This window comes from Fundulus heteroclitus, chromosome 9, assembly GCF_011125445.2.
Source record: "Fundulus heteroclitus isolate FHET01 chromosome 9, MU-UCD_Fhet_4.1, whole genome shotgun sequence".
Lineage (NCBI taxonomy): Eukaryota > Metazoa > Chordata > Actinopteri > Cyprinodontiformes > Fundulidae > Fundulus > Fundulus heteroclitus.
Window position 1 is genome coordinate 36953834 of NC_046369.1, and position 144179 is coordinate 37098012.

Genomic DNA, 144179 nt, shown 5'->3' on the forward strand with positions numbered 1-144179 from the left:
GCTTTCCCATGCCCAGTAGCAAGAGCCTCCCATGTCTGCTAGCCGAGCTTCCTACGTCTGCCTGACAGAGTTCCCTTCGTCGACAACCTGCTACTACTCCAGCGCTCCAAGTAATTTTTCTGCTGTGCTGCTGGATATCCTGCTACTTCCACACTCCAAGAGCTCTCTCCTCCCCCGTGTGGCTGGCTATTCCTTCCTGGCTCCCAGCGTACTTCTGATTCCACAGCACACACCTGCAGCCTCTCTCTCTCTCTCTCTCTCTCTCTCTCTCTCTCTCTCTCTCTCTCTCTTTCTCTTCCTCTCCAGTCCTCCAGCGTTCGTGTTCATCAGAACCAATCGTGACAAGGTTTTTTTTTTCTTTTTCATACATGTCTGACGTGTAAAATGAGTTTTCCTTCCTCCATTTACTGCAGTTGCTTCTACAACAGGGGTGACCAAACTTTTTGGTACATGGGCCAAAATTGTCAAGTCAAAGGAACTCGAGGGCCAAAAATGAAATATATAAAAAAAAAAAAAAAACAATACAATCACGTTTAATGTTTACCTGCTCTACAAAATATGAAAATTTTAAATAGTCAGAGTTGTGTAGGAATCCTGTATCGGTCGACCTGTAGTATACACCATTAATGTGTAAATGCTGTGATTTTTTTTTTTCCCCAATATACACATTATGTGACATGATCCAAGCTTCCCCTATTTCATTTGTTGCTACTAAGCCCAAAATGCAGCTTCCTCTTTACTGTCATCACCTGCTGCCCATATTTCTTTTATTGTTCCAGATCTGCACACTCTTGCATAGTGACCCTTCTTTTTGCACCGATTAATCAGTGCATCTCTGGCTGGGCACCATATTTTTACTGTAAAAGGGAAATCTTTGGCTTTAATGACGTCCACTTTATATAAATTTTCCTGCTTTAAAGCAATTGGTCGCATCAGAGAAAAGGAGGCTGAAATAACCTTTGCACAGAGCAATTTCATTTATTTGTAATGAATGTTTTACATCATGTAGGATATTCCTTCTACGTCACAATTGTATATGTTATGTTGGACTTTCACATAAGATTTAAATAAAATATTATCTTATGTTTGTGGATGTAATGTGACTAAATTTGGGAAAGTTTAGAAAAGGGCCACTGGAGGTGCTCCTCACGACTTACACGGCAGTGAAGGTCGAACAACGGCTTCCTTGGATCCACGCGTCACACTGCAGGAAGGTGCCGCCACCACCAGGGGCCGACAAATCGCAGGACAAGAAAGATCACACGCCAGGAATCATCGTCATCGACCTGAGCCACCGAGTTGCTGTGAGGACAGCGGCCCACCACAAGTTTTTTTTTTTTCCTTCTTGGTGACTGTTCCTTGTAATGCTTTTAAAAATGTTCTGTGGGTTTGATAATATATATTTGTTTGATTTGCAGTTTTACAGTAGTATTGTCAGATTGTTGTTTTTTTCCCCCGTTACTTTTTTCGTTTTTATTTTGTTTTATTATCAGTTTCGATTTAGGCATGAATGAAAATGTTTAGTTGTGTTACTTCAGTTTTGCTTAAGCAATGTTAAAATTGATATTTGGAATTTCAAATGTTTTTCCTGACATGATTCGTATTTGTTCTCACTGCTTGATGAAAGAAATGGAGAAGTTTTCTCACACCAAAGATCACTGATTTATGCAATTTTTGTTTATTATGGAAGGACAGACCGGGATCTGATTGGCTCTATAGATCCTTTAAAATTAGCTAGTAATGGTAACTCCTAGATTCAACACAGGGTTTTTCTGGCTCAGATTGGCCGAGAGCAGATCTCCCTGGGGGTCTCACCAATTTTTACTACCCCTGTGGGTAGCGTTTTCTGGGTTTCCCCGGCCACACTGAACCTCTCCTGCTTTTGCTCCTGGTTTGGTAAGTTTGAGGGTGGTGGATGGTTATCCATCGAAGTGGTGAGTGGAGGCTCGAGTAGGAGGGTTTTCAGGGTGGGGAGAAGGTAGACGGATTCGACCTAAATTAGTATACAGGCTTAGCTTAAGTAGTCTAATATACTAAAATAATGTGCACATAGGGACCTAAAACAGGCCTTACTTAATTAGTTGAACCCTAAATTGTAGGTGAATGCTAAACCTTTGATCTTGTGTGTTAAAACTCCATGAAGCATTCAAGCTGATCTTTACTAAAGTTCCAGCGCACGTGATTTGTAACTGTTATGAGTCCTTGGTGTTGTATTTGCATATTTATGTGACGAGTTATCTTGTTTTTCAATAAATACTGTTTCTCAATAAAGTGCTGGAACTTCATCACTCCACCGTCTCCTTATTCAATAACTCTGGGAAGTCAGTAGTTGTTTAGAATTCCATCCACAGGAAGCTGAAGAGTTTCTAAGACAAAGTGTGTTAAAGCAATATCTTCCAAAGGGCGTGATATAGGTTGTGAGAAGCACTGACTGAGTTTGCATCGAGTTTGCACCCTCTAGCTATCCTAGGGTGTGCTCCACTCATGACAATATGTGTCCTTATTTTATAACAGAATTGCTCAATTTAGTTAAATCGACACACACACAAACTTCTTCTCTATTTAGTCTGGGTACTGGGACCATACTTGCACACCAGTCAGTAGGCTGCTCTACTCTAGAGATTACCCCTCTCTTCTGTTTGAGCTAGTCCTTTTTTACTCTGAGTAACAGGGAAGAGTGACATGTTTTGGGGTTGACAGAGCAAATGGTTTAGCATCTGCTTAAAGATCTATTCTGTATTTACCCTCCATGCGATCTAAGCCGCTGAACAGTTTTGGGAACTGCTCCTCTACTGCTTCTACCCTGGCCACCAACACAATTGCTACGCTTGCTGTGCGGCTAAGTAACCCTTGTGTCAGATCGGCTACTACATACACAGGCTGTACTGTAGTTTTGCTGGGAGTGCTCAGGTTAGCGGTAAACTTCCCTTTAACTGCTAGTGGAGACATACCTGCACCATACAATGTATATTTTGTGGGTTGCAGCTGTGGTGTCTGTGACAGAGAGACGTACACTTTTCCTGGCAACACGGTTACAACCGTTCCTGTGTCTATTTTGAGTAAATAGTTCAGATTGTTCACTTTGACTTCAGTGATCCAAGCTTCCTCCATTTCATCTGTTGCTACTGAGCCCAGAAATGCAACTTCTTCACCGTCATCACCTGCTGCCCATATTTCTCTTGTTCCAGATCTGCACACTATTGCATAGTGACCCTTCTTTTTACACTGATTACTCAGTGCATCTCTGGCTGGGCACATGTTTTTACTGTAAAAGGGAATCTTTGGCTTTCATGATGTCCACATTATATTTATTTTCCTGCTTAAAGTTAACTCTAAGAAGATCCTGCTGTTTCTTAACAAGCTCACAAGCCACAATGTTCTGCCAAGGCATTTAATTATGTAATAAAAGACCCAGTCCTTACCAAATTATTTAAGGAAGTATTCCCTTTTATCGCTGTCTCAATTTTAGATGTGATTAATCCATCTTTAGCAAACATATGTGCTACAGGCTTTAAGGTCTCTGTAATTAAACCTTTACTTAGAGCATAAAGGTATGTAATTTATTTTATCATCTTGATCTAAAGAAGGATTCTTATCTTTCAATAGTTGCTAATCATGTGAACATTTCCACAGTAATGACCTGTTTGAAGAATTTCAGTCAGGCTTCAGAGCTCATCATAGCACTGAAACAGCTCTGATAAAAGTCACTAATGATATTCTCATGGCCTCAGACAATGGACTTGTGTCTGTACTTGTTCTGTTAGTCAGTGCTGCATTGGATACAGTTGATCGCAGATTAACTGTATCCAATGCAGCACTTGTTGATTTGTCTGACAGATTCCAGTTTCTTCATGCTAATGATAAATCTTTTTATGCTCTTGGTTTACTTGAGAATTGCAGAGTTCGGTGTATGAGAAGTTTTTCTTTAATATATACTTATACACTTCTACTTGGTAAAATTATCAGACATCATGGGATACGTTTTCGTTGTTGTGCCAATGATACTGAGTTGTATATTTCCATAATTCCTGACGAATCCTATCAGTTAAGATAGCACACTATTTACAGTAACTTGCAGAAAGTAAGACAATTTAAAATAAAAAGTAGTTATAAAGTTAATTCAGTGTGAGGAAGCTTGTAGTGGTCATTTTAAATTGTGTTGGATTTACTTTAAATAAAATATCAACATAAGTTGCTGTAATGTTAGATTTGCTTTTTAAAAATCCATGTAAACTATTGCAGCATTTTCTAAGACAGTGTATTTTTCAGTGTCTCAGTGGTCTTAGAGGTCTGTTTCAGAGTATGAACTCAAACCCTGGAGCCAGCCTCCTATAACTGATTACCTTCTTTATCAAGAGGCCTACACTAACACTGCGCACAGACTGAAGTAGATTTTTCTAAAATAACTTTATTAGAAAAAGGACCAGAGGCCATAAATATAAAACTGCAACAATACAGCTAATCATCCCTCTCAATTTTTTTTACACGGGTTGGCATGAATTGAAGTAAAAGAAAAAAGATGGATATCCCCAATTGCCCACAAGAGGGTAGTAAACATCAGCTGTGCTACTTGAAGAACCATGGTAGCGACACTGTGCTTCCGGCTCTTTGTCTGACGTGGTATCCGGACAAAATTAAGCTAATGTTGCCCAGAATAAACTATCCCGTATCAATTTGTGTAACGTCTATTCCTGTTTAGATACTCCGTTATTTCTGACGATGCAAAGCAGCTCGCAGCGCGGTGAGGATTGGGTTCCTGGCACCGGGGAGCTGCCTCTGCTCGGCGCTCATTGTTAGCCTAGCCGTAGCCGTAGCCATGCTCCCAGCCGCTTTCACTTCTGTTCCGCACTGGGACCACCGCTGCTAGCTAGCCTGGTAGCTAGCTAGTGAAGCTTCTCCCCTCCAGATAGGGCCGTCGTTTCGCTGTGTATGAGCGGGCTATCGCTTGGTAGACTCCCGTCGTGTTTGATGGAAGAGCGTCAGCGAGCGGAAGCGGTCCGCCGGTCGTCTTAAAGCGCCCAAACGGGGATGGTGCGTTTGGGGAGCTAACCAGCAGACCTGACTTTGAGGAAACCTCTCATCTCTTCACGTTCAACCTGCTCGGCTTTATTTCACCCGAGAGGGCGGTTACTGGTTAGTTGGTTGCAGCGCTCTTCTCGAGAAGAGGGGTTTGTTTTATTGTTTCACTATTATCCTTTTATTTTATTTTTTGGAGGGGGGAGGAAAAAACACACAAACATTTGTGCCACGATGGCTTCCTCCTCCGGAAACGACGACGACCTCACAATCCCCAGAGCGGCGATCAACAAGATGATCAAAGAGACTCTTCCTAACGTGAGGGTGGCTAACGACGCCCGGGAGCTGGTGGTTAACTGCTGCACGGAGTTCATCCACCTGATCTCCTCTGAAGCCAACGAGATATGCAACAAGTCGGACAAGAAGACCATATCCCCGGAGCACGTCATCAACGGTGAGCCCCGGCAGCTCCGTGCTGGATGCGGAGGACCAGGATGCGGGCTTTAAACCACCGAGAGTAATTGGTTTGCACTTTCTCCCTTTCGTTTTTCGCAGCGCTAGAGAGCCTCGGTTTCGCATCGTACATCACGGAGGTGAAAGACGTGCTGCAGGAGTGCAAAAGTGTCGCCATGAAGAGGAGGAAGGCCAGCTCCCGACTGGAGAACCTGGGCATCCCGGAGGAGGAGCTGCTCCGGCAGCAGCAGGAGCTGTTCGCGCAGGTAGGATCCGTGAAGGGGGGGGGGGGGGGGGGGGTGAAAGTGGCGACCCCACCTAGCAGGGTGAGGCGTTGGGTCATGCAGGAGGACTTTAGCCAGCAGTGGGTTCTGGGTGCGCCCTGCTGAGCAGAGTGTTCAGGTGGGTTTGCTGCAGCCAGAGAGGGCAAAGCTACATCTAAGTCACCAAGTCATGCTGCTGACCCACAGGGAGATCATTCAGAGGCTTCAGAGTTTATAAGATACTCAGCAGTGTCACACACAGTCCAATATTTAACTTCCATGCACAGACACTGAATTTTCAGTTTCGAAAAACTCAAATTTGGTCCCCATCCCAAAAAACTTACTTCTTGTCATTTTTATCATCAAAATTACAGAAAAAAGAAATGGAAATACATTTATACACTTGGTCTAATGACTCTGTATACTATGAGTTTCACTTCCTGAAACGAGTAACAAGAAAATAGCCTTTTCTCACTATATTCCAGTTTTTTTAGCTGTACGTGCATTAAACCTAACCGTTGTTGGTCTTTGATGTTCCCTTAAGTTTTTATTAACCTCCAGAACGTAAATATTTTCGTTTCAGTATCAGAAAAATATCTAATTGTGACACTATTGCTGAAAATTGTGATTACGATGTTAAGCACAGTTAATTAGGGCTGGCCGATATGGACCAAGAATTATATCTTGATGTTTTTCAGGCCGAATGCCCATATGCGATATTTATCTCAGTATGTTTTTCCTTTCATAAAGTAATTATTAAACGGCGTCTCTGAATCAAAGCTTTATCCCAAATGTCTCACAGGCACATTTTATTAAAACGAAACAGCTGTAGATGAATATGAGAGAGGGCTGAAACATAACCTGCTGCAACACATAACAGTATAACCATAACGCAACGTAGACCATCTTCTTATAGTCTCATCTTATATCTCATTAAAAAACAATTTTTAAAATCTCGATAGATTGCATAGTTAACTTACATTTCTCACGCATTTTCCTTTTTTTGTGGCCAGGGGCGGCGTACACAGGGAGAAAGTTAGGACAACTCCAAAAAGAAAATGCTAAATAATTCTGAGTTGTGGAATGATTTGGATTTTCTGTCATACAGTGTCTGCATGATCTGCAGCATCTCAGCCCGTAGAGACGCCCATCCGATGTGGCCAGTCGGGGCCACACTGAATATGAAATACCATAACAATACCAGATCCTATCTCCAGGCAACCCTGTGATAATACACACTAATATTGCGATTTGTCTGTATTGTGCAGCTCTAATTTAAACACATTTAAAACACAGGTATAAGGCTCATGTTTGGGCTGACTTAAAGGTAAAGGTACAAACCTGTTGCTCAGCTGTGCTGCATTTTACAACATGGTGACACAAGCTTTATGGCTCATACACGCCCACTGGTTTCACATGCAAGGCAGTTACACAATGATCTCTTGGCTGCCTGCAACCCCCCCCCCCCCCCCCCCCCTGCATTGACTCAACATGGGATTCTCCAGCAGCTGCCTGTAACGTGGCTGGAGTCCTGATGCTACCGTTTATCTGCTGGTGCCTGGTCCAGACGTGCCAGCTTCTTACAAATGAAATGATTTCCACACCCATCAGATCTGCAGGTTTACCAAATCACATCCGGTTCAACTCACTAACTTTAGCAAAAAGGTTTTTATGCTCGCTTGAGTTTTTGTTTGACTTTTTCAAAAAGGCGTAAATGCTCTAAAGGGGAGATGGAGAGACTTTCATGGAATCGGTTCTGACATAGCAAACGTTTAGCTCACATGATTGATCGGCTGTTTCTGCTGCCGGCGTCTTCCTGGATGTCTCCACAACGCTCGGAAACAGGTCTGGAAGCAAAGACGAAGAGACTGGAACATTTCTTAGTCTCATCCATGGAAAAAAACCAAATGGCGACACATTCATTAAAACCTCCCCCCTGTTCTGATCTGTGGTGTGTGCTAGCTAGCAGCCTCTACTTCCTGTTTATTACAGCATAACGTACGCCGTCTTGAGTCGCCTGGTTAATTCACTACAAACCAGTAGATGGAAACACCTGATTCGCATTTTCCTTTTTTGCAACATTTTAAAAGTTCCCTCAAAATTCACATGACAGCTGGGAGGGAACGTGGCTGCTGGGGCTTTCTGATGTATGCACAGTAGAAGTGTCGTGTAAAGTCTGTTTTTTTTTTTTATAACAGTCCTCTTAATCTCGCAGGCGGTCCTATTTTCACGTGTTTGCGTCCTTTGCTTGCCGTCCCTCTAAATCTGTGTGCCCGTGTCCCCGCAGGCTCGGCAGCAGCAGGCAGAGCTCGCCCAGCAGGAGTGGCTGCAGATGCAGCAGGCCGCCCAGCAGGCACAGATGGCTGCAGCGTCTGCCAGCGCAGCTCAGCAAGCCAGCTCCTCTCAGGACGAAGACGACGAGGATGACATGTGATCCCAGGACGCTGTTCAACCCGTCCCAGTTCTTTACCGGGGCCGCGTGAAAACACACATCTCCTAGAGCTTTCGTCCACAGAGGCGCGGGACTCCTTGGAGCACTGGAAAATTCCTGCCGGGAACGAGCAGTGACACACGGGAGGGGAATTTAAACACGGACCCCTATTCAGACACTAGTACAGGAAAACAAATTGGATCGGATAAACTGTTAAATATTGGCATCCACCCCACCCTAATTTTTAGTTGCTTCTGTTGAAATGACCTTTATTTTTGTTATTTGTAGATTTCTGGGTGTGTTTTGAACCAACTGAGGACAGACGGCGCTGGGGAGAGCTCCTGGATTTGTTGGCCGGTTATGTGGCCGTCGGGTTCTGCACCAGATGACTGGTGCCCAGTGACAGTCAGTGGGTTAGGTGAACTGCTGGAGATGGATGCCACCATGCCGTTCCTCCTTCTTAAATGTTTGACGGTCATTTTTCCAACAAGGATTTTTCTTTACCCCTCCTTGGTATATTTGTTCAACAATGGATTGTGGGAGATGTTGTGAATATTGAATTTGTTTGGTTATGTAAAGAAATAAATGAAAGTTTTGTTTAATTTTAGCTCCTTGTTTTTTTTGTTTTGGAATATTTTGTGTCATTTCTGTTCTTCCTAGAACCACCGCAGTATTGCTAATTCGCTACACCTTTGAGAAAGAATATTTTTGTCTCATAGAACCAAAGATAGAGGACAGACTACCAAGTCCAGAGTTTGTTTTTAAAGGTGTAGGTGCTACTGTGATTCCCTTTGCTGATTCCAGATCAGTGTAAACGATGTTAAGGAATATTAATGTCTAACTTTGTAAGATGCTTTCATATCCAGGCTGAATTTGTTACTTTGGGTGCAGTATCGAGCAACTGGCATTGTGACTTTGGTCAATTCCAACTGTAAAGATGAAGAAACAATGTTGTGATACACATTCACTTGAGTTTATTACAAAGTTGTATTCTTTCAGCAATAAAGGCATCATTTTTATAGACAGCTGCTCTCTGTTTCATTTACTGACCTGTTCAATCCTTATGGATTGTTCAGTGGAGGATCCGATGTGAGCGGTAACTCTGATGCAGCAAACTGCTCCTCATAAAGACATTGTTCTAGACTATTAAGGACAAGTACTTTCTTGCAATGCCACCAGTGCAGAGCCTGCTCAGTATTCACAGGGAAATGGGTTTAAGTGTTTCTGGACAATAGTGTTTTTTTTTTTTTTTTTTTTCTAGCACCTCAGTCCAATGTAAACAAGTAAAAAAAATTGTACAGAGAACTGTGCTACAGGAGTGTGTTGCCACCGGTGCAGAGCTTGCTCAACCTTGGGAGCAGATAGACATGAGTGGCACATCTGACTTTTAAAATATGTCTCTTGATAAAAATGGTTTTATGTTTATCTAGTCTTCACAGTGAAAGTGCTGACTTTGTATAAAGAAATAATTACATCCCTAAGAGGATCACAGACTAAAATTAGATTAGCGAGATGTCTATTTTCAGTAGTCAAGAGGGAAGAGTTGAACACAAACTTTAATGAAAGTAGGAAATGAGGCAGCTAACATTTTCATTTCAATTTAATTTTACTGCTGACACAAACTTTTTTATTGGCAAAATAAAAAAACTGACAGCCTTTTGGCCACTTTTCTTCAGGAATTAACTAGTCACTGTGCTCCTGTAATTTTGATTAATTTGTGCAAAAGTTCAGGGCCACTGCTGGACCCAAGTCAAGAATGCTGGTGCCTGGCAGATTAGGTTAGGTTTACTTTGACCTAAGCTGTTCATGGAGGAAGGCAGTGTGGGTCAAGGGAATACAGTGCCCTGCTTTCATGCCCTTTGAACTCTCACAATTTGTTACACTGCAATCACAAACTTCCATACATTTCATATGATATGCCTATGGAGGACCCTCCATATACTCTAGTAGCTTGTGGAAGAATGGCTAAAGGAAGCCAAAGTTATAAGAAAGCCCCAAAAAGTCCTGTTTGTAGTTATATTCCATAACTTATATTTTCCAATTATTTGTCAGATTCTCTTAAATAAACTTACCATTTTGTTTCTGTAGTAACATCTTATTTATCTCCATTTTCCATCTCCTGACCTGCTTCTGGGACTGCAGATGGAAATGAGCTAAGAAGCTGGAGTCTGGGGCAGTGCATCATTACTCTGTTAGTTTTAGGTGTTTCTGTTAAAAAATAAAAATAAAAGCTATTAAACATATACTTTACGAAGCCCACATTTCTGTAATAAAATTATTTTTATTGGTCAGCTATTTTCATTATATGTAAATGGAAAAGCATCACATTTAAGAGAAATACAGGCTTGAAAACATCAGTCTGTGTAAGTGTTTCACTTTGTGAATTGAGTTACTGAATGATATCGTAAATTATTGGGCGTAGCTCTAACATTGATTACACGCCAAGTAGGAATCACAGCAAACATATCGAAGAAGGAGCTCTCTGGTCAGACGAGACCAAAACTGTACTTACCTGCAAAACGCTTCATGTGAAAGAAAACGAGGCCTACACTGCCCCCTACAGACGCCACAGCGTCCCTACAACGAGTCACGGCCGTGGCGGCATCATGCTGTGGGGATGCTCTTCTTCAGCAGGGACAGCTGTTATATTTATGAAAAAACGGGTGGAGGTTAGCCCATAGAAACCATGGGAAATACTGGGATAAATAATCCATGTAATATTAATGAAGTATATATTAGTGACGTCATCGTGGGTTAAACCCTATCAGTAAAACTGAAAAGAAGAAGCCGAGAGAAAACACAAGTCTTCACGCCTTTCACAAATAGTCTTACTTCCACTGAAAACTTCCTGCTTGGATCATTCTAAACCATGGAGAGCTACCAGGAGGGGGCGCTGTTGTACGCCCCAAACGGTGCGCAGCCCAGCCCAAGGGCTCCTCAGCAGCGGCCAGCGGTTGAGGACCGCCTGCGCCCACCGTCTGGCTGCTCCGCTCCGCAGCCCAATGTGTTTTAGCCGCAGGGAAACTTTTCAAGCGGACGGAAAGGAGACCACGGGGGAATATTTCATGGTCGGAGTTTTTTAAAAATCCCCAAATTTCGCATCAAAACAGCCGCTAGGTGAGTATCAGAAACACTAATTATTTAGTATTTTTTTCTTAGGAGGCGAGGACAGAAATTGTGTCAACAACAGACGGAACCGTGTGTGTGAATGAATAAGGGGCAGTTGAAGAGCTGGGTAGATGCATTTGATGGGAAGCCCGTCGGTTCCTCCATGTGACATTTCTAGCTGTCATTAGGTTGAACAATAATATCAAAGCCTAAATACACGCAATCCATGTAAAAATTATGTAAGAACTGGAAGGTTGAAGCCAATGCGTCCAGTTCTGCGGTGTCATTCCAAGTACTAATTCGATTTTTAGGAATATTTGTGGTGAAGTTAACAACAGTGCACGGACCCTAAAATATACAAAGGAGAAATTGTTTTTGTTGTGGTCTGAACTTTCAGAGTATCTTTGAAATATTGACCTGTTAAAGCACACAGGTCTCTAAAAGTGCTGAAATGACGCTTTAAATTGTGAAACTGCAGGGATATGGAGCATCATAACCTTGGGGAAGACAGCCCAGTGGGGATCTTCCATCCCAGGAATTCTGAATGAATCCTTCATTCCCCTCCATTTTTTTTGTTTTTTATATATTTTTTTGCAGCTGTTCCGCTGCTTACTTTGTTTTCGTGCCGGATTCACAAAGCAGATGCCACTAAATACATGCAGGAGGGAACACGGTCATCAAGTCCAGTAGATGGGAGGACTTTGCAACAGTCTGAGCCTTCAGGTCACAAATGTCCTCCTTTAGCTACACAACAGATGCAGTCGAATGACCAAAGGCTACAACATCAGACTGGAGGAATCACTGTAGAATGGCCTTTCTAAATGATGCTGCAGATTATAAAAGGCAGCGGAGAGATGAATACCTTTACTCGATGCATTTGGAGATAAAACCGAGTAAAGATAAACATTTAAAGGATTGTGTATTCGGTAGTTCAGTTCAATTCAGTTTATTTAAATAACAGTATTTTATGGCAAATGTAATCTTAATGCACTTAATTTGACCCTTATTGATCATACTTTTTTAAAAGGGTAACTCACTCCCAAATCAACTTTTTTGTGTGATAATAAACTGTGGTTGTCTTATAGTACCGTCTGCATATCCTGGTCATTATTTTGACAAATTAGTGCATATTTGTTGAAATCCTGGTTTTGTATCTAAAATCATCAGTGTGGCACCCTGCTAGGGTTAAACAATGGTCTCGCATTGAATTTTGAATCCGTATTGATGTTGGTTCAAAAGTTTTTGTGACCTAATTTGGAGAAACTGACTTCAGTAGCTCTGCTAAAAGCAGCTTCGTCTTAAAAAAACAAACAAAAAACAGAGCTCCGTCTGGTGCTTCTGTAGCATCCACTGTTGCACGTTTCAGACCCTTCTACCGACTTTCTTTCTTCAAAAAAGCGACTAGCACCAAATCTAGAGGCTTTTTATGGGTAATTGGCAAATTTACGTGAAAGCACCAATTGCTCAGCAATTGAGGCAGCAGCAATGCTCTGATTCTACATTGCAAATTAATCATGATGCGTTAAGCTGTTGGTTATCCTGCCCTGGATATGCTTTTACATGGGCTGATTTACACTTGATTTACACAAAGGCTTTACAGCAAGCATGCTTCCATTTAGTTTAACTAATTATTTGTAATATTTCTTAACATTTATACATTTCTGTCAATGACAATAACAAAAAGAATAATTCAGTGTTGGATCCTAAATTTTGATTTAGTTAAAAATCCACTGAAGCTGATAATTTCTGAAGGGTTGTGAGTTCTCTTTATAACAGATGCAAACTGTTTCTTGGCGTGCCTGGTTATGATTTGCAAAAAGCCTTCAAATAAATTGATATTTTTTGCACAGTTTCATTGCTGATACTGGTAATGGCTAACAACTGCTTTGACTGTGGATGATTTTAATATTTCAAGGATCATGCAATAACCCTCATCATACAGATCATTTATTTTTCCAGATTTCAATGCTAAAGTGTCTCAGATTTCAGTCGACAAATTCAGGGGGAATTTGTGAAGGTGTAAAACAGGGAGGAGAGAGAAAAACGTGCAATGATCACGGTTGATATTGTTATCATATCATTGCAGTGATCAACATCTGTATCACAGTCATTTGATGTCCTCAGATTGGGGAGCCCTAATTTTATTAGAAAAGAAGAAAGAGGACAGAGGAGTGCTGCCGTCCTAGCCACATGAACATGGCCCAAGGATGTACAGTCAGGAGCAAACTTTGAAGAGCAGAGGTCTTGTTATGAAAAGACAGACAGGCAGTACGACTACCATGTTGTTCTGTTTGATCCTGCACCATCAGTTTGGTTCATCACAGAATCTGCAGGGTCGGGTCACAGAGTTGAAAGGAGCAGTTGTTGCGGCAGATTGTTAGAATGTAATCCTGACCCCCCCCTCCTCCCCCAACAAGAAGCTCTGATGTTTACTGCAAACAACAAAAGGGAGGGTTGTTTAGGGCCTGACACGTTGTAGCTGCCTCATGTGGGAGTAGCTGTCAGTTAGAAGGATTACGTGTTTGCTCTTTGTAATGCTGGCTTTGTAGATCTAAATGTTTGCCTGAAAACGAGCAAACGTGCGTGAATCCGAAGGATCGGGCTGGCCGAGTCCTCCCAGAGACAGTCTGGGTCAAACATCATTCAGCAGCTATGTTTTCTCAGTCTGCTGTGACTTTGCTCAAACCGATTTTCGCTGTTGAAGTGGACTTGTCCATGTTGCCTGGTTACCCTGCAGCCACTGATGCAGACCTTAGTATGGTTCAATCCCATGAGAGCCCCCCCCAACCCCCCATTCTGTCCCTCGACTCAAATTCCTCCCTCGGCCTCAGGGGAGCTCCTCCGTGCGTCACTGCTCTGGTCACAAAGACCTTCAGAGAATGTTTCTAGTCAGCACCGCCATCACTCTCTATATCTGTATGTCCAGAGTAATATGCAAAAAAAAAAAAAAAAACAGGGCCTCCTGCTTTGATGCAACTATATGAGCCTCCTTCCTAAGACATGTGGCAGGGATGAAGGTGTGCAACCTCACTGCGTGCCATATGTGAGAAGGTTGGCGGGCGCAGAATGCATTAACTGCTTAGCAACAAGTGAGGGAAGCATTTACGATGGCCTCTGTTCCTTCACTGATACCTTAAGATTTCAACTGAAACCTTGCATACCGTGTACCACAGCACCATGGTGCCTGTCACCTTTAGTTTCAGGTTTTTCAGCAACATGTGAATTTCAGTTACTATTCATCTTGACAAAATTCTGAACTCACTTTTCTCCTAGTCTAAGGTCTTCTAATTTCTCTGTTTCATACATTTACTTTTAGGCCCTTTTAGCCTTTCTGCAGCGGCACAGCAGATTGTTGGTGTGTTTCGACTCTGTGTTCCAGAATGTTTTTTTTTTTCCTTGGAAATTCAATTTCCTGGCAAGTTGTGTTTAACGCCAGGAATCGGTCGTGTATTTCTACCGTGGATTCCAAATCCAGACTGTTTATGTAAATAGACGGCTGATGCTGTGGGAGCATTGTGACGTTGGAAACAGGATACAACCAGGAAGAGAAAAACAGGTTCTGTATCCTTTTTATCTGTTTAAAATCAGCAGACATGCTTTTTTTGTCTCCCAGTGCAACGTTCGCTCCTGCAGCTCCAGTGATCCGCTGCGAGCCGTCGGCGCCCACAGCAACAGAGTCCAGAACGCGATTCAAAACACTGAAATCAGACTGATGTAGCCTTTGATGTCAGCTTTTCTTCTCCTAACGCTGACCATTTAAAAGCCAAGGAGCGTAACTCAAACCTCTGTGTCCACTCTTTGTGGATGTTGAAGGACCTTTAATCAATCTCTTTTTCTTACTAAAACATCTGTGATTGGCAGTTAATAAAACCACAATCAATGATTCTGTCACTGTGATTACAGTTCACAACTTATATAACGGCGTATCTGTTACAGACTTTATAAAATGTTGCTGACACAGTCGTGCGTGTTCAGGACATTGCTTTGGGAGCAGAGCAGGGGAGAAGAGGAATAGCTCAAGTCAGAGTCACTGCACAATGTTCTACAGCCACAGTTTAGGATTATTCTACAGCTTTTAAACTCTGAAACAGAGTTAAAAACCACAGATTTAAAAGGATAATTGTCACATTCAGAGTCTTATAAGTTAAACCCGGCCTGGTGAGCCCTGAAAGAGCATTGACTACACATCTTGAAGTAGCCATTGGGTGCCTCATTTCTTTCATACTTTAGACTGGGTAATAATACACTATGATTCTATGTTTTAAAATCTTTATGTATATACGGACGCTTCTTTACTTTTTTTTGGATGATTGAAAATCCAGAGGATCATAGAGTGAATACAGATGAAAGTTTAATGTCTGTACCTTGTTAGCAGCCATAGGCTGATGTTCACATATACTCGGGCCTTACTGGTACAGTTGTTGAGAAGTTGGACAATACCTGGCTATGATGTCATTCCAACCTACAAGTGTCAGCTTACAGTGAACGTGTAAATTCAGCAAACCCTGCACTGCAAGTATTTTGACAGGTCAGCTGTACTGGCCTCTACTGGGTAGGCTCCGCCCATCATTTCACATTAGCTCTGCTTTGAATAAAACAATGTGTCAGAGCAAGGAATTACTAGCCAGCATCTAGTGTGGGACAAATTGGACATTGCCGTTTAGGTAATTATGATCTAAGGTAGATCTTATGATCTATGATCTAACGCTCTCTTCTCGTTGCTCTTTCTGCCAGCGTGACCGGATGTCCTTGCTGCTAGTTTGTGACCCCTCCCTGCAGAGCGTGACAGTAGCCGGCTCACCCGTTTCACTCTTGCTCTGTCTGATCTCACTGACATTGAGGGAGATGTCATCCATCTTCTGCAGGATATTTATAGCCATGTGCACCACCAGGTCTCTGTGGTGCGTCTGTGCAACATCGAGAGACCGACTCTCTGAATGAGGCTGTTACTGTAATTTAATTATCTTTGCTGGTCCTTTCTTTGACCCTCTGCATGGCTCCAGAGATCTTCTGTCCTTCTGCTCTGTTGTATTATTAAGGCAAGACTGTTCAGGCGGCTTCAGAAAATTATGTAATAATAGCAGATTTAACATTGTTGCTGGCAGATTCTTAACAGGTTGTGCATGATCTTCAGTTACAAAGTGACAATTTTCTATTCAGTCTGATGTGTTGTCCACTTACATGAATAAATGAACATGCTAATTAGTCCCAATGTTCTTCTACTAACAGCTAACAGTGTCTTTTTATTTCAGGGGCTAATAATGACTCATTCTTATTACTTTACATATGATTACTTTCCATCCATCCATCCATCCATCCATCCATCCATCCATCCATCCATCCATCCATCCATCCATCCATCCATCCATCCATCCATCCATCCATCCATCCATCCATCCGTCCGTCCATCCATCCATCCATCCATCCATTTTCTGACTTGCTTATCCCTCATGAGGTCACGAGGGGTGCTAGTGCCTATCTCCAGTGTTCTATGATTAGTTTGTTGCTTTTATTGTAACAAATATGAAGTGCTACACACATTAAAACTTCCAAGCACCTGCAGTACCCCATGACCTGCTGTAGTGAGGTCCAGCCCTAGCGGGCAGCCAGAGCTCAACGTGTTACAGCACAGAGAGGAGCAGCATTTATTGGCTTAAAGAAAATCTTTCACACATCGAGTTTCCTACTCGTCTGTCTGAACGTCGGGACGTAATATTCAGATTCAGACTCAATTTTGTAAAATAAAATGACAAACTAGTGTGGGACTGGATACATTTTGACCTTGAGGGAATTTGTGGAACCTCTTGCCGACACATACATGCGACACAATTATATGAATATAATAATCAATATGGTATGCCGGTGTCAATGTTAAGAAGGTTTTCTTCACATTTCAAATGTCAGCATTTATTTAAATGTTTTTATTATAACCGCATATTCTACAGATGAGCTTGTCATTTATTTTTTATTTTTGCCATATCCCTTTCTTTGGACAAGACTATTGACAAAGCTATTATTGCTACAAATGTACTCTCCTTTCCCCCACAGATCGTACTGCTTGCTTATCTGTTTGGCTGTTTCTCTCCCAGACAAAGCCAATAAGGGAGCTACAGCAACCGTTAACTCTGTGTACGCAGCTGTTTGTTCTCCTGTTGTGTTTTTATGTATTTTTATGTGGCTGCTCTATTCTGTTTTTTTTTTCTTTTTCTGGTGAGCTGGTACTTTGCAGAGAAACTGAATAAGGCTGAGCTAAATGACACCATCAGCTGCTTGTGTTATCTTGATTACGCCACAGTGTTAACATGAGATAAATGAGGGCTGTGTGGTGTTATATGTGCAGTACTGGGTTGTAAATGCTCATCCCACACAGCAGCGCCTGTTGTTGCTGGAAGTCTGGTAAATTATAAACCAGAGAAGGGAAAGGAGATGTTGCTGGGCAAGGATAAATGGTAGCAATGATTTTAACAAATTTAAGTGTTATTAAATTTCCTACATGTTATTTGTGATTAATTAGAAGGAACTTTTTGTGCCGAATAAGCATTTTGTTAAAAAAATGTATTTCAGATCTCAGTGTAAATTCATAATCCGATTCAGCATTAATTGCCAAGTTTGTGCACAGACACAATGAATTATGTTACATTTTGCCCTCAAGGAAGACATTTTAAGTACAAATATACATAAAAGGAAAAGAGAAAAATAATTCTTGTAAATATGTGTACATGTGCATACAAAACAGGAAGAGATGGTTGGATTGGTCAAAATAAGCATAGTAATGATATGGGCACTGATGATGCTCCCTGCAGACCTAATTGTATGTTTTACTTTGAAGATGTCTTGTTTAGTGGATGAGCCAAACCATACAGGGATGAATGTGCCCAAAACCAAGAATCAAGAATAATGTCACCATGTGTTACCAAGGTGAAATTTCGCTTGAGGCAGACACAAGCTTAGAATGTACATGGATACGTGACACATCAGACTTAGTATTTACAGAGATTGTTTTACATTAAAGAATGAAAGTTTGTGTCAGAGTCTAAGAGGTGTAATATCAGTCCCTTTGCGAATGATATGTAACATGTTACATAAACCCTCCTTCAATGAATCTCAAGTAATGAAGTCATTTTTGTGCAGAGATCTTAAGGCTTCATTTACAGAAATGTGCAGTTTAATATTCCTGAGAATAAGAGTGTGCAAATAGACAATAATAGTAATGTGATGATGGATCACAATCTACTCACCAGGGGGTGATAGTTCTCACAGCTCTCAGAAAGAAACTATTCCTGAGTTTATTAGTTCTGGATTTGATGCTTCTGAAGCGTGTACCTGATGGAAGAGGTGCCAAAAGTGCATTGCCCAGGTGGATGGGATCAATGGAGGTACATCTGGCCCTTTCCTGGACTCATGCTACATAAACGGAGGCCAAATCCTGCAGATGGCATCCCACAATCCCCTGCGCTATTCTCACCACCCGTGCCAGGTCCTTCCTCTCCTGCACCGTGCAGCTCCCATACCATATAGTTTTTGTGTCGTGTGTGGGGGCACTGGGGTGGGAGTGAATGGTTGAGACTGTGTGTGTTTTTTTTTTTTTGTCTATTTGTCAGGTTAAGTTTGAACTGCTGCCTCTCCCAAGCACATCTCAAGTCTCTGCTTAGTGCGGAGACCATTCCCCCCATCCTGCCCCCCTCCGCTGGCGGGCGTATTGGCCCGCTGGTACATCGGTGGTACTCGGAGACTGGGGATGGGTGCCCGGGCGGGTGCCGGTCCACGGCCTCGGCTCCTCGGGGCCCATGGCCGGTCCCACCTCAGCGTAGCTGGCTAACGGCGGAGCCCACAGGCTCGTCCCCACGGCTCCTGGGGGCTTCAGCGTTGTAGCGGCTGGGGATTTCCTGGGGGGCGTCTCCCCTCTTCCCTCAGTGGGGGCTGCTGATTTCTTGTGCTGGCCCCTCTTGGGCACCTTTACTTTGGGGGTCCCTTTGGGCATCTGGGGTTTTGGGTCCCCTGGGGCCTGCCTTGGTGCTCCGGGGGAAGGGGAAGGGGAAGGGGGGGGGGTCTTTGGCTTTTCACAACCACTATTGAGCATTTCTCCAAGGATAAACCTTACACACACAAGCTCACGCTCAGAAACACCTACATGTGCTTGAATCTGGCTACTTACATACTCACCAATTTTTATCTTTAGTTACCACTTTATACATTTAGTATTGATTAATACTGTATATACTTCAGTTGTCGCTGTATTGTATCTGTAACTCTATTGTTTGTGCTGTTCTTTTTACATCTCTCTTTGCAGGTAATGAAGCAGACTGATGACATTTTGTCAATCTCTCTCTACTGTCTCCTCTTTCTTTCACCTTTTCTCCTTTTCTCTTTTTTTTCTTCTCATTTCTCTCTCCTCTTTTACTTTATCAATGTAGTGTCCAGATAACATGAATTATTCCCTACATAATAAAACTATTTACATATATAAATCAAGCAGAGCACTATGGCGAAAGTGATAATGCTCCACTTGTGAGAATAAGATAACAATTCTTTTTGCCACATTGCCAGACAGGACACAAAAAAAAAAAGAAAAAGAAATTGCCCCCAGTGCTAACAGGCTATACGTGTGCTCTACCACTATATCATTGACTTTCAAACCGCACATCCAGAGGGTATTTTCACTGTTACTGGGGACATTAATCAGGCCAACATGAAGACAGTTCTCCCACTTATGGACTTTGCAGCCAGAAGCTCAAACCCACTGGACAGGACCTACAAAAATATTAAGGCAGCATTAAGGGCAGCCCCCCATCCCCACCTTGATGTCATGCCATTTCCTGCATGTTATGCCCCTGCTTATCAGAGGAAACCCCACCATGAAGCAGGTGAGGGACTGGCCTGCAGGATCTGTGTTAGCATTACAAAACTGTTTTCAGTGCACAAACTGGAACATGTTGAGGGAGGCTGAAAACCAGCACACCAATGTAGAGGAGTAGGCTGAATCTGTGCCTGCATACAACCAGAAGTGCAAGGAGCATGTCTCTGCGACCAAGATCATTACCACACAGCCAAATCAGAAACCCTGAATTACCAGTGAGGTACGCATAATATTGATATGAAATGCAGTGTTCAAGTGTGGGGACGGAGAGAGATCAACCAGAGCCAACGTGAACTGTGCCATAAGAACAGCAAAGCGTGTCTATGGTCAGAAAATGCAAGGATTTCCCCACAACTGGACAAACACCAGACACATGGCAAGGCATGCAGGCCATCACAGACTAAAAGCCTACTCCTTTACCCTGTGATGACAACACAGGCATTCTCAGAGCACTCAGTAATCTCTTGGTTCAGGCACTCCGAAATGAGAACATTAAGAAGTCTCAATGCATGGAAAGTAGCGGGCTCAACATTCCAAGATGGGTGCTAAAAGACTCTAGAGGGCGCTGTTTCTCCATGACTCCCGAAAGAAAAGCAGTAGAGGGATGAAACTTTTTCAGGTGCTAGATTTTAAATATGACATTAATGATTACAACATTATTGCATTTAAACACAATAAACATAGAATCTCAAACAAATTAAAAGAGATTAAAGGAAAAATAAGCAAAATCTCAGTACCAGGTGGGCTGTTGAGCAAAGTAGACAAAAGCAAGATGTGTGACAAGCCATGACTCTACCTTCACCCCCCCCCCCCACCCATCTTCTCATATGCGCATATTTGCAATGATAAATTCACAACAAAACAGCATCACCTTTCGGAGGGACATGTCTAGTGAAGAAGTAAGTTACTCTTAACTTTATTACACAGTTAAAAGCCAGCGTAAAATCAAATCAAACCAATTAAAAATATACACAAGGATAGGTTAAGAGGGATGCACTAATCTAAAGAGATGTGTTTTCAGACCAGTTTTGATTTGTGTTGATGAAGTGATGTTTCATACGTCAGAGGGCAGTGAATTCCAGAGATGAAGAGCAGAGCGACTGAAGGCTCGGCTCCTGGCGGTGGAAGGCTGGGAAGATGGAACAGAGAGGAGAAGGGAGGAGGCTGATTTAGGCACCCTGAGAACAACCAGGTTTTTTTCCGCCACTTAGCAGAAAAACCCACAGAAGGTTGTCCGGCCACAGGACTGGTCATCTCACTAGTTTTGCTGGAATGTAGAAATGGAAGCAAGAGGTGCAGAGAGCAGATTTCTTCTGATCCACAGCACTTTTCAGTGGTTGACAGATGGTGATGGAGTAAATAGTGTCAGTGGACTCTTTGCTATTCACAGAATACACTAAGAGCCCTGTTTTCTCTCTGGTGGACTGTTTTCTCCTACTCACATACTCTAACTGTCTCACAATTTACTAAGCAGCATTTGGTTGTTACTCAAACATTTCCTTTGTTCTTTTTTCTTTCCAGATGCATGGTGACCACATGCTCAGGGACACCTCATACACGTTCCTTACTGTTTGCTTGCATAAAGGTAAGTGTCTTTGTCTGCAGGCTCCGGGGAACACTGGCACCCTGAGCTTTTGGTATATTTGTGAGGCTTCTCCGGTTGCAAACACAGTTCATCTATAATTAAGCATGTTCAGTCCCCACAAGTATTTCATAGCGTATCAGGTCAGCCTTTTGAGGACTGTCTGTAATCTGCTGCCCTCTTGAGATTGCAGTGAAGTTTACAGGGTCGATGCATGCAGGGGTAACACTGGAAAGCTGTTCTGGGTAACAAGTCCTCAAGCCAAGCTCTGATGGTTGTATACTTTCACTAAAGCTTATTTATACTTCTGTAATAACATACATAGAGATGTTCAATTAATCATTTGTATCGCCTTTCCACATCCACAATATTGGGGATCAAAGTGCAAACAAAATATATAAGAATACGCAAAACATAACAGAAAAAAGCAGGTTAAAATGTAGATTAAACCAAATCAATTAAACCAAGAGTGTCCCTACGTTTTTAAGGTAGTAAATTTCTGCCTGAATAAAAATGTCATGAGCTGGGGCTACTTATGCTTACCAAGCATTTTTCAACAAGATTATTATTTACTAGAGAAGTATAGTCTTTTGCCTGATTTACCATCTCTACTTTTTGTACAGTTTTGAAAACTACTGATACTGATTGAGTCTATTTCAAATTACTCCTTTAAAACTATAGTCAATAGTTTTGAGACAGACAGACTTTTATCCTTTTAAAAAAAAGAGAAAATGATTAAGGTCTGAACATTTTAAACTGTCTTGAAGAATCCTGGGCTGGCATTTCTAAAAACACTGCAGTGTCTGTGTGTATCCTCTACTGAATGCGGATCCTAAACCTTAACTCTAAGACTCTGAGCTGAAAAGAGCAATGTTGCTGTTTTCTATTTTAAGTTCCATTCTCTCTTGCTATTTGGCAGCCAGAATGAACCACAAGTGTCATTGAAAACTGTTTCCTTTTAATTATTGTGTTGCATTTCTGTGCTTCCTCCATCTTACTGATGATAATGATAATTGCTGACTTTGAGTCTTCTTCCTTCATTAGAAACATCCAAACTGATCTGTGGGCCAATTTACATATCTCTGCATTCTGGAAACAAGAGGCTGAAATTAGCTTTATCTGTTTGGTAGCTGGGCTCATCCGTACAGAGAGAATGAGGAGCTTATCTTACCAAGAGAGTAGATTCACTCCCCTTCCACATTGAAGGGAGTCTGCACAGGTTGTTGGGGCATCTGATCAGGACACTTCCCTTTCGAGGTTTTGAGTTTTCTGTCAGGAGACCCCAAGGCAAACCCAGAACTTGACAGAGGAAGGATCAACTTGAGATCCCCAAGAATGAGTGTCGCTGAGGAGCGGGATGTCTAGGGTTCTCTTCTGAAGAGAACCCAGTCTTTGATAAGCAAAAGCAAACGCATGATATAACAAAGACGTGAAAGAACAAATGTTGTGGTGAGCAAAATTTAAAGAGATGATATTTAAATTTGCAGTTTGCATTCATTGACTTTAACTGCTGCTCCAAGCCTCCAACTCGACGGCCAAGGTTTTTCATTTTTATTTTGTGTTTCACTGCTGTTTTCTTCTTCTTCACCTCCCTCTTCTTCTTTCATTTGTGAGCTTTCGTTTTTCTTCAATAAAAAAAAAAAAGTATTTCCAGAAATAGAAGCGACTGAATGTTAAATATCTTAGAGAGCAATTTAGACAGATGCTGGTAAAGAAGAGGCCACTGCTGCTAAAATTAGAATTTGGCTACGTATCCTAAAAGGTCACCACATGGTGTCAGTGTTGGTCAGCCTATGAGTTTGTGACAGAGCCCTGCAGACTACAAACATGAAGAGTTTCACTGTCAGCTGGTCGCCAGCATGTACATGTTGAGTTGTTTTAAGCTTTGTTGGTACTTCCAAGTACAATGAGCTTCCACGTGTGGTGTCAGAGTGACCTCAGAGTTATTCCTGTGGGTGATCCTGACATAGCACTGAAAAGTCAGGAGAGCAGATTTATTTAAAAAGAAAAAGCTTAATAAATACCATTAGCAAACCAGATCCTTGTGAAAGCAGCAAGAGCAACAAAGACGTGTTTTAGTGTGAGCACCCAGCGGTCAACTGACAGAGTAAATCAGTGACAGCGGTGCAGGTGTTGAACAAAGGCCCTTTTTGCTTTTGTGCAGGTGTGTTGCTAATTGGTTGCTGGGCTGCTGTTTATTGCGCAAACTTGGCAGAAACAGAAAGCTGTGGGCTGGCTGAAGAACTCGCCTTTAGGGGAAATCATTGATTTGACCATAACTTCCCAGTTTCCCACAGCTGCTTGAGGTGACCGTTACGAGGCAGAAGGGTGTCAGTGATAGGAGGTCTGTGTCACAGTTTGGGTCTCAGAGCAGGTGAAAGATTCTGAGCACCAGGGTGTGTGTTTGCACATTTAGGAGGAGGCTTGAATATTTCCCGCATTGCTGTCACACCCGAAGGAGATCCCAAGCTTCGGCATGGAAGACATACCTCCAGTGCACGTCTCCATCCTGTTTCACAGGCATCTGCACATATATGGACGTCCTTCTTCCTCCTACGCGCTTTCACCACGTCCGCTTCCTGAGTAACCCCCTCCCCCCTGCACACACACCCTTCCACAAAAAAACCCCATTCCTTTTGTGCCTGAAACTTTTCTCACACACACACAAATATACAATGTGCAATCACAAACTCCTACTCACTATTCTTAGTTAAGAGCAGAAGGAGGAGTGGCATTTCCCAGAGCAGGAACTAATGTGGTTAATACGACTTTGATGGCTCGCTTCCATGACCAGCGAGCCAGCTCTGATTCTGTCCATTCTGGAGCCATATGTAAGGGGTGTTTAAAACAATTTATGTCTCCGTGTGCGACTCTTTATTCCGCTCAGACGATGTGTCATGCATTCCACTTGGCCTGAAAGAGTGGAAACGTGACATATTTAAAACAAATCTTTTTTTTTCATCCTTAGAAGACAGAAATGAATGAATTCAGGACCTTTTGTTCTCGTATGTTCTGCCCTTTTCAGCACTGCCCTGTTCCCAAGAACAAGAACATGTTGCTTCCAAAAAGAAATCATACACAGACTGGTATTCGTATCTTAAATCTTGGAGCTCAGTGCAGAACTGCGGTTTCTCTGGGTGGCCTCTTGGTACCCTGGACACTTGCAGATACCTTTTAGTTTAGCGGTCCTGTCTGCACAGTTGTAATGTGCACACAGCTCGGCTTTGAAGGCCAAACATTTGCATCAAAGTTTTGCCTCAGGTTGCAGAAAGCATCCTCTGAGGTTTGCAGCAGCCACTGACCGTTTCCTTCTTGTTCAGCTAGAATATTTCTAATTAACAGGGTATATGAAAAGATTTCTTCTATAATGTTTTGTCAGTGAATGTGTAACATCTAACTATTTATGTGAATGAATAGGAATCACAGTTTCAGATGTGCAATCTCCCACTCCCTGTTGTTGTTCTTCTTATGATACATTATCAGCCCCTTTTCCACAACTAGGTCACTGCAGATCCTGTTTCCATGGAACGGTTTTTGAAACAAGTGACTGGCAACCCACTGACTTCACCTTTGAGTTGGACATGAATTACATGCATTATTTATATGTTCTATTTTTAACCTAAGAGGGCTTGTAGATATGTTTTTTTTTAAATATAGTACAAGTGTTGTTCTCCATAAGAGCTCAGGATTTTAAAATTATGTTTATATTGTCGGCGTAAAAAAGTGAAGATTCTCGTTTGTAAACTAGGGATTACCAATTTAAGTAAAATACCTTGGATTGCATATTACAAATTAATTTAAATACAAATACACGTGGCTTTTAAAAAAACTGCACAACTTTTAAAACTCCATGTATGCAGATACAGATAACCAGATTTGAAGGTTTAAACACTCCACACGTATTCTCTAGATTATAGCAACCGATACACAATTCTTCTTCTTTAATCAGTCCGTCAGAGATAGGTTGCTGAAGGGGGATGTAGAAACAACCCGTCAATGTACAGGTTCTGCTGTACAAACGTTATTTTTTACTGTAAACCATTAAATCATTTCTTATGAAATTAAAAACTCAAATACTTGAAGAATTAGTAATTTCTTGCAAGTGGTTAAATGTATTATTTTATTTACCGGAAGTATGCATTGTTCCAGGCACTGATGATTTAATCACAGTCCATTGGTTAATGATATAAGGGTTCCAAAGAAGTGTCCTGGTGGACACTGGTGGACACATCCATCATGATTTTTCCAAACAACCACACATAAATAATTGCATTACTGATTTTGCAGAGGACTTTTAAATGCTGTCTGTAATTTTTTCAGTGCCAGTGGAGAGAGCCATCCACTACACAGAATGTTTCTTACAAAACGGTCGGTTGCATTTTAAAGAATGGCTTCTGGGGAAGCAATAATGTAGTTTTACCGCCTCTGAGGGTGGTTGGCGGTGCATAAACAGAGGAAGTAAGGGAGACTGTTTTTCCTTTTGTCCGTTCCCTGCTCATCTGACGGAGCACAGTAATCAGTCAGTGTCTGCACGCAAACAGTGCGTCCAAGTTCAAAGGGTACTATACAGCTATGTCAGTTGGAATAGCACAGGACTAAGAAAAGTCAAGAGGTCAAAAGTGGGACTGTAAAAAAAGTAATGCTGCACGCCTTGTTTTTCTTTTTCTTTTTTCTCATGTATAACTGCAGACATTGTGTTTTGGCCTCAGAGTGTCTCAGTCTGTTCCCTTTGGGACAGACTGAGTAGTGAAGACCCTTATTTTAATGCACTGCTCTCACTGTACATGCTTGTGTTCATAACATCTCTCTGCAAGCAACAAGATGTGCCTTCTAACCACGGCTGCAAAGCTGTGACAATAACCAGTCTATCCAGCTTGCTTTATCTCTCCCTAGTTTGCTGTATTCCATTTTGAGACTTTTTTTTTGCCACGTGTCTGCCAAGCAGGAATTCCAGCCACCCTGATCTTTGCAGGAAATCTTGGCCTCAAGTTAACAAACATTACGGTCTGGCAGTTAAGAGAGGACGACTAAGCAGCTAGCGGGATGTCACCCTGCCCAGAGAGTTCGTCCAGCCACCAGTTACGTGCCTGGCATTCCTTTCTACAAGTCGGCTGCTCTTCTGCGCTTTGATTCCCCCCCCTAAAACATTTCCCCCTCACAAGACAGGGGAAAGAGAAATATTTTCCAGTCCAGAAATAAGTTAACTGCTTTGCCTTGGAAGTATACACTAGGTGGTCTGTGCCACTGTGAAAATGTGCTTTTGACTGATGTTCATTAGGAAACAGGGCGGTATGCTACCCGGCATTGCAGACGCGTTCCATTGGAGTTAACGCTCTTCTGAAAACAAACCGCTCCAACCGGCCTGCACATACTTTCCCTGTGAGATCCTGGTCGCTGCTTTCAATGAACACAGCATTATAACGCTCCAAAATGCATGACTGGAAATGTCAGACTCTATCTGAGCTCTGCACCAGACTGTGGCTAAGTATCATATCTTGCAATCTTAATTTAGTCTGTCTGGGGTTTAGCATTTTGGCTAATAGTTTGCATTGCAATTAACCTCATATTCCCTCACATCAGAATGTGAACAGACTTGTCTAGGTCTTAGTGACCTTATACAAGGATAAAGATTCTCACCTCGTATGAATCATTTACTGGTTTGTGTTAAAGTGCTTTCCAGAGCACTCTGTTGGACTTTCATTATCAAATCAGTGACGGTGACACAGCATGTCAGGTCACTCAGACCAGCACACAGAAAAGATGTTCAGAAAGGGATTTTATGGAGTCTTTTAGTTTGCATGCCTGCATGCAGACTTTGAGCAGCAAGCAACTTCTCTGCTTTGTATATCTAGAATTTCTTCTTTGCTATCTAAGTGGCAGGACAAACACGCACTCTGTCTTTGGTGCCATTCATTTGCTGCTGTGCATACTGTAAACAGGCTTTTGTGCAGGAATGAAGGCACCAGCAAAGACAGGTCGTGCTTTTGCTGTACTGTAGTCAGTCCTGTGCACTGCCCTACAGTTAACGTTGAACCACAAGTCCACTAAAGAGTATGATTTCCTTTTGGGTCTTCTTTGGCAGAGCTTCAAATAAAGTATGGCACAAAAAATAAAGATATGATGAAAAAGTTAAATTGCTTTTGTTGCCAATTGCGTATTACTTACTCATGTATGCATTTTGTCTTGTTAAAAATTTATATATTTATTTTTACAAGAAAATAATTCTATTTACCTTTTTGCATATTGTGTTTAGAATGCCATCACTGAGATCAAAGTGGAAACAATGTCAAATTCCTTGTTCCAGGAAGCAACTTGGCAATTAATGACTCATTACACACGGACTAAATATTTCAAGGCTTTGTTTCTTGTGATTTTAATAATTTATTTACAGATAATGAAAACCCAAGATTCAGTTTATCAGAAAATTAGAACATTCCAAAAAAAATTATTGAATGTTCATAGAAAACTGAGTGGAAGGAAAAAGTGTGGTCGTAAAAGGTTCACCAGCAACAGGGATTTTTGCGCTTTGTGAAGTACTTTGTGATTTTTATTTGTGAAACGTGCTACTGTATATACATAAAGTGTACTTACTTATAATTTGACAAATAGCACAGAAATAACTTTTTAGTTTTTGTACATTTAACTGATTTAGAATTTTTGTAGTGAGTTTACGTTTTCATTGACAGTATAATATGTTGGTCTTTATGTATTAGCACAAGAATGTAACCCTACTGGGATCATTGAATACTTTTTATTTATTCATTTATACATACCAGAGAGATAAATTAATCAGACCAGCAGTTCTTGTTTTCCCACATTTATCTAAGTATTGTTAATGCACAAAAATGTCCTAGACAAGTTACCTGTGCTGCAGCTTTGAATAGACATTAATCCTTTCAAACAGGATATTGTATTCCCTGTGAAAACACGGGGAACTTTCCTGTCTGCATATGCTGACTAAAGTTCTCCGAAACTGGGTGAGGTGTGTTGGATGTTTGGAATTCTTATTTCATTTATATTACCTGTTTTATGACTGTATGCAGGTTTTCTGGTTATAACATGGCAGTTCAAAGGGTGGATTGCTAATGTGTCACCACCGTAAACTTGTGATCAAGTGGCTTTAAAGAAAAGGAGTTGGCTTTGCAAAATATGTAATCATTAGTGGAGTTTCTCTGCAAGAAGTGGTGGGGCACAGTGTCTAAGTGACCCGCTCTTACGTCTGCAGGCCTCAGCTCTGCCTCCCCCTCACTTGCTCATTATGTATACTTTGGTGCTCCAAAGTTCACAGGAAGGAGAAGGGGAAGTGGAGGAGGTGTCACTGAGGTCAGAAGGCTCTGTTTTCCCCCAATTGCACCCCTCTTTCTTCTCTCCGTGTTTGTCTCTTCTTCATCGTGATAAGCAATCAGAATTCAGCCGTAAGAAATGTCTCTATCTGCAGCCACCACCATCACAATGTACATGGCATGTGCTGATTAGATCACCTTGTTTCCCAACAACAACAAAAATAACAACAACAACAATTCAAGGGTGATCTCATTCCCCCACTATTCTAAAATTGATCAAGGCAGAATCCTTTTTTTGCATGTTGCAAATACATTGTGCAGTTTCTTCCCACTTTGCGAGTGCAATATAAGTATAAAGTTTATTAATATGTAGCCTTTTGTGTCAATTCTTTGTAGAACCACCTTTCACTGCAATTGCAGCAGCAAAAATGTTTCCAATATTCCCATGTTTTTGCCCATTTTTCTTTGCAAAACGGTCCTGGCTTGATAGACTTTGACTGGGCCATTCTAACACATGAATGACTTTGGTCTAATGCATTCCATTGTAGCTCTAGCTGTATGTTTAGTGTTGTTGTTTTGCAGGAAGATGAGCCCCAGTCAACAGGTTTCCTTCCAGCAGTGCTCTGTATATAGCCAGCCATCTGGCCACCAACGTTGACCAGCTTCCCTGGTTTTGACCATATTAGTGATCATTTTCACACTGCTTCTGCTTGTCAGCTTAGATATGCAGCCATGTCTTAATGGGTTAGGGGGTTGCATAATTCTTCCATGTTGAGATAATGAAAAGAGCTTGGGATATAGTTTTAAAACCTAACCCTACTTTAAAGGTATATAGCCACATTATATGCTTAAAAAAGACCAAAAATTGTTTGATTATGACAAAATAAGGTTATATACACCAAGCGTCTGTCCCGAAAACGTTTTGATGGTCCTTTTGTGGATAAATATAGCCCCAGCACCGGGCGCAACTAGCAGATATAAACAGATGTGGCGCCATCTAGTGACAGTATTGAATAATTATCATAATGCCGGTTTACTTAATTAATAAATTAAGATTAAATCATGCCGGACCAAACCTGACCCTCTGAAATGCCTCGCAGTAAAGCAGCAGCTCAGCGTGATTGAAGACAAAACGTTAATTAAATAAAACAATCTACAGCAACATTAAGAGCTTCATATCAGAACATTTACTCACATCGATCAACTCTGCGGTCACATCTGAGCAATCGGCAGGTATAGCGTCAACTTCAGTGAATACCAAAGTTAATAGTGTATTCCCAGAGACATTCCAGTCTTTTCCCTCTTAGAATCATATATTATTTTGCGTTTTTTCTCTCTCACTATGTCTTGAAACTTTTTTTTTGATTCACCTGGAGATGCTAATAGCTGCTTCCTGCTTTGCATGCATAGTGTGGTACTTCCATTAAAATTGTAAATAAGCATGAAAGGCGTTATTTACTAACAAACTGAGCAAAAGCAAAGCATAAAACACCAAAATAACAACTAATACACCAGCAGAGAGTGATAATCTTTCATAAAAACTTGTACGCAACATGAGTGAGCAACTGACATATAAATGAGAAAAAAGTCAAAAAACATGGCTATGCACCTTTAAACTTCTCCACAATTTAGTTCCTGACTGGTCTGCTATGTTTCTTGGTTCTGTTTGTTTATCATCATCATCATCAAAAAAAAAAATTGTATATAACAGGTTTGCTCGTACAGTGTGTGGTGTCCGGTCAAACGGCAAGTACAACACAAAAACAGACTTCACTCAGGAACATTCAGGTGTCAGACAGTAAATTTAGTTAAACCAGACGTGAGTTCAGAGTAAATAAAGATGGGTGATGAGGAAGAATAATGACGATAGTTTGTGGACTAATTTTAACTGAGAAAATAACAACAAAAAGAAAAGCCATTGGTTAAAGGAGTTTAAACATATTGTTTGCTGCACTATGATACAGAAATTAGTTTTTTCTTCAGGTTTACCTCACCTCAAATTCAACGGGTTGCATGCTTTTTTGTCCTTGGGGGACACCACATGCCATAAATCGAGCCAATACAATCAAGTATGTTTCATATCCCCAATTTGATGTCAGAACACCCCCAACGTTCTTCTGAGCAGACTAGATCACTCTTGGTGCGTTCTGACCAACCGCGGTGTTTGCGGCAGGAAGGGTGGATTTACTTATTATTCCTATGCAAATTGCACGGTTAGGAGAGGTAAAACGATCTGCGGTGCGGACTGCGAGGGATGAGGGGTGTGGTAGCTGCGGTCCGCCCGATCTGCGCAGAATTCACCACTCAATGACTTTCGGTGGAGTTCAAAAATCTGAACTTGTCTTTCAAATTGTGTCACGGCAACCAATCAGGGACTGGGTTGTTTTTCTCACAGACAGAAAAATTATGAAGTAAGGAATGTTCTTTAGAGATTTGTGGGTGGCTTTAAAAAAAATCAATTTTAATTTAGTCATTAAAAGGACTGTTAAATCATTCATGATTTGTCCTTCTCTCGTAGCTCTAGAACTGGACCGAACAGCCGGCGCTTGTGCAGCCGAGTTGGGTGCTCTGTCTCCCGGCCTCTTGCTCTGATAGTTTTGCGATACTGCTGGTTAGGGCTGGACGATATAGAAAAAAAGTTTATCGGTAAAAAAAAAATAGATATTGATCGATATAGATAATTATTGAAAATATTTAAAACCATATTTTATGTGCAGCTCTGCCTGGAAATTTTAGGATATTGCAAAATGATTTAATTTTAATAAAGAACACAAACACAAAATTCCAATTAAATTTTTATTTAACCAACTTTTTTAACCATAACAGAATTTCTTTAAAGAAAAATAACTTAAGAGACCTGAGTTATGTTATTAAATACTGTCAAAGAATAAACTAAAGTGACCAGTAAGATGACCAAAATAAATATACCAATACCATTTTATCACAAAGAAGGGAGCTCAGTTTAGCTGCTATACCTGCTTTGTGTTGGAAGAAGATCTCTCCGAAGATGACGCGGAGTCGCGCGGGGCTAAAATGAAACAAGTTGGTTACGTTACCAGACTTTGTTTTTACCAGTTCCTTGCTAGTTTTACAAATCACTGGTTTATTTCTGTCAGACTGGCGAACTAGTAAAACCCCATTTTGGGACAATTTCCTCCGCCGCTCCTTGCTGCAACATATTCACATGCTCTGTGTTGTGGTTTGAGATGGCGGCGCTTTGTGACGGCGTGCCTGGGTCCACGATTACGATTGGTCGAGAGGAAGTAGTGACTGTAGTATCAATTAATAAGATAGGCTGAAGGGAAGGAAGGAAAACTGTCTATCGAAGTTTTATCGACCCTATTTTTTCCTATCACGCCGCACGTCTATCGATCGATATATATTGTTATTGAATTATCGTCCAGCCCTACTGCTGGTAGATGGCGCCACATCTGTTTATCTGCCCCTCGCATCGGTGCTAGGCCCCAGCAGCTGGTGCTATTTTTTCAATACACTATCAGGATGGACGCTTGGTGTATATAACCTTATTTTATCATGATCAAACCGGTTTTGGTCTTTTTTTAATATGCATATGATGCGCCTATTTACCTGATAATCAGGGCATTTTGGAAGGGAAAGATCAGGGCAAAAATCGGGTTAATTATCCTGCCATGTGAACCCAGCATTAGTTTGGGAGCGACAGTGAAACTGACCCAGAAGGAGCAAGTCACCTTTTTCCTGTTTAGAACCATGGCCTCGGATGTAGAGGAGCTGACTCTCATCTTACTCGCTTCACACATGGATGTACGCAATTCAAATACACGCTTAAAACCAGAATCACTTTTATTCTGCAATTTTGTGGGCGCAAACAAAACATTTGACTTTAGATTCCAGTGCTCACAATGTGTCAAAACGCAGAAAGACAAGTAACAGCGAGCAGAACAACTGAAATATATAACAGAATAAAACAGGTAAGAACAGTATGTAGAGAGTTTGTTTCATGGCTTAAACATGCTGACAGACCACATCGTCAAAAGACCAACAATGATAACCTGAGGTCCCCAAACCAGGCACCATCCTCTCAATGACTACACCTTGAGATCTTGTCCACAAATGCCACAAACAGGATCAGGACCTTGAATTCATGGTGCAGAATACAACCCGCACACGCTCAAGCTGAGGTTTTTACCGAGAATACAGGACAACAGAACACAGCCTTCTCTGGATACACAAAACACCTGTAGCCTGGATTTACTTCCTATACTCGTAATACTACCAAAATAAAAGCCTCACGTTCAACGTAAAATGGCACATACCTTATGAAATAAACAAGCATTACAAAAAACTATTCAAATGCATTTGGCAACCTTGCTACCAACACACTGACTCAGAGGTTTGACAACTGGTCAAAGTCTCTGTTCAAACACACTAGAGTAAAGGTTTACCAGGAAGGCAGTAAAGACTGATCCCCACAACAAACACCCCCCCCCCCCCCCCCCAACTCACCCAATCCCTATTGCGCTTTTGACTTGTCTTTGAGCTTAAAGACAATTATTTTTTGTAGTCAAAATAGGAAATTTAAGACAAGAATAGAGTCTTTTAAGTTGTTTTTAAGCTACTAAGAGTGGCATGCCACTATATATATATATATATATATATATATATATATATATATATATATATATATATATATATATATATATATATATATATATATATACATATGTGTGTATGTATGTGTGTATGTATGTGTGTGTGTTTGCTGTATCATATGTGTAGAAATAGAACTGTTAAGGAAGTGTGCTTCCAGGTTATTCCCTGGTAGCTGAAAGAGATAAGCCAAAAATAGTGTCCAGAAAGCATCCTGTTTAACCAAGCTCGCTGTCATCTGTTGTGTTACTGAATAACAGGGGCGGTACAGTTATTTGGGAGTATAATGCTGGATTATTGAGACAATGTGAGCTGTGACTTGGTTCTTATGTGCCATGTGAGGGCAGCAGGCTGAAGGTGGTGTGAAAATGAGGGGCTGTGGTTTCACTGAATTCCTATGCAGTGAGCAAAGCATTTGTTTCTGTCTAGACAAAGCTCAGTTGTCGGGGAGGCCCGTGAACATATAGGACTGCACCAGGCTCCAGGAAGCAGACATTTGTTGGAGAGAGTGGCTCCTTTTTTTTTTTTTTCAATCCTCTGGGAATTTTGCAGCCTGCAACTTGGAGTGTTTCTTGTGGTTGGAGTTTTTTCTCCCATGTTAGGGTGGAGACATCATGGTGTAACTTTGTAGTGATAGCAACTGTGCAAGAAAATCTCTGCTTTCATGTCTCCCACTCAGGAAGTAGTATGCCTCGTCTTGGCTGCTGAACGTTCATGATCACTGCTGCACACCAGGCCACACACACACACACACACACACACACACACACACACACACACACACACACACACACACACACACACACACACACACACACACACATGCACACAAGCTTCTGTGCAGCATCGTTCACTTTACCTTGTCACGCCAAGACGTAAAAGCGGATTTTCTGCTCTGCTCCACTTTGTATGGCTCTGTTGTCTTCAAGTAATTGTGTGCGTCAAGGCCAAGTGAAGAGAAACCAGCGGGACGGCTCGCAAAGCGTCAGATTGGCGGGCAAACAGGTCTGACTAAGGGTTCATTAAGTGTTACACTCAACCATTCCCTGAAGGTTCTTCTATGGAGCCCTGTGTGCCATTCTAACCAGAGCTGAGATAGTTCATTGTATTCCAAGGATATTTAGTGTTAAGTGAAGATAACAGAGTCTGGGAAGAGACAGAAGAAAACTTGCAGGTGCCTATCCCAAATTTGTTCCTGCAAATTTCTGATGACTTGGATGTTGCACCATATATGGACATGCCTTTAAAATAGCCAAAAATCGATTATAATCTTTAGCATTTCTACTCAATGCATAAATAATTCTCCTTCTACAGGTATACCAATGAAATTTTGGTGCCAAATTCAGGTCAATACTTTTATATAATGCCCTGACCTGCTCATACCAATTGGTTGTTCACAATGATATATTTTATAGAACAACATTTTGTCTCAAGAATAATACAAAGTTATAGAACCTTTAAAACTCCATTAATCTGGAAATTAAATCCTCCAGATTATGGGACTAATGTATCTGAACTAAAGCCCAACTAAAAACAGATCATATGTCATACACACCTTTCACAATACACTTCAAAGTTAGCTTTAGGGCCCTCTTTGCCATATCCATGTCATTTGTGAAAAGACAGATGCAACATTCTGGGTTGAAGTCAGACCAACTATTTTACATCTCTGACTCACCAAATGAAGTAGTCATAGCCCTTCAAAAAGCGGGCAAGCTGGCTTTTTCAAGAGAATGATGCATGATTTGTGTGACCACCCATACAAAAAAGCAACAATTTATAATTCATATTTGAAGCATTCCCTCAGCTCACTACAATGAAAATGTTTACCAATATTGTTTCAAAAATAATATGGTAAACCTATTATAGGACAATTGGATTTACGGTGATGATTTTCATTGTTTTTGTCTTTCCTTTCAATAACATTGGAAGATGTGATGCTGTTAAATAGTACACTTCCATTTTACCTTTCCACCCACTGTAGCATGCACAATTTGACCACCGCATAAGCCCTTCTCTCATAGGTTTGCAGGCATGTCGAAAAAGTACGATCCATGGGCGCTGCTGCGATCATATGCCATGCTGCACATTCACACCACTGCAACAAAATCAACACCACTGTGACTCAAATATTAAAATAGTGGTAATGACAAACAATAGCCCCACATTCATTTTTATATTTTTATTTTTTTTTGCTTTCATTCATTGTGTTCAAACAAAACAATTAAACATAAAAACAAACATTCTAAAGTTCAATACCTTACATACCTTATGCATGCTATTCAGATGGTTCACTCACCTTAGGAGGCTGCAAGGTTAAAACTGGAAGTTGATTTTACTGTCTGATTAACGTGGCTAATAGTTATTTGACCACCTTGGAGCATTCACAGAGCATGGAAATGTTCTTCCCAGATGGCCATTTGATTGTTTAATAAGAAAAAAAATCCGACAAGATGGTGGTATCACAGAAAGGTAATGTACCCAGTCATGACGCAGTAGAATACTGGGAATTCCACGGCATTAATCTCAGTATTGATTCACTAGTGAGACCGGGAACATATCAAAAGCACCAGGCATACATTAAAGAAATTACAGAACTTGATGTTTCAGAAACTCCTTTTCATTTCCTTATGTAAAACTTGTTTTTCATAATGCCAGTACACATTGCAAAATAGGACACCAGCTTAACCATAAAATAACTGTAACCAACTTTTCTCTTGTAAAACAAAACAATATAATTATTAATTATCAGCATTAGGACCAGGAGTGGGGTCACACTTTTGCATGAAAGAGAGGAGTTGTCCCTGCGCAGCTCTGTTATTTAACAAAATTTCCCTATTATTACAAAACAATGCAAAAATCCTTGTTAACATCCAACTGTGCTAATCATTAACATGAATAGCACAATTACTGCTATGATCTACAAAAGACAGCCAACATTTACTAATCCAGAATAGTTCACAATTGAATTAGACTCTTCATAATGATAAATTAAAGTAACTTTACTGCAATACATTCAGCTTCCTGTTATTCGCTGACTTCTGACCCCTGGTTAAAGTAGTAGCATAAAGGAACATCCAACATGCCTCAGTAGAAAATACTGTTTACTTTTTAAAACGTTCAAATGCCTGTTATGCTTCCACACTTAATTTTGGACACCTCACTGATAGCTGAAACTTCTTCCGTCAGTAAGAACTTCAACACTGAAGAGTGTTGTCAGTGCCTAGGTATGGTGCATCCACCTTAAAGGTATACTATGCAACCGGGGTTGATTTTCCAGCAAGGCTGGAAAGAGGGCGAAAGTAAAAGTGCACTGTCGTAAATATGCTCAGCTGTTCTGGTTTCTCCGTCAAGCCAGGCGCGGTTGTTTTGAGCTTAACAGACAGGCGAACGCAACGAAAAGTGGAAAAAACGGCAGTACAAACAATGACTAACACAGTGAAGGTAAGAACACGCACACAGAGAGAGAAAAACCATTCCAATGCAGTGTTTCCCCTAGGAATTTGGGACGACCGGCGGAGCGGGGGGGGGGGAGACAAGCTTTGCGCCGCTGACCGGCTGAGCGGAGACAAGCTTTGCGCGCATATCGAGTTAGTTTTATTTTTTTATTATTATTTTTTTGGAATGTCGGCGAGGCGGTAGCGTGAGGGAAACCCTACAATGTTACTTACAATCGCATCAGCAGAAACGCGAGGTCCGCGTCAGCCTTGCAGCCTTCTTTTTCTTTTAGCTCTCGCCATTCGGAAAAAGCTTGCCCGATGTTCACCCGTGTACGAGTCCTCTCTCTGTCCAGAACCCTTTTTGCTCGTTCTTGCCTGCTCAGACATGGGCTTTTGCTGTTTGGTCGCTGGTTCCGCCATGATAACTGCACAAATATCGCCACTGCGCTACCAACGAGCATGCCTTTCACTGCCGTGTAGCAGTTCTCGCCGTAAAGCAAGACCGACTCTTGCGATGCACACGAGACTACTGAGCCTGTGACTGCGGGCCGAGTGCTCCTGCAATTGCAAGTGCGGTATTTCCCCCACAGACCACCAGGGCGGCTGAGAAAACCTTTGTTCTACCTGAAATGAATAATTTAATCATCCAAAACGGTGTGGAACATATTAATTAACTGAAAAATGTTGCATAGTATGCCTTTAATAAGCGTGGATTCATAGATTAGAGTCGTTAATCTCCAACCAGCCGAACACCAAATCAGGCCCAAGCAAGAGTAACTTTGGTCAAGTCCAGTGAAATATATTTTCTTCGTTTACTTCCTTCTTCTAAAACCATGCCTTAAAATAGGCATAATGTTGCACTTAAGTTAGATGGTATTCTTTTAAAAAGAACTCTACATCCCTGTAAGATCCACTATGAGCTTTGTGTATTTTTTACTGCCTCCACCCACATACATCTGTTTGACATACAGTACCAGGCTGGAGCACTTTCTATAACTGAACTTGTATGTTTCATATGAAAATGATCACTACTACCATGTGTACATATCGAGCAGCACCTGGTTTGGGTTTTTTCTAACTGCTTTGTTTGATTGAATTCCAAGTAAACGGATTAAAAAAGATGCCAAAACTTCAAAGAAATCTATAATCCCTGCACATTATTCAGCATGCATTTCTGAAGGGAGTGTTAATGGTCTTAGATGACGTTCTTCAAAAGCCCATTACTCAGAGCTTTGAGCTATATACTTGTGACCGAGTAAACACGTGCAAAGGAACCAGTTTTTCTGCACATGGGGCCCAGGTGGGAGGACAGGACAGGATGTCAGAAACAGGAGTGAGACTCTGCTGTCCTGTAGGTGACCTCACCTTTAGTCAGGATGCTGCATGCCTCTACAGGGCGCCCAGAGAGAAAGTTTCAGTTTGTGACTCAGTGGTTAGGAATATGTTTCTTGTTGCAGTCTGCTGCTGAAACGCCGACACCTTTGTTTCTTTTCATGTCGGCTTTCTTCACTCAGGTCTTCAAAGCATGTTTAAGAGCACCCATGATGCCCTTAAAAATCTGTCAGGATCAGAGCTCATAATCAACGAAGTTTCTGCACAGATTAGAATATCGCAGCATTAGTCACCGTAGCACAACTCAGAATAGACTGTTTGCTTCTCTCTGGGAGTCCTCTGTCTCTTCCCGCTGCACGCCTCACTTGGCAGTCTGTCTCCCTGATAGCATCAGGCTGGTTGAGATTAGGGCTCATGAGGGCGCAGTCAAACTTGTAAAACCTCTGGGCTCCCATTCGAGTTGCCTCTGTTCCATACAATGCACAAATAACTGTTGTGAGGGTGGCACAATGCTGATAGCCTTTCTGCATTGTCACCATGCCTCTCAAATGTGCCAAAGCCTCAGAGCCCTTTGTAGAGGCAGCTACAGATGCCTGTGCCTGAGTGGACTGTGTGTGCAGCCCGTGTTGTTGCCAAGCAGTTTAGCTGTGGACCTGATAGATAACACAGAAACTCTGTCTTATAGCCTGCTTTTTTAACTAGGCAGCACCGTTTTTTCCTTTTGGCAGCAATACACAGATCATTTTCCCTTTGTAAAATTCTGAGTTACAACTTTATAAAGTAAAGAGAGAATGGTGTGTGTTTGTATTTTCTAGTTTTAGATATAATAATAGGTTTTGTTCAGTTAGCGTAAGACTTTTTTAAAATCCTCGAAAATATATTTGGTTTCTCATTTTGTCTGATTTGAAATATCTAACTGTGCATCCATATTTTCCTAGTACCACTGAAAGAGAAGATAAAACTACATCTTATTATAATTAAGATAATTAATATTGTTCTGTGTTATAATGTTCAATAGTGCCTTTCACAACACAATTCTCTTATAAACCTGAAAACAATAAGATACACTCTGAGCTTCCTTAGATTATTCATAAATCCCACATAAAGCTGTCAATATCCAGCATGCATGTGAGTTTTAAAAAATCAACCTATCTTCATGGAACCAAAGTGGGCATGGAGTAAAATTCTGCTTCATCAATGCTAGATTAAATGTAGAGTTTGTGATTTTTCTGGAAATTTCCCCAAGTCCATTTTTGAATAACTGTGCATGCATAAAACGTCTTTCATGCTCTTCTGCTCCTCTGAGGAATCGTGTGAAAAAAAATCTCCCAAATCCACTCTGGTCGACACTAACAAAGCTAACCGTTAAGCTAACCGGATACATAAACCCTAGAAGTGCGCATGCCCAGCAACCGGAAACTAACAAGGATCGAGCACACACACTGGCATTACGTGAGCGTATCAGAATGATGGCATGTGGGACAACCAACAGATGAGGTGATTCCCCCGGAGCTCGAGGGACAGAGATAGATGTGAAGAGCCTAATTCTGATCTTTTCACCCCCCAAAAAAATCCAAATTGTGTCACTTCCGTATGTTGGGATACACATCGGGTATTTTTCAAAGCATCCGCAGTCTGAACGTTCATGTCGCATTTCATCTGTCTTTTATGTCACTGTCTTGGATCTCCCTACACATCCACACAGTAGTAGCAGTTAGTGCTCCTGTTAACAGCTGTGCTGCTTCCTTCTTATGTTACTTCATCTTGCTATGATGTGGTCTTAATATTGTCAACTCCCATTGCTAACAAGAAGAGTATCCATATTTTTTTTGCATTTTTCTAAGTTTCATTTTTTTTTTTTTGGCACTGAATTTTGTTCAAGTGTGCTGTAGCTACAAGGTGCTTCTCCACCGTCAGGGTGGGAATGTGTGCGTGAATGGGTGAATGACCGACAGTGGCGTAAAGCGCTTTGGGGTTGTCAGACTTGATAAAGCGCTATACAAGTACAAACCATTTACCATTTACTTTCACCATTAACTCCATAAGCAGCACGCTGCTGTGTGACATCTCCTTCTGTTATCTGCGCTTGTGGGTCGCTTTGCGGTTTTGAATCGTTCAGACAGCAGTATGATGGCAGCCACATTTAATAGTAGTATGAACGGCCAACACAAAAAATTACAATCTCAGCGAAAAAATGGAATTGAACATCAAGACATTCAGCGTGTGTGTCTAAGAAAACTCCTAAATGCTAAACACATCAGTGCTGGGTGACACCTTTTAGAGGTGGTTATATTTTCAAGCATAACTACTGAAAAACACTATTTATGGCCAAAGTCCAGTAATTGGTTCTGCCTCAGTACACTTGTTGCACAGGCCCTCTTTAATTGACGCGTTTTACCATTAAACAGCAACGGCAGGTTGCCCAGTGAGGTCGACCACCTCACTTGACGAGTCAGTGGAGTAACAGTAGCATGTACACTTAAACCCTCCTCACCACCTCAGTACTTTTACAAAACACTTGGTAACGGTGGAAATTAGCAGCATCATGGCAAGTGAAAAATACATTTCTTGGTTCATAGTTTTCGCAGTTAAAACAACAGAATTAAGTTATGGCACAGTATTCATGTCATGGATGTACAGTTTCTCCTGCTTCTCCAACAGGTGGTGATAAAATGCTAGTTTTGTTATTGCCTTTAAAAAAAAAAAGTCAGTTTAGCACACACAGTCAACCACAAGACATGTATGAACACACATACAAGTGACCCAGCAGACCCACTCATACTTTTTTCCTGCTCCCTTTTATCGTTTGTCTTCCTACTTGTCTTATGCACCAACATCAGCAAATGGATGCATCTGTTTTTTGTTTGTTTTTTTCACAAGAAAGCCACTCACACATTGTAATCATCAATAGCACAGAAATGACTGCACATTAGGGGTGTAATGGTACACACATTGGTACGGAAACCATGGGAACATCTGGTACAGCCTTGTCGGTTTGGTACGCACATGTACTAAACAAATACAGTTTTGTATATGAACACATGTAGAGTATGTGCACAACTATGTGCTCACTGAAATATTCTGTAGCCCAACTCTGAAAAGTGAACTCTAAAACAAAGCAAGGGTCTCCCAACTATCATAAACTTTGCGTCAAGTAGAATGGAAACATCCCTGGTACTGGAGAAAAATAAGCTGATGTCCAACTGGCTACCTGTAGCATTCAATCAGCCTGGACTCTGCAGTTGGAGGAATCTCCTTTGATGAGAGGAGATTTTCCCACCAACTGCTCAAGTTGCATTCAGGTACAGTTTGGACACAAGGTTATAAAAAATATCAAAACTCCTAAGTGATTTAAACAGGTTTTATTCACACATATGGGCATTGTCCTCAAAAAATTCTAAACCTTAATGCTGACTGTTTTCAAGTGATTATACTGTTGTATAATCTATCCAGGCATTGGCTGTGCCTATTTATACTGCTTCATTCACTGAAATCCACTATCACAAGGCAATAAAAGCACTTGTAAATTGCTGATTAAAAGGAGGATCTCAAAGAAGCTAAAGTCAACAACGAAGAACACTTTTGGAGGTCAAGGTTTGAAAAATTTAGGTTCATGAAGATGGAACCCCTGAAGGTTAGAAGATAAGTTTCACCCCTGCTTGGTTTCCTCAGTGTCACAAAGCCTTTTGAGCGTTCTGAAAGTTAATGTTAACTTTAGAAAATACTTTATCATCCCAGCCTCCTTTGGACTTCTGGCCTAAATGATGAATTTAAGTATATAAATAATTATCTATTTAAACAGAAACTTTTTCATGCTGTCCCAGTTTTTCTGATTATAGGGTTGTATAACTCTGTGTCCTTGACGTGCTGAGATATGAGCAATGTCTCATGAGTTTAGTGCTGCAGCGCGGTATCTGTTTGTCGCACAGATATAAGATTTTGACATTTACTTCAGTTATTTGGGCTAGTATTTTGAAATCCAATGTACTTACAAGTCCTTTTCATTTATCCACAAGATGTTCAGATCAAAATTATATTCTGTACACTCTGTGCTTAGAACCAATACCAACAAAACACATAGTACTTGTTCCTCTGAATGAAACCACTGCTACAAGGACCAGCTACAACATATTTGCTCATGCACCAGTTTCCTATCAGCTATTGCACTCTAGGTGGATTAGTGCAAACACTCTGCAGACACTCCGTATCCCTCTCTTAATGAACTTTTTAACTAGTTCGTACAACTTTCAGCTCAAACCGTACAGCTCATTCAGCAATAACCTCAGTACACAATTAAACCCAAAAAAAGGCCTGGCTGAATGGTGCATTAACAGATTATTGTGTTTTTAGCAGGAAAGCTGAAGCAGCTGACCAGCAAAGATCAGCGCCTCCTCCGTTTGTTATGTAGGTGGTTTGCAGTGTTGGTCAGCATGTTTGTTGCCCTGTGCAATATTCTTAGTGCTAGTTTCAACAACAGAAGCTCCAAATATGGGATTTTCTTCTATATAGCTTTTGCTAAATTTGTCAAGCCAACTGGCCAACACAGGCTGAGGGTATTCTCTCACTGGATGAGGATTTTAATAGAGTGGAGTCACTTAAAAGAGTATTTGTTCAGGCAGCAGAACCTAGCTCTGTGTTGGGTTACAAACCATAGGATTAAAGTTGCTATCCTAAACTCTTCAGGACCTTTCTGCTGGCACAGGGAGATACCACCTGTGCAGAGCCTTGAACCCGCATCAAAGAAACATCTTTGATCAAAGACTATTTTTTTTTTTTATCAATGCTTTGAGTGTCTCACATGTTTACATTTACTACACATAAGCACTGACGCAGACAGGAACACCACAGCTGACGGCATTGCAGACATTCTTTTGGCTTGTAGGATTTTGAAGTCTCAGTGTGCATATGAAGAACACAACCAGCTGGGATAAAAACTTTTGCCGTTGTTTTTGATGTGTTGAATAATCATTTTAACATGCCCGATTTTTATGTATTTATTTTATTTTTACGTTTTTGAGGTCCTAAAAATTAAAGAGGATCTTTTTTAATTTGAAAAAGTCTCCTTTAAATTTCCTCATATGGCACAGAAAGCAAAATGCACAAAGAATCTGATGCTACTTGGTTCTTACACTGAATTGGATTTTGATTTAAAATGTTTGCTTTGTAACACACCTTTCGTTTGTAAGTTGGTTCTATTTAAAGTGTAACTCACCCCGATATAAGAGCATAACCCTGCCCCAATTATTATTATTATTATTTTTTTTAAATACCACCATGCGAACAGAAAGTCTGAAGCATTTACCTGAGGCTCACACTAACCACGTTGCAGGTTGTTTTCCCGATCCAGTTCCGGTTTGCCGCAAACTCCCACTCACGCTACTCCTAGGGAAACAGCGGCCAGCTGCGACTCCAGCTGTGAAAATGGCACTGATGAGAACAGAAGTTCATGTGGTCTTTTCTGTTGCTATTCTTCATAAATTATTAAGAAACAGTTATGGTTTTAATTTCTTTAGGGCAAATCTCGTTATCCATGCGCTTAAATATCCTGTTTCATCCTCCAAAAGCCCCTCTGTTTCTTCTGATATCTGTGTTGATGTTTTGTTTACACTAGTCAAGTTAGCGTAAGTTGGTGCGGTGATTTTATTCTCAAATTCACCGGAACCATATCCTGTCCAGCGCCAGACATTTCCTATTTGGCTCGTGAAATTCAGGAGCTTGATCTGGGGGCTGCTGTGGTGTCCGGTCAAACTACCCTCTTTGCTGCACCGCACAGCCTCAGTAACCGGACCTGCAGCCACATGTGACTGATGGGAGTGGACACATTGATTTTTAATGATTTGGGTTCCTTGCGATGCTGCAGCCGTATCTGAACCGTATTCTGTGTGAACCCGGGTTGTGCTCCGTGCGGCTTTTACTCCAAAGTATCCCTATTCTCCTACACTCTAGAGGGCAGCATTGTGCTCCTAAATCAGGCGCACTACACCCTACCACACCACAGAAAACACAGTTGTTTCCAAATTTTAAAGCATCTTACTTTCTTCCAAGAGTTCTGCCCTGGAATTGTTAACTTGTTGATCATGGTGACCTTTATGGGCTGAATCATAAAAATGTCTATATTAACAAAGATTTCTCATCTGCCATGTTTTTCTGCAGGGACTGTCCGCGTAGTTAGGAATTTACCTAGGTGTGCAGAGCGGAAACCGTTGGCAGCACAGAGATGAATTGTAGCCAAAATGACGTAATATGGTTTGGGGATGAACAGTGGGGGTTAAGTGAGGGTGTGGTCAGAAGCTGGTGCTGCCGAGGCAGAGGAGGACAGGATGGGTCTAGTTTCTGAGTGGTAAAGTGATGTTAGTACCATCATAGCTAAAACGTGCTAATGTTCAATAACAAACATTCTGAAAAAGTTTATGTTTACATTTAGATTTAAATGATCTAAAGTAAAGCAATATGATCAAAGGTATGAAAAATAAAACAATTCTCTTTCAATTCAATTCAATTTTATTTATATAGCGCCAAATCATGAAACATGTCATCTCAAGGCACTTTACAAAGTCAAGTTCAATCATATTATATTCAATGCTATGATCAATGCTGGAAATGTTGCACAATTCCAACTCCCGACTCACCACGGGTCATGTCTAACTAAGATGCTTTTGTACCCGTGCATGGGGCTATGATGATGAAAGCATGTACTGTTGGAACCAATAGGAAAATTCAACTGCAATAGCCACCGTTCCACCCTTAAAATACAGCACTAAGATGGTTTTAAGACAAGTATTGCAGAATTAAACAAGTTCACATGACAATGTAAAAAAATGCACAGTGACATTAAAGTAGCACCACGGACGGCTGGTATATAATATAAGTATATATATAAGTGGGCTAGTAGGGCCAAGCCCTCCCTGGTGTTTACAATAAAAAAATGAATACCTAATAAACACAAATAAAAAATATAGGCTATCACATTTTGTCAAATTTACAACAAAATCAATGGCTTTGGAAAATCCCAGGTTCTTTCCATAGGGCTAATTTTTCACAGCCCCACTCATGTAATGTCTTTCTTGGTTCAGAATGATTGATAGATGTCTCGCCATGAGCATTTTTCAAGCCATCACTGAGAATAGAAGAAAACCAGGACATGGCCATCCACCTAAGCTCTAATTCCAAGGTAAAATACAATTTATCACAGAAGCAGTCAAGAGGCTAAACTAAAGTTGATTGTGTTCATCAAAAATCTGGTTGGCCTTTCAAAGGATGCAAATGACTTGAGAATGTGGTCCTCCACAAAGTGCACCGTTCAAATTGGCAACCCCACAAATACAGCTGGAGCTACAATGGAATATTTTAGATCGTATATGAGAATGGCCTAGTCAAAGTCCAGACCGTAAACCAATTCACAATTGTGTGGGAAATTTGAGGTCTGAGCTGTTTCACAAAGAAAGCAGTACAGGAAAATGTTTTCGATATGCAAAAATGGAAGACATGGGTGCAAATACTTTTACAACGCTCTATAAACGTATGACTAACACTTCTATATCATTCATCTAGATGTATTTTGGAGACATTAGGGTTTAGACTTGTCTTTCAAAATGTTGCAGGTCCATAAATCTTAAGTGCTGCATATGTTCCCTTTTCTATCAAAAGCCTCTTTGAAAAGCAATACTAAAATATGTGCCGAGCTGTCAGAGATAACATTGTAAGTGGACGTGCAGGTAGGACACCCCTGACAGCGGCATAAAGACACAATGTCCAGCCAGACTAAGCTGAGGCTTCATAAAGCTAGGACCCTCTGTTCTTTTTGGTTTCCAACGTCACCTATTTTTTGCCGAATAGTTGGAGGCCTTTTTTTTTATTTCTCAAAGATAAAGTACATATTGTGCATCCTGCATGGGACCACTTTTCAGTCAAGACGAAAGTGAAATAATTCAATGGCTCAAAATGTCGTCTGTCTATAACTATTTGTCAAACGTGCAGGGTTTCTGTAAAACTGACTACTATGGAGCCTGGGGCGAGAGGGGCCTCACCAGACCAGGCTGTACTCAGTTAGCTACGTGTGATTCACCACTCCTGCTGGAACTGTTCACCTCTCCACTAAGTATAGACAATATGCCACATGAGGCACATCTGGCCCGAGGGGAGGAGTGTTCACTGTCAAAGTAATTAGCCTTCAAAGGCCCCTTCCTGCTGCTGCAGTGCAGAAAAGAACAGTTAGTACCTTGCTCTGGAACTAGAAGAAGGAAATTATCAATGAGCTGGTGTCTTTTTATATAATTACACCAAACTCTATTGTTCCATAGATGTTGACATTTTAAACTCGGAGGAAGAGATTACTAAAAAATAAAACTGGTATCGTAATCTTTTTCAACATTATTCAATTTTACAGGTATGTTTGTGATCTTCGTGCACCTCATGTCTGGTGCAAATATGCATACACCTGAACTTAGCAAACAAGCATTAATGAGAGAAGTGACCCAGAGATTCAAGGTGGTTCACCTTCCATCAGAATAACAACCCTAAACATAGAGTTAGAGGTACAATTGGAGGGTTTAGAACAAGCTTATATATAGACACTGCTCAAAGGATAATAACACATCCTAGATCTGAATGAATGAAATATTCTTATTAAATACTTTTTACATAGCTGAATGTGCTGACAACAAAGTCACACAAAGATTATCAATGGAAATCAAATGTATTAACCCATGGAGGTCTGGATTGGGTGCAACCCTCAAAACTAAAGTGGAAAAACACTCTATAGGTGGATCCAACTTTGATGTAATGTCCTTAAATAAGTCAAAATTAGGCTCAGTAGCGTGTGTGGCCTCCATGTGCCTGTATGACCTCCCTACAACGCCTGAGCATGTTCCTGATGAGGTGGCAGATGGTCTCCTGAGGGACCTCTTCCCAGACCTGGACTAAACACATCCACCGACTCCTGGACAGTCTGTGGTTGCAACGTGGCGTTGGTGGATGGAGCGAGACATGATGTCTCAGATGTGCTCAGTTGGATTCAGGTCTGGGGAACGGGTGGGCCGGTCCGTAGCATCAATGCCTTGGTCTTCCAGGAGCTGCTGACACACTCTAAACATGAGGTCTAGCATTGTCTTGACCCAGAGCCAACCACACTAGCATATGGTCTCACAATAAGTCTGAAGATCTCATCTCTGTACCTAATGGCAGTCAAACTACCTCTGGCGAGCACACGGAGGGCCGTGCGGCCCCCCAAAGAAATGCCACCCCACGCCATTACTGACCCACTGCCAAACCGGTCATAGTGGAGGATGTTGCAGGCAGCAGAACTTTCTCCACGGCGTCTCCAGACCCCATCACGTCTGTCACATGTCCTCAGTGTGAACCTGCTTTCATCTTTACTAATCTTGGTGTTCTCTGGCAAATGCCAAACGTTCTGCACGGTGTTGGGCTGGAAGCATAACCCCCACCTGTGGATGTCAGGCCCTCATACCACCTTCATGGAGGTTTGCTAATTGCCTCTAGTTTCCACCTGTTGTCTATTCCATTTGTACAACAGAAGGTGAAACTGATTGTCAATCAGTGTTGCTTCTTAAGAGGACAGTTTGATTTCACGGAAGTCTGATTGACTTGGAGTTACATTATGTTGTTTGAGCATTCCCTTTATTTTTTTGAGCAGTATACATATATTAGAAGAAGTATGCAGTATTGGTGTATCACATAATATCCCTATAGATATATCGATGATTTTGTCACATATATATAGATATGTGACAAAATCATTTTGCTAACTATGGTGCTTTGCTTGTTGTTGTTGATGTGCGGTTCCAAACATTCAGAGAAAGTAGGTTGCTAAGACTATGAGTAGAAAAAAATCAGTTGTATGTGTTTTTATAGAGGCAGGCGCAGTGATTCCTGCACTGCAGTCAGCTCTATCTGCTTCATAATTATCCATATAGCACAGGTCAGTTCAACAATAAGATTATGGAGTTTATTAAATACAACAGTCATTAAAGGAAATAACTTGATATAAGTGACAAGCAGGAAAAAGCATTTGTGAGCAAAAGCTGAAAGTTTTCTCTCCTTCCTATCATTTTACAGCACAAAAGGCAAACCTGCTCCAAGTGTCTCAAAGGTATAAAAGTACCTGAAAAGTACCTTTTGTCCCAAAAGATTTTAAAGCTTTATATACTCACAATAGTATTTTCTATCAACTTTTGGGTAGATCAGAAGCTAGTGTGACGGTTTTTGACCTTCTATACTGCAATTGTATCAAATAATAATAAAATATTGTTGATTGCTATGGATTGTAGCAGTTTGTAATAACAAAAAAACCTTGTGAGGTCATTATCAGGTCTTAAAATTAGGGAAGATAAACTCTCATGCATAATACATCATGTCCCAGCTATGACCAGCTTCCCTGTCCCTGCTGGAAAAAAAAGTTAAAACACAGTTTGACTAAATAGGCGCGCAGGATTTTATTTAGGGACATCAAAGTAACAATATAACAATACAAATGGATGCCGGACTTTTTTAATTTTTAGCAGCCAAACGTTTTTAAAAAACATGTCTCATTTTACTTTAACTTCACAATCATGCACCATTTTTTATATTGATCCATCACCAAAAGTCAATCTGAAATACATAGTGGTTTGTGATTGCAACAGTAAACAGTTCAAGGGCTGGAAATACTTTTGCAAGGCACATCTGGACAGAGCTCACGGTTTATGGTCTCTTTTTGGACCGAAGTGGCTTCTTTACTGTTCTTTATATCACAAGGTCATAATTTGCAAATTATTATTATTGAATATGCAGGTCGGCTGCAGAGTTGCACAGTGGTAGTGCTGTGGCCTTGTAGCAAGAAGATGCTTGGTTTGAACCCTGGCCTTGGGTCATTCTGCATGGAGTTTGCATGTTTACCCTGTGCATGTGTGGGTTCTCTCTGGTTTCACGTTTAGCTTCAGCCGTATTGAGATGTGATCACAGTTTTCATCTGCTAGATCAGGGGTCTGAAACTTGCAGTTCCAGAGCCACAAGTGGCTCACCTAATGTTATTAAAAGATTAAATATTGCCCTGTTCTATTGTTTCATTCTTTTGTTATGTGCCCCTATGAAGAAACAGTGGAACCACCTTGCCCCCTGGTAAATTTGGTCTAGAACCGCCACTGGGTATTCATTGTGTGTCTCAGTGTTGCTCTGTGATGAACTGGTGAACTGTTCAGGGTGTACCCAGCCTCTCGCTCAATGACCACTGGAAATAGGCTCCTTTTTGTTAAGCATTGGTATTCATCTGATCTTTTTACGCAGTAACAATGTTCAAGAATCAAGAGTCTTTATTGTTATCATGTAACTATGACATTTTGGTGAGATACTGGCTCAGGATTGAAAGACAAATCAAAGACATCCATGAAGAAACGAAGAATGAGCATTTATAGAGAAGATACTGCTGAAATGCATAAACACACTATGAAAAGAAAAAAGCTACATTTATAGTTTGGCATTACAGCAGATTGAGAAAGATCTGTCAGAAGGGGAAAGGTCCTGTGCAATTGTTGATAGATGATAAGGCATATTAAATGCACAACGCTCTGCATATTAAATCAGCTTTCCTGCTTCAATTTACCAGATTTAAATGGATACTGGATAAAACATTTTCTGCCAAACTTTGACAAGATGTTGCTAATCTGTTCCTTTGAATGGGGTCTGCTGGGGTAGGGAGAAGTGTGAATGAGGCAGAATGGCGTTCCCATTGGTGTATGCGTCAATGTCCCTTGCCATACTCCCTACTAAACATAGAGGGCAGAGGTGCACAGGTTATGTTATCAGTTCATGGAGGACATTTAGATGCACTAAATGTTTGCGAACAACATCTTATTAAAAAAGGGTGTGTGTCATAATCAGTCGTGAGCCAACTGTGCTGGAGGTAGCAGTGGAACTTTCTGGGCTCTGTGTTAGCAGCCAGCGTCACAGTGTCGGCGCATGGCCCTGCTCTGACGCAGCTCTCCCTATTGCCGGCACTCACGCCTAGCTGCTGCCGTTGTGTGTTTAAACACTACAGCTGTGTTAACACGAGAGGCACGACACGGAACAATGAGTCCAAAGGTCAAGAAAGCAAAACTTACAACAGCACATTGAGTATGTGTGCACTCTGAGCAAGATGCTTGTGATTTTAAAAGGCGATGCGTTTTTGAATCTGCTGAAAGGCTCGATCTAAAGAAGCGCCTTAAAACTCCCACCCTCTATTTTTAGCTGCAGCAGAACTCATTTCTCTGTTTCCTTGGGAACTCTTCAGTGTGAAGGATCTATTTTTAAAGCCTCCACCCCACATTTAATCATTTATGCTTTGGAGAGTAACTGGCGATCCAGTTTCCTGTGGAGGAAACGGAAGTGCAGTGGGTGGGGGTAAAGGAGTGGGGATTAGAGGGAAGCGTGGTCTCATCTGCTCTCTGTAGTTGGGCCGGCAGTTGCCAATGTTTCATCTCACTCACATTTCAACTGGTCCCCCTCCTCCATAATATCCGGCACCAGAGCACAGAGCAAACACTGAGTGCACCGCATGCCACCACACCACGTCGCCCAGCTTTCTTCATTTGGTCCAGGAGCAACAGCTTGATCTGAGCAGAACTGAGCCATGCTGGGGCCAGAGTGGGGATTTAGTTTGTTGCTTAACCATGTCCCAGTGTAACAATATAAGACACTTTGTTCTCTTGCTCTTGCATTAGTCTTCAAAGTTGTTCCTTTAGAGGCTAATGCAAACAAAATAATTTTGCATTAGCCTTACTCAATGAGGGAAGTGGTTCCTTTGTCTTGAGCTTGGTGAGGGGCTCCGGACAGGAGACACTAGCCTTTGCTCAAGGTCCGTTTTCCGCTTCTGCACAGCCATTAGCCGGAATGAAATGTTGAAAATAGCAGCTTTGCAGCCTCTCCTGCAAGCAGTACAGGGCGTGACGTAATGAGCCGGTAAAGACAAACCATTACATCCTGGAAGTGGGAATTGTGAAACGGGAGTTTGTTGAGTTAGGTCAGAGCTTTTACGCACATTAAGTCAGCAGTCATTTCTCAAAAGTTACACACCCATTGAGATAAAAAAAAAAATTCTGCTTCAATATGTGCGCAACACCATTTCTGTTATTTGTCTGTTTCTCCCGTCCTGGAACAGTTATTTTATTGCAGAAGTTTGAACCCAACGTATTTCATCTTTTTTTCATTCATTTTGTATGAATCCATTCATGCATTTGTCTGACAGAGAGACTTTAAACAAAACAACTGGTGACTATATTTAGTGGTTTGGTGTGAAACACTTTCCACAAAGGGATTTTGTAAACTAATTTACCATAAAATAATTTAATATTTAAAAAAAAGATTGGGAGATATTAACATTAGTTCTGCCCCTATTTGATTTATTTGAATAATTTCGGTACACAAGGGTGCACCTCTAAACTTTCACTGCATCAAGGACAGTCATGCATCATTACAAGAGCTGAAATGATTTCTCGAATGATTCAAGGCAAAGCAAGGCGAATTTATTTATATAGCACAATTCAGTACAGAGACAATGCAAAGTGCTTTACACAATTAAAATATAGGAAAATAAAGCAGAATAAAAGCAAGTTGCAATAAAATGTAGTAAAAACAGTTGGACTAAAAAAGTTGAGAACTGTTTAACTAGAGCAGTCAAAGGCAATCCTAAACAAATGTGTTTTCAGTCTTGATTTAAAGGAACTCAGGCTTTCAACACTTTTACAGTTTTCTGGAAGTTTGTTTCAGATAAGTGGAGCATAGGAACTAAATGCTGCTTCTCCATGTCTGGTTCTGGTTCTAGGTATGCAGAGTAGGCTGAAGCCAGAAGACCTTAGTGGTCTGGAGGGTTTATACACTGATAACAAGTCTGTGATGTATTTAGGTGCTAAGCCATTCAGGGATTTATAGACTAACAGAAGCATTTTAAAGTCTATTCTCTGAGATACAGGGAGTCAGTGTAAGGACTTTAGAACTGGGTTCATGTTCTCTACTTTCTTAGTCTTAGTGAGGACGCGGGCAGCAGCGTTCTGGATCAGCTGCAGCTGTCTGATCCACTTTTTAGGCAGACCTGTGAAAACACCGTTGCAGTAATCAATTCTACTAAATATAAACGCATGGATTAATTTTTCCAGATCCTGCTGAGACATCAGTCCTTTAATCCTGGAAATGTTCCTCAGGTGATAGAAAGCCGACCTTGTAACTGTCTTTAGATGCTTTTGGAGGTTCAGGTCTGAGTCCATCACTACTCCCAGATTTCGGGCCTGATCAGTGGTTTCTAGCTGAAGCAGCTGAAGCTGTGTGCTAACTTTTGATCCCTCCTCTATTGGTCCAAAGATTATTACTCAAATTCCTCGAGTTACTTCTCTGGAGGCTTTGTCAAATTCTGTATAACTGTTTAGCATATTGTTTTTCCAGTGAGCTGGTTATTTGAGTTGCACAACGCTCTCACTTCTGTGTTAGCCCTAAGCTGTTGATACACAGAGAGGCAAAAAGAAGTGCAGAGAAAGCGTCAGAACGCGTCAATCTGCTTCTCTTTTTGCACCTCAAGTTTTACATTTCATTGAAATTATTTTTGATGTAAAATACTGTGTAGACATATGTCATCGTCAATATTCACTATAATTCACCAAGCCAACCATCTGCTTTTAGCACGCTGTTTGCTGTTGTTTCTTGCGAGCTGCTCTAGTTCTCAAAGATAAAATGAATGATATTGCAGCTGTATACGCACTAACCTTAGCCTAGCAGATACCCTGCACATGGGAGGAAATGCATACAGCTCTCAGGCAACACAAAGAAGAAGACCTTGGTTTTATAAATCAGCTTGTTTGTTAGTAGATAACATTGATAAAAAATATCAAATCTTATTTTACTGGCCTAGTTGCTGCTTTTATTGACGCTCTAATAAAGCAGCTGGAACCACAACTGCATTTTAGCAGCAGCTTGACCTGATTTGTTGCTTCTTTAATCCCACGAGAACATCATGTTGCCAGTCAATTTTTAAACAGCCTTACTCCACTGTGGCCTCGCTGGTTTACCTTGTGTAAATATAATCTGTATGCTTTGTCTAATTAAACCCGAGTTAACAAGCCTATCGCCTTCTTCCACAGAATCAGGCACAGTCGTCTGAAAGGAGAGATGTCGTCGAAAACGCCGAGCTCCAGCAGCATCGCTCAGGCCAGGCGGACGGTGCAGCAGCTGAAGAGAGAAGCTCGCATCGAGAGGATCAAAGTGTGTCTGCGTTGGGAATTATTCACACATATCTGCTTTGTCCACCTGGCTGGGATGCACGCATGCACTGAAATCATCAATCACCCCATTAACCTTTTCACGTTTTGTCACATTTCACAACAAATCAAATGTCCTTTATTGGAATGCTAGGGGACCAACACAAAGCAGAGAATAATTCTGAACTGAATACAAAATTAAACAGTTTTCAGTCGTTTTTTTTTTTTTTTACGTAACAATCTGAAACGTTTGGCATGCATTTGTATTCCCTCCCTGTTGTGTTTAGGAGGACCCAAATGCAGGCAGGCAAAAAAGAAGTAAAAAGCTGAATAATGATTAAAAACTAAAACTTAAAGCAGCACCATGTAGGTTTTGACTCAAGTATTAGCTTGATCTGACATATATTAAATGATTTTTCAGGTTAGGGTTAGAGTTAATTGGTTCTTTGCTCCGTGTGGGCTGCTCTTCTCATCACTGAATGGGTCACATGACCACAGGTCACTTTAGGTGCCATAACAACAAAACAAAACAGGTACAGCGATGACCTGATCAGACATATTCTTGGTTCTCTGATGTAGGATTTAATCTAGGGGGCTGAATGTGGTTTTGCCTTTATAAGAAACTCCATGAGACTTCTCAATCTGCTGGTCCAAAGTGCTCTGCAGTCAGAAACCAAAACATGGAGAGAGTGTAGTGTTGCCAGTGGCCTTCAGTGGCACTAAACCTGGAATTGTTAACATTTTGTTGATCATGGTGATCTTTTTGGGATGCATAATAAAGATTTCTATATTTATAAACCTCCACCAGAAGGAGCGCTTGCTTGTCCGCCATGTTTTTCTGCATGAGACTGTCCGTGTAGTTTTTCCTAGATGTGCAGAGCGGAAACATTTGGCTGCGCTGAGAGACGTGGTAGCAAAAATGAGGAAATATGGCCGTGCGGACCTCACAGTTGCGTCGAGCATAAACCAGGCTTAAAAGGTGCATAGCCATGTTATTTGACTCTTTTTTTGTTTATAAATGATTAGCTCACTCTGGTTGCATACAAAGTTTTTATGAAAGATTATCACGTCCTTCTGGCGTATTAGTTGTTATTTTGGTGTTTTATGCTTTGTTTTTGCTCAGTTTGTTAGTAAATAAAGCCTTTTTGTTTATTTTCGATTTTAATGGAATTACTGTACGTACTGCGCATGCGCAGCAGCGGTTAAAACCAGGATGCGGCTAAAGGCTGTTAGCATCTCCAGGCGAAACAATGAAGAATGGTCCAAAATCGAGTGAAAAAAAGCAAAAAAAAAAGAATAATTTCAAGAGGGAAAAGACTGGAATGTTGTTGGGATGAATGACATTCCAGTGTTTATGAACATTGGTGTTCACTGAAGCAGATGCTAAACCTGCAGAGGCTCAGATGTGACCGCAGAGTTGATCGATGTGAGTAAAATGTTCTGATATCAGGCTCTTAAAGTTGCTGTAGATTGGTTGATTTAATTATTAACGTTTGGTCTTTGATGACTGCTGCTGCTTTACTGCAAGGCATTTCAGATGGTCAGGCTCAGTCCGACCTGATTTAATTTTGATTTATTAATTAAGCAAAGATTATGATAGTTCTGCGATACTGCCGCTAGATAGGGCCACGACTGTTTGTATCAAGACATCAAGATGGAGGCTTGGTGCATATAACCTTATTTTATCATGATCAAACGTTTTTTGGTATTTTTTAAGCATATAATGTGGCTATATACCTTTAAGGAACCGGTTGCAATGAACGTACAGCAGGTAATCCAGTGAGGAATGACAAAGTGCTTTAATACTGGGGAATGAGAACTGGAACACTTGACGAGTGAGTTATAAGTGACTGCCATTAATGGACTAGTCAGCTGGGCTTAACTAATGAATGATAAAAGAAATTATATATATATATATATATATATATATATATATATATATATATATATATATATATATGCATACACACACACACACACAACACTAGTCTGCAGTCTCTGTTTGCAGCAAACCCAAAGTAAAAAGATATAAACACTAATCATTTATTCATAGAATGACATTATTATTGCAACATTCACCAATATTACTGCATTTTGCACCTTTTACTAATATTGTGCTGCTCCAATGCACCCACTACCATGTGTCACCATTTGGGTGGTGTTCATTGCTTTGCCTGCAGGACAGAAAGTTGAATTTCCGTCTCATTTGAGCAGAGAACAACCTTCTACATGTTACAGATATAATTTTGCTTTAAGCTTCTCAACAGCACTCTCCCTGACATATTTTCTGTGTTCCACGTTGGTAGTTCAATAATGTGCTACAAGACACCTCTGAGGTCTTCACACAGCATCTGGATTCATACTACTATTAAATTAATCAGATGGGCTGTGACTTCTAAACACCTCTGGCTGCAGTGGTCTTTTTAGGGGTATTGATGTGAAGGGGGCTGAATACAATTTTACACATTTGAAACCATGTGTTTTTCTCCTTCCACTTCCTATTTAGGCACCACTTTGTATTGGTCCATCAAATAAAGACCCAAAAACACATTTTCCCAATTTCCAGTTGGAATGTGACAAAATGGAAAAACAATTCAGTGGGTTTGGATGTTTCTTAAGGCACTGTCAAAACGGCATGTGGATTGATTTGTGTGTTTTTGCAGGTGTCTAAGGCTTCATCAGACCTGATGCGCTACTGTGGAGAGCATGCCAAGAATGACCCTCTGCTAATGGGCATCCCAACTTCAGAGAACCCCTTCAAAGACAAGAAGCCTTGCACTGTGTTGTAGCTGAATGTCGTTTTAAACCTCTAATGTAACACAGCTGATAGTTGAACACATCTTGCCTAAAGGCTTCTGTGGTGGTTACGTTTTTTTCACCTATACTTCCTAAATGAAATTAAGACCAAAGAAGTCCAGAAGTTGAGGGCTTTGGTCAAAGTTTCGGGTCTAGACATTGTTTGAACGAGATGGGCCCAGGTGTGACTTCACGTTTCTGCCGTGGCACAACTCGTAATGATTAATTGTCATACGATGCCAAAACAAAACCTCTTACTCAGTGGGCCAGTCAGATAGTGACGTCTTTACCTTTTACTTTCATCGTGCTTGCTTGAGGAAAGAGTGAGTTTGTGCTCTGCTGATGAGGATCACTCAAGATAACGACATCCTGTGAGTGGATTAACAGACTGCTGCCCATTACAAAATGAAAAACAGTGAAGAGTGGAGCTCTGTTGCCAGTGACGTTCACCTTATGCCTTAGGCAGCCATGGATTAACAATCACAAGTAATAATGATGAGGACAGGACCACTACATTGTTGTTCATTTAAAGACATAACAGACAACAGTTCCTGTGTGTTCCTTACAGAATATGGATCCTTTCCTTAGAGTGTAGATGTCTAAAAAGCTGCCAACGTTTCCCAATTCAACATGATCCATGACTAACAGAGGTTGAATGTATTACAGCAGTTTGCTGTAATACGCTCTGCCTTCCTGTTATCTGCTGAAAATACAGTCAGATTTTCTCTGACTTTATTTCAAAAGCCTCCCTGATGCTGGAAATATCTAACTTGAAATCAGTGTGACGGCACCCTCTCTGAAGATTGGTATTTTCGGCGCGACATGGTCCTGCTCAGCGTGGTGATCTGAAAGAAAACGAGTTTCTGGCCGGCTGGTCACCAGCTAGGACCAGTCAAACTGAAAATCGACCGATTCCAATTCGGTGTTCTCGTTGAATCTCTATGTGAGCAGTGTAGTTTGAATGAAACCAACTGCTGGCGTTGCTCTGGTAGTAACAGTGTCGTCTGAGATTGGCTTACAAAAACTGCTGGGTCTGATACGTGTTTCCACCAGCCTGTTCTTTTGCTGGGTGTATTCTTGGCATAATCTTGACTCTTCTTATACACTGAAAACATCTCTTTATGATCCCCTCACTGAAAGGCTACTGGACCATTGAAGCACTGTGAAAGCTAGATTGCAGATGACTATTACACTGTTATACTCTGCTCTTAGCTTCCATATAATGTCTGTAATGATGTGGCTGATGCTTGTACTCAAGATCTGCTGTTACAGTTTTGTCTGCCTGAGTCTTAATCCTGAAACCAGACAGCTTTAACTCTCACACAAGTGCTTTTTGGGTAATGCTGTGTACAATGAATTAAAGAGAGCTCGGGGTGTGTGTTGGCTGTGAAATAGATTTACATATTGCTTTTTTGTCATTAATAAACTGTGCTGGGAAGTAGTATTTGCCTCTTTCTGATTTCTTCTTTTTTTTTGTCATGCTAAAATTATTGATATCATCAAACAACTTTTAACTTTTCACATCAGACAAGCATAATGTCACTTAATACAGACATTTGTTTTTATGGTTTCAGTTATTGGGGGCAAAACCTATCCAAAGCAACCTGACTCCATTAAAAAAGGCGAAGAATACAATGTCTCTTCGAGGTTCACCTAAGGAATTAATTTGGAAAAATCACATTTTCTGGTTACATTTCAGTAGTCCCACCCAAGCCTGGTTACTGCCAGACCTACAGAATAGATAACTCCCTTCAATCTGACAACATGAAGCTGGCTGAAAGGTCTCAGAGCAACACATCATCTCCCAATCCAAAGTCATTGATATCTATTGGACTGGAAAGGGTTACAAAGCCATTTCTAAGGGAAAAGTCACTATCTACGAATGGGTGTTACAACTAACAATGGTGAACCTTCTCAGGAGAGGCCATCCACCAAAATTTCTCCAAGAACGCATCAACAACATGTGAAAGAAGGTGATTTGATCAGATTAAATTAAAATGCAACATTTTGGCCAGTGTGCAAAATGCTATGTGTGATAGAAAACCAACACTACACATGACCTTAAACACACCATTCCTACAGTGAAACATGGTGGTGGCCACAACATGCTCTGGTGACATTTGCTTTCAGCAGAGACAGAAAAGGTGGACAGAGGTGATGTGGAAGATGGAAGGGGGCTAGCCAGAGGGCAATCCTGGAAGAAAAACAAAACAAAACACACAAAAGTAGGGCGGAGTTTTGGCCTCAAGCAGGACAACAATCCTAAACATGCAGCCCAAAGCTGCAATGGAATGGTTTACTTCAACGATCCTAAAATCATATGTTAAAATGGTCTAGTCCAAGCCTGGAACCAAATGCAGTCAAGGATGTATGGTAGAACTTGAAACCTGCTGTTCACAGACGCGCTCCATCCAACCTGACTGAGTTTGAGGTCTTTTGCAAAAAGGAATGGGCAAGCATTTCAGTCATGGGATGTGCAGAGCTGGTGGAGATACACCCTGAAGGCTTAAAGCTTTACTTGCAGCAAAAGGGGGATTCTACAAGGTATTGCTCCTGAGGGGTTAAACACAAGTGCATACCACTTACGTCTTTATATGTAAAACGTTTTTAAAGCCCTTTACCCTTTTCCTTCCACTTCACAATAATATTGGTACTATGTGGTGCTAATTCACATGAAATCCCAATTAAATTAATAGAAATTTCAGACTGTAACATGACAAAAATGTGAAAATGTGACGTGTGAACATTTTTGCAAAACGGTGTAGCTGCTGTCGGGTTTTGCTGATTTGCATTCCGCATATTGCCGTAAGCATAGCTGTGGAAGCGGCCCATGTTTTTAGCGTTCCGTCAGGGCATGGAGGACTGAACTATTTCTATCAGCATGTGCGGGGAAGCCACGATCAAAATCCGTCGGAGGCTATTTTCCTACGCTGAGATCACCGTGCCTCCATCGCAGCCACAGGTCACTGTGTTCAAACAGGTGGATGAGCCAACAAGGTCAGGCACGCAAACATGTTTGCTCTAATTTCCCATCCCAAGTGTTTATGTGCGCCGAGCCATGCACCGGTTGTTATGCAATCCTCCCCCAGCCCTTTGTGCCCCCTCCTCCCCTGCTCCTCAGGTGTGATGTTACACTTACAACCAGGTCAAGCCATATTTCATGGCCCACATTGATGTAATCCGTACTCGATGCAGATGGTGGATGAGCTCAGATTTGTATCAGCTGTATTTCCAGTGTTGTTGTATACGTAAGCTGCGGTAAGCTAATAGTCCGGTATCTCTACCATTTCACCTACTTTTCAGGGGCCATTCCTCTGATTTACAGGAAGCAGGCTGGTGTTTTTACTCCTCTAGGTGTCATCTCACTTAACAAACTCTGGTATTTCTGGAATGATTGCCATATTTCCTTAGAAGCGCCTCACCTTCATACCGAAACTGCCAGAATGGCAGCTTCCACAGAACACTACCAAAAATCTTTTAAAAATCTGGTGCCTGTGCAAAGTTATCTCTGCAGGGACTTCTGACATGTTTCTGCATTTGGAGCTCTGCAGACCTTGTCCAATCTGCAAACCATCCCTGCTCATTTCAAACAGAGATGTGCATGAAATCTCCAGCAGTTGTCTTAACCCACATTCCAGCTTTGCTCTCTGCGTTTTGACCCAGTTCCTCCACCCAATCTGCTTCCCTCCATCTTTGATAGCGCCACCAGAGAGGCTCGCTGTCTTCTCGATGTCTGTCCCCGGCTGCAAACTGACATCTCTGCAGCAGTGAATCACAAGTACCCCCCCCCCCCCCCCCCCCCCCGTTGCCAGAGTGTCAGCGGTCAGATGGGAACGCCTCTATTCACAGGGCTATTTTTAGCCTCAAAGCTAAACTACTGTACAGCTCTAGCAATAAGAGACCTGAATAGGCCTGACTCATGAAGCCATTGTCTCGTGACCCTCTCTGTGGAAAGCTTTGTTCCTCCCCTCCGAGCACCAGCACTAATAAGTTCTGGTTCTCTCTTTTTACAGCCTGAGAGGGGTCTTCAACCACCCTTTTTCCTTCCCTCTTTGCTATTTTTAGCCAGTCAGCAGTAAATTTAGCTGGGATTGCATTAAAGCAGATGGCTGCAAAGAACATGTTGCCACAGTGAGCCTGATCCTGCACAGGTTTAAAACCACAGTAGCTGTTTTCCTCCACTTAAACCAGAGTGCCTTGAAAAAGTATTCCAACCCCTGCGACTTTTTTTTCCTCATTTTATTACAGCTACATACTTTAACCTATTTTTTGTTTGAACTTCATTTGATAGAAAAACACAAAGTAATGTGTAACTGTGATGCGAAGAGTAAAAACTAGGGGTTTCCTACCTTATTTTATTAATTTATTTTTACAAATGAAGATCTGAAGTTTTTGGCATGGATTTATAGTCCTCCTGCTTTGTGTCGTTACCTCTGACAAAAAGTCGGTGTCATTAATTGCCTTCAGAAGTCCCCCGATTATTGAAATAGGCGTTCAGTGTGTAACTGAATCTCTGCATAAATCCAGCTGTTCTGTGAAGGCTGCAGAGGTTTGTTAGAGAATGTTAGGGAAAAGGACTGCATCATAAAGGCCAAGCGACACATCCGACAGGTGAAAGGATCTGATGACAGGATGACTATTGGTTACACATTCAACAGATCTTTGTATGACTGAGCAGCAAGAAGAAAACCAGTGTTGAGAAATAGCCGTTCTGTTTGCCACAAGCTATGTAGGCAATGCAACAAATATAGGGAAGAAGGTGGCTCTCTGCTCAGACAAAGTCAAAATGAAACTTTTATGGAGGACAACACTGTGGTGTCAGCGTCATGCTGAGGGGATTCTTTAAGTCAGCAGGGCCAGGAAAGCTGCTCATGGTTGATGGGAGGATGATGGAGCTAAATAGAGAATAATGCTGGAAGAACCCCTGACAGAGGTTTCAGAAGACTTGAGACTGGGTAGGAGATTCACCTTCCAGCAGGACAATGTTCCCAAGCGGCTGTGAAACTCCTGATGTTTGCAGACGACACCGCTGTCATTGGTCTGATCCAGGATGGTGACCGTTTTGTTCCTCCAGGCGGGCTCTCTGATGAACACTTACCTCAGAGTACCCAGATCGGTACCATGCTGATTTGCACCAACCCAAAAATCTCTTCCTGTACACACTGTCAGCGGTGCCGCCAGAAATTATGGACCCTATCACAAAAAAATCTAAATCATCCCAAAACCAGATAGAAATATATAAAATGTTCTTCTTGGGTCCTAACGACCCCCCCCCCCCACACACACCACCCCTGTACACATATTTACAAAGATATTTTTATTACCTTTTATGTATTGATACTCAAAACGTCTTCACCGAGAGTAAAGTGCAACCGAAGACAAATGCTTTGTGTCACAAACCTGCCGACTTATACTGATTCATACAGCCAGCGCGACAATGGAAGGGTTTAGGACAAAGCACATTGTTTTATAATGGCTTAGTTAAAGTCCAAACTTAGACCCAATTAAGAATCTGTGGCAAGCCTTGAAAGCTGCCGTTCACAGATGCTCTCCATCCCACCGGACGGAGCTGAAGCCATTTTGAAGAAAAGAATGTGCAAAAACTGCAGTCACTATATGCGCAAAGCTGGAAGAGACCTAAACTAAAACCCTGTTGGCTGTAACTACACCAAAGGTTGTCCTACGAAGTATCGACTGAGCGTGTCTGAATACAAACGCACAGCTTACTTCTGATTTTTAGCTGTAGAAAATTCATTTTTACTCCTACTGTAATCATGGACTACTTTGTGTTGGTCTGTCGATTTAAATCTATTAAGTTAATAGTAGCAACCTGACAAAATGTGAAGAGGATGTGTTTGTCAGTTTATCATATAGTGAATTCTAGACAATAAACAAAGTCTCCATCTAAATGAGATTTCCACTTTGTGCAGAGGTCTGCAGGAAACGGTAGATACCTGCTGCAGCAGCGGTGTAACCTGCCTGGTAACGTGCTAAACGCTCTGGGGCAATAAGCGTCAGTCAGGACAAGCTGTCATAAAAAAAACACAACACGCCTTGGTACTTCCTTCACAGAAAGTCTGTAGTTACGGGAAATCATCGAGGCAGAACAAGCCTGGGAAGTGTTGTTTGTTTATTTCACTTTCACATGGCAATCTCCAGCGAACTATGCACAATAAATAAAATTCTTTAAATTAACAACACGTAAAAACACCAGCGTTTAACGGACAACTCCGAACACGTCGTCCTGAAAGATGATAGCAGTAACGACAGAAGAAAAACGTTCCCTTTTTAAGTTAGCAAAGTGACAATTCTTAAATAGCATTAAATAAATGTGATGCTAAAGGAATTCATGTTTGGTCGAGCTTTCACAGGATGGTCCACCAGCTGGGAGCTGACCAGTCCGCCCCCCCCCCCCCTGTGGTCCAGCTCCTGGAGGGCTGTCAGCTCCCCCCTCCATTCAGGCCCGGGCCGGTGCATGTGCTCACCACGCCGTGCGCTCGTTCCCCTCACATGATGCCGTTTCCTCGTAAAAGGACTCCTTCTCGGCAGAGAGAGGTGCAGCAGCACGGAAATCCTGGCAACGAGGACTGCTGAGTCACTCTTTCTTGACCCGCGACTTGGCACCCTGACGTGGCAAATTTGCTGAACCGTTCGTGTTTCTTGTTTTTCTTTAAATCCCACCCTCCTCTCTTGACTGTCCCGTTGCTCTCTTTGGGTGGTTGGTGAGGGGGACAAAAGGAGGAAGGGGTGGAGGGGGGGGGCTTTCCAATTAAGTCCAACATAGACATTAACACAGGCCCCTCTGCAGGTGTGTTTTTTTTTGCCCCCCTGGATGCAATCAATACAGAAGATATTCCGAAGGGCTTCATCGATCTGGCAGGTTGATGACGGGCACCCACTGGTCCAGGCAGCGGCAGTCCCTGCAGAATCTGTTCACTTTGCTCAGTGCAGGGTCCTTCCAGAGGGCCGACTGTGGGTTCTGCAGGAGGAGCAAAGCAGTTAGAGCATGCTGGTTCAGGTGGACCAAAAGGCCCAGAGTTATTCACACTGTGGAACCAACACTAACACATGAGCCCTCTGGCTCTGACTCATCAGGCTGCTCACACGCTAATGAGCAATTTACAGCAGAGGAAGGAGACTTACGGTAACCAAGACGCAGTGCACGTCCGTGGGCTCCCCTCCAGGCTTCACTCCCCCCAGTATCTCGGCCAGCCGCCACATGTTGCCCACCCGCAGGATGTTGATGTCATTCTCACAGCAGAACGCCTGGATCAGAGTGAAGTGGATCTGCAGGGCCACGTCCTCCTCGTCATCCGTTGCCAGCAGGCACAGCACCACATTGTCCGGATCCCTAAGAGGGGAAACGATCGGGAGAAGGAGTGAGTCGCGTCGCACGGATCCCTGTCCAGGGGGGGGCGGCACAGAGAGCAGGAGATGAACTCACGCATTGAGGGACTTTGCTGCCTCGTAGACCCCGACGGTGATGCAACCCTGAGGCAACGCCGAGCTCAGGACCTCCTCCAAAGCTTGAGCCACCGAGTCCATCCTGGAGGAAACAGCAGACAACGGGGATCAATGCCCTGACAGAGCGGCAGAGCGGACGGGCTTTGTCCGAGTTCATCTGACACAGATGACAGTGAATGATGTAACCTTGCATGCAGAGCGCGACCTGCAGCGCGGACCGAGACGCGAGCGGAACCGGCGTCAGACAGCTGCTCTGCCGGTGCTGGCAGGCTGCTTTATAAGGCTAATGCTAGCTTAAAGCTTAAGGCTAGCCGGAATGAAGCGAAGCAAACTGTTGCTGCGACCTCACGGAGTTAAAAGCTAACTGCGCGGAGAAACGCCCGACACTGAAAAAAACTTATTCTGCAGCTAAATTCACATGACATGCAAAATAAAAGAAAAAAGTTCCAGGTATAATAGGAGGGACTGACCTTTCTACAGAGTTTTCTCCTCCGGTTTCTTCAAAAGTCATATTGCACATCCAGGCGGTTCGGTGTCCTACACAGTCCAGGGCGGAGGGAGAGCTGCTCTGGCGCCGGGATGCTCGCTGTTTGCTCGGTGGACCGTCTGCTCCCCGGAGTAAGACAGCCAGCCTGTGAATCCACACGCTCATTAACATGAAGCCCTCCCATTGGCTGTCGGTCGGCAACATGCAAATACACAGCCGGGGTTTCCAGTGGAGAAAAGAAACGTGCTTGTTGTGAATCTGGCGCCCCCTACCGGCTCTCCATGTCTCCCGTGGGCACGAAAAAAAAACATGACATCCTGAATATCATGTAGGCCTTTCTGAAAAATAAATCTGTTTGCCTTTCTGACATTATTCTTCTGCTGTGATTTACACCAGCTTCCCTCCTTCAGTTTGCTGTAAAAGGGGACTGATGCTGCAGGCGAGGGCTGCGTCTGTCGCAGCAACAGATAGATCCAAGCTTTGTCGGTAGACATCCGGATCAATGCTCTGGTCTGGGGAAGATTGAGTCCAACCAAAAAGTTCTCGACTTAGAGGCAAATCTGTGTTTCAACTCTCATTTACCATTATAGGGGGTTTAAAGTAGCGAGAAATGTTGATCCCAGACGCAACCCTTCAAACATAAGGGTGTGATGCAGGTGCATGTCAGACTATTCTCTGCTCCTTCAAACTGAAAGGAGGCTGATCTGAGGGTCTGATGATTAAGATCCCGTTTTGAGCTCTTTGGGATTCCCCAGAGGGAGCTGGAGTGTGCTGTTGCAAAAAGAGACCTCAGAGATTATGGACACTATGTTTTCATAATGTAAAGCACTTTGAACCGCCTTGCCCCTGAAATGCACTTATACAAATAAACTTGACTTGACAGATGAGCCCTATGTTCCCGGGACACTAATGCATATTCGTAACGATTACAGTTAATAACACTAATAACACACCTTGACCTTTGTCAAGATATGTTGTTAGTGTACATATATAGATGATTATTACTTTGTAATGTGTAACTTTAAGTAATCATTTACAGCATCTACGTATATTTACAGCATCTACGTAGATTTACAGCATCTACGTAGATCTACAAAGAGAGATGGTTAGTTAGACTTGATGAGATATGGAGCACGTATGGATATCTGAAATGTCATAATATTTTCCTTGTTTTGAAAGAAGGCAAAAGGGAGAAAATGGTTCATTCCAACAGGTTATATAATTAAGGGTTGCAGCATTACTAGTTTAGTAAACCCTTCACTCCAGCGGTCATTGGACATGAGGCAGGGTATACCGTTGACAGGTCACCAGGCCATCACTGGGCAACAGAAGCACACACACATCTAAAGGCAATTTAGAGAGACCGTTTAACATGATGCACATGTTTCTGGGCAGTCTGATAAAATAATCTGAGATGATCTGATTGTTGGGAACCCGTGACCTTTAGAGCCTTGCTTGTCAGACATTTGCATTCAGTTTTTACTCTGAAAAGACCCCCAGGGGTCAGAGGTTGATCACCAACTCTGACCTCACAACTCAAAATGGCTGCCTTGCATGTAAAATGTAGAGAGAGCCATTGAGATATGTTACTAATATCAATCTATGGTGACAGTTGGAGTTAAAACTGTTTGGTTGCATTATTTTTGTATTGTATTTGTATCTCAGTATCACACACAGACAGTAGTATATTTCTTCAAACGGAACATCTGCTGACTGCAAAGAATTAGTGAAACAGTTTATTTGTGCTAATGGCTCTCACTAAAAACAACCCAAGTCTCACCACCGATTCCGGCCCACAGAACCAGGATCTTGTCGTATGTGGGGATTTGTGGGGCCAGCTGAGACGTTACAGCAGGGCGCAGAGGTCTTTTTAATTTATACGCTTGCGCCCTCTGGTGGAGACATTTTAAAGCTACGTGAAAGCCGCGCGGCTCTGACGTTCTCAGGGCTGTTTTGAAGTCAGTTTCCACTGCTCCCTGTGCCCTGAAGCGTTGACTGCAGCTGACCTGAGATCAGCCCTCTCTGAGCCGCTCGCTGTGACCGTCCCCTGCACATCCTCCCTACCGACAACGTGGCAACACTCAGAGTTTACAAAGTTGCCCGTTTCCACAACATGAAGAAACCACTAATGCGAGGATCCGGTTTGTTCTGCACATCATGAATGTGAGTGATGTTTTTTTTTTTTTTTTTTAATCAGCCAAAGGATGGACCACAGCAGGAACAGCAATCAGGGTGTGCTCCACTGTTTACCTTCAGCTCACTGAGATCCCGACTGGAGACACTACGGGGATGGTGGGATTGTCTCCTCTTCATGCTCTGAACATCCTGAAATGAATCTGTAATCTAAGTGTGTGCGTTTATGAAGACTTTTTCCTTTTGTTTTTAATCTTGCTTTAGTCTCATTCAGACTGTTTTGGCACTGCTGGTTTGCATTCACACGTTCCTTTTTTGGGTTGCAGTGTGTGAACTTTCTCCTCTTGTTATCAGGCTGACTTGTTATCAGCTCGTGTGTGTGTGTTTCCCCATGAATGATGTGGAAGCTGTGGATGTACTTTGCCTTCATCTGACAGGTCTGAACTGTGAGTACCACAGCAACCCCCACACCGCAATCCTGTTTGTGAATGACAATTTAAAAAATAAACCCAACACTCTGGCACTTTATTCTGATTCTTACTTGAGGTGTTAAAGTCTATCCTCGGAGATGGATCAGAGAGGCCGCCAGCTGCCGGACTCCAGTCGCCGCTCTCACAGGAAACAAGACAAGGAGCATTACTCCAGATTTGCTCAGCAACAATGGGACCCGAACTATCCTCCGCCTGAGCCAAGAGAGAAGGACCAGCACTGGGGTCGTCCTGATGCCCGTTACGTGACCCACTTCACCAGCCCACCTGCCAGACCTCCTCTGTTTCAGTACAACTCTCAGGAATATGCCTATGCTTACGGGTGGCAGGAGCATCACAGACCTCAGTCCAGGTCAGTTCTCTTCTCGTTCAGCAAAGGTTACTGCTGATAAATATTCAACATGTGCTAGTTAGTATCTTGATACGGTCATTCAGAAACAGTGGCTGGTGCCGCCTACTAAGCAAATTACAGGTACATCTAAAGAAATATTTCATATTGTATAAAATTGAAATATTTCTGGCCAGTCATTTCAGAAAGTGAAACGATTATTTTATAGAGAATCATTATAAAAAGAGGAAAAATATTTCAGGCTTTTATTTCTTGTATAGTTTTGACGATCATGACAAAGAAAACCAAAAATTCAGTGTCTCAGAAAATTAAAATATCACATTAGACCAAAGAAAAAAAGGATGTTTTAGGCACATGTCAGGCTTCTGAGAAGTATATCCATTTTTATGCACTCAATAGTTGGTTGGGCTCCTCTTGCATGAATTACTGGATCAATGCACCGTAGCATAGAGGCCGTCAGCATGTGGTTCTGTGTAGGTGTCCAGGGAGCCCAGATTGCTTTGATAGCTGGCTTCAGGTCATCTGTGTTGTTGGGTCTGGTGTCTCTCATCTTCCTCCAGACAACAGCCCAGAGATTTTCTATGGGCTTCAGGTCAGGGGAGGCTGCTGACCAACCAAGAACAGGAACATCATGGTCACTGAAACAGCTTTTGGTACCTTTGGCAGTGTAGGGAGGAGCCAGGTCCTGCTGGAAAACAGTATCAGCATCCTTATAGTTTGTCTGCAGAAGGAAGCATGAAGTGCTCTGCTAGATGGCTGTGTTGACCTTGGACCTCAGAAAACCCAGTGGACCAGAACCAGCAGATGACATGGCACTCCAGACCATCACTGACTGTGGAAACTTTACACTGGACTTCAAGTAACGTGAATTCTGGGCCTCTCCTCTCTTCCTCCAGACAGTGGGACCCTGTTTTCCAAATAAAATTCACAATTTACTTTCATCTGAAAACAGGACGTTGGACCATTGAGCAACAGTCCACTTCCTTTTCTTCTTAGCCCAGGTAGGACGCATGCAGCCTCTGTCTAGTATTCATCTATGTGGTGGTTCTAGAGGCACTGACTCCAGCCTCAGTCCACTCCTTGTCAATCTCCCTAAATTCTTGAAGGGATTTCGCTTGACAATTCTCTCGAGGCTGCGGTTCTCCCTGTTGCTGGTGCACCTTTTGCTACCACACTTCTTCCTTCCACTGAATTTTGTGTTAATATGCTAGGATACAGAACTCTAAACAACCATCTTACTCAGCAATGACCTTTAGTGTCTTCTCCTTGTGAACGGTGTCGACTGGACATCTGTCCAGTCAGCAGTCTTCCCCATGATGGTGTCGCCTACTGACCCAGACTGAGAGCCCCTTTAAAGGCTCAGAAAACCTTTGCAGGTGTCTTCAGTTGATTAGCCGATTAGGGTGTTAAACCATAAATTTCCATTAATGAACCTTTTCACAGTATTCTAATTTTCTGAGACACTGAATTTTGGATTTTCATTATCTGTAAGCCAAAATTCTGTAAGACCTCACAGGTGAAGATGTTGCACAAATGCACAGATTAAACCAGGATTCTTGTATTTTTCATTTTTATTTTGCAGGCATGGTAATGACTATGCCCCCCATAACCACTGGGATTACCAGGACGGCTATGGCTATTATGACTACTACAGAGGACAACATGCACAACCAGGTATTATGACACCACACAAGTCTAGTGAGATATTTAGAGAAGGGATGTCCAGATCAGGACTTTCTGCTCCTCATACCAACCCCGGTCCTTTAAGGTTATCTAATCTTGAGTTCGGGTTCAATACTACATAAACATAATGCCATGTACAGTGGGGTGAAAACGTTTTTATCCCTTCACAGGTTTCTTTTGTTTTTACTTTTTTGTAAAAACAACAATTATTAATATTAGCCAACAGGACAAGTTATTGAGGTCATGAAGCTGGAAAGTAGCCACAGACCATTACACTACCACCACCATGTTTGACAAGAGCTGTGATTCATTTTCTGAAGTGCTACGTTAGATGTAGCAGGACATACAGTTTCCAAAAATCCAAATTTTTTCTTATCAGTCCACAGATAACTTTGTCAAAAGTTTGGGTGATCGTTAAGATGCTTTTTGCAAATTTCTTGGTATCCTATGTGGTTGGTAGCGGTTTTTATGACTTTCCTGTGCTATCTTTGCCCAGTCTCTTTATCATGGTTGAATCATGAGCTCTGACCTTATTTGAGCCAAGTGGTGAGTGAGATTGAACCAGGAAATGGTCTGACGTAGTTAATTTATTATCCTCCAAGCATTTTTTCTAACCTCAGATTATAATTTTCGTCCATTGACATCTGTTTGAATGTGACAAAAAGCAATAACAAAAGGAATCTGGGCATTGGACGTGTTTGAACTTCAAGTGACTTGGTAGCACTACAAAAACACCATATTTCCAATATCGTCACTAGTATGGGGATTTGGTCCCAGGCCTGCCTTATGTTCTTAAATAAGGATCTAACGCAAGACAAACAACTACAGGCCTCAATGAGAACATCTTGCTCCTGCTGCTGAAGTTTTAATGCAGAAGACTATGAGGCTAACAGCGTGATTACTTCTGTTTTTATCAGACTTATTGATAATCTGCATTGAAACACCTTCCAGTGTGATGCAAGCGGATCGTGTGCAGACAAGGCTTTGGTAAAAAAAAAAAAGTTGTTCTGCTTCAAATACTTAATGCTTTGGCATGAACGTTGTCAAACTGAGTGATCGGTGTTTCAGTGGCTTTCTTCATTGCTCTCCCCAGCAGGGACAGCTGTCATGGCGTAGCATGCTGAGCAGGTCACATGACACAGACAGAACGTACAGAGCAGACAGTACAGTCTTACTGTAAAGGCTGCAGTGCAGTTTCTTAGCTAAAACTCAGACTTTTTTAGATTACCAAAAAATCTTTATGGCCGATATTACAGGTTTGCAAACAGAACGTGGGTTTTAAACACTAGCCAACCAAGTCACAGCTTCACTGTTCGCTGGATGTGCGGTGACATTAAAGTATACCAACAACAGCTATTGAGAATTGAGTTCAGAGACTCCAGCAGTTTGAAGGTGCCTTGATTGGGCCTCCAATCCGATATTTGGAACCAAATATTCTCACCCCTGTTTATAGGGTGATATGTAAAATGACATGCTATGTTGTTCTGCTTATTGAGATGCTGTACAGTGGGCGCCCCCAGAATTCTGGAAAGTCAATCAGTACCCTGAAAGGACACACGTGCAAGGCCACGGAGCAAGCCTCAATTTAGAGGAACACAGGTAAACCGCAGAGCTCCATTTCTTTCTTTAACTGTATTAACAGGTTTTCTTCCACTTTAGACTATTGCAATAGTCTTTTTAACTGTTTAAATAAATCCTCATTGGCCCGTCTTCAGTCTGTGCAAAATGCTGCAGCAAGGCTGCCGACTAAAAAAAGCCCTCCCTGCACTGGCTACCTGTGCACGTTAGGATGCATTTTTAAATTTTGGCTTTAACTTTCAGAGCAATCCACAATCTGGCTCCTAAATATATACAGGATGTTTTGCAGCCTCTTTCTCTGCCTAGGACTTTAAATGTCGGCAGGTCCTCAGACCAGCGTTCCATAGAGACTTTGGAACGCTCTCCTGCTGTCTCTACGCTGCACATAATCTACAGTCTCTGTTAAGAAACATCTAAAGACATTTTTATTTAGGCAAGCATTTGCGTAAGCATGTTTTGTGCTTTTAAATTATGTTTGTTCCTGTGAAGAACGTTATGATGATTTAATTACAACCATAAGCATCCTTTCTCCCCTAAAGTAAACCCACAGGCCATGATCGCCAGATCTTCATTATGATTAAACTGAACTTGAACTTTACACCTTTACTCCAAAAGTGAGCTTTGGGAGACCTACAACACTGCACCTTACCATGTCAACAGTGAAGGTTGGTGCTGACAGCATCATGCTCCTGGATAACTTTTTTTTTTTTTTTTTTTTTAGATCAAAATGAGGTTTATATTAAGTCATAAATGATTCCAAATAACAGTCGCTGTTGACGAAAACCTTCAAATGTCTGGGAAAAAAAACTCTCTTCTAAATGGCTTAGACAGAGTTGTAAACCACATTTATTAAATCACCTAAAGAAGGTGGTGGACAATGGATATCTAGACAATCTGGTGGAATTTGGGGACTTTAAAAGGTCTAGTGAGTCAATATTGTAAACACTGATAGAATGATGAATAAAAGCTTAAACAAGGTTTAGTCTAAAGGCGTGCTAACTTATATGACCACGTTGTTGCAGCTTTTTAAATTTATTGGATGGAAAATCCAAATCCAAGATTGTCGGTTGAAGTGTACAAGATAAATTTCATATTGAAGGTGTTAAATGTTCAGAAACATATTATGCTCACTTGTGAGAAGCTTTGCATGTACATACTTTCATACAAAAAGGTTCATAATAATGATCTAAAATGATTTTATAAAGCCATACGATGCCACGAGTGAGCCAAATTGGCCTAACATCAGTACAACAGTGTCAGAAAGCCACAAAATATAAAAACAAGCATGACACAACATTCATTTCTCACAAATCCTTCTTATACTGATGTCTGAGTTGACGGTTTAAATCTGCAGTGTGTCAGGACCCACAAGACCCGGTCTGCAATGGGCAGCACGCAGCAGCCGAGTTTCAAAGCTGAGCAAAAGCTCTGCTATTGTAGTTTGATCCAACAGTTTAATTACTGAAGCTCAAACTGCTACAAAGTTTATTGCCAGTTCTAGAGGAACGGGGGAAGAACAGGAAGCCAAAGGAGCCCAAGGACTGTCTAGTTTTACTGATTATTTACTGTCCAATGAATCTGGTTTTCTTTTCCATCATGCTAATGCACAACAAGCGAACCGCCATACAGTCTTCTGGTTGAAGCATCCTTCCTGCTGGAAAACTGTGGATCCTACCACTCAGATGAACATTTAAAAACAATATGTTATAACAGTGGTGGACCAAAAGGAACTCAGATACTTTTATGGTCTGAGATTATACCAGCAGTCTGTGGGTGAACGCAACCATGGATAGTCCACACCTGGGTTTGCATATCCTAGAACTTACAGAATTTGCCACTGATACTTGCTATCTGATATTAAAGCAGCCAGATTGCTGTCTTGATGGCAAAGCGGAGAGCTGAGTATTTGGAGAGTGATCAGTGTTATGAATGGTTGTTGTATGTCTCCTCTGATACCACATTTGGGTTTCTTGTGGTCCAGCTGAGAACCGTTTGCCAGTCTTATTGTAAGTGTTGATCTAAAACCCCCAAAATGATAATGCATTCATGTCAGATTACCATTGTTTCAGGTATGACCAGAACAGTGAAAGCTCCCAGCGTTACCTCAGTGATTATAAAGTCAATCCTTACAGAGATAACGAGGATGTGTCCTCTGATTATCCCGGGACATTAGAGAGCTCCAAAACCTCTGGACTGTCTTCCAGCAGCTATGAGCTGAGTCAGTACATGAACGGACCTGATCTCTGTGATCAGGAGTTGCAGCCTGCTTTCACTTCCGATGGAGGTGAGTATAATATTGACATTCAATCTCACAGTCTGTTCACTCCATCTTTATCCCCTGCTGCTGTTTTCTGTTTCATACCTGTTTAGAGCATGCAGCGGTGCATCAGACCTTGGCTCCTCTAAAGTATTCAGTCCCTCATGCAGTGGTGAGCTTTGGGCCAGCGGGCCAGCTCATACGGGTCACTCCGGCCCTGTCAGCGCAAAAGAAATTGAGTCATCTGGAAGTCCACAGTTTGGAAGTAAGCACAAAATAAAGTTGTTTAAATGCAAGATATTTTAGGTCGGAAATTTAAACGGAGATACTTCAGAAACCTTTTCTTTCCGTCTACACAGGTCATACTAAGCGAGACACCAGAGCAGCAGGAGATGAGAGACTTTCCTGGACCTTTAACTCGGTACTGCTTTGTTACTCACGTACAAAATTCCACCCGCTAAATAACATGCTATCTAAAAACAAAAAGAGCTAGTTGAAATCTGAAATCATAATGAATCTGTGGAATCTTTGCTTTATGAAAAGTCTCTGCATATTTTGCCAGGGAAGGTTTGCATAAAATAGATGCAATAGCCTTTGCTCATAAGAAGGCAGGAACCTGCATGAGAGATGGCGAGCTGCCAGATGGGAGCTCTGCTGCCCTCTTGTGGAATCTACTGGTACTTCTCTGCAGACAGAATGGTGTAGGTGCAGCTTTGTTATTTTACACCCTGATGACATAATTGATTTATATCAACAGTCAAAGCTGTGATTATGTGTTCAACATCAGATATTAACATATTTGAATTTTTCCAGCAAATAGTTGGCTCAGATATCGCTGAGCTCCTGATGCAGGATTCCCATTCAGATGGAAGCTGGAAGCCAGATGTTCCCACACTCATTGATTTTGATGAGCACCCAGCAGCCGAACTACCGCCTGCTAAAGGAGACGATCTACTCACAGGAGATCCAAATAGTTTTGGAGGGAGCCCAGAAAAGGCTCTGCAGAGCTACACTCAGCTACTGCTGGCTGGAAGAAAGAAGGTTCGGTCATTTTCTTACCATCTGTAGTCTAATGTTTCTATGTAGCTTCTGTTTTTACTCACATTTTTATTCACACATTTGAACATTGAGGATGGTAGTAGTCTGTGGTTATCATCTTCTGCATCTTTACTTTGCCATCATTTTTCAAAGGCAAGCAGATCTGGACTGCATGCTTTGTAAAGCAAAGTTATTTTAAATTTTACAATGACTGGCTGAGATAGGTAGGGCTGTCAGGAATTTTTATTTTGATAATCGATTATTCTAAAAATCGACTGAAGGCACCAGTCTTACGCACAAGATGAGTCAAAATGAAAAAGATGCATTTTAAAGTGAAGCTGTACAGCAGAGAAGAAAGACTAATCAGAAAGTGCAATTATTAAAAAAATAATAATGCACATTCAGAAAAAATGAAATGTTCAAGTTAGAAAAGTAGAAAAAAACAGCAGTCAGTTTGTAATATTTGTAATATGTAATATATTAGTCAATGTTTGTTCTTTTGTTACACAAATTAACAAAAAACTGCAAAGAAATCCACAGAACCAGAACCAAGCTATCCTTTAAATTGACAGTTCTCATATGTCTGCAGGTTTGTGGTGGAAAATGATTTTCATTCTGCTTTGTTGTTCCCAATATCTCTTTGCTTCATTTTGCCTGTTGCTGTCTCCCTTCATAGCTGATAACCGCACTTGGCATTCATGTAGGCATTCATGTATCAGTAGGGTAGGCTATCGTTAGCCACCCAGACGCAGTGCACAGAACAGATAAACATCATTTAACGAAGCTTCGAAGCAGATAATTTTGCCTCTATGAATGTTATGAATCGAATAACATTCATAGAAATCATGCAATGAACTGTTACAGCCCTAGAAATAAGCATGGACTTTCAGGTGAAAACAAGGCTTGCATCTGCTTCATTGGTGTGCTTGGAACAAATGTCTTCCATTTTTTCCAAAAGAAGGTTCAAACATAGACTCTTTGATCAACAAAACACTTGTTTAATTTGCGTTCACTCTGCCTCCTAACTTGCCATGGATCTAAATATAAAGGGATGATGATTTTGTGCAGCATCTAACTCTTTTGTATTTTTAGATTTAGAAACATTTTCTAAGATAATTGTAATTTTTCCTTTCCTTGGCTATTTTTGTGTTTTAAAAAAACAGAATAAACATTTAGTTTTTTATATATTTCAGAAAACGTCCGCCTTGATCTAGAAGGGGGTTTGGAATCTCGAAACTGTAATTAAACTTGGTGATGAATGGACAGCATTATGGGCCCACCACCATCTTTCAACACAGAGATGGTGTGTTCAGGGTTCTGAAAACAGTGAACGCCCCATCACTAGCAACACCATTATACTTCTTAATTATCTAAATGACCCAACTGCTAGTTGGTGTGTTGTGCTGGACTCTTTGTGTTCCTCTCACTGTTTTCCACATGGTCAGCAGGAGGCCCTGGAGTCTGCTATGACCAGCGGCCTGTGGGGGCATGCACTTTTTCTGGCTAGCAAGATGGGCAGCAGATCATATGCCACAGTGCTGAACAGGTGAGAAATGCCAAGACGTCTGAAATGGGATAGCCCTTGAAATCGGATTACATGTAAATGCACAAGTGGTAATTTGTTTAAAAAGTCTCCCTCTGCCTCAGCTTTAATGTGTCTCCCCTGCCTTAAAGTTGCCTTAAAACAACAGTAACTGATATGCATTTTTATCAGGACACTGTCCTGGTCCAGACTGCAATGTAGCAAATCACAGCTCTAAAACGTAATGCTGAAAGCTACTGAGACTATTTACTTACTGTGAGCAAAATCCCAGAAACCTCTGAACGCTTTCTGCTCAAAACTAAATTTAATTTAGTAAAGCAGGTAGTTGATTTGAGAGTTTTAGTTTTTTGTCACTGTAGTCTTTTTCCAGGACAGATAAGAATGTTATCTACTGTCCTTCAGAGGGTAAATCTTCAGTTGCCTGTACTAGGTTCAGTCATGTCTCATTTTCTTGGCCAGGCCCAAGAGACAGACGGTGTTGTCCAATTAAAAAACCCAAAAGATAATGTTTATTGACCAAATCTAAAAAAATAGAATAATAAAAATATATCAAGCAACAGCTGAATATTAATTTCTGAGCGCTATTCTTCCATCCATCCATTTTCTAACACGTCTATCCCTCATGGGGTCGTGAGGGGTGCTGGTGCCTATCTCCAGCTGTCAGTGGGCGAGAGGCGGGGTACACCCTGGACAGGTCGCCAGTCTGTCACAGAGCGCTATTCTTAATGTAATTAATTTATGTTTTCTGACTGTTTTTTAAGTCAGCGGGATATTACGCAGCAGCATGTGTCGGGTCGTCAGAGGAGGAATGTATGAGCAGAGGGCCGTCAGATAACCGGCATGATTAAGATCTGGGACTGACAAGAGGGGTGGAACCTGAGCTGTCAGGGGGAACTGTGTAAATTCTCTAAAGTCAGGCAGAAGGGGTGCTGTTTAAATAGGCTGGTTCCTGCTTCAGGCTGTTAAAACTGACACTAGTACTGCTGCTACCCCTGGTTACGATGTGAAACGACACAAACTGCTCTGTTGGCAGGTTTACAAGCCAGCTAGTAGCGACCGATCCCCTCCAGACTCTCTTCCACCTTCTGTCTGGGAGAATGCCAGCTGCATCCATGGTAAAATATTGCAATAAAACTGACACATGTCCCACTCATGAATACTTTATGAAGCCCAGCAAGAGTATTAATGATGATGTTCTGTACCCAGTCGTGTGGAAATGAAAAATGGGGCGACTGGAGGCCCCATCTGGCTGTGATGCTCTCCAACGAGACAGGAAATCCTGCAATACAGCAGAAGGCCATCCTCACCATGGGAGACTCGCTGGGTATAGATTCACTGACTAACTGACTGGTAGTCATGCACAAGCACACACTGATGGGTGGCGTTGCTATTCTCCCTGCAGCCTCCAGGGGCCTAATACATGCTGCCCATGTGTGTTACCTGACAGCCGGCGCTTCCTTTGGGGCGTTCCCGCAGAAGGCAGAGAGACTTGTGCTTCTGGGCAGCAGCCACAGGTGAGCTGTGCTTCCAACTTACTGCCACTCATCAGGCCAAACTGTCTCCACAGCTTGTCTGTTTAAGGGTTCTGCTTGGAACAAGTCTGGAGAAAGTAGTTTTATTTTTATTTCTGCTACATATGACCTGGAATTATAGTAAATTTACAATGTGGGTGTCTAACGGTCTTTGTTTGCAGTGTCTTGATAAACCGACATAACATAGAGCATAATTGTTAAGTGAAAGGAAAATAATACAGGTGTTTAAAACTGTTATGAGTAAAAGTGTGGTGTGTACTTGTTTTATAGCCCCTTCCATCTGATACCACAGAATAAACCCTGTGCCACCAACTTGACCCAGTTAGTAAAAAGGGTCCGAACATGTGTTGGGTTTCAGTATATTTCCAGCTGTTCTGTGAAGACCTCAGAGGTTTGTTGGAGAACTTTAGTGAACAAACAGCCTCATGAGGATAAAGGAACACAGTGGAGAGGTCAGTGAGAAAGTTTTAAATCAGCGTTAGGTTAGAATACAGTATTTCAAACTTTATACAGAACTCTGTTCAACCCACCATTCAAAAATGGAGATGAGATGGCCGTCTAAAACATGGCCGTCTGCCTAAACTATTGACAGACAAGGAGAGCAATAATCAGAGAAACATGAGAACTCTGAAAGAGCTGCAGTGATGCAAAGCTCAAATGGGAGATCTGTTGACTGGAGAATTAGTCACAAATTAAAGGTGCATCGCCACGTTATTTGACTTTTCTTTTTTTTGTACAACAGTAGCTCACTCTGGTTGCATACAAAGTTTTTATGAAAGATTATTACGTCCTGCTGGTGTATTAGTTCTTAATTTTGTGTTTTACGCTTTTTTGCTAAATTTTTAGTAAGTAAATCCCTTTTTGTATATTTATAATAACAACAGTGGTATTATACTGCGCATGTGCAGTTCGGGATAAACATTGAAGCAGCAAATGGCTATAATCATCTCATAGCAAAGTGTAGAAACAATGAACAAAGGTCTAAGATTCAGTTAACGCAAAAAATTAACAAAAAAATATGATTTCCAAATGGAAAAGATTCGAATAGTGCTGGGAATACAGCATGAACGTTGGTGTTCTCTGAAGCGGACGCTAAAGCTGTTGAGGCTTAGATGTGACGCAGATTTGATTGACGTGAGTAAACATCCTTATTAATACTGGGATAATAGTGATAGCAATGCTCTTCTTAGCCTCTGCAGTCTTAAGTAGAAACAACATTATAAATAGATTGATTGATTGATTGATTGATTGGTTCTTACCTTGACGTTGTGTCTGTTTCCGTTTATCAACGGAAATTTTCTTTCTCCTTGATTTTCTGATATGAGGCCTTCAGATTTGCCATAGATCGGTGTATTTAATTAATAACCGTTAATCTTCGATCACACTGAGCTGCCGTTTTACCACGAGGCATTGCAGAGGGGCCCGGCTTGTTCTGACATTATTTAGTAGTGATTTTGTAGTCGCCATCTGGCTTTCTGACAGTTCTGTGATACTGCCAGTAGATGGCGCCACTTCTGTTTACATCTGCTCATCACGCTTGGTGCTGGGTTCTATTTAGCCTCAAAAAGGATCATCAAAACATTATCAGGATGGACGCTTGGTGTATATAACCTTATTTTATCATTATCAAACAGTTTTTGGTCTTTTTTTTTTTTAAAATATAACGTGGCTATGTACCTTTAATGGGAGAGGGAGGAGCAAGAACAAAAACAATGTTAAAACTAAGAAGTCTTGTTTGTAGTTGGTCAAAGGCTCCTGTAGGAGACACAGCAAATATATGGAAGAAGGTGTTCTGGTTGGATGTGAGCTAAACTGAGCTTTTAGGCCTACAAGCAACACACTATGTGTGGTCTAACTTTGCAACACCCTGAACACACTGACCCCACTGTGTGACATGGTGCTGGCAGCATGGTGCCTGGGGATGCTCTCCAACAGCATAAACAGAAGAACTAATCAAAGTTGATAGGAAGATGAAGGAGCTAAATGCAGAAGAAAACCTGTTAGATGCTGTAAAATATTTGAGACAGCAGACCGTATGGTGTAGATCAAAGCACCTTCATGTGAGATTGAGCCAATCAAAGTTCTGACCTCAGTCCATTTGAGAATCTGGAGCAAGACTTGAAAATTGTTTGCAATTTGTTTCCACCGTGTACTTTTCACATATTCACTTTGAAATAATTTTCCTTCCACCACACAATTAAGCATTAATTTGTGTTAGTTCCTCACATAACATCCCAATAAAATACCCAGAAATGTGTGGTTATAAGGAGAAACAAATTTGAAAACCTTGTGAAAACCTTTCCAGACACCATACACTCTTTCAAACGCTCAGAGATCCTCTTAGAGACTTTTTTTTCTGTCTGCTTTTCCATAAAATCAAGGATTTGGGGTGTACTCCAAATTTGCCTGTTAGCTTTGCAGCGTCCTAGCCAGGATAAATGTTGGCCTGTTTGTTATCTCTCTGATAAACACCGATGCTGGGAGATCTCAATGTTCTGTTCCTTGTTTGTAAGTCAGCTGTTTTTTCAATGTTTTTGCTTTGTAAAATACTAAACTTGGTGGTTTCAGGGGTAATGGCTATTTTCCAAGGCTCTGAAATAGGCTCTGTCCTCTCCTTCAGGCAGTCTTTCAGACACTTTGCTTCAACCTCTGCCATCCAGTGTACAGAGTTATACGAGTACTGTCAGACGCTTGGAGGAAAATCATTTTCAATCCCATCCTTTCAGGTAGTTCACACCTACTGTGGCAGACCTGTGTTTAACTAGAACTCTGGCAGAGAGGTTCTCTATGATGTTTGATGCTGATGTGGACTGCTCTGTGATCAGGTGTATAAGTTCCTTTATGCCTGTCGGCTGTTGGACTGTGGGCTTTCGTCCCAGGCCTTCCATTATTGTGAGGTGGTGGGGCAGGCTATCCTGAGGCAGAGGAAGCCAGACTATGTGCTGACAGAGGAGATTATTAAGGTATGTTTGCACAGTTAATATAATAGGATTTGAATGTCTGACCCATCTCATCAATGCTTTTCATCTCATTGGGACTATGCCCCGTGTCAATTTTCCCTGCAGCTTTCAGACAGACTCAGGTTCACAGAGGGTCAGTACAGTGAAGCAGGGCTTGGTGGAGCAGCAGAGGAACCGGAGTGGCTCAAACACCTTCGGATGCGACACCAACACTTCCAGGTGATCAGCTTCCTCAGTCCATTCGTTTCACACCATGCTGACCAAGGCTATGTCTTGGAAGAGATACATATCGCTTCGGTTCTGAGTTGTGGAAATGATATGTCATCATAATTAAAGGAAGGCAAATGTATTATATGAACATTCAGTACAATGTGCAATCAAGTGGTTGGATCACTTTACTTGCATTTTACATGCAATTGTGACTTACAGGCATGATAACAAGGAAGCATACCTCATTTAAATGCTACAGTATTATGTATTTTGTACATATCTAGTGTTTTGGGGGAGTACTTTGTTTTTCCACACAATGCTTTTTTTAATTTTGGCCTTATCTGTGTTTCATCAGTAATAGGAGGGTAGAGTTTGGACTGTGGTTTTCAACATTTGAGCGAAGAGTGGATGATTTATATAGTTAAACTCCATAAAATCTATCTATCTATCTATCTATCTATCTATCTATCTATCTATCTATCTATCTATCTATCTATCTATCTATCTATCTATCTATCTATCTATCTATCTATCTATCTATCTATCTATCTATCTAATTTAATAATTTAGAGTATGGGTTCCAATGAGGCTCATTTGCCAGGTTAAAAGTACCTTTGAAGATAAAAATCATTAGGCAAGTATTAAACATTTTTTTTATCACGGCCACATTTCTGTATTAATAATAATTTTTTTTATCAGTTTGATAAATATAAGAGACATTTAAGGTGTCATGCCATTTCTGATCTTAAATGTCATGTTTTTACCTTTCAGTACAACATTTATTTATAAATCACTTTACAAGAACAAAGGTCAACAAAGTGATGTACACATACCACTGAAAATAACTGTAAAATTAAAATACATAAACAAATAAAAAAAAGACAAGCTAAAATAGACAAATAACATAGTTGAAAACAGCAAAAATAGTTAGATTAAAATTGATTAATGTTAAGATTAAAATAAGTAAAAATAAAAAAAAATAGTGTCAACCTCTCAGGGTGTGCAAAAGGCTTCAGCAAACAGATGTGTTTTAAGAAGAGTCTTGAACTCTGATGAAGAGGAGGCGTGCCTGACATCCATTGGCAGATCGTTCCACAATTTTGGAGCCGCTACAGCGAAGGCAGGATCTCCTCTTAATGTCCACTTTAATTTAAGGACAATAAGGAGCTGCTGGCAGACCTAAGGGAGCGTGAATGGGAGTACAGCAGCTCGTCTTTTTTATTATACGTAAGCAGAAATATCCCTGTTATTACCAGGAATAAGTGCTTTACAACATCAGTCTGTGCGTAATGATCGATATGGTGTGTTAACCTTAGTTAATGGTGTTACAGAAACTTTCTTAACAGCAGTGTATGTATGCAGACTGGAGTTTTTCTTTGTGCTACTCTTTTTAACCACAACATGCAGTGTAGACATTCATGGGTCCTGCATGGTTTATGACGGCAAACTGGAAATACTTCTCAGCTAGTTGTCTCCGCATATTGAATGGCTTACCAAGGAATTTTGTTTTGAGATTCCCTGCACGTCAAGCCGGAACGAATGATACGCTGCCATTTTATTTTAGCATCACATCAAATTTACGATCTGACCACTCACAGTTTTATGATCAGATGCCAGAAACACCAGTCACTTTGCCATTAATGTCTCTTATGTTGACCCGATAAGCTAAACAATGTTTGTGATGACATTCTTCACAGTGCAGGCTGCTACAAGAGATGCTATAATAGCTGGTTTAAAGGTTTGCTCTCTGTTAGACCCTTAACATGCACAACTAGTCCGACGTTTATGTTTGTTGTGCCCAGATGGGGAATTATGACTGTGCTGATACAAATCAGGAAGCTCCTCCAAGCTGTGCTTTGGCCGATGAGGATAGCCAGCTGTACCCAGGTAAGTTTTCCTTCAAATGTTGCCTGTTTGGCTTACTTTAATCATTAGTATCTATGGACCAAACACACATACCGACAGACATGAAGGTCTTTGTCCCAGAGCACATTTACAAATTGTTATCTGGAATTTTAAGTTGCTTTTAGAGTTAAGGGTTCATCCTCTCTGAGTCCCGTTTTTGTCCATAGACTCAATTCACTGTGGATAATGACATTCTCTTACCTGCATCAGCAAGAAACTTTACACGGTCTGGATTCTTATTCTGCGGTTGATTCACACGATTCACAATAAAATACTCTTGGACAACAAGCCTGTTTCCTCTCTATGATGGCTGGACACTCCAATGCTGTTTATATTTTTACATAAATGTTAAAATACGTGAACATTGCACATTCAAGCATCAGATATTGTACCCAATATCCGATGCTTGGTATTTATTTTTCCTTGATCTCATTTAATGAAGCAGTTTGCTGGAGGTGTTGTCTACCTCCTCGGTTGTACCCCAGTATAACTCAGATGTCGTGAATTAACCATCAATTTAAATTATTTAAAGACACAGTAATCCCAGAGGATTTCAACTTCTGAATTTTTGGTAATTTTTGGTATTTTGGTAATCCTACCTGACAACAGGAAACCTTTTGTCTGATTTAATGTCGGCCAGTATTATATTTCTTAAACATTTGGTATGGAACATGTCTATCTCTATAGAACCTGATCTGGATGATTTAAGTTGTCATAACCAGGATCCAGAGCATGAGCACCTGTATTTGAGAAGCTCAGAGCACCAAGACAGCCTCATCCATGAGAGCGGAGAAGAAATGTCAGTGATTGACACAGAAACACCACACAGGTACAAAAATGGCAAAAAACAAACAAACATTGTAGTGTAAATCACAAAGGTTACTTCATACATGGAAGGCCAGTCCTGACCAGCTCCATTACGTTCTGCCTGGGGGTTTATTCAGGTCTCAGGCCAATGCCCCCTCCATGGAGTCCATGCCAACAATGGTGCTTCATACTCCCTCAGTGCCCATGAGTCAAATCACCAGCCCTCATTACATGGATGGTGTTGAAGTCCGAAGTTCCATGCCACATTGTCCTCTGAGTAATCCTCCACTGGCAGCTGATGGTGAGGAGCTACAGCCAAACATAATTCATTCCCGTCTCTGTTCAGTATTTACTACATCCTGTAAGCCATCAGCTCGGCTGAACTACTTTGTTGTCATTCCTCCCACAGAGGCAGACTCATCTTCTGAGGCTGGGAGGGTGAGAGAGCTTTCAAATCGTCAGCTGTTTCAAAACAGAAAAAAACAAAACCATTCTTGTTTAATTTCAGAAACAAATGAACTGTTGTTCTTTATTTTCAACTGGAAATTAATAATCAGATACGTGACGTTAACCTCAGTCCCAATCAACACCAGGGGCTCATGCCTGGGCCTGTGGAGGAGTCTGGGGGGCCTGACGAGGTACCTAAACAGGTAAGGTGGGGCCTCAGATATGTTCAGACTGGCTGATGTACAAACGGACCGGATGTGACGCGGATCAAATCTTTGTTCTGTGTTACACAGGGCGCAAAAACAGGCTGGTTCAGTGGCTGGTTTAAATCTAAGCCAAAAGATGACAGAAAGGAAAGTAAAGAAAATGACATCCCAGCTCAGACGGTGAGATTTCAACAGATGGTAAATCAGTTTTTTAATTGTGCTCATGATAAGGTGTTGATTTGTAACTTCCTAGGACCCGCTCCCACCCGCTGGCCGCTTTCCTCCCCCTCCACCTGCTGCTCGCCCTCCTGGCACATTTCCACCCTCCCTCTCCCCTGCTGGGACAAATCCTTTCTCCAGGAAAGCTGGTGAGTCATGAGACAAATCAAATCATTTTCCTTTCCAGCTGTGTTGACCTGTTCTTTACATCCTGACAGTTTTTTCCAAATGATTTTCACATATTTTGTCCGCTTACAACCAGGAACTTCAATCTATTTTATTGGTTCTCGTGTGATAGGCCAACTCAAAGTACTGCCTAGTTGTTAGGTAGAAGGAAAATATATACAGTACATTGGTTTTTGCATTTATTTGTAATGAACTGAAATCTGAAAAGTGTGGAGCTACACAGAATCCAGTGCAACTATTTGCAGTTAGAGAGCATCAATGAAAAAAAACAGCAGCATGAGGACCAAAGCTGTTCTGCTCAGAGGAGTGAATTTTTGGAATACAAGCAAAACACTGTGGTGAATGCATCATAGTGCAGAGATGCATGTTGGAAGAGGGATGGGAAGTTAATGAGCAAATAGGTGGAGCTAAATATAGGGGAACGGTAGAAAAAAACCTCCGGAGGGCCCGCAATACATTTGAGACTGGGGAAGAGGCTCAGCTTCCAGCAGGACAAACCCCCTTAACATAACACCAGAGCTACAGTGGAAGAGTTCAGATCAAAGCTCTTCTGTGTTAAAATGGCCAGGTCAGACCTAAATCAAATGAAGAATCGGTGGCAAGGAGTGTAAATCAATATTTACAGTTGCTCTCCATTCGGTATGACAGAGCTTGAGCAAATTTGCTGAATGGGCAAACATTTCCCTCTCTAGATGTGTAAAGCTATCAGAGATATGCCAAAGACTAAATAAATGTAGAATATATAAAAGACTAGTAACTAAAGCTACAGTAAAAGGGGTGAGTCAGGGACTGAAAATTAATGCACACTACATTTTTATTAGCCAGAAAATCGTAAACCACGTCTTTTTCCCCCCCTGCTTCATACTGGTCCTACACATGAGATCCCGGTGGAATACGCTGAGCTCTGTGAATGTGGCTTGTCTTGTAAGGCGCTCTCTGTAGGTTTTTTCACCACCAGTCATGTGTTCCCCTTCAGAGCATGTGTCTCCCCTACTGTACAGGTGTTATTTTAACAACAGGAGACACCAGCATATCGTTCCCATGATTGTACGCAGTTTTCCGTTCTCTAACACTGAAATCTGAAACACTGCAGAAGTTTGGCTCTTGCTGACATCATATACCCCTTATTTACCTGTATTGATGTGACAGGTTTTCAGTAAAACTTCATGTTTTTGTCACAGGCCAGCAGCCAAGGTAGTAAATGCTGCATAACTCCACAACAGGTAAAACATGAACACACTTCTCTATACACACACGCCATTAAACAGAATCGGCCTTGATGGAATGTGTTTGTGTTTGCAGAATGGCTGATTACATCCAAACCGCACATATACCTAACGACTGAGCACTGGGTGACATCAGCAACAACTGCATGCTGCTTACTTGCACAGATATTTCTTTTTAAAGGGTGCCCTTTGAAACCCCTACAGCGGATTTGCCATCATGTTGCATGCAAAGCACAGGAATACCAGCAACTCATATTGCACCGGCCAAAACAGCTGAAGTATGCTTGCAGAAAGCTGACGGTGGGGAAATAACCGGGGGGCCGCAGGACACATTAGTGGAGAAGGACAGCATCGCTTACCCCGGCTGGTGATAAATAATTTGGGGGTACAGGAGGTCGGGTATTACAACACAACGATAAGCTCTACTTGAAAACAACTCTGTCCACAGTCGCTCGCCTGCTGCTGGATTTTTAAGTCTGGTCGGTCGGGTCCACACTCTTTCATCTGTTTTTTTTTTTCTTCTAGCACGAGCCTCGTGAGATTACTATTTAGTAAATAATTCTGAAAATTCACTGTCGCCATTCTCTCTAATCTCGTCATTGCTGTTGTCTGACTCCTCCGTTTGCATTCCACTGTTTAAGTGATATTTGCACCTGCAGCGTCTAAGCTGCCAGAGGTGTGACTTTGATTGACAGGTATAATGAACTACTCCGATTGGATGAAGAATGAGCCAAAAAGCACCGATTGGCCACAAGAGCAGGGAGCTGCACCTCTAGGAGGCTCTTTTAGTAACAAATTACAGCATGAAGTCACATGGAAGCCAAATGTTTAAAAGCACACTACAAACATGCTCATCTGGCCAGCATCTGGCCACTAAAAAGGTTTTAATTTAAACTTACACAAAAAATAACTTTAATAAAACCAAAATGGAATGGGAATGCTGAAAAATGAAAAGTCAGACACACTTTATGAGGGAACAGATATGATAATTACATTGTATAATTTATGTTTACTGTATCTACACTTTTTTTCCCCTGCAATTCTGATAGTGGTGGCGAGCGGCAGTATTAAGAAGCCTTCACTGCCCCAGAGGCTCTTCTTACACCGAAGAGCTGACTGGGATCAGTTTTTATCAGTAACAAAGAAGCAAGTTCTTGTTTGACAGAGAAAGACGAAGCCTACCACGTCCACTTATTCACACTAATGATCTAACCTCTGCATACCCATCATGCTGTACCTTAACATTAGTCCTTTGAATGTAGGAAAGTTGTGGTTATTTTTGTTCTGTATATCAGCCACTGCTTCATAACGCAGAAGAAAAAACACCTTCATATTTGGAGGCAGTATGATCTACTTTAAGATTTCAAGTAAATGAAGGCAGTGTCTTCTTTTCTCATAAAAGCAAAGTGCACAAGCTGAGCTTCGTAAAAATAAAAAATAAATCAAATGGAATAGTGTGTCCTCATGTTGTCACACTGCCAGGTTTAAAATAAGACGTGTGGGGTAGAGGGTCTGGGGGGGAGGGGGGGGGGGGGCTCTGCCAGGCAAACGATCAATAATATCTTTTTCCCCCACTGGACAAACATTTACAGAGCCATGTACAGTGTTTATGTAAGAAAGGACTATCTTAGTTATAAGAATCACCAAAATTGCTTTAACAGCACTACACATATTCTGGCGTTAGCATTAGAAATGTATCACTTGTTTTGTAACTTTGTCATCTTATGAAATGTCTGTGTATAATTAAGATGTTTTAAGTCAAGCAACGAGGTTGTGTTTTTTTTTTTTAAGGATATTAATGCTGACTGTCTTTATTATTAAACAACATTAAAAACTGTATTCACATTCTCAGCCGTTGTGAGATTTTTTTTTTTTGTTCTATTACACGTCATACAGCTATGATGGATAAAAAAAAAATGGACCCGCCTGAGCCCAGAAATAACAATAATGCCAAGCGGGCCTCTCGTTTTGCACAGAGCAAGTGACAACATGGCAGGTGGCGTATCCTTTTCCTATCAGTCGGCAGAAGCCAAGTGTGATTGGCCAAGGAATGCAACACACACAAACAGCATGTATGGCACCGGCTGCCAGTAATGTGTCACAGCGAAAGCACATTGAGCACTGAATGGATTTATGAAAGAACGTTTCAAACAGCCTCCTGACAGTCAAAGAATTCTAATTGGCCGACTCAAGACATTATCTTTAGTAACTCTTACATAATCACTGATACAGTCATTTAAATACATAATGAAGTTGTTGTAGTATCTGGAAAGTCAGCATCTCTTTGAACTCCACCTTCATATTACATGCAATGCTGTGCTGTATCTGATTCGCTTAAAACAACAATGAATACACAACATGAAAGAAGCCAAGGTTTACCAGATAATAAAGCATGGACAGTGCATTTTTAATACAGCTAGGCATTTATTCGCCACAGGTGGTCTTAAATGTACATTTGGAACATCAGCATGGCTAAATTGCAACATTGGGATTCATTTAACTTCCCCCTTTTTATTACTAAATATATATTGCTTATGGTGGTGCTGCTTGTAAAAGGAATAAAATGTAATTGAGCTGGTAAACAACATTGGATAACAAAGCACAGCAAATTATGAAGCTAAAGAACTTGCTTCAACGTACGCAGACAGAAACATGAAATCATTTCTGATCCCTCTTGTCTGTGCCATCCAAACCGCTGTGGTCTGTTGGATGCTTAAATTTTATTCTGCCTTAAATAAGCTTTCCACTGTAATCCAAAGGGTATTTGAAAATGATCTATATATTTGTTTGAAACATGCAAATATGTCCTACACTGTAGGACATATTTGCCAACTAAAAAATAAATATATTGAATGTTATAGTAAAATGATCCCATGGAGATGAATTCACCATTTTAACAAAGCTCATAAATCAGGCTCAAATGAATTTTCACCTATAGAGAGAGAGTTGTTGGTGGTGTTGTCAGCTCTGGCGTAGAAGCCGCTCTACAAAATGCACTAATGTCAAAATGACCTATAGCAATGTTATTTACAAGGGTGTAAATAACTAGACCTTTTCTCGTGGACTTGTCCTTCCCACACTGGTACAGGACTCATTGAAGGAGAAACCTTTTAGCGTCACGGCTGATCATCAACACTTTAACCTACTAAGCACATTTGTTACAATGATAATTTGTTCAAATTGCTATGCCAACACAAAAAGCAGGAAACAATAGTAAATCTTACTGCTTTACCTTTGCAGCAATGGCTTAAGCGAATTTTTTAGTGTAACTACTGTGTAACTACTGTCCAGCTACTGGCTATGGCTAGCTGTGCAGTGATTCTAGTGCTAGCTTGCATTTTCTTTGTATTGCTGTCCACTTCCGTAACATGGAAACCATGTCAGTGTCTCAGTTTGTGAAAAAAAGCACATGTAGAGTTTCAGGTATATTGCAGTAGCTTCCCACCACAACAAGAGGAAGCCCTTCACTTTCCAGTTAATGGGAGAACAAAATGTAAGTTTGAAGGAGATTGTACACCTTAACAGCTACTGTACGTCTTGGTTTTGCTTTATATGACCGCTGCTGTTGCTGCTCACAAACTGCAGCGTGGAGAGTTTTATTTTTCATATATTTTTAGACGCAGGAGAAGGAAATGACACCATGCTGAAAGCCAGTACAAATCATTCAAAGTCAAGTCTGTCAGTCAGCTGCCGCTACTTTACTGCTGCGCCAAAATGTAAAGCGGCAAAGTCGTGCATATTATCAGTTACATTTGAATTCTCACTTTAATAAAAGCCTAACACGTCTGTAACCGGTTTCACATCACTGTCGGCTCCAATATCAGAGCCGTGTTGGTGGAAATTTTTAGCCCTCGACATTCTCATGGGAACCCAGCTCCGTGGGGGAAGAATGTGTGAGGGTTTAACTCTCAGCTAACTGTAATTATAAATACAAACAGTGTAGTCACATATACAGTGTGGGAAAAGTATTTTCTCTTACATTTTTTTCTAAATTTGCTTTCCCGTCTGACTTAAATATTCCAGATAATCAGAATATATTAATCAAGCAAGAACAACCTGGTTAAATTGTTAGAAACTGTTTTCAAATGATTTCATAATATAAAGCAAGAGAGGCCATGCAAATCACTCTGGCTCTATGTGAAAAAGCTATTTTCTCTGTTAAATGGTGACATAACAGTGATGAACTACTTTTTTTTTATTTCATTGCCGCAATAGGACTTGGGTCATGACTTGGGTCACAAAGTGCACCTCTGAGTTGCTATAAAAAGAAAAAGTTGTTTTGGAGATATGTGAACCTTAATCCAGTTGAGATGTTGTGAACATTGCTGGTCCCTTTATTGCTGTTTGAAATCCCCTCTGATTTGTTTAATTAAAACAATTCTGGGGCAAAGACTGGCACATTAGTAAAGTGCTAAAAAAAACTAGAAATAAAGATAACTAGAGCCATTAAACAAAAAAAATCCAACAATTCTGAAAAGAAAAGACGGCATCAAGAGACTCATTGCCAGTCTCTTAATGCCCTTTGAGGAACAACTAGTTATTAGATTTAGAGTTTGCTACATTTCCATAAAGGGCCTGGTTGGTTTGGATAATGTTTTCCTTGATAAACTGAATCCTTGAGACGTTTTTTTTTATCTTTATCTAACATTAAAGTGTGTTTGATGATCTGACACTGAAACAAAGAAGTAAAAACAAAATAACCCTGTACGTTTCATGGCTCTGTGGGACATGAGTCTTCTACTCTCATGCAGGTCCGGTGTCTACATAGCAGTAATCATAAAAATAAAATAAATCTTACAATGTTGTACTGAGGTCAACCAATACTGAGTAAAGATTTCTGACACAGAGGTCAAACCTCAATGAGACCATCTGTTAATCAGCATCATAGTTTTTTCTCTTTGTGTTCCACCAAATGCTGTGCGAGTTTTGTGGCACACTGGAAGGATTTGTCGCACTCTACGCAGACAAAGATCCTCCCAGCACAGGTTTGCTCCTGGTGGAGCTTCAGCTGCGTGAGGTGGCTGAAGTTCTTGCTGCAGCCCGTGCAGCTGTGCGGCTGCTGGTTGTTGTGGACGAACTGATGGCGCACCAGGCGGGAGGCCATGGCGAACGCCACGCCGCACTCTCCGCACTTATGAGGCCGCACTCCGCTGTGAATGGCTATGTGCTCCGTCAGGTTGGAGGACTTGGTGAAACACTTGGAGCACACGGAGCAGACAAACGGCCGCACTCCCATGTGGACTTTCTGGTGCTCGGCCATGCGGCTGGCGAGGGCGAATGTTTTCCCACAGTCTGGGCAGGAGAAGGGCTTTTCCCCAAGGTGCTTGCGCTCGTGGCGCTTGAGGGAGAGGGGTTTGTTGAAGGTCTTGCCGCAGTGCACACACGGGAAAGGCTTGTTGTTGGTGTGCATGTTGCGCTCGTGCTTTCGCAGGTCAGAGGAGCGGATGAAGTCCCTGCCGCAGGTTTCACAGATGTAGGGCTTCTCGCCGGTGTGCGTGCGGATGTGCTTGCGGTAATCTGAGGACCAGATGTATGTTTTGTCGCAGAAGGGACAGTGATATGGTCTTTCCCCAGTGTGCAGACGCTTGTGCTGCTGCAACGTGCCCTGGTGTGAGTAAGCCTTGCCACATATATCGCACACGTGCGGTTTGAGGCCAGAGTGTGTTTGTAAGTGGCTCTGCAGGTTGCAGCGTTTCTTGAAAGCCCAGTGGCAGTGTGTGCATTTGAAGGGACGGTCCTCAGTATCCACTGCATCCCGTCTTTTCATTGCAACCAAAAGGCGCGGGACGTTGTCATCTTTACATTTCCTCGGTGACTTCTTGGCCGAAGGGCTTTTCTTGGTCTTGTCATATTTGGAACATGGTGACGTGGTTCCGCTGTGGACTTGCTTCTCAGGGATGTCTACCTCATCGGCTGAAAGCTCAGCAAACCTCTCCAAGAGAGACCAGTTTGGTGTTTGAGGATTCAGATAAAGAACTCCATTGTCACTGCTCTCAGCAAGCAGGTCTTCACCAGCACACACACTGCCAAACGAAGAGTAGGTCTTCCCATTTTCAGGGTTACTTGCAATGTGGCAATCAGAAGGACAATGATTTGCATAAAGTCTCACTTGACATTTTCTTTTACTTTTTTTCCCGGCAGCTGTCCTTTTAGACATCTGTAGGATCAAGGGAGATTTTGTTTCACAACTTTTGAACATGCAAAAATATCTTGAAAGCATCCAACAGTACACATGCCCTTGATCACTGCAGCAGTATGGCACCCAAACACCAAAACCTCGACATAAAATTATGACTATTTCTAATCAAATACACATATGTTCACGTAAGTTTAAAGGCTGAACATGTCTTACATTGCGTTCTCACTCCAAGCAGGCCAGGTCCAAGAGATGCCACGGAGACATACTAGGACAGGGTCTTCAATAACTCTGGGAAAGATGTCGTTACAGGCGGAGTTTGGAAGCAGTCGTCGGTGAGTCAGCATCTATCCTGCAAGTCAGCAGCAATCTGGATATCCTCACAGCCAGGCTCCCCTTACCGCCCACTGACCTGCTTTACCAGCTGTTTGCAGAGTGTGAAGTAAGTTACACACGCGGTCAGAATCAGAGAGGGTGAACTGATATCCGGGCTGGACGAGGTAGAACATATCTGTTCGTGCGGTTGCTCTCTGGAGTTTAGGGCCATTACTGAAAGCGTTAAAGGCTGTGATGACTTTTAGGCTTTTCACTATTGCTGTTAAGTTTTTTTTTCTTCTTCTGGTAAACAGATGATTTTACAACCTGCCCAAGGTATAAATAGATGTTCACATTTTGAGAATGCATAACTTTTTTTTTTGTTCCACTCGTGCCTGCATAATTTAATTTGGGCCATCATAGATGTCAATTAGGTCAGATTACATAAAAAAAAAATTTAGTTAATTTGAAACTATTGCAAAAACCGGTTATCAGAGCCCACTCTGTCAGCTGGTTAGATTTTCCACAAACCACACAGAAGCCACTACAGAACCACGTCAAATCTGCATGCTGAATATCAGAAGAGAACCACATGGAAAAATAAACTGCATATGACAGCGACTTGGGGATGTCAGAATATGAACATTGTTAGGGACCAGCTCTAGGGTATTCTTGGGATATCTGGTGTACGACACTGACTTCCCATCAGCAAACTATAACTATTTTGTCTTTCATGGCATGAAGTCAAATTTAGAGGTCTGGCAATGTGAAATCCCTGGACAAAAACTCACAACTCCAAAGCCTGTACAGAGCCAGGGGAAACATTTGTGTAAAATGTATCAAAACCCCAAAGTTGTTTAGATCCAAAATAACCATTGTGCTCGTACATTTAAGGCATACCTTCTGGAGACCCCTTTGTGTACCGAGTTTCGCAGGTCCAAAGGAGCTGACGGATAGGGGGCGCTGTTGAGTCGTTTTCACAATCTATGCTGAGTCCACTGTGAGGAACTGTGGATATTATATCACTATAGCAACTAATGCCAGCTGGCAGTTTCAGTGTGAAGAGATATGAGATAAAAGGCCATAAATGATCAATAATACTGACATAAAAATATATGTAGCCTAATATAAATTACCCAGAAAATAGCATTCAATAATAAAAAATCATACATGAGATTTGAATATCTATCCCTATAATTAATTAAAATACTTAACTTCCAAGACAAATAAACTGACACATAAGGTTTTATTGACAGATTTGACGAAGTTTGTTAACGACACTTTTAACTTCCTCTGAATGTTCAGTCCAGTTTTTATCGTTTCCTTTCTTATACTGACTTTTTTTTGTTTTGTTTTACATGGACTGCTCTGCTTAACCCTCCTGTTATGTTCATTTGTTAGGAACAGCAATGCTGTTCCCGGGTCAGTTTGACCCGGTGCATGTTTAATTATCCAAAAGATGTCTGAAACCAAAAAAATCTTAACAATCATTGTTAATATTTCATTACTGACTCCATTACTAACTATTCTATCAATATTCAGTGCAATGGTGTTCCTTACCTCTAACAGGTAATGATCCAATTATGATAATTCACTCGTTTTTTTTTTTTAAAAACTGCATGTTTAAACTTTTTTAATGTTTCACCAGTTTATTTCTTTTGAAAGACCAACATATAAAACACAATAGTTTTACACAACATTGAAACTTAACATTTAAAATTTGTTTTACATACATGCACTGTTTGTGAACCAGAAATGAACAAAATCGCAATACAACAATACAAAAAACAAGCAATTGCAATATGAACAAGGTGTATGTGTGTGTGTGTCTGTCTGTCTCTCTGTACATCTACACAGCACAGGAGTGACATGTTATCACACTGTGCTTTGTGCAAATGAATTTTGCACATTTCGCGCAGGTCATGCTTGTCTTGACATCGTCAGATGGCCTGCAGACCTGGCACCTCTTCCTCTTTCTTTTCCCCTCAGCAACAACCTATAAACAAGAGGACCATGATTACTTTAGTATGTTGTCTTTTTGCTGATCCCAAGACACACACAACTCACTCTCATACACTTATACACACACATGCACACACACACACACACACACACAAACACTTACTTACCTCACGCATTGGTGTACTTGATGCAGTCCTCTCCTGGATCTCCCTCACCGTGGCTGCAGCGGCTGGGGTCCTTGGCAGGTGCTGCCTCCGTTGGATGTGCGGTGTCACAAGCGCCTTCCCCAGCTCCTCGAGAAAGATGCGCCTCTTGTATAGCTTTGACACATTCCAGTCAGGAAATATCTCCGTCCAGATGATAAAGGCATTGTAGGCTGATACATCGATCATGTTATAAAAGATGACCAATGGCCAGCGCGCAGTCATCCGTTTGGTGCTGTAGGACCCTGTCACTTTGTCCAAGTTGTCTACCCCCCCTTTGGTGGCATTGTAATAAAGGATCATGCTTGGTTTCTGGTCCTCTCTTGTGCTGATTTCCGCATTTTTGTGCAGAGTGCTCATGAGCACAACATTTTTCGCCTTTTTGGGGCAGTAAGACACTAGGGCTGTGGTGTCTGTGAAGGCAAACATGGAAGATTGAGGAGCCCTGTCCTTGATTGCCAGCAGCTCAGCAGGGAGTTCAGCCCTGTTCTTTCAAACAGTTCCGACCATTGTGAGCTTTCTTTTTAGAAGTTCCTGACCCAAGTTGTAGTTTGTGAAAAAATTGTCACAGGTTATGTTCTGTCCCCTGAGACCCTGTGCCATGTCGAGCACGACCCTTGTGCCCTGATTCTTTTCTGGGGCTCCTCCAACCGGCTTTCCAGTGTAAACCTGCATGTTCAATGCATAGCTGGTGTTTGCATCACATGCTGCCCAGATTTTTATCCCATATTTAGCTGGTTTGGAAGGCATGTATTGCCTAAATGGGCAGCGACCTCTGAATGCCACCAGCCTTTCATCCACTGTGACATTAGGGCCTGGGTTATAGAGTAGCGGAAGTTGCTCTACCCACTTGTCCCACACTGTCCTAATAGCTGCCAGCTTGTCTCTCTCCCGTCTACCAGCCCTTGTCTCTCGATTATCAAATCGGATTACTCTGGAGAAAATGTGAAAGGTCTCCAGAGACATTGTGGCTCGAAATATAGCCCTGCCTGTCTCTGCATCCCACAGACTGGCTGTTGATTCATCCTTCGACTTATAGACCCCAGCCAGGATGAGGAGCCCCAAATACGCATCTAAATGTGTTCTGTCCAGCTCCTTCCACTTCTCCCCAAAAACACGCCTCCCTTCAAGATTAGTCATTTCCAGAATGATTTTCTGTATTGAATCTGGCATGACCAGCTCAAAAGCTGACTTGATGTCAGTCACACGAGTCACTGCCATCCTAGTGGGCCCTGGCACTGTCTTTATTATGTTTTCTGCAGACAGTTTTGCCTGACGCATATTTGGGGATGAAGACCACTGTATTTCACCATTTTTTGACATGAATGTCATGCTTGGAGGAATAGGAATAGCAATTCCCTCATCTGGTTCAAAATCAGAATCATTAGAATCAGAATTTAGCTCAAGATAGTCTTCATCTTCAGACACATCCTCCTCTATTTCACTGTCATGATCAATGATTACTTCCAGAGCCTCTTGGACTGTCATCCTTTTGCTTCTGCTGCTCATTTTGTAAAGGTCTGCCAGACAGAGTGTAATGTTGGTAGGATGCCCATGCAGAGAATCTTTTAAATGTTTTGCCCCGCCCCTGTTGAATGTCCACTGAATGTGGGTGGGGTTTTCCCGCGAGAACATAAATGGTTCCCGTCAAAAGTCATAACACCTGCACCTGTGTGTATGTGTGTGTGTGTGTGTGTGTGTGTGTGTGTGTGTAGGATTGGGGTGAAACATGTCTCATAGTTGCAAAGAAAGAAAAAGTCTGACATTTCTGACACTCTTTTACCTCCAGTTTGACTGCTGGGTCAAATTGACCCGAACAGTATCTATGTGATATAAACATGCAGGGGGTGGTTGCAAATATGTGAGATGAACCATTTTCACATTATATGTTGATTACACTATTTAAGGCAAGCAGAAGAAGTTTCATACTGAAAATATACTTTTAACTATTTTTCCTAGATCTTCAAACTTTAAAACGGGTCAATTTGACCCGTAACATAACAGGAGGGTTAAATGACACTGCTTAAACTAACAGCCGAAGGGACTCACATCACAGCAAGGCATCTCTTGAGATGATGGGTATTTCCGGGGTATGGCCACTAGATGTCACTATGCACACGTTCTTTTCCCCTTCACCCCCCAGCCCATCAGACACAAACAGTGGAAAATCACTGGTACTACAGGAAAAACACAACGGAAATGCATTACTCCTGTCCATAAAAAGATCTGATTGTTGGCATGTTGTGCTGCTTAAGAACAAAATGTTCTCTGTCTTTATAAAGTAAATTAGTAAAGTCCAACCATCCATGTATCATTTGTGGATCTTTTTTCTTCTAAATCTTCAGGCTGTTCTCTGGTACGCTTTCTTGTCAGGGAAACACTATATCTAGCTTTAACACAAAAAGAGAGCTGCAGGTAATTTCTTTTTGTCGATGATCAGCTGTTGCATTATAGATTTTGGTAGCAGGCATGATGTTCCATCACAGTCACTGTGAATGGCAATCACACTAAGTTTGTAGCACTTATTAGGACAGGTAATGACCTCATCAGCTTTGATAATTCACAGTCAATAACTTGACAATAACACACTGAATAATGGAATCACCTTTAATTCGGCTCCTCTGATTTGCAGATAGAAGGTGATGAATCTGACTGGAGGTTTTACATAAGAGATTAATCAAAAGTATAGAATTATCCACAATTAAGCTGTCCGGGATGTTCCCCGCCCCCTGCTTGACGATTACTGGGACCTGCTCTAGATTTGCTTTTCCCAAGAGAGCAGGCTAAAACAAGATCCTTGACAAATCCCTTTAAGATGGTTTGAGACCCACCTGTGCATTGTTCGTTCCTGAGTATCAAATTCTGATCTCAGAGGACATTTGCCTATCAAATGTTTTTCCACACCTTCCCATCACATGCAGCTGAAACCAGATCTTTACAGGCATTGTAGAAAAAGACACATAAGCAATTTTCTCACTCTCTGACATTAAATGAAATAAAAACCTTCATGATTCATGTCAGTTAGGATTACTTGAATTATTTCTATCAGTTCAATTTCATAATTAGGTGTTTATTGCTGTCTTAAAATTTAGTTTAATACAGTTTAAAGTTTGCATATACTAAGATTACTCTCCTTTCAAAGACATTTATGTTGGAATTATTTTGGGGCTTATTGGTTAGTTCATTTGTAATGTGGAAGATTTTCACAAAGGGTCTCCTTTACTTTTACTTTATTTGCTACCCTCAGCTGACTAGGCTAGCGCTAGCAGCCTGCTAAAAGCTCAGTGTAAAACAGCATAACAAGCTTTGATTCAAACGTACCAGTCTGATAATGCCCTGAACACACACACACACACACACACACACACACACACACACACACACACACACACACACACACACACACACACACACACACACACACACACACACACACACACACACACGTGTCTGGATATGGCATTGAAAGTGAGGTCTGGTCATCTCACGGTTGCTTTTCACAGTCCGTTTGGCATCTTTTTGTTAGTTCAGAGATCTGAGCTCCGTGGCTTTGATTCCACATTGGAAAACTGCAAAAAATGTGAAGGCATCGTTCTTTTTCCCAAAGTGATCAAGTGAAGGAGAGTGGCAGTTAATGACACAGCATGTTTGCACTATGTTTTGAACTTTGTACAAACAAAGAAACAGAAAACAAAGACAGTGTTGAGGATGAAGGCAGTGTAAACAAACAAAAGCCAGCTTCCACATGCCCAGGCATCCCACAATGCAGTTGTTAGGTCACAGTTTCAAGCCCCTTTGCACTCAACAGCCAAATGTTTTGACTTATCCACTTGTAGCTTTGGCATCCTTGAGCTTGGATTACAAAATTGTGGCAAAAACAAAAGAAAAATAGCGAATTTGCAAAATTGGTAAGCTGGAAGTCAATGGCCATGTTTAGAAGCTCTGCAACAAATACTGTGACGTAGTTCAGAAAACGTAACAGAGAATATATAAAAAAAAATTAACAGCTTGAAAAATATGACCCAAAAAGAATATAAATAAACATAACTTATGGACAGACTACATATTTTTTTCTGCATTACCAGAACCTCCAAGTACACAACAAAATGTATTTAAGTAATAAAAAGTGGATTTCACATGATATGTCCCCTTTAAACAACACCTTTGGGATAAACTAGAGCGGAGGCTGATATTTTGGTTTTCACATCGATCCATGAACCATTACTCCAAAAGTAATCAAATAAAGTCATTCAAATTTGCTAATGGCTTTAGAAACTAGGGCCTAAATTTTTGGAGACAGTCTCTGCCGAAACTACATTTTTATGTTTGGCCAAAATGATCATTGTTACACTGTGAGAAAAAAAGGAGAAGCCTGTAAATGGATCTGTCAAATAGACAATGACAAGGCATGCTGCCATATTAGTTATAAAGTGGCTTAATGAGAACAAAGCCTGATTTTAGTTCAAGAGAAAATTTGTGGGTAAAGCTGAAGAAGTGCAAGGAGGCTTGCAAACCTGGCTCAGTTACAGCAGCTCTGTCGATTGTGAACTTTTGTGAAAAGCTTGGAAGGATGTCCAAAATGTATGACCTAAGTCGTACAGTTTAATAAGCAACTCCAATAAACACTAAATAAATACAAGTAAACTTCTAAATCTGAACAAAGTTGTAAAGTGCTTTAAAATAAATCTTTCATTGTTCTAGGATTTATCAGATGGAAATAACTTTGGTAATCCTGTCAGATGTAAAGTGGGAGGAGTTTAGTCTGATTAAAAAAGGTATGAGTGTTTTTATATAGTGTATGTACATAATCTGCTTTCAACTGTACTAATAAAATTTCCCATGTCAGCTACAAGAAATATTAAACAATGACAGCTGTGATTGGAAAGTTTAAAAAAACTGTCACAAAAAACATCCTATGGTTTGTAAAAACTTTGAGGATATTGAAAAAAGATTTTCACAATGTGAGTTTTGATTTGAATCTTGTTTGTAATCAAGTTCAGACTTTTCTTGCGTATTTTTAATTATACAAAGAAAACAACCCTCCATGCGAACAGTCAAAATTCAAAAACCTCAATCAAAATGAGCAATTGATGTTTAATGACTGAAAAGAGTAAAATACAGTAGGAGAGGACGTTTGCCTTAAGTCTTCTGGAAGCTGTCACAACAAATCTGGATGTTACACAAGCGCCTCCGAATGACGTTAAATGTTGAACCTAGATGTCGAAGCTGTAAAAACAACCGGCTTCACAAGCATCACCCAGGAAGTCACTGTTGGGATGTAAAAGATTTGTTTGATTTAATTCTGTTTCTCCCAGACCACCACTAAGGAATAGATTTCCAATCATAGATGCTTTGCTCTATAGTTGGATGTGAATGAATATTTCTTGTGTTCACTGGTAACCCTCTCAAACAGAGAAAGCGCTGAGTCACTCCTTGGTTTCTTCGATTTCACGGAGGAGTAGACAGCTTTAATTGAGAACATACCAGATCTGGGAATTTTCCACGGGCCTCTGCTCCCTCTATAGCAGAGATCCTTGGATTTGCTTTGCTTTCATTCTCTATCCTTAAGGGCATCCGCCCACACTATATCGATTGTGACATATGCCAAAAAAAATTCCAACATAACTTTTGTTTTCTTCTGCAGCTATTTTTCTTTTGGTTACTATTTTAAACGGAAGCAGATTCTGTTTGTTCTGTGTATTTTATTTGCATCAAGGCTGCCAGGTTGACCGTGACTTTGGGAAAGTTGTTGCATATTCCTGCATAAGAAAATTAGCATAAGAAAATGCACAAAATCTATAGCTTTTCTTTGGAAATAAATACTTAAAAAATGACGAATGTCAAGCATATACTGACTGAAGTCCAAAACAACTACTCTGCAGGGCAGAATATTATCTGGCATCAGCATAATGAGAGCAAAATGCATTTCATTGCAGCTTTCCCAATCTTATTTGCCTTTCAATAATTATTTTTCTACTTGGCATGCTTATCCCTGCAGGAGTTCTCCTGATGGGTATTGTGCAAAAAGTTTTTTTTTTATGTAGTTTGGTAAAAAAAAGACAGTTCTGTTGGTAAAATGAGCTCCTCACTTAGCCTACTTCATATGTGCCAAACTTGGATAAAACCCATTTTAAAGAATACTGACCTTCAAATGCATCGTCATTATTAAATAAATCTGTTTGATCAGGTAAGCCCTCCTTTTTCAGCGCTTTGTTTCTTTAACAAAATGGTCAGTTGTGTTTGCTCATGGAGCTAGTACTTCACACCTGTCTCCTCTTACGTAGGGCTTTATTCTGCATGACAGCAGCAATCTCGCCTGGAGATTATTACAAAGCAAGACTAAACTTGATCAAGTCTAATTCACATTCATTCTCATTATAGTTTTACCACAGCTGAAAATTTAATTTAATGACTAAAGGAGACAGCATTTCAAATGGGATGCACCAAAATCATTAAAGGCTTAAGAGCAGTTTTTTTTTTTTTTTTTTTTTTTTTTTTTTTCCCCGTGGCACAGGGATTGCTTTGTTGATTTTAATTGCTCTACTCTTTAAGGTAACCTTCGTTCAAAAGTTCGAAAGTTTTCCAAGTGCTTAAGATTCAGTACAGTTGACAGGCAAGTTTCACAACATGAAACTGTACCTTCAAAAAGTGTTCATACCCCTGCAACTTTCAGTTAAAACATTTTCCAGGGATTTTCCATGACACCAACACAAAGTTGTGCATAACTATTATTCAATTCAGTTAAATTTTATTTATGTAGGGCCAATTCACACAACACGTCATTTCAAGGCGCTTCATGTCAAGTTTGATTAAATTATAGAGAACACCATAAGGCATGATTATTTTTATAGGTTGGATATTGGATACTGGCCCTGCTCTGATTCAGCAGAGTGTTCTTTGGGTTATATCCAGAGAAGAGCTACCGCTGAAATTGTCTGGAGCAAAGCGAGCAGCTGCTCTCTGTGTTCTCCATCCTCTAGCACACGGTGGTTCGATCAGAGGCAGTGAACAACTTTATGAACCCTACTATTTATAGAACTTAGTAGTGTTCAAATCCATGGATCTGATTTTGGTTATTAAATACAGCTTGTCCATCTGTGTATAGGAAGTTGAAATGTCCCTTTTCTTTTCTTTTCTTTTCTTTTCTTTTCTTTTCTTTTCTTTTCTTTTCTTTTCTTTTCTCTTCTCTTCTTTTCTTTTCTTTTCTTTTCTTTTCTTTTCTTTTCTTTTCTTTCCTTCAGTCATGGTTCATGGCTTGTAAATGGTAAAGTTACATATCAGTTTGACCCACTCTGTTCATGGTGGTCCTCATATTAATGCCGTTGCTCTTAAGTTTAACTTTCCCCTGCACTTCTTTGGAAAAATCCTTCCTGTTTCTCCTTGCCCTTGGCCAATCAGTGAACAGCAGTGCGTTCATGTTACATTTCGGCCCTACTCTGCTCTGATCGGCCCTACTCCTGAGCAGGGGCAAAAAAAAAACCACTGGTGGTGAAAAAAACTGTAATTAAAATGCTCATAAAACAGGTGGAGCCGAGTAGAACCAGGCAAAATGGAGCTGGTGTAAAAGCGGCTTTTGTCATTCCTACTAGCTTAGGGAATCCCTACCAGTGTAAATAAGACACTGAACCATCAAGTTCTGTAGATCGACCCCATAATGCAGTGTTTACTTACAAAACATATTTTGTGCCAGACCTGTTAAAGTCCACATTTTATTCAGACTTTGTTTCAAATGAGGAAAAAGTCTTGAGTTGTATCCAAACTAATGCAAGATTTAAACAGAGTTTTGCAAAACACGCAAAAGTCTGCAAATGCAAAGGAAGTGAAAGCATGAGGTCAGCTGAAAATGGGAGGATCTCTGGCACACACGTAAGCAACTTTGTCCTTAGCGACAGACAGTATGGTCATGTCTTGACCATGGCCATGGTTTTGGCTGTCACAAAAACATCTAACCTCATCTCAAATGTTAAGACTTTGCCAGATGGCGTAAAAATGTATTTTTCTGTGTGCAACTAAAGCAGGAAATTTCCCCCCATGATGCACAGCTCAGTTGTTTCTGTAAACCCTTTAATGTGTGTGTGACCTCTGTAAATTTCCACTTTCGTTAACACTGAAGTGGGGGGTGGCGCAGACCTTAAGGTTCCTGAGGGTCTTGAAATGGGGCATTGTAAATGGCAGAGGGGCTTTTACACACAGGGGGAGGAGAACATTTGCAGCGAAGAGCTGGGAGCAGATCCAAGTAAACAAACCACCCTTTTTGCTTAATTTACAAGAAAACATATCAACTCTGTGTGTTAGCAGTCTTTCTTCATTGAAAGTTTTGCGATAATCAGAAAGGCCTAAAAAACTAAAAAAAACAAGAAATTTAAAGATTTACGTCTTTCTGGGTAAAGTTTTAACAACATTTCTTAAAATCTGTTTAATTTTCTAGAGAGCCTAACTCTTTTTTCTTTCCCCTCAAAGAACAATACAGGTTTATAATACAAACTCACAAACACTACAATACAAAAAGTAGAACATTTTGTCCAAGGTGTATGTTAGTAACTTGACACCATTGAGTACAGGAAAAGAGAACAAGGGAGAGAAGCCTTTCAGGAATAAGCCGTTCAGTCTGGGCTTGTTACTGAACAGAGAAAAACAGGTCAAACTTGGACCCAAATATGGCACACAGTGTTGTCAGCCAGCTTACTGAACTGTTTTCATGAAACAAAAGATGTTTTTTTTTTCCCAATAAGGTCTTAAGAAGTCATTTGACAATGGCAAGCATTCTCAATTAGCATTAGTTTTGTGCCTCAATCACTCAGACTTTACCCTTGGTGTACATATATTCAGAAAAAGATACTAATCTAAAAAATGTGGTGTCTAGCAATCATAAGAGATGGACCATGTCCTGATTCTGATTACCTTAAAACTGGGGCAACAGTTGCTACTCCATTTTACTTATTGAACACATGTTAATCATTTTGAATTTGAATGGGAAGTCCCCTTCCCAGTCCCAAAACACTCACATGCACCCAGTCCTCACATTGCACTCCCTCACAGCAGCAGTCAGAGCAATCTTGCACACCTGGAGGTAGAAGGTTTTGTGAGTCCAGACAGTATCTGAATTTTGCATGCAGGAAGGTCCTGCTGATCATTTGTTGTTGTAGTCTCCTAAGTGGACCAGAGAGAACCAAGTTAAGAAAAAATAAATTCAAAATCAACTCTGCTGGAATACATTTTTTTTAGGTCACTTTTGCTGGTCCCAAGCCATGATAGAGAAGGAAAGTTGGAATTGAAAAAACATTAAGGATCAACAGCATAGACATCACTACGACTTAAAAACAGGTGGGGGCTTAGCCCCACAGCTTTAGGAAGTCAGTGTTCATTTTTAGACGCAAATAAGCTTGATTACTTTACTTGAATAACATTTCTACAGAATTGAATCTGTTTCATTTCCTGCCCTCGCTCTCCTAAGGTTTGAAAGTGTGTCTATTCAAAACAACATCATTTGTAATGTGAAGTGTTGGCATTTTCACCTTGTAGAGTCAGTCTTTCGGAGTCAAGTAGCTGGGTAGAAGCTGTTTTCGAGGCAGTTTTTCTTACTTTTTAACTCCTAAACCCTCCCACTAAAGTGCAGGAGGTTGAAGAGTCTCTTACCAGGGTGTCATGTCAGACTGGGTTTTCTTAGCCCTGGAGAGTCAGCTAGACATGGCAATGTCCTCCAGTAAGGGCAGGGGGCAGCTGATTGTGCTGCCTTTATTAGTACCTCTGTGCAGCCAGAGTACCACACTGTAATGCAGTACACCAAAAGCTCTTTCAATTGTGGATCAGTAGAAGGTCAGCAGATGTCCTGATGTTTTTTTCCTCTGTATTCCTAGGAAATGGAGCCTCTGTTGTGCCTCTTTAACCACTGCTAACGTGTTGGCTGCTCATGTGAGGTCATCAGCAATGTGGACCCAGATGGATTAGACTCTCTTCACACAGCCCCTGTGCTACACTTGACGAGCTGTGTTCGCTCTTTCACCTGGCTACTTTGTTGAGTCTCCACCGTAATCGATGCATTAGCAAGAGAACGGGCTAATTTCAATATTTATAGCTTGCTTACCTCAGAAGAACAGCAAAAGAAAATAATATGACAACATAAGGGTTAAAATACTGGAGAAGGAGTAGCAAAGAAAATACAGACTTTAGAAGTCCACAAGTTAAGTTGGTGTTAAAGAGTCCAGCTACAATGCTGCCTTGTCTTCCCCTGAGGTACACGTGTTTAAAGTTTAGAAACTGACAGAGATACCTACACACAATTTTACTGTTTATCTTTCACTACGAAGTCATGCTCCTGCTGTATTTTTCTGCTGACTGTTCAAGAAATTAAAGAAGCATTGCCAGATGTACTTTTTGTATATGTCCAACTGAGGGGAACATCATTATCTGCACTTGTGATTTATAAATGGACAGAGGGAGCGCAGAAGAAATCTCATGACACAGACATGGAACTGCGGCACCCAATGGAGAGTGTCTTTTACTGTAAATTGATTAGATTGTTATGGAAAACCAAGATTTGTTAGATCATCAAAATAATGCCTATAATATGTGCTATGTACATGAAAATACATATGTTATGGTTGTGGGGGACATAAAGTCTGAGAGAGTACGTTAACAGCAGGTATCGTGAGTTGAGTTTAGTCAGCAAATCTCATACCAATCGTTCAAGAATGCCTGGCCAAAGATCAGATAGGGAAATCCCTCCTAAACATTCTAGTTGCAGCTGAGCATTTGCTTGCTAATAATGTTTGAAAGCTATTAAATAAACTAATTTGAGAAACTGTCTTTGAAATCTATGTAAGCCTACTGTGATATACATATAGTGTTTTATAATATTTATTGTGCAGCATTCCACAACTAAATGTTGCACTGTGTTTTTACCTTTTGCAGATTCTTTGATCATTTATATGTAATTTTCCTGCAAGGAACACATTCTATTTGGATGTGTGATAGTGTTTGTATCGAGTGTATGTTTGTGTTAACATAATGATTACGTTAACAATTCAGTTTTTGGTACCGGGAGGAATATGGACCCACACAGAGTGAAGATCAGCAGACAGAGATGATGCCTTGTGACAGCATTACCAATATTGGTTCTTGGATCGATATTTGGCTGGGTTTTCATTGATTGTAAGAGGACCAAAGATTGTACTGATGCTTGAGGGAGTGTCTCAACAAGATGTTCGCATTCCTGCATGTATTATACAACAGTGAAAAGCTGAAGCAAATGTTTTTCCAAACTTTATCAGAGGAGAGGTTTACTATCTTAACTTTTGAAAATTCCTGCTTCAGTGAATATCTTAGCTTTTGAGGTCAAAGGTGTGTTTGTTTCGCTTAAACTGCTTTTGTGCTTCTGTGATGCACAAATAAATTGAGAGAATGGAGAAATAGCCTTCCATTTTATGTTTGCAATTAGAAAAACAACCACCCAAAACAGCTAATTTTAGTAAACTGTCCAACTGGTCAGCGCGGCATGAACCTTTAAAATCAATCAAAAGAGAAGTGAATTTTAAAGCTTGAATTACAGGCAGAACATTATCATGACTTAGGATGAAGAAACCTTACATGGAGACGTTGCGGCACTCACCTCTTATCACCTCTTAAAGGTCTAAAAGTCAATAACTGCACATTCTGCTAAACACAGGCGGCCTTTTGGTTATTACTGACATTTTCCAAGAAAAGTAAATCACTTTTAAGTCACCTAATAAACATCTTATTGACATCAGTAATTCCTCCACTTCAAGAACAATGTTCCTTTTTCTGAAAAAATACACCAAATTAGTGGCTGTGTTATTGAAAGTTACCAGAAGAATGGCATGAAGGAATAACGCTATCAACTGTGTCTGGTGTAGAATGTCATACTATAAATTATAACTGACCCAAAGAATCCAGCACTGGACTGTTTTGGCCATTCAAACTCCTTATATTAAAAAAAAAATACTATGCCAGCTAATTAATGTGAAAAACAAACTAGCGATTGCAAATGATAATGATTAGTATTGTTGTGCTTTCAGCTAAGTGGAATAAAATCAGTCTGATGCTACAGGCACCAAGGTACTGCCCATCACAGCAGGGTGCCACTGCAACAAAGCCATGCTCTCTCGTCTTCATCTTCCTCTTTGTCTGTGGACCTTGTTAAGATAAGTTCGACACTGGGGAGATAAAACCACCATGGGCCCACATAGGAGACCCACAAACATGCAGCGTTGGTCAGGCTAAGTAAAATCTGTTTTCTGTGAAACCAACATCAAAATCAAAGCAACAAAAACTTTCCTCAGCTTTTGCAGGAGAAAAGCTGATCTGGAAGTCGCCCTCTGCAAACTTTGCAGAGGCCCTCGCAGGAAGCCCAAGGAAACACTTCTGCCGTGCAGAGTTCCCCACGCTTGAAAAGCCGAGCACAGTCCATCAGAGCCTGGTTCCCAAAGGAGGATTTTTACCCTGAGAGCCACCCCCTTGCCACCCGAGCTTCATTCCCACTGGATGGCCCAAAGTCAACCAAACGGACACGGAGGCAGAGGTTTGGCAGAGAGTTGATAGGGAAAGCCAAGATGGGACTAATCATTTAAATTGGTTTACTGTTAACCGTTAGCGACCTTTGAAACAATGCTATGCTGATTTGTTTTGGGTGTGTTTTACGATTATGACAAACTTTATTTCCACAAGCATTTTGTACACCGATTGGACATGAATGTTTATGTTTTCCTGGCTACTCATTACAACAAAGTATAGCTTAAAAGTCTTTTTACTTAGTGCCATAAATACAGTTTGTTTTAAATGTAATGCCTGTTCACGTTAACTCCGCCATCGTCTGATGGCTACTGAACATGCTAGTAGCATTAGTGCAGCATTAAGAGGAAACATTAATGTTAATTTAAATGTGTTTTGTGTAATTTAAGATTAACTCATCAAGATAAATTAAAAACAGCCAGGAAGTCCCCCGACATGTCATTTCCTGTTGATTGGCCGCTATAGCGCCCTCTAGCTTTCTAAGTTACCAATTTCAGTCGGGATTAAGGTATGGTATCACCTGTTGGTTGGGTAATTTAACAGTGAAATCAATCACTCAATCACTGAATACCTAGTGTTAGATGAACAGACAGCCAGTATATAATTAATTCTTCATTAACCAGTTTGGCTCTGTGATCATTTATAGAACGGTGTGGCAGCATGAGTTGCTTTAGTTCTCTTTTAACCAGGAGGACACTTACTTTGGCATGGTTTTTACTGCTTTTAATTAACATTTTTTAACAGTTTTAACTGTTTTCAGTTAAGTGTTTTAGTAAATAGCGTTTTTTGATAATTTGCTGCTTTTTGTAAATAATTATTTCATTTATCTATTTATATGTGAAGTTATGGATGAGTGCAATATGTGTTAGTCCTGTAAAACCTTCTCTGCAAAGTACATTTCTCCTAAGGGAGACAAGTATAGTTTGACCGCTTCACATGGAGCTCATCAGTGGGTTGATCATCGTTTTACTTCTCTCTCATGTCTCCTATCTTATCAGTCAGCTGTGGTGCACGTGCAGCAGAATAGCTAAATTTAATAGGACATGCACACCAGCACAAAGAATGTCTTTATTTAAACATGACTACCTTTTTAGCTCAGTGAGAACGAAACTTAAACTGAAACTGGTTGTGTCCCATTACCCAAAATATTGTATTAGCAGTGCAAAGTTTCAGTGGCTGTTTTTGCATGAATGGTGCAGCTTTGTGACCTGTCCAGTGGCACGCAGTCTCTCGGCAACTGACTACTGCAGATATAGATATATATTACAAGCTTACAATATTACAACCTTGGAATACCACAAACAAATTGCAATCACAAAGAGGCCACAAGGAAAGCAGAAACAGCCAAATACCTGCAACGAGTAAGGCAAGCTCTAAGAAGTCGGCTCAATGGCAAGAACATGGTCTGGGTAATCAACAGCTATGCCTTGCCAGTAATCACATACCCTGCTGGGGTAATAAGTTGGTCAAAGGAGAAAATCCAAACCACTAATGTTAAGACATCCAGTATCCACAGGCTATATATTAAGTGCAAAGGAGGCAGAGGCCTTGTGAGCATCAGAGCCACCATTGAAGATGAAACATCCGAGCTCCAAGAAAATATCATGGCCCCAAGGAATGAAGCCCTCAGTGAATGTCTCAGACACTGGAAGCTGGAAGAAAAGGAACCGAAGGAACCATCGTGGGAGGAAAAAAAAAACCCTGCATGGGATGTACCACTGACAGATAGCTGAAGTGGCTGATATGACCAAATCCTACCAATGGCTAGAGAGGGCCGGGCTGAAGGACAGCACTGAAGCACTGATCATGGCAGCACAGGAACAGGCCTTGAGCACCAGAGCAATAGAGGCCCAGATCTACCATACCAGGGAAGATCCCAGGTGCAAACTATGCAAAGAGGCCACAGAAACCATCCAGCATCTCATAGCAGGGTGTAGGATTCTAGCAGGGAAAGAATACATGGAACACCATGACCAAGTGGCTGGTATAGTTGTTCAGAAACATCTGTTCAGAATACCAACCACCAAGGTGGTGGAGAATCACAGAGCTAAGATCCTGTGGGACTTCCAGATACTAACAGACAAAACCAACCGGATATTGTGATCATTGAGAAGCAGCAGAGGTCAGCCGTTGTGATTGATGTGGCCATCCCGAGTCATGGAAACATCAGGGAAAAAAAGTGTACGAGAAACTGGAGAAATACCAAGGGCTAAGGGAAGAACTGGAAAGAGTCTGGAAGGTGAAGACAACAGTAGTGGCCTAGGTCATCAGAGCACTCATGGCAGTAACCCCCACTCTGGAGAGGTGGCTGCAACAGATACCTGGAAAAACATCAGACCAGATTCTTCAAGAAACACTGAAGTAACCATTTTAGTAATAAATGGAGAAATTTGTGTCACACGCAAACTCTGGCATCAGCAAAATTTTTCTGCAGAGTGCTCACAGTGTGCACAGCGTAGAAGGGGACCAATGCACAGAACATCAAAACAGCAATAGGAAAAATTATTTGTGGCACAACTGAGAGAAAATGACGTTTTTTTGGAGCTCATGCCATACCTTTACTAAATTATTCCCTGGGTATTAAGCCATACCACCTGTATTAGGAATGACTTTGAGGTCAGGAATGAGTTCAATCCTTCAAGGTCAGAGGTTGTCATTGCAATCATGTCTGCCCCCGTCACACAACTGTTGCTTAAGACTGCTGATACTTTTACAGGATTGTTGGTGGTCTGAGCTCCATCCATGTTTGTTCTTTTAGCTTTTTAATCGTTTCTTTCTCACACCGCAGCTCTGCTTGTACAGCTGTGCGAGTTTCCGACTGTCACGCCAGGAACACTGCAACAGCTTTTTTTCTCCGTCTCCAAAAAACTACAAACAAGCGGAGGGGGGTTTGGGTTGTAGAGAGGAAGGGTGATGGGGGGCATTCACAGTCAGCATGCTGTCATCTGTGAAAGGAGTGATAAAAGAGCCCAAAAGGCCTCTGAAGCACAGGAGATAGCATGCATGTGATGAGATTAAGTCTAACATTGCAAGGATGAAGGTTCATCTGCTTTTTGAATTCAACCTATATGATTAACTGCAGACTTACTGGGATTGTAATATATCTGTATTTACAGGGATTGGGTTTTGCGGTGTTTGAGAAGTGAGATTATTTAGCCTTTAGGCAGGCTGTGCGATAAGACCTGACCTTTTTTTTTCTGTCCTGTTTTTTGTGAGTGTGTCCTAAATTTATTTTAAACCAACCTGTTGTTATATAAAACAGAATGGAGCCCAACCCACTCCTCTTTCACACATTCACTGCTTGAGCTTCGAACCGGGCTGCCATGGAAACGGGACTAAAGCCTTTCAAGGGTATGCCATCCAAAACCCCATCTATGCAAGTTATCCAACAGCATCAAAAATGTTCATACTGTTGGGAAAGACTCACAGTGAAACTCTAACACACCTCTGTAGAGACAGCACAATAAGGTTGGATAACACGGGAGGGACTTAGGAGGAGTTTGGCTGCCAATGCAATAGGATATCTAAAGGTCATGCAATTGCGCATTAGCTGTAACAATTCATTCGTGAGGAGGTGAAAAAAAACTTGATTGGATGTCATCCAGCTTGTAAGAATATCCACTGAAAGTATTAATTAACACACTTGTTTTTTTTTGTTTTGTTTTTCCACTGCATAAAATAAGGCCAATTCTCCTATCGACCTAAAGCATCGGCCTCATCACTGAGTTTGTCCTGAAGGACTCATGGTGGGTATGGGAACATTCCCTGAGCTTGACTGCTGGATTTGATTAAAGGAGACCAGCGCAGTGTAATTTGGGCTTCTTTTCCTTGGCAGTTAGCTCTGAGCCAAATTGAATTTGGTCTGGTCTAAACTCCTGTCAAATGCATTGCTGTACGTAAATTTTGGTGCACGCACTATGACTCCAGCTTATGTAAGGTCTGTCACGCAATGTCCAAAAGAACCCAGCGTGGAACTGCTTGAGATACAGTATGTAACACACAATATAACCTTTATAAAAAAAACAAAGAGAAGACACACTTTCTATACCATAGCCAGTGAAACCTTTTACAGGTTTAACCAAAGTGCTCCAGATTCTAAAAACAAAACAAACAAAAAACATACATTGGTTTTACTTTCGGTCATCCTTAGACTCTTTTAGTCTGGTGTGGTTATTCATAGTTCTGCTATCCGACTTAAACAGGAACACAGCCATTTACTAACCCTGACTTCAAAATGGCTGGTATGTGGCCTAAATAAGCAACACAAACACTTTACAGCCCATGCAAGTTAATGTGCTGATATCCAACTAAATACCTAAAATGAAGAAAAAAATTATTTAGCTTATTGCTTTAGCAGTATTGCAGTATTTATAATAGTTAGCTAAAATCTAAAACAAAACGAGGACAAAGATAATAGGTAACTACTAAATAATAATATATTAAACAGAAACAGGAAAACAAAACAAAAACCTTGTGTGCATTTTTTCTTAATTAATGAATGTTAGCATGCAAACACATACACCTGTCATGCATTTTAGCTGAATAAAGTCAAATGTGCAACAAGAAATGTCTAATTTCCCCTATTTTAAACAGCAAATCTGCCTCTGACTATATGGCAACCAGATCCTCTTTACTCTTTGTCTGACCTGCCAGGATAGACACAAAAACCAGAAGACAGAAAAAACGAACCCAAAAAAAACAATTGACGATTTAAATGTCTGGGTTTAACTATGACCAAGATGATCAGTTCACAAAGCATCAACATTTTATTGATAATTTAATAGCCAAATCCATACTAAATACTTAAACACACACCTACTTAAGGCCATTTTAGAATCTCCAAATAACCTGCAGGCGTTTAAACTGTAGGAGGAACAAGAAAAACCCAGAGAATATTCATACTCCACACACAAAGACCTCAGCTCAGCGTGGTACCAACCTTTCCACCATGCAGTCCTCACATGACAGTGTAATTCTGTATAAAATGGTGCCTTTTTTTATTTCCTTTATAACCACTTCTATGGTCAAAATGTAAACGTTGAACAAAGCTAGCACTCTTTTTTTTTTTTTTTACTACCTAAAAGGTAAAGAACCAATATTATCTTAAGTTTATCTTGTTTTCTGGTATGAATTAAAGTCATTGACTCTTCTTGAGATTTCTATCATCATGCCGCATCGTTTTACCATATTACCTTTTATTATGTCAACCCGTGGAAGAACTTTAATAAAGTCAGGCCGTTTAGTAAAAATGGTCACCCATTAGGTCTGATGAGGCTTCTTTTAGTCTCCCCTCAAACTGAAATTTTTTTTGCAGTATCTGAACCGAGGTTTGCTTAAAGCGACCCAAATTCTGAGCCAGCACCAGAAACCCCACATCTGGGTAGAACTACTTACCCAGAACCTTTTGCGTTGGATGTCACCACATTCCCTCTATACTGAATAAAACACAGCAGGGCTTCTTCCTGCTGTGCCACATTGATCCGCTCACCAGTCTTAAAAAGCAGGCTTATCAAGCCACCTACTGAAACGGCTCCTTCTAGGCAGACTAAGCTTAGTTACAGAATGCGTAATGTGTCACACTTTTCCATGAAAGGCTCAAACAATTATGGTGGCGGCATACTTTCTTTAAAGGTTCCCTCTGGTAAAAAGGTTCTGTGATGACAGGTGTACTGTCTTAGCATGGGAGTTTTCTTTTTTTTAAAAGGCCTTGAACTAAAATAAACTAACACACTGACAAGCCCTGTAAATTTAGGCTAAATTCCCAAATGATCAGAATAAATCAGAGAAAATAGATTGTAGATATGCTATCAGTGCTTGACAGAAATTAACTTAACAGATCAGCTGCTGTTCTAGATGACTGGACTTGCCTGGTCTGAAAGGAATTACTGAAACTAAATCTTCTGATGAATATTTTCTCTGATTGTGGCCAGTAAACCTGACTGGTGTGTTTTACTGCCTTACCTGTCTCAAGTCAGTGTACAAGGTTGGACTTTTTCATGCCAAGCCAAAAAAAAAACTACACAATATGGCATCGTTTCTGAGCTTTACAAACACATTTAGCCATTTTGTCTGTTGGTGCAGAACAAACAGGCCTCGTGTCTCCAGACAGTCGTCCCCATCCGTCTACTTTCCCTGGCCTCATCCTTATCAGCGCTTGTTTCAAGACAACATATCTGAACAAGGCACACACAGACACCATGCTTGGACTGACCAGCAGCAAAGTCATTTAGTTCTTCTGAAGTCAGTCTTTTACTACAGCCTTGAAGCATTTAGATTTACTAATGTCAGTTGTCAAATAAGTGCGGTCCAGTCCGTTTGGCCCCACTTAATCGAGACGATGCGTCTCTGTGCAGCTCACCTAAATGAAGCACTGTTTGCCAAACATTACAGCACATTTCTCTATAACACTGGTCACATTTTGGAGACTCAGCTGACGCTCTGCTCATGACAAACCGGCCTGTGTCGGACTGAAACTCCAGGAGAAAGCGTGCAGGCACAAGTCAAATGTAATAAAAAACATTAGTGATTTATTTTAGAGTCGATAACTGGTGAAAAAGACAGACAAAGCAAAAACATGTATCATTTACAAGCATATAAAAAAGGAAATTACTCCAACATGACCTTACCAAGATGTGACAAACAGTGACGGAGGTTTCAAGGTCACGAAAACATTCAAATGCCTTTTGGATCCTTTGGCTGAGTGTTAAGAGCTGAGGCTCTTCTAAAGTTTACTTTAGTACAAGACAGACAATAATGGTGCACATCTATAGAAACGATTACTTGATACTGTCACAATACCTACTGCTAATAGGAGGCAGTGTTTGCGTTAGCTGATGCACACAACTCAATGCAGGGATACTTCAACTACTTCATCTGTCAAGTATAAAAATCAAGAAGTGTTTCTATCGAGTCTCCACATAGACAAGACTAAATGCAGTATAAATAGGGACCCCTTCCAGTAGATGGCTCATTTGTTGTAGTCTGTGGGCTCGTCGCCTTCTTCTTTAAGCAAACAGGTGCGCACCAGCGCCTGCGTGACCATGTAAGGGTCGCAGTTGGCTGACGGCCGGCGGTCTTCGAAGTAGCCCTTCTTCTCGTGTCCCACCGAGCGCGGGATGCGGATGCTGGCTCCTCGGTTGGCCACCCCGGCCGAGAACTCATCGATGTTTGAGGTTTCATGGTGGCCGGTGAGTCGCCTGGCGTTGTCGAGTCCGCCTTTGGGATCGTACGCGCGGATGTGATACATGTGCCGCTTGGCCAGCCTCTCGATGGACTCCTCAATGACTCTGGAGAAACGGAGGTGTATGATTAGGGAACTAAATACTGGACATGTTGAAGGATATTGGCTAGAAAAGCGCAGGCCTGTCCTTACTTGAGTCCTCCCTCCTCACGCATCTCCTTTGTGCTGAAGTTGGTGTGGCAGCCAGCGCCGTTCCAGTTCCCTGAGATGGGTTTGGGGTCAAAAGACACCACCACGCCAAAGTCCTCGCAGACTCTGTGCAGGATGAAGCGAGCAACCCACAGGTGGTCCCCCATGTTGATGCCCTCACAGGGTCCGACCTGGAACTCCCACTGAAACGGCAGAATGGACGTCAACGTTTCGTATTACAACACTTTTATGTTTTTTTCGATGGAAAAGTACCTGGGCTGGCATGACTTCCGCATTTGTTCCGCAGATCTGAACCCCAGCGTACAGGCAGGCCCTGTAGTGGGCCTCCACTATATCCCGGCCATACGCCTTATCTGCTCCAACTCCACAATAATAAGGCCCTAAATGGTCAAAATAAGTCACGTTAGCTGTTCAAAGATGACATTGCAGCAATGGTAACGCCAAGGCTCCTACGCTCACCTTGTGGACCTGGGAAGCCATTGGAGGGCCAGCCAAAGGGATGTCCATCTGTACCAAGGATGGTGTACTCCTGCTCCATGCCAAACCATGGGTGGTTGTTTTCCACCATCCTCATGATCTGTTTGCAGCTCCGCCGCAAGTTGGTCTCTGAACAGCGTTATGAACAAAGTTAGCAGAAGCAAACAGAATACGACAGCTCTTCCTCCACTTGATATTCCATCAGCTCACCTGCTGGCTTGCGGTTGTACTTCAGAACCTCACAGAGGACCAGCTTGTTGGGGTCCTTTCTGAATGGGTCCCTGAACATGACCGCCGGGATCAGGTACATGTCGCTGTTGGAGCCCTCTGACTGGTACGTGCTGGAGCCGTCAAAATTCCACTCGGGAAGATCTAACGGAGGAAGGTGGAAGGAGATGAAAAACCTGCACCTAATGTCCGAGAGGAAACGTTCATCTGCGCGCTACTGGATGTCGATCTTACCGTCTATGGATTTCGGTTCAAAATCTAGAGTCCTGGTCTTGCATCGCAGTCCCTCTCCTGTTCCATCTATCCATATGTACATGGCCTGGACTTTTTCTCCCTGAGGGAGGCTCATGTAGTGCTGTTTAACAGCTTGGCTCAGCTTTGAACTTGCTGAGGTGGCCATCTTCCTGACCCAGTAACCTAGAGAGAGAGAAGAGGAACCATGACAGACTTCTCTGCTGATCTCTGCACATAAGCTGTTGCCCACAGAGCTGGAATCATTTCATTTTCATGAACAGTCCTCTTTTTTCACTTTAGTCCAGCCATCACTGTGCAATGTTAGGAGGAGATTCAGAAATAAAAAATACACTTCATCTGTCAAGAATAAATGACATTGTCATCATTTCATGAAGCGATTAAAAACATACATGTTTATTGCAACACTGGAGATTTTTTTTTTAACACTGATAGAAAATGTCTGAGAAGATGTTGGTTGTTCCATCACAGAGAACACAGCGGTCATCTGTAGTACACCTCTGATCAGAAATGACAACATCAGTGAGGAACTTTTCTAAGCACTCTTTGTTCTGATCTGAACAGCTGCTGACTGAGGGCTTATGGAGATAAGAAGAAAGTTGGCGACAGACAAAACAAATGACGTCGACAATCCCACAGAGAACGTTTGTTGAAAGCAAAGGCTCACCTACCTTATGTTAAGTGTAGAAAAATATCGAAAGATCAAAAGAGTGTCTTGCTCTGTGCTCGAAGTGTCTTCTTATATTGTTGTTCATTCCTGCTGCCCCCGCTGCTGCGGCCTTGCCTTTATATCCCTGCCGAGCATCTCCGCCGCTTCCTATTGGCCGGAGCAGAACGTGACCAGCCCGTGATGTGACGGAGGGATGGATGGAGGCTCGCGCTGTCTGTAGCAGCAGTGGAAACAAAGCCGAGACCCACCATCCCCCACCTAGACCAACACACAGGCTTTCAGCTTTCTCTGATTCACTAAAGTGTGGATAAAGACTCGGTCACCGAGAAGGCGCGATAAGCTGCATTTTAAATGAGGCACACTCGGTAGAAAAAAAGGTCTCGGTTTGAGAGAGAAAGACAACAAAGCGAGCGGTAAACAAGAAGTGCGCCCTCTAGTGTCTGATATTTGTAGTTGTTCAAAAGTTTTCTGGTGCGTTTTCAATCATATTTAATAATTCATATTTGATCACTTCATGTATTCAGAATACAATGCAAGTCCTGTTAATCTAAAGGCCTAATCTATAAATAAAGACACAATTATTGCAAAGATATAAGATTGCGATTAAGAGAATATGTAAAATATGTATCTTACTTAAAATGTAAACAATAAAACAAAATATTGATATTTGAACAATGAAATCATGTTTTTTTTTATTTCAAATTAAGCCTCAATATATTTATCGCTGAAATTTTCCAAATTATTAAATTAACATCTTACTTAAACTATTATCAATAAAAAGTATAGACATCTTTATAATAGCACAAAATTATAAAGTTCAACCCAAAAAATTGTTACTCAAATGTATAATATTGTAATATTATTTAATAATTATTTATTATGAAACTAAAGTTTCTTACTTCCACATATATAAACTTACTTACCCCTTTTGTAGTAAACAAGTATCCTACATATACATATCCCACTTAAAGTTTTAAAAATATATACGTTAATATCTCTCTTAAAACGTTAACAGTAACAGAGTAGTACATAATATTCCATTGTAAGTTGTTGATTTTACAAGCAGATCCCTCTCAAATCATGCTCATACTGTAACTATTTTGGTGTTTTTTTTTTTTTTTAATTGCCCGGTTGTTTTAGTTCTAATTTGTATGGTAAATGTTAATAATAAATTATAAAGCAAATCAAATAACCAACTTTGTATTTTTTTCTCGTTTATTTGTAAAACATTATCAATGTAGCTATCCATCAATTTTGCAAACCTGCGTATTATTGTTCAGTTTGGAGAGGCTGTGGAGCACCCAGGTTACCAGTCTATTAAGGAGCCACAGGAGAGACACAGTGCAAAAAAAAAAAAAAAAAATGCACACGTCTATGAGCAATTCAGTGAGGCCAATTAACCTTAAATACTTATTTTGCACTGTAGGAGGAAACTGCATGTTTTATCCATGCACACACAAGTTGAGCTTGCAAACTCAGCATAGAAATACCCCAGCTGAGACTTGAGCCTAGGACCTTATCGCTATGACGTTACTGGGAGAACCATGACACCACCATGGCACCCAGGTCATTACAGAGACTTTTACCAACTACGTGTGTTGATTCTAAAATAAATCAGTCAAATGAGAAGATCCTGGAGCAGTATAATTTTGACACCAACATATTTTACCATGTAGCTGGCATCTGAAATAGAAATATATAATAGATACCCCAAAATTTTTGTATGAAAAGCATACAAACTGATGTTCTTTAAAAAGGATTTTTAAAAATGTATTTAAAGTGTTTATTTCAGGATCTAATCGTTTAAGTGATTGTTTGAACCTTGTACCTGAGTTCATAAACCCACATTTATGACGTCCTTAAACCTTCTAAATGTAATCAGATTAATAAAATGAAACCCTTAAATTGAACAGGAATACGATTAATAGAGTTCATTGGGTCCTGGAGTACTGGGTGGCTCAGACTTGTTTGTGAGAAACAGGATGAAATGACAAACAGTAACTGGAGATGAAACATGGCTGAGGTCAGGGTTTGGTACCAGTAAACATGACACAAGTCCTCTCATATAAAGTTGCAACACCAGTGACCCAGTCAACTGGCAATTTTAGGGATGTTCTGAAGTAAACAAGAGTGATTCTTTGCCAATGGAAAAAAAAACATGTCAATGTTCTGGGGTGGTTTTCACTCATTTAAGTATTCATTAAATATGAGACGGCATTGTTGTAAACCACAGGTTTTCTTTGGTTTACCACAGGCTTGGTTTTCAAAGACAAGCTCCTTTCAGGTCCACAGTCTTTCATACATATATAGGGTCGGCCCAACGTGTTAATAAGTCTTCTCAACATTTTCTCAAATTACAACCACAAACCTCTGCATATTTTATTTGGATTTGATAACACACACGTGTGCACATAACTGTGGAGTGGAGACAAGTAATGCAAAGTTTTCCAAGATTTTTCCAAAATAACAATGTGAAAAATCTGCCATGCAATGACATTGAGTTCCCTTTACTCTGAAACACCACATGATAGCTCCCAGTAGAACCCTGTGCCTTCAGAAGCGACATTTTATCACATCTTTGTGTAATTTCATCTCAGTCTAAACCTAGTTGTTCTGTGAAGGTTTATTATCAAACATTATAGAGAACATGAAGACCAAGGAACACGTGGAGAAAGTTGTAGTCAGCCACTTAATTTGACAGACAAGGCAAAGAACACATCAGTCAGAAAACAAGCCAAGAGTTTTGTGGCAACTCTGAAGGAGCTGCAGAAATCCACAGCTCAGGTGGGAGAATTATAACTAATGGCTGCCAGCAAATCTGTTTTTTTATTGAAGGATTGCTAGAGGAAAACTAATGTTGAAAGAAGACCGAAGATGTCCCATTTAGCACTTGCCACAGGCACAGGCTATGTTGGGGACACAGCAAGCATGTTGTGCTCTGGTGAACCTTTAGCCAACATGTAAAGCTATACTGTATGATGGAAAATTCTACTGCTCACCTCCCTAAACACACCATCTTCAGGGACAGGGTAACTGGTTGGGGTTAATGGGAAAATGGATGGAGCTCTCAGCCAGACTGGAAAGGTGTGTGGTGTCCCTAATATCACTGTATATTTGCTCATGTTTGTCACAATCAAATATTTAAACCTGGAAAGTTAAATGTGAAGTCTACTGGCAGGAGGAAAACTGCTTTCTTACCTTCTAAGAATTTTACCTTGATCACCCCTTTGTCCTATTTCCATTTACCCAGAGCAGATCACTTTACGGCCCGTGGGCCACATCTGGTCCACTGACGTACATTAGCTTTCCTTCCCACATCGACCTGAGATTCCCTTGTTTCCCACTCTATGTGTTCTGCTCCACCCTGCAGTGTGGAAAGCCTGTACCTCCCACACCCTCAAATATGCACTTATAACCGCTGACTGACATTTTCTCACACTTATTTTTTTACTCCCCAGGGATTTTTGGATTGCATCCTTCTTTAAATTAGGGACTATGTATAATTAAGCTGTTGTGCAGGATATTCTCCTCATGTAAAGGGTGATTAAGAATTTAATTTCACTAGAAGTTGAATTTAAAGGAGCAATAAGCGATATTTCACCACTCGGTGGTGAAATATCGCCCCTCCTTTCCCTTCTCACCCTTTGCCTCCAATGCACATATTTGTAAAGGATAAAAACACAACAAAACAGCATCACCTTTCAGAGTAACATTTCAAGTGAAGAGATAAGTAACTGATAACTTTGTAATGCTGTTAGCTAGAGAACATTTTGATCTGCTGAGGTGCTCTCCACCATGTTGCGCCAACACTGCTCTGCTCTGACGGTGGTATTTTAGGGCAGGGAGGGGCTACGTTCAGAGTGGCAGCTGTTCACGCACCGTCCAGCCAGGCTATGTAAACAAGAGACTGGAGAACAACGCAGAGAGCTGCAGTGTGACATCATACCATAGTCCATCTGAACTATTACGTTTAGTTCTTCAAATCATTATTTTTTAGTTCTATCTAAAGTATTGAAATTTTGCTTATTGCTCCTTTGATTAAACAGTTTTCTAGAAGGGTGTAGAATGCAGGTTACCAGAGTGTGCCCAGTGTGATAACTGCAAAGTAATGCAATTTTCCTTTATACATAATTGTGTGTGATGTTATACAGCTGTGGTTGTTAAATATGTGGTTTGGTTCACTAAAAATAACTTGTTCTTAAATTTCACATCTTGTCCCTGTGTCTCATTCAAACACACCACTTTGCTCTCATAGTCAAACCAGTTGCTCCATTAGAGGATTTTTTTTAAAAATGATACTCATTACTCTGTTACGCTGTTGCGATTAATTCGAGGGCAGTATTCTCACTCACAAACCAACACTGGAGGAAATCACATCCGCCAATCACCTCCAAAAATATCCATCCATGTTAGGGGCATGGTGAATTTTCAAGATTTGAAGGCTTCAAAAGAGTTGAGATTGAAATGCACTCAAATTTGTCTCCCTTTATGGATAGTGATGTTCAGCTTGAACTCATTGATCCGTATTCTGATTATCCACTGTCAGTATCACTGTAAGAGTTTTATTCCTCATTTAAAGAGGATATCTTTCAACACTTCAGGAGATGTCGGTTCTCTTTGGACCTACCTACAACTGTGAACAAATATTCTCTTTGATGAAGTTGACCTAACCCAGATACAGATCCACTCTCAGTGATGATCACTTGTGTGTTGTCCACCTCAGACATTCAACCGGACCTTAGTGTACTTGTTGAAGCCTAAAACAGGTTAGATTCGCTTACTGAATACCAAGAGAACAGAGATAAAAAAAACTGCAAAAATGCACATTTTCTAGTCTTTATAAATGTTATATAAGTGCTGATGTGTTATATTAACACACACAGGCTAACTTCTTTTTTCTAAATTTACGACTTTTTTCTCCCAAATATGCAAAATAGATTTTTTGATTGAGCTTTTTTTTAATAATAGTAATAATTATAATGCATTTTATTTGACAAGCGTCTTTACTAACACTCAAGTACACTGTACTAAATTAAAACCAAACAAATGACAATACAACAATAGAGCATCAATAATCTAAAACAAATGCAAAATAAAACATTTACAGAGAGTAGGCAGCTTTAAAAAATTACGTTTTTACGTGACTTTTAAAATGGGGGAGGGCGTCAACATTGCAGATGTCAGGAAGCAGTTGATTCCAGAGTTGGGGGGCAGAATAGGAAAAAGCTCTGCCACCCATGGTCTTGAGGCGCATAGGGAATTTTTTGGTGGAAAATCACTCCTCCGTGGCCGATAATTAATTTTCTTTAATCTACATTGGCCCTAATCCAATCATTTTTTTTATTTACAGCATAAAGCCATAATTTTAGGACAATAAAGTTGTAATATTAGGAGAATAAAGTCACATAGTCATTTAAAAAATAGTTTCAAAGTCCTGATACTACTAATAAGTTGATGCTGAGGTGCTAAAAAGATTGAGTATTTCATTACATTCTCGCAATTTCCCCCCAAAAAGAAAAAAGTCTCTGACACTGTTATCTTGGGGGTTTGGCACTCATAAGTTAGAGCAGGGGTCCCCAAACTTTTAAGAACTGTTTATAGCAATCCCATCCCATATATTACTTGTTTTTTTACTTTAGTTTTATTTCTGATCCAAAAATCATTAGTTATACTAGCACTATGAACTCTTGTGGTGTTTTCTTTAGAGTTAGCTGATGACATAATGTTTGTTTGTGTTTGCTGATTTTAGTCGTTTTTCTATTCTAAAAATGCAAAATAACAGCTATTTTTAAACAAATGGTTGCGCTAAATACAGGTTGATCTCGGAAAAAAAAACTGATGCAGAGTGCAGAAGACTTGAGAATGGGGCAGAGCTTCATCTTCCAGCAGGACAGCAACCCTATATATGGAGCCAGAGCTATAACTGTATGTAGCCCAGTATGGGTCTAGACCTAATCACAACTCGGCAAACTTTGCAATATTACTGTCTAGCAACTGTAACTGTCCAGTTCCAGTTAGGGCTGCAAAAACCCCAGCTGACAGTAAAGTCTAAAGGTGCCTTCACATTGAATACGAATGTATCAGGCCGAGCGACAGATTTACATGATATCCCTATGCGCAGGTGCCACACAGGAGTGACCTGACCCAAAGTGATGCTACACAAAGCCACAGAGGCAATTCTAGTGACGCAAAATGCACAATTTCGGCAATCAAAGCAAAGCCAGAGCAACACGAAACCTGCAATGGATGCGAATTGTTGGAGTTGAAAAAGCTGCACCTTTGTGTCTTGTCACACTGTGACAACCACTGAGGATCTGAGTGGCCGTGACGTGAGGCGAACAGCGGAGGGGAAAAAAGCAGTTTTCATTCAAAATGGAAGAACAGCTGATTGTGCCAGTCTGCGGTGGGCCTGAGTTGTATGACTCAACCAATTATTACTACCAAGATGAGTCCAGAAAGGATCAAGCCTGGAGAAGAGTGAGTGAGGAGACTGGAGCGGTAGTTAAGTGAAAAAGTCACTAGATGGCGCCATTATACTGCTGTATTTCTGGTTTGTCGGCTGCTGTGCAATTGCTCTTGGCTGGTGTGTGAAAGGTCAGCCACATGTCAGGCGAGAGACAGCAAGCAAAAGTTCCGACTTTGTGGCGGCAATCTCGTTTGGTGTGAACACATCTTAAGTCTCTAAAGTCTAAGTAAAACAAACAAACAAAATAAATAAAACCATGAAATGATGAATATGCACTACTTTGTGATGGTCTGTCCAAGGGAATCCCAATTGAATGAATTAAGGTCTGTGTTTACAACAGGACGAAAAAGTTAAAACTTCTGCAAGACATGCATGAAAACACCTTTGAGGTGGAAGTAGTTTTTTTTAATGCTTTTGTGTAGGGAATACAATAAAAATAAAAATGCCCTCTAAGTTATCTGAAAGTATTACTTAGCCTGTGTTTCTTCTTACTTACCAAACCTTGTTGTTTATTTAGTAGTTAATTAAAACACTTGAGCTGAAATGGGAGTCATGCTTCAATTTTTTCTTTTGATCTACTGACTCATTTACTTTGAGGAACACTATTTAAAAAAACGTTTTTGAATACAAAAACGTAAATTCCAAAAACAGTATATTCACTTTAATTACATAGTAGCAGCTTAGTATGATTTTACGTTCCGTATGATGACTCCTGGACAGCCCACCCAATGAAATTACTCATGAAGGTGCAGTAGTGTATATTCTGCCCATTTTGCAGAAATTGTGACCCAGTTTCCCTGCCAGCTTCCTTTGTCTTGGCAGACGGAGATGTAAAAATAAAAGTGCCAGAACAGCGTTTCCACTTTGATTCTGGAAAGTCTTTGAGTTTTTATACTACTAAGGTTGTCAAATGGAATAGATGGAATGTTGAAAACATGCAAACTATATGTTCGACTTCAATAATACTTTAATGTTTGCACTTTATACTTTCAATTACAAACATGTGTGTGGGACCTGATTAGAGCGCATTAAATAAAGCTATATCATGAGGTATTTTACTGCGAAAAGCCCTCAATAAGAGACAGATGTTGGCTCTAAGTCTCCAGGAAGTGCTGCCGAGTTCTCTCAGGACTTTCAGGCTATGGCCACAAGCACAGGACATAGACATCAAAACAGTAAAACAAACATCAACTTTTCACAGCTAGGACACTCAAAAAGACATAACAGACCACTCGAGCGATTTATAAGCACATTTTCTTCTTGTCATTGTCAGACTGTGACATCTAGAGGCTAAAATGCAGAACAGCAATTAATTAAATTGACTCTTTAAAATCTGTTTAACCTTTTGAAAGGATTGATCAGAATTTTTGAAATAAGGTTCTGTTAAAACCTATAAATGTCTTACCTGCAACATATAAGTCTCAAGATGCCCATTGAGAACAGAACATGAAATCCTTTCCCAGTCAGAGTATGGCTTAATTCCTACAGCCCAGTCCACTCCATTGTCACCTATCCTGCAAAGCCTGTCAGTTTTCTCATCTCTATTAAGGCCTACTAAATCTCTCCTCTGATGGGTAGCCTGGGATTTTTATGATCGCGCCCCCTGGCTGTCACAGCAGTGCCAAAGGGAAAAGGAGGAACTGAGAGAGAGGGGATAACATTTTAAAAAAGCTCTGATCAGCTGTTAATTTGTTTTTGCTCATAATAGTAAGACGTAACACTACTGTTGTTAAGACAAAACGCTAACCTAGCCTGTCCAGCACAACTACCTTGAAACACTTAAGTTTGCTTAATGCTAACATGTCCAGGTGACAGCAGTTAAGGTGGGGAACTGTATGCAGCACGCAGAGTAACACATGTTGTGTTTGATTTGAATGAGATGATTTCTTTTCTTGTCTTATTAACTCCTGCCACTAGGTGGTAGCATCTCTCCACTTAACAGGTAGTGTTTAACGCTCAAAGACAAACGAGAATGGAAATCACAAGGTTTTCCTTGTAATTTTTATTAAATGATGTGTAAAACTGGATCCTTGTTCCTTGGAGTTCATAATGTTCTCTGATGTTCCCTAACAAACTTTTACGACAGACTGGGCATTTTATGGCCAGTGGGCCACATCTGGCCTGCTGAATGCATTTGACTACCCCGCATGAGTGTGCTGTAAAAGTAACTCTTATTACTTTGTTATAGATGCATGAAACACAATGATACGGGTTTCAGTTTGAAGGCCACTATTGCTTTCTTATTGTCATTGCTATGCTTATGTGCCTCAAAAACATTTACTGAGCAGGTTTCAAGAAACTAACAAGGTACAGACCTCTGAATATTTCTTAGCTGAAATCGACCATAAAGTAATGTGCTTAATGAGTGGAGAACATAAAGCTGTGTTTAAGGGTTGCAATTTAAATCTCCATTACGAGAGTAAAACACGGAGAGAAGTACAAGTATTTGACTGATTCAGAACAGAAACAAGCATCAGAAGATCTTTAAACTGCAACAGCAACAAAGATTTCAATTAATTTATTTATTTTACCAAGCTTCACTCTTCCAAGGATGTAGCAGTCAGGACCAGCTTTGTAACACCCAACAAAATTTCAAGAAATAAGCTCCCCATTCTCTATACTTAAGAGTATGCAGCGCTAATTTTCCCTGAGAAAAAAAGATGAGTTTGCACTTGCGTATCTCTCGAAGCAGATTGAGAACATAGTGGGGCATTTGGCGCTTCAGCTCCAAAAGGAAACAGACAATTTTGACTTGAAGTCTTTGCTCTGGGTGAGAGTTGTGATGTTTGTGATACAGCCCAGTTACTTTTTTTCCCTTATCATGTCTAGCTTCAAATCAAGCAGAATGGTGGTCTGGCTGCCGTAACGATACCAAACATATCTGCTGTACCAAGGGAGGCTTTATAAAGCCTGCCTTGGACTCCCTTGGTCTTTATCGCAGTTGCCATTAGGTACAAACTGATGCCAAACATGACAGAGAAAGAGGGGAAGAGGAATAACAAGGACAGAGAAAGGGAAAGAGAGAAAGGACAGAGACACAGACTAGATATACACACACACACACACACACACACATATATATATATATATATATATATATATATATATATATATATATTTGTGTGTGTGTGTGTGTAAACACATGCTTTTAAAGGTTCCCCCATTACTGATTATGTGGGTCCATCTTCTTTGATCTTCACTGTACAAAATTAGAATTAGCTGCATCCACAATAATCAAGTCAATTTAGCCCTTTACCTGCACATTAATGCTATAAAACCTCTTATTCACATAATCTTCATTTAGTGAAGGACCAGTGATAGAATTGTTAATGGCATCACTGCAGCCATTTACTTCTTTAAAGGATATTCTACGAATTTCTAACTTTCCTAGTTTAATTAAATCGTATGGAAGCGTATTCGATGCAATTTCTTTTTGTTGTTTTTGATTCTACCACTAGGTGGCACCAATACTCCAATTATGGAGAGAGATGGGAACGATGCAGCAGGCTTTCAACATAGTGTCTCATGACTGCAGTCAAAACAAATGTTATTTAAACTTTATGTAATTAATAATAAAGTTTGTTTTGCCCCCCGAAAACAGAAAAAAACGCATGGTTGTCAGTTCTTTTAGTTTTAAAAAACATCAAACCAAAAGGATCAAATTCAGATGCCCTGAATTAAGGATTTAACCTCTGTTCGATCTTCTGTTTTGGTTAAATATTTTGTTGGGCAATTAGAAGCCATGAAAGAGCAGCAAAAAAAGTGTGCACGGTGCAGTGAGGGTCACTTCACAGCTCAAACAGAAACCATAACTGACTTCTTTCTGCTCTAATGTGCCCCATGAAAGCCTCTCCAGCCCTTTTAATTACATCTCCACGAAAAGTGTTGCTTTACACAATAAAAAAAGTGTATCAATTAGTATGTGGGACAATATGTAACATATCAGAAAATTAATCTACAGAGCACTTTGAATTAAAAGTTTCATACTGGAATAACTGGGGCAGGCCAGCTGAGAATGCTATTGTATGTGGTCTAAGTGACTCCTTTGTTAGCACTGATGAAAAGCAATTAAAACAAGGATTGGAGTCTGGTGGTGTTCTCTAACTTGTCACTGTTATATTCTGGAAATGAGGGGTAAAAACCTCTGTGTCTGTCTCGTGTTCAAACTGCAGCTCTGGCTCATTAATGTTGTGGTGTCTTTGAAGGAATTGTCCTCTGAAAGGATACAATGAGTAGAAATTGAAGCTATAGTGGGGAGTCGTGGATCATTCTTGCCACAGGAGGTCCTGTTTACTCCTGTTATGGTTATGGAAGAGATGAGCTTATCTGATACCTCACACTCATTAATGACCGTGGACTGTGGAGGTTGAATCTAAACGCTGCCTTAGGCCATGTTTCAGTGCAGAAACAACAGCTCCTCATGTAGCTTCATGACTCTTTCAATGCAGCTCATCTTTAGTGTGGTTACTAAAAAGTGAGGCATTCCATGACCCCTTTTTATTTAGCATGTAATGCATATAATGCGTGGGTGTGTTCAAATGTGTGTCGAAATAAAATACCTGGATTAAGTCGATCATAGATATTTTATTCATAGACTTCTCAAGGACTGGCGCTGCCTATTGGAGGTGACGTTCCAGCGCCACTGCCATCTTGAATGGGTCTCTCACATGCTCCCAGTGCATTTATTTGTACTGAGGAAACTGTTTGCCCTACTAAAATAAATCACAACTCCCTGAATTTTTACCTGATTTTCACACAGTTTGATTTGTTATAAATGGCGGAGATGTTGTGATACAGGATGTTGTCACACAAAAAAAAAAAACAAGGTTTCATTCTAAAATGACTTGTTTAATGCTCTTTATCAAATAATATATGTTGTTATATTAAAATACTTTGTTTTACGCTATTTCACAGAGCCATATGGCATTAAATGTGTAAATAAAAACAGCTTTTCACTACTTTTACATATTACTGAATTTAAAAAATAGAATGTGGAACACATTGAGTTAAACACTCTTGTACAGTGGGTGGCGGTATGCACCTGTAAGTGTTTTGCCTTCATAGGCTGATAGAGTGGGATTCCAGAAATGGTCCGTGGTCTTTTTCCAGCAACGCAGACACAGGCAGGGGTAACCAGGGGATCAGGCAGAGACACTTTAGGTCGTAGGTACTTGTGATGTTTCGGTGTCCAGAATCAGAAGGCTAACGAGAGAGTCCAACAGGGGCAAGGCAAACAGGCAGGAATCCACAGAAAAGTCTGGTCACACACAGGAAGGCAGTCAAGGCCCGCTGGAAGGCCTCAAACGGATTCTGAGAATCTGGCACCTGCACTCTGGAGAAGCCAGCCAGGTATATATATATATATATATAGTGGTCCTACCAGGTGTTACCATGCCAGTAATTAGCACAGTCACAGGTGCAAACAATGAGGATTAATTGCTAGAGCAGCACAGGGAGCAGTCAGCAGCAGAGAAACACAACCACAGCAAAGCTGTGAACGTCACAGCTTCTGTTTGTTTGCTTAGCCTTCATCCACAACGCTGTCTTTATTTTCAGTTCTTTTCTTTTTTTTAAATGTAAAAACATGGTGCAAACATGCTGTGTCGTTAACTGGTACACTCGTTCACGCGATCGCTTTGGAAAAAGAATGATGGGTTCAGATTTTTCATTTACCAGTATGAAATCAAAGCCAAAGAGCTTGAATCTCTGGATTAACAAAGAGGTGGTGAATAGACACTGAAAAGCAGCTGTGAGATGACCAAACCTCACTTTCAACGCCATATCCTAATACTTCTGTGTATTCACTGTGTTTTCAGACTGGTAACAAAGGTTGCTATGCTGTTTTATGGAGCTTTTAGCAGGCTGCTAGTGCTAGCCTAACCAGCAAAGATAGCAAACAAAGTAAGTAGGGGAAACTGGGGATGGTTGTAACACTTTTTTTTCTTTTCTCTCAATTACTCCAACTATCTTTTTTTATAATAAACTTACATCTGTCTGCTAATTGCCCATACAATTTAAATCTGATTACATTGGACAGATTTTCCATAATATTAATTAAAAACAAAAAGGTCAACTGATGGAAATGACCCCATCCCTAGGACGGATGCAGCACCTCTCAGGGACAGTTGCAACATGTGATAATTCTATTAAATTTCACAAATCAACTTGTTTTTTTGTCTCAATTAGCATATTATTCTGAGAATTTCAAAAACAGTCTGAAAGTGCAGAAATCCCAGAATGAAATTTTGAAAAAAGTACAGGTAATGGAAAAGGTACAGTAAAAGGTAATGCATGTGGAGGAGGCTCAGTGGAAGGTGATGCAGTCGAAGGTGGAGGACAGTCACAAAGCTGTGGGATTCACTGGTGATAAAGTGTTCAAAGATTTTAAAAAAGGCTGCCATATTATAGTGGTGGGTGCAACTGGGGAAATTAGGATAACAATTTAAAACTTGACATCATGATTAAAAGAAATAGAAGCTGGAAAACAACAGTCTGGATGTAATTAACTGTCAGGGTTCTGCGTGCGGCTCCCGATCAGGGGGATGCAGGCTTTTCCTCTCTCTCCTCTCACAGGTGGCGGCTCGTAACCTCTCGTTTCCCCGCAGGTGTGACCTCGCTCCCTGAAGCTCCTGTCTATTCCCTTCACCATCTTCACCACTTTCCCATAAACGTTCCAACTTTGCATTTCTGGTCTCCTAAGTGTGTTCTGCATGTGGGCCAAAGACGTTAATACATTGACATAAACTATGTATTTCACATTGTTAAATGAGTTACTGAAACAAATTAACTTTTCAATATGTTCTGGTTTATTTAATATAACTGCTTATCTGGAAATTAGAGCTTATTACATAATGAGCACATGGAAATAATGTAAATAATTTATTTACATTTTAATAATCCTTGAATGCAATTAAGAGTAATATTTTGTCATAGTAGAAAAGCACGTAGGTTATTTTTCTTTCTGGAGATGCAGTTGCATCTTCACATGAAAAATTAAAACGAATAGACTTCAGACAGGTATTTTCCTCATATAGAATTAGCCAAAGAATGGGAGTCACTATCTAGCGATAGTGACTCAGACACCTGATGGAGAACAAGGGTGAGAAGAGAAGGTTTGTGAAAATGATGGGCAAAATAGAGAGGAACATGGTTACATTCTAAAATATCTTATGTTTCTGTATTAAGTAGCTATTCTACTAAAATGCCTTTGATACGATGAAAAACTCAGGTTATAGTAATATGTGAGACTTTAACATAATTTCAATACAAACCCCTACTTTAGAAAAAGAGCACTATTAGAAAAGGTGAGAAAAATAGATGTTTGGAAAGATCTTCACCCAAGGAGTAGTGGCTAGAAACACTACAAGTCACATTAAGTTTACTCCAGGATTTTGTTTAAGATTTATTCAAGACAGACTAAACATTAATTATTCAAATATTTCAACAATTATTGATCAGACTATTGGTTGATTTCTATGCTGTGCCCCACAGCCATGAGATAAAATGAGATTGGCCGGAATATGACATATACTGTAGATGCCTAAACCTTTTCTAGGAGAGTCCTTGAAGGAGTAGTGTCGCAGCTGGAGCCCACTGACCCCTTCAAATCCCTGTTCCACCCAGAAATAGTTCTTTTTACCCACTGCCCGCCACAAGGTCTTGGCTACTAGTAAAAACTAAATAAATGCTAAATAATCTAACTGAATGTTAAGCTAATAAATGGTTAACCTGAAAATCTGTAGCACCGCACAATTATTCAAACTTCAACTCACTACGGAGGCACAAGATGGAGATGCTGTTGTGCCCCACTGCGGCAGAGCTACTGACACATCAGTGTCTACAAGTGACATCACAAAAACCTTTGGACCAATACCAATACTGATGAAAATTCAATGCAACACACCCGTTGAACCTTAGGAGGGTGCCACACTGACTTGTTTTAGACACAAAAGCAGGATTTCCCCAAATAAGCTGTAAAGTGTCAAAAATATGTAGACAGCACCATAAGATTACCATGTTAACAGTCTATTAGCAATAAAAAAAAGCTGTTTTGGTTTGAGCAGTGTTTCGTATTGTCGTGCCATTACACAAGTTATTCAATGTCTAATAGCCAGTGGCGGCTGGCCAGTAGGGGACGCTCGGGCGCCGCCCCCTTTAAATCGTTTAGATAATAAATGATTTCTGAACTGCAAAGTACTTAGAAATGTATTTATTCATACTGTGTGTCCAATAGACATGTTAGAATTTATTAAAATAGTAAATACATAATTCTATTTAATTGCTCACATTGTGCACACTTCCTTTCCTATGTGCAGGGCGCCGGTCTAATGGGAGTGAATGTAGGCGCTGCAACTTGGGCAAGCACGTGATCTGAGGCTGACTTTTAATTGGTTATCTAGGGTTTTCAATAGGGGCGCAGCGCTCTGCGTCCCGGACACACCCATTCTGTTGTGTCAATACTGGTAGAGTGTCAGTACTGGCTAATTTTTTTAAAAACATTGTGTGATTGGACAATCCCCGATTCGACTCATTAGCGCAGCTGCAGTTCATTAGGTTGATTCACGGTTATGCTTGCAAAGTTGAGTAGTTTCAAAATGAGAGAAAATTCTGTTTTGTCTTTACAAAAAATGCTTTTACAAAGCGTTCACTTGAAGAAAAAAACAGGATAAAGGAGCTTGGACTGGATTGTCTTAATTTACAAATTCAGCAGCAGGCAAGTGATCTCTCCACTCCATGGTTGGACAAAGCAGTGTAGGTAGTAGTCAGCCAGAGAAGAAGCGTCGGACACTCAGTGTAGAAGACCATGAAAGGATTGCTGCAGAGGTGAGTTGTTATTTAATGTTTTGCATGTTTTGTAATGTTATTTAATATATTAGGAAGATGTGCGTTGTAGTTAGAAATACCTTTAGTTGTGTCTATGCTGTGTAGGTATGTTGATGTAATGTTTGTCAGCAAGATATTTTATTATTTAAGTTGTACTGAAGTTTATGGGTAATGGGAAATAAAACATTTGGTTACTGAATTTTGTATAATCTTGTCCCACAAAAATGCTGTAACACATTTCATAACACAGCCTTAAAAAATGGCAGCAAATGTTATTAAAATCAGGAAAACAATCTAGAAGAAGTCTTTTCAGAAACTGTCACGCTCTTGAAGATCCTCATCACCACACCCATGACCACAGCAGAAGCTGAAAGGTGCTTTTCAACTCTGAAAAGAATCAAGACTTTTCTGAGAAACTCAATGACTCAGGACAGGCTGAATGCATTGGCCATGTTGTCAATGGAGAAAAGACTAGTCACAGAGATGACTGACTTTAACAAGAATATAATTGAGAAATTTGCTGGGCAGAAGGAAAGGAGGGCAAAATTCATGTTCAAATAGTGCTATTTTTTAAGATTTGCTTTGTTTGTTTTTTATTTGTTTGTTTGTGTGTGCCCCCCTCAGTTTTTTTAGCACCAGCCGCCACTGCTAATAGCACAGTCACACTCATGTGGATCCAGTGTGCGATTTGCAAAAAAACCAGAGGGGGGGATAATTTCAAAAGTTGAATCAAAGTTTTATTAATAATGGTTAGCTAGCAGGTGCTCTTTCAGGTAGCTAGCTAGATCCAGTAGGTTAGACTTTTGTTTTTAAACTTGCGCCATCTACTGTCGGGACTCAGGAGCGGTATTAATTTACTTTAACCGCTTTGAGCAGAAAATGTAATAATACTCTTTAGATACAAACAACAAAATTAATTTACAAATGTGAAGGACACAAGACATATTAATATCAATTTTGAAAAATCCATTATATTCAGGGGTTAATGCAAAAACAATCAATTTGACTGAAAATTTTTCTACTCAGCCCATATATTCCCGGGCCGTGGACGTCATGCCACCTTAATAACCTCATTTGCTTATTGTGCAACGTCCACTTTAACCCAATCTGACAGTTTCATTGAGAATTCCTGTATCTCTCCCACCTTCCAGCTTCAGAGCCTTTGCACCATCCTGGACAGCCCTCTGCATAATCTCCTCACTTTCCACATCCATAACATCACCTGGTTAACTTTTATATTTGCAGCATCAAGCAAGTTCTTCCTTCACACTTTTGCCAAACTGGTCCACAGTCCACTCACCTTTCCACTTTACAATGTCAAAACCCTCCATAAACTGCAGCTAATTCAAAAGACAGCAGCTTGCATCATTACATCATCTTCTTCACACCTGTACATTAACTCCACTGTCACATTCAATATAAATCAATCCTATATACTCTGTGTCCCCACCTCTCGCTCATTTTCTTCTTAAAAAAGCGCGTCATTTTAAATAAAACATAACAGCAACAGACACACTTACCGAGGGAAGTTGTTGTCAGCTGTTTTATGCACTGAACTTTCTGACCTGCTGGTTTGCATAAATCCAAAGAAAACCTTTGACTACTGCTACTTTTATTCATGCATCTGTGGTCAGTTTGAGATTTTCTTTTAAAAGTTAAAATGATTGAACACCGATAAACCTCAGACTGGTAGATATCCGCTTTGCAAAGACCCGCCCTACTCTCCTTCTGATTGGCTAATGTCCTAGCTCTGCCAGATTTCATTGGTTAAGCGCAGCTTCTGTTTAAGATCTTGACTAAAAAGTCTACACGGAACATTTTGCGCTCATTTTCCAAATGATGAAAGTCCCTAACAGCGACGGAGATCATTAAACTCCTGATAATATTACTTATTCAGATCAGAAGGGGGATGAATGTATCCCCCCCAGGGATAAAACACGAATGACCAGAGGGGGGGGACATCACAACCAGAGGGGGGGAAAATCCCCCCCATCCCCCCCAGCAAATCGCACCCTGTGTGGATCCCTGTTCCTTGGAGTTCATAATGTTCTCTGATGTTCTCTTCTCAAGGGCTGGTGTCCTGCAAAATTTCCCTGGACCAACACACCTGAATAAAATGGGTGAATTACCTATTTAGTATGCTTTCAAGATCTCCAGAGTCCTGACCTAATTATTTTACTCAGGAGTGATGAAGCAGAGACACATATAAAAGTTGTAGAACACCAGCCTTTGAGGACTGAAGTTTGACTCCTGTGATCCATTTGTCCGACTTTCGCTCTCAGACTGCAGGTCTGCTGGTGGTTCCTAGAGTCTCTAAAAGTAGAATGGGAGGCAGATCCTTTAGTTATCAGGCTCCTCTCCTGTGGAACCAACTCCCAGTTTTGGTCCGTGAGGCAGACACCCTGTCTACTTTTAAGACTAGGCTTAAAACTGTCCTTTTGACAAAGCTTATAGTTAGAGTGGCTTAGGTTACCGTGAGCTTTCTCTGTAGTTATGTTGCTATAAGCTTAGGCTACTGGAGGACATCAGGGTCTATTTCTCTCTGCTGAGTTCTCCTACTATTCTCCAATTTGCATTGTTAGTTGTTATTTCAACTTTTAACTTTTTGTTCTCTATCTTTTTTCTCTTCATAATAGTTACACCTGATCTGGCGTTCTGTTAGATGTGACATCATCCAGGGGGTCAGAATATCTGCCATCACCATATAACATAGAAATAATTCCTGGATCAATGTGTGCTTCTGTGCTTTTCGTATCTCTGCTATGTCTTTTCTAACGCCCAGTCGGTCGAGACAGATGAGCGTTCACACTGGTTCTGGTTCTGCTGGAGGTTTTTCCTTTCTGTTAAAGGGGAGTGTTCCTCTCCACTGTCAATTCATACATGCTCAGTATGAGGGATTGCTGCAAAGCCATCGACGATGCAGATGACTGTTCCCTGTGGCTCTATGCTTTCAGGAATGAATGCTACTTGTCAAGACTCTATGCAATCTGCTGGGTTTCCTTAGATATGAAACCTGTTGGTCAATTTGTCTGGATGATTTGATTTAATTTGACTTTGTAAAGTGCCTTGAGATGATTTGTTGTGAATTGGCACCATATAAATAACATTTTAATAATTTGAATAGCAGCTCCCACAGACATGGATTTTTTTTAAACCTCCTTATTCTGAATATATGATGTATTCACAACTTTCAGGATGGAAGGGCAATTTTACCACTGTATAACAAAAAGTGTTTCTGAACAGGATTACCAACTATAAATTTAAATTAGAATTAGGTCATTCTGAGTCAGCATTCGGGTTTTACCGCTATCTTCAGCAAGTTTATCCCAATTCTACCTGCTCTCTGTGTGCCACAGGACGCACCAGGCTCCAACCCTGCACACGCCTCTGCTGCTGCAGTGAATGGAACCGTGTCCTCTGTTACACACCTGTCCATGTAATGAACAAGGCTGGCGTTTATATTAATTGAATTTACACAAACATGATCATCCTCATATTAGGCAAAAAGTGTTCTAACAATCACATAAGCTGATTGTTGTCATTAGGCCCGAGCAGCTAAGCGCTGCGAAGGCCTATTGTATCTGTGTTGTTTCTTATTATTATTATTCTGCCCCCCTAAAGAGGGGCCTTTTTGGGGGCCTTACCATTTTCAAAAACTCACCAAACTTGGCGGATGCAAGAAGACTGTTTAAAAATTTTGGATTTTAAGGTCGTCACAAAAATCAAAAGAAAAATGCCTCAACGGCGCCACCTAGAAATTTTCAAAGGACCCTTTGCTATTCACTTACTTCATCGTAGAGTAATGAAATTTTGTACAGTTGTAGATCTAAGCAAGATGCTCAGAATTTACAATTAACGTCATAGTGCAAATATCACAGGAAGTCGGCCATTTTAGATTGAAAGTCGTAATTTTACCTCATTTTTTACGTTTACAGCATTGGTATTTGATCGAACTCGTCCTAGGGATTTCGAGCGAGCGGCTTGAAACTCGGTCAGTCTGATCATAAGGCATGGCCAATTAAAAGTTATCAAAACGGTGAGTTTTTGAGCATGTTGAAGGGGCGTTAGCAGGGGTCAAAGTTCACCTACTCGCCACAAAACATAAAACTGTTATATCTCCTACACAGAAACACACAGAGGCACCAAACTTTCTGTGATTGATCATCATCGCGTCTTCTACAATATCCAATGGTCAAATGATGACATCACTTAGGCCACGCCCCCTGACAACAGGAAAAACTGCCATATCTCCTACACAGAAACACACAAAGGCACCAAACTTTCTGTGATTGATCATCATCAGGTCTTCTACAATATCCAATGGTCAAATGATGACATCACTTAGGCCACGCCCCCTGACAACAGGAAAAACTGTTATATCTCCTACACAGAAACACACAGAGGCACCAAACTTTCTGTGATTGATCATCATCGGGTCTTCTACAATATCCAATGGTCAAATGATGACATCACTTAGGCCACGCCCCCTGACAACAGGAAAAACTGTTATATCTCCTACACAGAAACACACAGAGGCACCAAACTTTCTGTGATTGATCATCATCGGGTCTTCTACAATATCCAATGGTCAAATGATGACATCACTTAGGCCACGCCCCCTGACAACAAGAAAAACTGCTATATCTCCTACACAGAAAGACACAGAGGCACCAAACTTTATCCAATGGTCAAATGATGACATCACTTAGGCCACGCCCCCTGACAACAGGAAAAACTGTTATATCTCCTACACAGAAACACACAGAGGCACCAAACTTTCTGTGATTGTTCATCATCGGGTCTTCTACAATATCCAATGGTCAAATGATGATATCACTTAGGCCACGCCCCCTGACAACAGGAAAAAGTGTTATATCTCCTACACAGAAACACACAGAGGCACCAAACTTTCTGTGATTGATCATCATCGAGTCTTCTACAATATCCAATGGTCAAATGATGACATCACTTAGGCCACGCCCCCTGACAACAGGAAAAACTGCTATATCTCCTACACAGAAAGACACAGAGGCACCAAACTTTCTGATTGATCATCATCGGGTCTTCTACAATATCCAATTGTCAAATGATGACATCACTTAGACCACGCCCCCCTGACAACAGGAAGTGTCATGTTTTATTGTTAGCAGTCGCTATGTTACCCCTCTGAGCTAATCAACATGAACGAGATCCTGGCGGGCGGCCGGCGGTGCGCAAATCCCAGCGATGGCCAAGGCCGGAGCGGCGCTTGGCTGCGAGGGCCGCTCGATGCCGCTTGTTATTATTATTTTTATTCTGCCCCCCCTAAAGAGGGGCCTTTTTGGGGGCTTTATCATATTCAAAAACTCACCAAACTTTGCAGATGCATGGTGACTGTTTAAAAATTTTGTATTTTAAGGTCGTCACAAAAATCTAAAGAAAAATGCCTCAACGGCGCCACCTAGAAATTTTCAAAGGACCCTTTGCTATTCACTTACTTCATCGTAGATTAATGAAATTTTGTACAGTTGTAGATCTAAGCAAGACGCTCAGAATTTACAATAAACGTCATAGTGCAAATATCACAGGAAGTCGGCCATTTTAGATTGAAGGTCGTAATTTTACCTCATTTTTTACGTTTACAGCATTGGTATTTGATCGAACTCGTCCTAGGGATTTCAGAGGCACCAAACTTTCTGTGATTGTTCATCATCGGGTCTTCTACAATATCCAATGGTCAAATGATGATATCACTTAGGCCACGCCCCCTGACAACAGGAAAAAGTGTTATATCTCCTACACAGAAACACACAGAGGCACCAAACTTTCTGTGATTGATCATCATCGAGTCTTCTACAATATCCAATGGTCAAATGATGACATCACTTAGGCCACGCCCCCTGACAACAGGAAAAACTGCTATATCTCCTACACAGAAAGACACAGAGGCACCAAACTTTCTGATTGATCATCATCGGGTCTTCTACAATATCCAATTGTCAAATGATGACATCACTTAGACCACGCCCCCTGACAACAGGAAGTGTCATGTTTTATTGTTAGCAGTCGCTATGTTACCCCTCTGAGCTAATCAACATGAACGAGATCCTGGCGGGCGGCCGGCGGTGCGCAAATCCCAGCGATGGCCAAGGCCGGAGCGGCGCTTGGCTGCGAGGGCCGCTCGATGCCGCTTGTTATTATTATTTTTATTCTGCCCCCCCTAAAGAGGGGCCTTTTTGGGGGCTTTATCATATTCAAAAACTCACCAAACTTTGCAGATGCATGGTGACTGTTTAAAAATTTTGTATTTTAAGGTCGTCACAAAAATCTAAAGAAAAATGCCTCAACGGCGCCACCTAGAAATTTTCAAAGGACCCTTTGCTATTCACTTACTTCATCGTAGATTAATGAAATTTTGTACAGTTGTAGATCTAAGCAAGACGCTCAGAATTTACAATAAACGTCATAGTGCAAATATCACAGGAAGTCGGCCATTTTAGATTGAAGGTCGTAATTTTACCTCATTTTTTACGTTTACAGCATTGGTATTTGATCGAACTCGTCCTAGGGATTTCGAGCGAGCGGCTTGAAACTCGGTCAGTCTGATCATAAGGCATGGCCAATTAAAAGTTATCAAAACGGTGAGTTTTTGAGCATGTTGAAGGGGCGTTAGCAGGGGTCAAAGTTCACCTACTCGCCACAAAACAGAAAACTGTTATATCTCCTACACAGAAACACACAGAGGCACCAAACTTTCTGTGATTGATCATCATCGGGTCTTCTACAATATCCAATAGTCAAATGATGACATCACTTAGGCCACGCCCCCTGACAACAGGAAAAACTGTTTTATCTCCTACACAGAAACACACAGAGGTACCAAACTTTCTGTGATTGATCATCATCGGGTCTTCTACAATATCCAATAGTCAAATGATGACATCACTTAGGCCACGCCCCCTGACAACAGGAAAAACTGTTATATCTCCTACACAGAAACACACAGAGGCACCAAACTTTCTGTGATTGATCATCATCGGGTCTTCTACAATATCCAATGGACAAATGATGACATCACTTAGGCCACGCCCCCTGACAACAGGAAAAACTGCTATATCTCCTACACAGAAACACACAGAGGCACCAAACTTTCTGTGATTGATCATCATCGGGTCTTCTACAATATCCAATGGTCAAATGATGACATCACTTAGGCCACGCCCCCTGACAACAGGAAAAACTGCTATATCTCCTACACAGAAACACACAGAGGCACCAAACTTTCTGTGATTGATCATCATCGGGTCTTCTACAATATCCAATGGTCAAATGATGACATCACTTAGGCCACGCCCCCTGACAACAGGAAGTGTCATGTTTTATTGTCCATGGCTTTTACAGGCAATTCATGTCGTGAATACATTACATAAATAAGATAATAATTCTTAGTCAGAGGAAATCCAAGGCAAAAACAGTTAGAAAAGTTTTGGGTTCATATTTAATCAGAGTGAGACATCACAACTTTGTTAGATCTCTATGTGAATTACGTGAGATAGTTAGTGCTCTCACCTTAAAAAAAGATCTTTGACGTATTTTGCTCCGGTTAAAAGCTGCTTTTCAGCGATGAAGCTAGGGAAACTGCTAATGTTGAAGTTGAATTTGTTCTACACGCTTCTGCCTTGGAAAAATATTCGTCTTTTTACAAAAAGAATGTTTAAAGCCAGATTTGGGAACAAAGGTTATTCAGAGAATGCAAGAAAAGGAAGCTTTTGTGGGGAACTTTTGTCCTAGCTGTCTAGCTGCATATGGCCCCAGGACAGCACAATAGTTTTCTTGAAGTTTAATTTTGGAGAAGTAGAAACAAGTATTAATTTCAAAAGGTAGGTAAAAAAGGAAAAAAGTTTTTACAAAATCTTAAAATGTTGGATAGTTGTTATTTCCATCTTGCTGTGAAAATTGGTGAAATATTATCATTTTTAATGCTTAGATATAAAATCGCAAGGCCATTACTAAAATTGCCTTTTGTTGAAAATGTTTTTTGGCATACCAAATTTTATATTTATAGGTAGCCTAGATGTGCATAATAAAAGAGTGGAACTAAAACCTGGTCTAAAATTATTATGGAGCTTTAACTTGCTAAGAGTAATACTGTTAGATGATTATATCTTTAAAATGAGATAACTGTCTCAAAAAATGTGATAGTTTATTTGGTCTGAAGAGATGATGCAATTCAATGTTATTTATATAGCGACAATTCATGAAATATGTCATCTCAAGGCACTTTACAACGTCAAAATCAATCAGATTATACAGATTGGGTCAGATTATACACAAAAATTCCTATATAAGGGAACCAGTTCATTGCATCAAAGTCTTGACAAGTAGCATTCTCTCTTGAAGAAGCGTAGAGCCACAGGGAGAGTCGTCTGCATTGTCCATGGCTTTGCAGCAATCCTACCTACTGAGCAAGCATGAAGCGACAGCAGGAAAAAAAACTCCCCATTAACGGGAAGGAAAAACCTCCAGCAGAACCGGGCTCAGTATGAACGGTCATCTGCCTCGACAGACTGGGGGTTACAGAAGACAGAGCAGAGACACAACAAGAGAGACAAAAAAAGCACAGAAGTTCTACATTAGATGGTAGTAGCGGGTGATCTGTCTTCCCTGGATGAAGCCACAGCTAAAAGAACGCCAGACCAGGTGTGCCTACTATGAAGAAAAAAGAAAAATCAAAAAGTTAAAAGCTGAAATTACAACAGTCATTCAAAATTGAAGAACAATAGACCCTGATGTCCTGCAGTAGCCTAAACCTATAGCAGCATAACTATAGAGGTAGCTCAGGGTAACATGAGCCACTCTAACTGTAAGCTTTTTAAAAAAGGAAAGTCCAGCTTCTAGTGGAGAAGTTCAAGTATCTTGGGGTCTTGTTCACGAATGAGGGGAAGATGGAGCGGGAGATCGACAGGCGGATTGGTGCGGCGTCTGCTGTGAAGCGGGCGCTATACCGGTCCGTTGTGGTGAATCTGCACCAGATTTTTTGTGAGTCGTGGGGGAGCGCTGCCGAACACGTTCGTGTAAATCGCCCAGTGGACGGGCGGGCAAAATGCGTGACAGCATCTGCGGTGGCGGGCGGCCGGCGGAGCGCAAATCCCAGCGGTGGCCAAGGCCGGAGCGGCGCTTTGCTGCGAGGGCCGCTCATCACCGCTTGCGGTTTTAATTTTCTCTTGTAACTCACTAACTGAGCAATGAGGTAACAAGAGTTAGGTCTTTTTAAATGTATTTATTCTTTGCTTTTTGACAATAGTTCAATATCCCTGTTTCCACGAGTAAATGAGACGGAGCCAAATGGATCCACTTCTCCAGCCCTAAGCGAGCTCCCAGTACAGGAGCTGTAGCTCCTGTCAGGAGAACTAGTTGGCATGACATCTGTGTCCATGTGAGCTGTTTACTGAAACATACATTCAGTCAGAGGGTCCACATGAGAGATAATAAAGTCTGGAATTACGTACTTGTTTTCAAATCAAGTTGCTAAATGCCTGAGCTCACTGATAACCAAGGTAGCCATTGTAACAGCGGCCAGTAGCGACATTCATGATGGCAACAGGGTGTAGATTCTAGCTATGGAAAGCTAATGCTAACCGACCACTAGGGAACAGTTGTCTCCTTTAAGATCTGCTCCCTCCTCATGTGCATCAGTTCTATTTGCAGAATTTTAAGTGTAATAACGATCAGTTCTGCTGACAAACAGCACGGCACCCTGGGAAAGATGGAAAGCATCTTGAAAAGCATCCCTGAATATCTGGGTTTTGTGCTTTAAAAGAATCCCCTGACTACAAATATTGCTTTTATAAATATGCTGAGGAAAAAAAAAACCAAAAAAAAAAACAAGAACAGCAAAAAAAAAAACAGCAAAGTTCTATGAGTGCTGAATATTCATTTCTCAGAGTGCTGGGAGGGTTGAACATGCTGACCTCCTCTGTTGGATTGATTGACATCTGTCACATGTGGAGAAGCAGCCAGAGGAGCAGAGATTCACCTGATCGTGCTTATACTCCACTCTAAACATCAAAGACTGTTCACCACAAACAAAACTAGGCTTCATTTTTTACAGCGCTCCTTAGAGCATTTTATATTTTATCTAATCTCACTCTTAAGTTTGAAAGATACAACCTTTCCCAGATAAACTTTTGTGTTGAACAAAGGCTGCGATCCCTGACCTACATGTGTGTTAGTGCACGATTTGTGTTCTAATTGAAAGCTGCTTAATTAGTCCAGGGCTCTCCCCTCTTCTGCCATCCGTTGTCATCATGAGTGTAGCCTTCACAGAGCTCCCTCTGTGATTAATACTGTGAATAATGATAATAAAATCTACCTAAATCAAATAAGAAAATTGTTAATTGGCCAACACATTCCATTTCAGAGTCCATTATGAGGAATAATGTTTCCTTTCATAAGAAGGTGATTAAATATTTAATGGAACATTTAGTTTTTGAAATTACATTTCTAAATCAAAGTTCTTTAATTGAAGCAAAAAAAGAAAATTCAATCACTGAATGTTATTTAATTAAACAGGATCACACATATATAGAACACTTGTAAAAAAATGACTTTTTGGTATATTTTTACCCTTTGCAAACTAACATGTTACAAAAAGAGTTTGTTCTTACAGCTGGTCCTTGTAAGAGTCAGGTCAGTGCATCATCTGTGTAGCATATTTTAGCGCTATGTTATTTTACAGTTAATCACATTTAATTTAATAAATTAATAAATAATACATTTAATTTATTAAATAAGTGATATTTCACTAAATTTTAAACAAAGCAGTATTGTATGAGCTTTTTTGTTTTCCGAGCACCCTGCCTGTACTTGCACCAGGTTCTAATTATGGTTAAAATATAACTGAATAAATAATAATTTTGAGCTCTTTTAAATGTTTTGAATAAAAAGGTTGTATCAAGCACCCTGACAGTTTTGATTCCCAATGTATTTCCACCACTGAACAACTCATAAATACATCATGTTTTCATCAGACGCACATGCGCACTCGGATCAGTTTGCTACATTCAGATTAACTTGATCCTGACAAGCGTTTACGTGCATGCTGATCGGATAATCAACACACCGAGCAGATATTTTGGCTTAACATAGCTAACTTCTCACTTAAAACCTTTTTTGAAGTTAATTTTATGTCACAGAAATATCCAACTTTATTCACAGCTATTCACTCCTTTCCACCATGTGGTTTCTGGTTAAAAAAATTCTGTTCAATCTGCTGCAACACATTTGTCGGCCACATTTACATCCTTCGTCACCCGCTGTAACATCATTGCTCTACAACTATGAAACATTTCCTTTCAAAATAAAATACTATTTCTACACAGTATTATATAACAAAAATAATATTTCTAACTTTCTTACCTCAGAAGACGTTATGCCTCTAAAAAACAAAGAAACTGTGACGTCCTAACAGTCCTACAGTTTTTTTCCCCCTCTTCTCCAATGCGCGTACACAACACTGGTGTCATTTTAACTTGTCACCAGAGGGGGCAGAAATCCGCAAAAGTCCTGGAACTTGCGCAATGCACCTTTAAATACTACTGTAGAAATGTTAAATAAAAGTGGATGTCAAAAGATCCAAATTACTATTACAGTTTTCAAGGGGTGAGGCTACCAGCAGTTGCTCTCTTTTCTCCATGTTTCAGACATTGAGAGAGTGATGTTGGACTCATCCGATGAGGAGAGTATAAAAGTCAGTAAGTCATTTATCACACCACTTGCTCAACCAAGTAACCAACAAAAGAAAAGGAAAAAAAAACAGGAGAAACAAGAATCTATATCAGCGCAGCTAATATTACCAGGTGGAGATAATTGGGTTCCCCCTCCCTGGGCTGCCACCTTACTGTGATGGAGGGGTTTGAGTGTCCCAATGACCCTAGGACGGGGTGGCCAACTTTAGTCCTCGAGAGCCGGTGTCCTGCAACCTTTAGATGTGTCCCTGGTCTGACACGCCTGAGTCAAATAATCAGTTAATTAGCAGGACTCTGAAGAACCTGACTGCATACTGAGGAGCTAATTGTGCTATTTGATTCAGGTGTGTGGGGCCAGAGAAACCTCTAAAAGTTTCAGGACACCGGCTCTCGAGGACCGGAGTTGGCCACCCCTGCCCTAGGAGCTATGCTGTCAGGTGCTTTATGCCCCTAGTAGGGTCACCCAAGGCAGACAGGTCCCAGGTGAGGGACCAGACAAAGAGCAACCCAAAGGCCCCTTATGATGGGCAACATAAATGGATGTTGTGTTCCCTCGCCGGGGCCCCACTCTGGAGCCAGGCCTGGAGGTGAGGCACATTGGCGAGCGCTTGGTGGCCGGGCTTTTGGTCATGGAGCCCGGCTGGGCTCAGCCCGAAGAGGAGACATGGGTCCCCCTTCCAATAGGCTCACCACCTATAGGAAGGGCCAAAGGGGTCGGGTGGGTTGCCAAATTGGGTGGCAGTCAAGGGCGGGGACCTTGGTGTTCCGATCCTCGGCTGCAGAAGCTGGCTCTTGAGATGATGAATGTCACCTCTCTGGTGGGGAAGGAGCCTGAGCTAGTGCATGAGGTTGAGTGGTTCCGACTAGAGATAGTCAGACTCACCTTGACGCATGGCTCTGGTTATGGAACCAGTCTCCTTGAGCGAGGTTGGACATTCTTCCATCTGGAGTTGCCCCTGGTGAGAGGCACCACGCTGGAATGGGCATACTTATTGCCCCTCATCTCGTGCCTGTAATTTGTGGTTCGCCCCAGTGAACAAGAGGGTGGCCTCCCTCCGCATAAGTGTGGGGGGACGGGTTCTAACTGTTGTTTGTGCTTATGCACCAAACAGCAGGTCGGATTACCCACCCTTTTTGGAGTCCTTGAAAGGGGGTACTGGAGAGTGTCCCTCCTGGGGACTCCCTTGTTTTGCTGGGGGACTTCAACGCTCACGTGGGCAATGACAGTGGGACCTGGAGGGGCGTGGTTGGGAGGAACGGTCCACCTGATCTGGACTCGAGTGGTGTTCTGTTGTTGGACTTCTGTGCTCATCATGGATTGTCCATAACAAACACCATGTTCAAGCATAAGGGTTGTCCATATGTGCTCTTGGCACTAGGACACCCTAGGCCGTAGTTCAATGATCGACTTTGTTGTTGTTTCATCTGACCTGCGGCCGCATGTCTTGGACACTCGAGTGAAGAGAGGAGCGGAGCTCTCCACCGACCACTACAAACTTTTGGCTTCCTCCCCCACCATTGGAGCCAGCTCCAATGGTGGGGCAGGAAGCCGGTCAGACCTGGCAGGGCTAAACGTATTGTGAGGGTTTGCTGGGAACGTCTGGCAGAGTTCCCCGTGAGAAGGAGCTTTAACTCCCACCTCCGGGAGAGCTTTGAACACGTCCTGAGGGAGGAGGGGGACATTGAGTCTGAGTGGTTGAGTCATGTTCCGCGCCTCTATTGTTGAGGCAGCTAGTCGGGGCTGTGGCCGCAAGGTTGTCGGTGCATGTCGCGGCAGCAACCCATGAACCCATGAGATTCGCCCTGAGTACCTTAAGGCTCTGGATGTTGTGGGGCTGTGTTGGTTAGCGCGACTCTGCAGCATTGCATGGACATTG

The 144179-nt window shown here is 41.2% G+C and overlaps 6 protein-coding genes across 6 annotated transcripts; 3 read left to right on the forward strand and 3 right to left on the reverse strand.

Moving 5' to 3' along the window:
- The first annotated feature begins 4605 nt into the window (after window positions 1–4605).
- LOC118556472 (protein Dr1) lies at window positions 4606–9188 on the forward strand. The gene is made up of 4 exons (XM_036141600.1): window positions 4606–5133; window positions 5216–5470; window positions 5572–5735; window positions 8020–9188. Exons 2-4 carry the CDS (start codon window positions 5251–5253, stop codon window positions 8164–8166), a joined length of 531 nt encoding a protein of 176 aa, XP_035997493.1. The 5' UTR covers window positions 4606–5133; window positions 5216–5250; the 3' UTR covers window positions 8167–9188.
- A 1914-nt stretch (window positions 9189–11102) lies between these two features.
- LOC118564211 (guanine nucleotide-binding protein G(I)/G(S)/G(O) subunit gamma-12) lies at window positions 11103–57850 on the forward strand. The gene is made up of 4 exons (XM_036141601.1): window positions 11103–11280; window positions 21650–21713; window positions 53496–53616; window positions 56276–57850. The coding sequence occupies exons 3-4, from the start codon at window positions 53524–53526 to the stop codon at window positions 56399–56401; spliced, it is 219 nt and encodes a 72-aa protein (XP_035997494.1). The 5' UTR covers window positions 11103–11280; window positions 21650–21713; window positions 53496–53523; the 3' UTR covers window positions 56402–57850.
- A 4671-nt stretch (window positions 57851–62521) lies between these two features.
- gadd45ab (growth arrest and DNA-damage-inducible, alpha, b) lies at window positions 62522–64565 on the reverse strand. Its single transcript, XM_021309376.2, has 4 exons — window positions 64343–64565; window positions 63853–63954; window positions 63552–63759; window positions 62522–63387 (listed from the first exon to the last, which is right to left on the reverse strand). Exons 1-4 carry the CDS (start codon window positions 64561–64563, stop codon window positions 63274–63276), a joined length of 645 nt encoding a protein of 214 aa, XP_021165051.2. The 5' UTR covers window positions 64564–64565; the 3' UTR covers window positions 62522–63273.
- Window positions 64566–66395: 1830 nt separating this feature from the next.
- On the forward strand, window positions 66396–86432 carry sec16b (SEC16 homolog B, endoplasmic reticulum export factor). The gene is made up of 26 exons (XM_012850222.3): window positions 66396–66522; window positions 66847–66938; window positions 67039–67332; window positions 68912–69003; window positions 70509–70611; window positions 72660–72874; window positions 72961–73112; window positions 73207–73268; window positions 73410–73548; window positions 73661–73888; window positions 75334–75431; window positions 76462–76543; window positions 76635–76752; window positions 76831–76942; window positions 79581–79686; window positions 79786–79923; window positions 80026–80139; window positions 81933–82017; window positions 82723–82864; window positions 82980–83143; window positions 83252–83280; window positions 83400–83492; window positions 83583–83675; window positions 83749–83863; window positions 85082–85123; window positions 85203–86432. The coding sequence occupies exons 3-25, from the start codon at window positions 67061–67063 to the stop codon at window positions 85096–85098; spliced, it is 2769 nt and encodes a 922-aa protein (XP_012705676.2). The 5' UTR covers window positions 66396–66522; window positions 66847–66938; window positions 67039–67060; the 3' UTR covers window positions 85099–85123; window positions 85203–86432.
- Window positions 86433–87512: 1080 nt separating this feature from the next.
- Window positions 87513–91685, reverse strand: znf648 (zinc finger protein 648). Its single transcript, XM_021309375.2, has 2 exons — window positions 91479–91685; window positions 87513–91283 (listed from the first exon to the last, which is right to left on the reverse strand). Exon 2 carries the CDS (start codon window positions 91281–91283, stop codon window positions 90009–90011), a length of 1275 nt encoding a protein of 424 aa, XP_021165050.2. The 5' UTR covers window positions 91479–91685; the 3' UTR covers window positions 87513–90008.
- Window positions 91686–112770: 21085 nt separating this feature from the next.
- Window positions 112771–115429, reverse strand: glulb (glutamate-ammonia ligase (glutamine synthase) b). Its single transcript, XM_012850224.3, has 7 exons — window positions 115289–115429; window positions 114600–114782; window positions 114348–114509; window positions 114120–114266; window positions 113913–114040; window positions 113643–113842; window positions 112771–113556 (listed from the first exon to the last, which is right to left on the reverse strand). The coding sequence occupies exons 2-7, from the start codon at window positions 114763–114765 to the stop codon at window positions 113238–113240; spliced, it is 1122 nt and encodes a 373-aa protein (XP_012705678.1). The 5' UTR covers window positions 114766–114782; window positions 115289–115429; the 3' UTR covers window positions 112771–113237.
- Between the last annotated feature and the right edge of the window lie 28750 nt (window positions 115430–144179).

What these genes read in the sequence shown, in the direction of transcription:
- znf648 (XM_021309375.2), bottom strand. Translation starts at nt 91,283, where the DNA reads ATGTCTAAAAGGACAGCTGCCGGGAAAAAAAGTAAAAGAAAATGTCAA.
- glulb (XM_012850224.3), bottom strand. Translation starts at nt 114,765, where the DNA reads ATGGCCACCTCAGCAAGTTCAAAGCTGAGCCAAGCTGTTAAACAGCAC. An exon ending in CGGAAGTCATGCCAGCCCAG is followed by an intron (nt 113,843 to 113,912) that starts GTACTTTTCCAT and finishes CTGCCGTTTCAG; the next exon opens with TGGGAGTTCCAGGTCGGACC. An exon ending in CGTGAGGAGGGAGGACTCAA is followed by an intron (nt 113,557 to 113,642) that starts GTAAGGACAGGC and finishes CCGTTTCTCCAG; the next exon opens with AGTCATTGAGGAGTCCATCG.
- sec16b (XM_012850222.3), top strand. Translation starts at nt 67,061, where the DNA reads ATGGATCAGAGAGGCCGCCAGCTGCCGGACTCCAGTCGCCGCTCTCAC. An exon ending in CACCATGGGAGACTCGCTGG is followed by an intron (nt 76,753 to 76,830) that starts GTATAGATTCAC and finishes TTCTCCCTGCAG; the next exon opens with CCTCCAGGGGCCTAATACAT. An exon ending in CATCTTCTGAGGCTGGGAGG is followed by an intron (nt 83,281 to 83,399) that starts GTGAGAGAGCTT and finishes ATTAATAATCAG; the next exon opens with ATACGTGACGTTAACCTCAG.
- LOC118556472 (XM_036141600.1), top strand. Translation starts at nt 5,251, where the DNA reads ATGGCTTCCTCCTCCGGAAACGACGACGACCTCACAATCCCCAGAGCG. An exon ending in CCCGGAGCACGTCATCAACG is followed by an intron (nt 5,471 to 5,571) that starts GTGAGCCCCGGC and finishes CGTTTTTCGCAG; the next exon opens with CGCTAGAGAGCCTCGGTTTC. An exon ending in AGCAGGAGCTGTTCGCGCAG is followed by an intron (nt 5,736 to 8,019) that starts GTAGGATCCGTG and finishes GTGTCCCCGCAG; the next exon opens with GCTCGGCAGCAGCAGGCAGA.
- gadd45ab (XM_021309376.2), bottom strand. Translation starts at nt 64,563, where the DNA reads ATGTTGCCGACCGACAGCCAATGGGAGGGCTTCATGTTAATGAGCGTG. An exon ending in GCAGCAAAGTCCCTCAATGC is followed by an intron (nt 63,760 to 63,852) that starts GTGAGTTCATCT and finishes TTCCCCTCTTAG; the next exon opens with GGATCCGGACAATGTGGTGC. An exon ending in TGCACTGCGTCTTGGTTACC is followed by an intron (nt 63,388 to 63,551) that starts GTAAGTCTCCTT and finishes CTCCTCCTGCAG; the next exon opens with AACCCACAGTCGGCCCTCTG.
- LOC118564211 (XM_036141601.1), top strand. Translation starts at nt 53,524, where the DNA reads ATGTCGTCGAAAACGCCGAGCTCCAGCAGCATCGCTCAGGCCAGGCGG. An exon ending in CTCGCATCGAGAGGATCAAA is followed by an intron (nt 53,617 to 56,275) that starts GTGTGTCTGCGT and finishes GTGTTTTTGCAG; the next exon opens with GTGTCTAAGGCTTCATCAGA.